The 144179-nt window shown below is 34.7% G+C and overlaps 1 protein-coding gene across 1 annotated transcript; it reads right to left on the reverse strand.

The window, feature by feature from the left end:
• Positions 1 to 5286: 5286 nt before the first annotated feature.
• PYGL (glycogen phosphorylase L) lies at positions 5287 to 119383 on the reverse strand. The gene is made up of 20 exons (XM_031952989.1): positions 119057 to 119383; positions 109824 to 109925; positions 97580 to 97658; positions 85095 to 85198; positions 58160 to 58291; positions 48515 to 48626; positions 48058 to 48140; positions 45146 to 45271; positions 44406 to 44498; positions 43228 to 43374; positions 41914 to 42077; positions 41582 to 41696; positions 40552 to 40653; positions 40286 to 40433; positions 40067 to 40125; positions 39834 to 39975; positions 29949 to 30156; positions 27892 to 28026; positions 27383 to 27449; positions 5287 to 5626 (listed from the first exon to the last, which is right to left on the reverse strand). Exons 1-20 carry the CDS (start codon positions 119297 to 119299, stop codon positions 5450 to 5452), a joined length of 2538 nt encoding a protein of 845 aa, XP_031808849.1. The 5' UTR covers positions 119300 to 119383; the 3' UTR covers positions 5287 to 5449.
• Positions 119384 to 144179: the final 24796 nt, after the last annotated feature.

The raw sequence follows: 144179 nt of genomic DNA on the forward strand, positions 1-144179 counted from the left end.
GTCTGATAGTTCTGAAATTTAGCCACAATATTCCTTGGAGTTTTTATTTTAGGGTCTTTTTCAGAAGGTGTTCAATGAATTCTTTCAATGCCTATTTTACCTTCTGATTCTATTACATCTGGGGAGTTCTCTTTGATGATTTCCTGTAAAATAGTATCGAGGCTCTTTTTTTATCATAATTTTCAGGAAGTTCAATAATCCTCAGATTATCTCTCCTAGATCTATTTTCCAAGTCTGTTGTTTTTCCAAGTAGATATTTAACATTTTTTCTAGTTTTTCATTCTTTTGGTTTTGCTTGATTGATTCTTCATGTCTCAATGAATCATTCATGTCTATTTGTTCAGTTCTTATTTTTAATGAGTTATTTTCTTCATTAGCTTTTTTTAAACTTCTTTTTGTATATGTCCAATTGAAATTTTAAATGAGTTGTTTTGCTCTATGGAATTTTTTTTCCATTTTACTAATTTTTTTTTTTTTTTTTTTTTTTTTACTGAGTTATTTTCTTTTTCCATTTCACAGATCCTACTTTCTTGGGAGTTCTTTATCTTTTCCAATTCACAAATTCTATTTTCCTGGGAGTTCTTTACCTTTTGCAATTCACAAATTCTGTTTCCCTGCACTTCCTGGGAGTTCTTTACCTTTTGCAACTCACATTTCAGGAAGTTATTACTTTCTTGAATAGCTTCTCTTTCCTTTCCCCATTTTTCTTCTAGCTCTCTTTTAACATTTTTTTTATTGTTTTTTCTAGGAGAGCCTTATGTGATGGGGATCAGGTTACATCCCCCTTTGCATTTTTTTCTGGAGACTATCTGCTATTAGTCTCCTCAGGGTTGAAAACCTACTCTCTTTCTATATAGAAGCTATCAATAGTCCTTTTGATATTTTTACTCATTTTTTAAAGCCTTTAGGGTCTGCCTTCAGGACAAGGAGGTTACCAGCTTCCTCTGTAGCGTAGGAACAGTTATATGGACAGTAGCTATCCTGCCAGTGGGCTGCAAAGAGTGGCCAGGCTGCAGGAGTGCTCTGGGAAAAGCTCCACACTGGAAGTGACTCAGGCCTGCACAGGTGAGTGTGGAATTGCCCTGCTGAGAGCCCCATTGTGCGGATTAACAACTGTCCTGGAGCTAGCGGCTGAGCAGTGAAAGTGTCACTACTCCTGCCAAAAGCCCACTGTGAGTATTAGCAGTTGCCTTGCTCCACTTGACCAGTAAGTGTCTCTGCCCAGGGAAGCACAGTGGCCCTGCGAAGTTCTATTGCCCTAGGCTGAGTCCCCCACTGTGCAGATTAGAGACTGCTCCGGGTTGCGCCCCCTTGCCATGCAGATTTGAGACTGCCCCAGCAAGCCTGTGCTGCAGAATGTGGCTGCACAGCTGTGCTGCGACCTGTGCTGATTCCCTCAATTCCGGTTTTGGGTGGGTATAGCCAGATCCTGTAAGGTTCTGGCGTTTTTTAGAGTACCCTCTACCTTTGGCTTTAATTTCTCTGCTGGTCTGCTGCTTTGTAGCCAAAGCAGAACACCCCAATCTACGGTAGAGTCCTTTCTGTAAATTTTCTAACCACAGATACTATCCCTGCCCCTGGTCCGCTCCGGATACTAGCTTCTGGTTCTATCCCAGCTCGTGCTAGTCTACTCCCACCTCTCAGGACAAACCTTTTCTGGCTATCTTCCAGATTATCTTTGGCTGGTGAGTTGTTGTACTTCCAATATTCATTAATTTTACCAGTCAAGCACTATTTTTGAGGCTGAATTGTGAGGGTATGAGCGAGTTTAGAAAGTCTCATGTGCCTTCTCCACCATCTTGGCTCCGCTGCTCAATTCTATGTTAACAAAAGTTATAATTTAAAGGAGGAAGATAAGTAGTTACTAAAAATAACAAAAGAACAAATAATCTAATTTCAAAAATCTAAAAAAAAAGAAATTTAACAAGTTATTTTCCAAAGGGAGAGAAGGAAAACTCAAGGACCAGATGAACTCTACCAGTGAACTCTACCAATCATTCAAAGAATAAGTCATCCAAATATTGTTGTTTTTAACAATAAGTAACAAAGTCCCATTTTCAAAAGTACTGGTAAACTGGGCAGGTTTAGACCAGCACTTCATGCTATAATATCCAAATAAGCTTCAAATATTTACATGACCTAGATATAAAAAGTCAAATCATAAAATAAATTAGAACACTAATGAAGAAATTTCTTGATCAACAGGATGATTTCAGAAAGGCCTGGAGAGACTTACATGAACTGATGCTGAGTGAAATGAGCAGGACCAGGAGATCATTATATACTTCAACAGCAATACTATATGATGACCAGTTCTGATGGACCAGGCCATCCTCAGCAACGAGATCAACCAAATCATTTCTAATGGAGCAGTAATGAACTGAACTAGCTATGCCCAGAAAAAGAACTCTGGGAGATGACTAAAAACCATTACATTGAATTCCCAATCCCTATATTTATGCCCACCTGCATTTTTGATTTCCTTCACAAGCTAATTGTACAATATTTCAGAGTCTGATTCTTTTTTTTACAGCAAAATAACGGTTTGGTCATGTATACTTATTGTGTATCTAATTTATATTTTAATATATTTAACATCTACTGGTCATCCTGCCATCTGGGGGGGGGCAAGAGGTGAAAAATTGGAACAAGAGGTTTGGCAATTGTTAAGGCTGTAAAGTTACCCATGCATATAACCTGTAAATAAAAGGCTATTAAATAAAAAAAAGAGGGAAAAAAAGAAATTTCTTTAAGTTCTATGAATAGAGGAGGAGTTTATGACCAAAAAAGTAATAGAATCCCACAGAACTGACAATTTTGATTATATAAAAAATTTTTGCCAAAGTAAATTTAATGTCAAAATCAGAAGTAAAAGAGATAACAGGGAAAGCTATTTTTAACAAGTTTCTCAGATAAATGTCTTAAAGATATATAAGGATGTGACATAAATTTAGAGGGCTAAGGGTAATTTTTAAATAAATTGTCCAAGGATGTGAACAGGCAGTTTTCCAAGGAAAAACTAGTTATCAACAGTCATATGAAAAAGTGCTCCAGATCATTTTAATGATATACACTTTAGCGTATATCAAAGCACCTTTGAAGTTGTACCTCATATCTACTAGATTGGAAAAAATGGAAAAGAAGCAAATGATACACTATATAATCTCTTATGATACTTTCATTCTTACTCCACCTCCTTCCTTTATTGTATTACCAATTATGTACAGCCAGGAGTCAGTCTGGGATCATTCCTACAAACCATCATTCTTTATTTACATGCCTACATATGTGCTGATGAATAAAGGTGGAGAAAATCTTGCAACCCATTATGACTGGATCCGCTGCAAATTATATAATCTCAACTGGGTTTCTGTTAGGATAATTGTATTGTCTCTCTTATCAACTCACCAGCTCATCTTCCATAGTAGCTCTTCTAAGAACTTTTCATACTTCCTTAAACCTCCCATGGCTTCTCCCCATTCTTTCAGTTGAGAACTTTGAATCATAATTTGTAGAATAAATTAAAGATATTCACCATTAACTCCCCTCTTTCATCAACTCCTATCATTCTGATGTCTTCTACTACTATCTACTTGCTCCTTTATTGTTGACTCACATAATGAAATGGTCTACTCACTTTTTCAAGTGAACCTATTCCATCTATTCTCTTCCAACAAATCTGTCCTTCTGTCATCTTATTTTCAGTCTATTTCTTTCCCTACTATCTTTAAAACATGCCCATGTCTCCCCCATCCTGAAAAATGTCTTTCTTGTTCCTTCCATTCTTACTGTTATCTTCTCCCCTTATAGTTAAATTCCTCAAAAAGACCATCTCCAATAGATGCCTCCACTTTCTCTTTTCTCACTTTCTTTTTGGTCCCTACATTCTGATTTCTGACTTTATCCTTACAATGAAATGGCTAGGGATTTCTTAGTTGTCAAATCCAGTGACTTTTCTTCATCCTTATTCTCCTTTCACACTGTTGACTGCTCTCTCCTGGTTTCTCTTCTACCAGGCTGATGACCACATATTTTATATATCCTTTGCCCCATCATGTTCCTAGGTTCTATCTTGGCTGTCCCTCAACAGCCAAGTTCTGTCTTTTCTCCTTGGTGCTCTCATCAGCTCCTGTGGATTTAGTGACCATTTCTAAACTGATAATTCTCAAATCTCCTTTCCTGCCCTATTATCAATGTAAACAGTGCAATTTTGCATCTCCAACTGTATTTAAGGTATTTCAAACCAAATGCCCAGTAGTTATTGGCCAATAATTCAGAATTTATTACCCTTTCCCCTAAATCCTTACCACCTTCCACTTTCTCTATTAATATAGGGGGTAACTTCATCCTATTAATTCCTCAAGTTTGCAACTTTAAGTCATCTTGGATTCCTCACTATCTTTCACTTTTCATATCCAATCTGTTGCCAACACCTGCCAATTTCACCTTTATGTCATTTCTTGAATACACCTTCTCTCTTCTGGCATTGCCACCATTCTAATGCAGGTTCTTTTTACTTTCCAGTGGCCTGCTGGTGGGTCTGCCTGACTCAAATCCCTCCCCATTCCAATCCATTCAGCTACCAAAGTGATATTCCTAAAATGTGGATCTTATTTTATTGCCTTCCCACTCTCACTCAATAAATTGCAGCAGTATTCAAAAGTTTTCATAACCTAGTCTTCTTTTTATTTTTGAAGTTTGTTACACCTTATTCTTCAACATGTACTCTTTGATCCAGTAATATTAGCCTCCTGGCTGTTCCACAAATAAAAGACCCCATCTTTTATTTTCTCTTGCTGTCCCTTATTTCTGGAATATGCTACTTCCTCCATACCAATTACTGACCTCCTTAGCTTTTTAAATTCCCAAATACAATCTTACCTTTTGTACAAGAAAACCTTTCCTAGACTTTCCAAATTCCAGAGCCTTCCTTCTTTTAATTATTTCCTTATTCTCTATATAGCATACTTTGCATATATTTGTTTGCATGTTGTTTTACTCATGAGATTGTAAAATCCTTTAGGAGAGAGACTTTTGTTAAATGATCAAGAATTGTGAAAAGCTTTTTATATAAGTACCTTCTGATTTTGATCTAGAGATCAATGTTAAAGAGTTTCCAATGTGATTACATTTTAATTAATTTGACACCAATTTGACTAAATTATTATATTTTAATTAATTTGACACATTTGTATTACATTAAGAAACCCAAGTATTTTTCTAACCAGCTTTGATAATGACAACATACCACCTACTCCCATAAAATAATTGGCAAGCTAGTTTAGTCCTTTATTTCAGTCCCAATAGATATACATATTTTTCTTCCAAAAGTTACTTGGAACTAATCAATACAGTTTTATTTTTAAAGAAAGGAATGTTGCAAAATATTCTTAAATACTGTAAAATATTTGACTACTTCTTCCCCCAGAGATTGTTCAAAACTCTGAATTCATTTATCACTGTCTTTACTCAGCACTTCTCTAGGTTCATTAGGTAAAGGAATCTTTAGGTCTGAAGGTTCCATGTTCCAGATATCCTTAGCATATTCCTTAATTGTTCGATCACTTGAGAATTTTCCTGAGGCAGCTATATTTTTCACTACCATCCTGGTCCACTCTTTCAAATTCTAAAAACAAAAACAAAAACAAAAAACATTATTGTGCTTTGTTCTTCTACTCAATTGGGAAATATTTAACAAATTTGGTAATCTTAAAATTTCACAGAAAACAATGACAATGTTGTTAAGTTAAGTCTTAAGTTAAAGAAAATTATAAATAGACAAGTGGCCCAGTGACATCAGGGCCTGTAGTCAAGAAGATGGGCTCAAATCTAGCTTCAGATACTTACTAGCTTTATGACCCAGAACAAGTCACTTTTGCCTCAGTTTCATCAGCTGTAAAATGGGAAAAAAACCCAATATCTGTTTTGCAGGGTTGATGTGAGGATCAAAAGCAATAATATTTATGAAGCATTTAGTATAGATCCTGGTACATAGTTATTAGTATTAATTAATGCTTATTCCCTTCCCTTTCCTTCTTAAGTTACAGAAAATTAAAACTAAGCAAATAACAAAACTAACAGTAGGTTTGAGAAACCAGATACAGTATGTTATTTGCTTACTGAAACTAGATTGTATTACACTGGAGTCAAGAAATATTTTTTTTTAATTTTAAGAATTTTTAGAATTTTAAGAACCAATACCTCTGATGGTATTTTTTACTTTACTTCAGTAGTCATAACTTTTTATAAAATAAGAGTACTTCTAGTTTGTGTTTTTAAGAATATATGCTGTACTGAATTCATATGTTTGAATTGTCAATTAACAAGGCTGCTACTTCCTAGTTCCTAGAACCTATTACTAGGTTCCTAGTAGTAACTTTTGCTTTCTAGGAATCCTGACAACTCTCAAGTGATTAATCAACATTTATTGAACATCTGACAATGCCTGTTACATTATATAGACACAAAGGGTGTAACAGTTTTGTTTCAGTTATAAAGTAACTTTTCTATATTCTAAAAGATGAATACAAACAGGCTATTTATTGAAAATTTGAATATTGATAGAGAGGTAAGTAGAGAATAGATGAGTTTATTCCATTCTCAGTATATTTTGCAAGTAGAATAAAGACAAAATAGTAATATTAAAAGTGAAAACTATTCTTCTAGGCTCCTGCTATTTTCATTGCTGTGGATTTTATGGCAAAGACCAAATCTATCCATACCAGTAGGATCAAGAAAGTAGTAGGTGGTAGTGTCTTGGCCTTGGATCCAAGAAGACTCAAGTTTAAATCCTGTCTCTGGCACTTACTAGCTATATAACCCTGGGCAAGTCACTTAATTTTTCCAATCTGCTTCTTCTCTGTAAAACCAAGCAGTTGAATGTCACATTGCGCTCAACTCCTCTGATTTTGACTCCAAGAACATCATACTTCATCTAATCTAAACTCATCTTTGAAATCTCATCAATCATGGAGAATGCTTTAGTTTTGATTCTTAGCACATCCTCAGTGACCCTCAGGTACATCTCTTCTCTAATTCCAGGAATGGAGTACAGTAACAAAAAACTCTTCCCAAAGTCCCCCATTTTCTAGCCAACTTTTCATTTCCCATCAGCTGTTTTGCTTGATTTTGACTCCCAAAATATCAGCCCTCATATGATGTGCACCCTTTAGTGCCTCCTATCACCTCCACCTTTTCAGCTTCCTTTTGTGTACTGCCTTCCTCCATTAGATTGAAAACTGTCAAGACAGAGACTGTCTTTATTCTTATAAATTGTATCTCCAGCACTTAGCACAGTTCCTGGAACATAGTAGGTACTTAAATGTTTATTGAAAATTTAATTGACTAATGGCCTCTACACTTCCTTCTAGCTCTAAATCTATGAATCTAAATAGCTTATATGAAATATTATTTCCTAGGCACATATATGCTCATTAATATATCAAGATTTATTCAATATATCAAGATTTGTTTTAGTTTACTAGCAATGAATCATTTAGCAATGCTCTACTTAGAAGATTAACAAATCTCTTTACAAAACTACTCCATCAATATAAATGGTTATTGTTTTAGTAATTTGTAGAAAATTTTTACATATTCATACATATTAATAGCAGATTGTATAAATTTATCATAAAACCCTGCCATTTTAAAACGACCAAATGTATGAAATATAATTTTAGAAAGTTTGACACAACCAGCACAAAATTAGTTATCATGGGGTTGGAGCTAAGATGATGGAGTGTCAAGAAGCAGTTTGAGAAATAGTGAACTCCTCAAAACTTCTCCAAACAGTTATAGAAAATCCTGAATCCTGATAAGGAAATCAAGAAGTCACAGGTTGAGTCATTTTTACAGCCTATGTCAGCAGAGTGAGATAGACTGAGAGATCTGCAGAAACTTGGGATCGGGTCTGCTAAAAGCAGTCATTGGAACAGGGAACCTAGGGAGAAGCTATGCATCAGGCAGGGAAAGAGGAAATTTCAGATCCATTCTTAAGCATTACAATGGGAATGGATGACAATTTGCAGCTTTCTTACCGCTATCTAAGTCTGGATCCAGACCCGGGCATACTTGCACCCATGAGTAGCATGTTTTTACACATAATAGTTAACATTCTTATTCCAAAAATCAAGAAAAACTTTTTAAGAAAAAAATTGATACCTATCATAAGAATGGCCACATGCCTAGGCAGTGTGTGAAGAGAAGTTCTGAAGACCACAGGAACAGAGTGGGATCACAGTCTTAATTTGTGGCCTTGTTTGGAGCCTACTAAGGAATAATCATAGCAGGACTCCTAGACCTTTAGTTCTGTCACTCTAAACCAGCTAACCATAAAGGCCAAGTTCAGCAGCAATCAACTACTGCTCAGACCCAAACCCAGGTCAGAAACTTTGGGAGCACTGAAAGCTTTCAGATCCCCAACCTTAACTGTCCCTAAAATCCTGGAATAATATAACATTCAATATCTTAAGAAAATCAGCAATAAAATCAAGCCAAATTTTTCCATCAGAAGTGCCCAGAGCCTGGTGTTAATATCAAAGACCAAATCAGGAAATAGGTTGGAAAAATAAGCAAAAAAAATGAATAAAAACTATCCCACCATAAAAAAGCTGCTACTATGAGAGGTAAACTCAAGCTAGAATACAGATCCACACATCTACAATCAGCCTCAAAGACAACACAGTTTGGGCATAGGTTCAAGTAGAATGCTAAAAGACATAAAGCAAGAATGGAAAAAGAATTGAAATACTTTTTATTGATAAATTAGAGTGCTAGCAGAAAAGATTGAAAAAGAGAGCTATGAAAAAATTGGAAAGGAAAATAATAGCTTGGCACAAGAGGTACAAAAGTTGGCCCATGCAACAAACTTTTAAAAAATTAGAATGAACCAATTAGAAGCCAACGAATCCATGAAAATATAAGAAATATTAAAACATAGCCATAAGAGTGAAAAAATGGAAGAAAATATAAAGTTTCTTAAAGCAATACAGCCTATCTGGACAACATGTCCAGGAGAAATAATTTAAGAATTATTAAACTACATACACAGTTGGGTGCAGAAATACATTTCACTTAATCAGGAGGGAAAAGGGAGAAAAAAGGATTTAGAAAGGAGTGTAGATTAAGAGAGGAATTAACTCTAAGCAGAACAAACTCTAAGGATGTACAAAATATTTGTGACTATATTTCAGGTGGTAAAGAACGGGAATGTGAGGGATTGTCCATAAATTGAGGAATGAATAAGCTATAACATATGAATGTGATACAATATTTTTTTAAAATTTTAGTTACTAGATATGAGCTTGAAAAAACATGGGAAGACATATCCACAAATGCAGAATGAAGTGGACACACAAGAAAATTTATATAATGACAACAATATGACAAAAACAAAAAACTTTGAAAGAACAAGGGACTTTGATAAGTGTAATGACAAATTGTAATTCCAAGTAAAGTTGAGACCCTCTAATTACCTTCTGATATAAGTAAAGGACTGAGGATACAAATTGAAATATACACAAACATAAAGACACACAGAGAGACTGAAAGACAGACAGAAAGACAGAGACAAACACAGAAAGATAAAAGAGATGCAGATACAAAAACAGAAAAAGAAAGGGACAGGGAGGCAGATAGACCTGGTCACACAGTCAATACTGAAATTTGTTTTGCTTAACTATAAAAGTTTGTAATAATGGTTGTGGTTTTTTCTTTCATTCTCACTTGAGGTGGAGAGGAGAGGAGATGGAACAGAGAGAAAGTGGAATTTTGCTGTCTGAAAAATAAGAATATAATTTCTTGTCTGAAAAAGAACACATTTAAGACAATATATGGTTTCCTTCACCTCTACATGACAAATGGACTTGAGACCAACATCAATCAATCAATTATCCATCAGTTAATAATTACTAAGTCCTTATTATATGTCAGGTACTGTGCCAAGTACTGGAAGTATAAGAAGAGGTCCCTGTTTTTTTCCCCTAGCTGAGGGGCAGTTAGGTTGTATAGTGGTTAGAGCACCAGCCCTGAAGTCAGGAGGACTTGAGTTCAAATCTGATCTCAGACACTTAGCATTTCCTAGCTGTGTGACCTTTTTGCCTCAGCAAAAAACAAACAAACAAACAGTCCCTGCTATCAAGAAGCTTATAATCTAATAAGAAAAAAATATATCAATAGTTATATACAAACCATGTCATAAAAAAGATGAATAGAAAATAGTTAAAAGAATGAAGGTACTGTGTAGAGGACTAAAACTCTGAATAGGGTACTTGAATCTGAGAATGCAGAGCACTTAAGGCTAATTACCTATTCGATGTGAGACAATGGCTTTAGTAAAATATATTTGGATCATGGCTCTCCTCAACTTTGGTGCTTGCTGAATGTTTGGTAATAAGATAATCATATGCAAGGATTGGGTGGTGGAGGGAGAGAAGGGAGAATGACTGGGTGGCAGACAAGGAGAGAGGTTGGTGACTCCAGACTCCAGAATTCAGGATATATCTTTGGCAAGCCTCATGGCAGCTTGCTTGCTTCCATCACTTCTCCCCCTAAAGACTAAGGACTTTAATTTATCCTGACTCTGGCTGACTCTGAAGCTCTCTAGGGAGCTAGTCCACACTTTACATTTGGCGCCCAACATGTGGACCAAGGACCCCAATTTCACTGAAGAAGTCCCTGAGACCAGAAAAAGAGGGTGAGTATTGAAATAGACAAACAGGGAACTTACTTTGTTAAGTACTAAAGTAGTAACTTTCCTTTTCTAGCTGAAATGGGACAGGTATTAGGAAAAGATTCTTCCCCCCACTCCCACCCCAAGGGAGCTCTATAGAAAGCATATATAGACTAATAAAGAAGCAAGGTTTGCTTGTAACTTGGGAGCAGATTGGTGGACTCTTGGAAACATTAGAATGCATGTCCCCTTGGTTCTTCAAGGAAGAAGAAATAGAGGCAGGTAATTGGAAACTAGTAGAAGATCTGTGAATATTACAATGATAAAGATCCTGATTCAGTTTCTAAGGAAACATTCTATATATACAACGTAATAAAATTGGCCTTAAATGTAAAGTCTGGGATAGCTCCCTGGAGGCCTCAGTAATAGCTGGAGTCAGGATAAGTAAAAGTTCTTGGTGTATAGGGGGAGAAGTGAAGGAAACAGACAAAGTGTCATGAGGCTCACCACCAACTTTCCTTTTTTTCATCCTGCTGCAAAGTGAAGTTCTCTAGCATCTCTCACCCCACTCTCTAATCCTTACCTACAATTCTCTTAACCCCAAATATTGAGCCAGCATTACTGTGTGAGACAAGCAATTCCAAACGTATGCTAATAGAGTCATTGTCAAATAGGTAATTAACCTTAAGTGCTTGGTTGTCTGATTCAGAGTTTCAGCCCTTTACATCTCCCACTTTCTTTTGGTTTAGAATACAGGTGGTCACACCATCCCTGACTTCTCAGGGAGATGAGAACCCCAAGCAGGAAGAGAGATGAAAAACACCAAAGGGAAGTGGAGAGTCAAGCCAGATATTATTAGTGGGTTTCTGGGCTGAAGGATCTTACTAGAAACAGGTATGCACAAACCCATCAGCATGGAAGATATTACTCAAGCACATAGCAATAAAGCACAGGCTAGCAGTAATGATTCTCCCCACAGCTAGTGCAGGCTCAGTGTGGTGTAACAAACATGAATTGTACATGCAAGTAGTGGTATACCAAACAATATGAATCAACATAGTGTTGTAAAAGATTTCCAGAAGTCCTAGAAGGAGGGTATGTAAATAACAATCACACATATACCTCCTTTAGACACCAAGAGATAGTCCAAAACCAATCTATTGTCCATTACTTCACATGTCAGGGAATTCAATGATCCCTGCAGATTTTGAAGTCTTACAACAATCATCATGTCACCAACAAAATCCAACAGCAAGAGATACAAAGAGAAATTCCATTCAGAATAACTGTCGACAGCCTAAAATATTTTGGAATCTATCTACCAAAGGAAAGTCAGGAATTATATGAGCTAAATTACAAAAAACTTTCCACACAAATAAAGTCAGACTTAAACAATTGGAAAAATATCAAGTGCTCCTGGATTGGTCGAGCGAATATAATAAAGATGACAATACTCCCTGAACTAATCTATTTATTTAGTGCTATACCAATCAGACTTCCAAGAAAATATTTTAGTGATCTAGAAAAAATAACAACAAAATTCATATGGAATAATAAAAGGTCAAGAATCTCAAAAGAATTAATGAAAAAAAATCAAATGAAGGTGGCCTAGCTGTACCTGATCTAAAACTATATTATAAAGCAGCAGTCACCAAAACCATTTGGTATTGGCTAAGAAATAGATTAGTTGATCAGTGGAACAGGTTAGGTTCACAAGACAGAATAGTCAACTATAGCAATTTAGTGTTTGACAAAACCAAAGATCCTCACTTTTGGGATAAGAACTCATTATTTGACAAAAACTGTTGGGATAACTGGAAATTAGTATGGCAGAAATTAGGCATGGACCCACACTTAACACCATATACCAAGATAAGATCAAAATGGGTCCATGATTTAGACATAAAGAACGAGATTATAAACAAATTAGAGGAACATAGGATAGTTTATCTTTTATCTCTCAGACTTGTGGAAGAGGAAGAAATTTGTGACTAAAGACGAACTAGAGACCATTATTGATCACAAAATAGAAAATTTTGATTACATCAAATTAAAAAGCTTCTGTACAAACAAAACTAATGTAAACAAGATTAGAAGGGAAGCAACAAACTGGGAAAACATCTTCACAGTTAAAGTTTCTGATAAAGGCCTCATTTCCAAAATATATAGATAGCTGACTCTAATTTATAAGAAACCAAGCCATTCTCCAATTGATAAATGGTCAAAGGATATGAACAGACAATTTTCAGATGATGAAATTGAAATCATTACCACTCATATGAAAGAGTGTTCCAAATCATTATTAATCAGAGAAATGCAAATTAAGACCACTCTGAGATACCACTACACATCTGTCAGATTGGCTAAGATGACAGGAAAAAAATAATGATTGTTGGAGGGGATGCGGGAAAACTGGGACACTGATACATTGTTGGTGGAGCTGTGAACGAATCCAACCATTCTGGAGAGCAATCTGGAATTATGCCCAAAAGTTATCAAACTTGTCATACCCTTTGATCCAGCAGTGTTTCTACTGGGCTATACCCAAGGAGATACTAAAGAAGGAAAGGGACCAGTATGTGCCAAAATGTTTGTGGCAGCCCTGTTTGTAGTGGCTAGAAGCTGGAAACTGAGTGGATTCCCATCAATTGGAGAATGGTTGGGTAAATTGTGGTATATGAATGTTACGGAATATTATTGTTCTGTAAGAAATGACCAGCAAGATGAATACAGAGAAGCTTGGAGAGAATTACATGAACTGATGTTAAGTGAAATGAGCAGAACCAAGAGATCATTATATACGTCAACAACGATACTGTATGAAGATGTATTTTGATGGAAGTGGATTTCTTTGACAAAGAGACCTAATTCAGTTTCAATTGATCAATGATGGACAGAAGCTAGCTACACCCAAAGAAAAACACTGGGAAATGAATGTAAACTGTTTGCATTTTTGTTTTTCTTCCTGGGTTATTTCTACCTTCTGAATCCAATTCTCCCTGTGCAACAAGAAAACTGTTTGGATCTGCATACATACATTGTATCTAGGATATACTAGGACATATTCAACATATATAGGACTGCTTGCCATCTAGGGAGGGTGGAGGGCGGAGGAAAAATCGGAACAGAAGTGAGTGCAAGGGATGATGTTGTAAAAAAATTATCCTGGCATGGATTCTGTCAATAAAAAGTTACTATAATAAAAAAAAAAATCTTATCATGTCTCAGAGAATCCAGTGATTCCTGAGGGTTTTGAAATCCAACAATTTTTGATGTCCATGAGTCATTCGCCATAACTGCCATGCTCTTTCAGTGGTAGGCACAGTCAGTGACGGAACCATCCGATGTTTCTTGGGTCTTCTCCTTTGTTTTAAAGATCTGCTCCATCTCTCTCCAATGGACATGGGCAGCTCGTTGGCACCCATCTCATTTCTTCTCTATCTGCAGAGATACAAGCAAGCCCTCTCCCCCAAGCAGTTAACCTATCTGGTCCCTTCCATTCTCTACTTTCTGGATTTTTCCACATCACCTAGTGATTATCTAAAGATAGTGGAGTTGCTTGTATTGGACACAATTATTGTTCTGTAAGAAATGACCAGCAAGATGAATACAGAGAAGCTTGGAGAGAATTACATGAACTGATGTTAAGTGAAATGAGCAGAACCAAGAGATCATTATATACGTCAACAACGATACTGTATGAAGATGTATTTTGATGGAAGTGGATTTCTTTGACAAAGAGACCTAATTCAGTTTCAATTGATCAATGATGGACAGAAGCAGCTACACCCAAAGAAAAAACACTGGGAAATGAATGTAAACTGTTTGCATTTTTGTTTTTCTTCCTGGGTTATTTCTACCTTCTGAATCCAATTCTCCCTGTGCAACAAGAAAACTGTTTGGATCTGCATACATACATTGTATCTAGGATATACTAGGACATATTCAACATATATAGGACTGCTTGCCATCTAGGGGAGGGGGTGGAGGGCGGGAGGGAAAAATCGGAACAGAAGTGAGTGCAAGGGATGATGTTGTAAAAAAAATTATCCTGGCATGGATTCTGTCAATAAAAAGTTACTATAATAAAAAAAAACAATCTTATCATGTCTCAGAGAATCCAGTGATTCCTGAGGGTTTTGAAATCCAACAATTTTTGATGTCCATGAGTCATTCGCCATAACTGCCATGCTCTTTCAGTGGTAGGCACAGTCAGTGACGGAACCATCCGATGTTTCTTGGGTCTTCTCCTTTGTTTTAAAGATCTGCTCCATCTCTCTCCAATGGACATGGGCAGCTCGTTGGCACCCATCTCATTTCTTCTCTATCTGCAGAGATACAAGCAAGCCCTCTCCCCCAAGCAGTTAACCTATCTGGTCCCTTCCATTCTCTACTTTCTGGATTTTTCCACATCACCTAGTGATTATCTAAAGATAGTGGAGTTGCTTGTATTGGACACAGCCCTTCTGGTGGGTTTTAAAACCTGTCTGCCAGAGCCAGTGCATCTTTGTCAAAAATTAAGAAGTGAATAATATAAAGAGCTAAGTTTAGAAGTTTTCTAGAGTAACCTGTGGCTCCACCTTTCTTTTGTTTTTGGAGGATTGTCTTGATGACTGTTTCTCTTCTTTACTATTGCCTGGCCTTAAGGATTAAAGGGAATGCCAGTGGTGTATAAAATCTTATACTGTGCACAAAAGTGTGCAAAATATTTAGAAGTATATGCAAGTCCATTATCTATTTTTATTGCTTGTGGCACACCCATAATTACAAATGCTTGTATAAGGAATTCAGTCACCACTCAGGCTGTCTCTTTTGCTGCTAGTATTGCAAAAGTGAATCCTGAAAAGGTGTCTACTACAACGTGGATAAAAGACAGATGACCAAAAGATTTATAATCGGTCACATCAATTTGCCAAAGTGCATTAAGTCTCAAACCATGAGAGATTTTCCATGGAGGGAGCATAGGAGTGAGGAAAGGAAGGTAAGTTGTATAGCCTTTTACTATGTTACTAGCTTCCTCTCTTGTTATCCCAAATTGCAAACATAAAGTTCAAACAGCCTGATGATATTTAGAAAGAAATTCTTGGGCTTCCTGAAATAAAGGAGTACTGGCTAACATGGTTAGAAGACTAGCTGCCTTTGAATTTCCATAAAAAATAGGACCTGGAAGTCCATTATGAGAGTAGACATGCAAGATATAAATCTTACCTGGATGCTTTCTCACTTGCTCTTGAAGTTCCTTAAAGAGTTGATATATATTGGAAGCTACAAATTTTATTTGGTTTGTGGCAATTCTTTGGACCACACTTACCGAATAGGCCGAATCGGATTATTTTATTTTATTTATATTTATATCTCCTGGATAATAAGTAAGAACTAGAAATATTGCATACAATTCATTCTGCTGAGTGAACTGAAAAGGAATTCTTACAATACTTTTATGATTAAGTCACAAGAGTATCCAGTACAAATATTATGTTGGGATGCATCTGTAAAGATATTTGGTCCTTTAAGAGGAACTTTAGAAACCTTTTCTTCAAGAATCCATCACCAATTATGTAACAGTCTGGTTATCTTTAATGGAGACCCATGTGTAAAATTTGGAGTTGTGGCCAATAAAATTTGCCACTTTGAGATGGTTTCACAGCATACCTTAATTTGTGCATTAGTATAAAAGGTGTATATCTTGTCAGGTCTTATCCCAGATAATTGTACTGCTCGCTTAATGGCCTTTAATAAAATTCTAGCCACAAGCACTGGGTAAGGAGAAATGCTTTGTTCTGATTGTGGTAGATTTAGACTGCTGTGGGTACCTCTTTTGTAGAAAAAACTGATATTTCCAAGGGTTTTAGAATGACTCTGTCAACCATATTGGATAAAGCCAGTTCAACTTCTCTCAAAGCCTCTTGACCTTCTTTTGTAAGCTGATGTGGTGAGGTTAAAGCACTGTCTCACATTAAAATGTCATATAATGGTTGCAACTGATAGGTAGTCAAGCCTGACACTGGATGCATCCATTGGATATCTCCTATCAATTTCTGAAAGTCATTTAAGGTGTCTAGTTTCTCTGTTCTTTTTTTTTGGGGGGGGTGTGTAAAATGTTTATTATGTCATTTAAAATAATGGAACCAAATCATGTAGCACAGAACAACTTCATGAAGGTGATAAAGGTGATAAGTATTGGATAGGTTCTTTTTTTAAAAAAAATTATAACTTTTTATTGACAGAACCCATGCCTAGGTCATTTTTCACATTATCCCTTGCACTCACTTGTGTTCCAACTTTTCCCCTCCCTCCCTCCACTCCCTCCCCTAGATGACAAGCAGTCCTATACATGTTAAATATGTCACAGTATATCCAGATACAGTATATGTGTGCAGAACTGAACAGTTCTCTTGTTGCACAGGAAGAATTGGATTCAGAAGGTAAAAATAACCCAGGAAGAAAAACAAAAATGCAAACAGTTTACTTCGTTTCTCAGTGTTCTTTCTTTGGGTGTAGATGCTTCTGTCCATCCTTGATCAATTGAAACTGAATTAGATCTTCTCTTTGTCAAAGAAATCCACTTCCATCAGAATATGTCCTCAAACAGCATCATTATTGAAGTATATAATGATCTCCTGGTTCTGCTCCTTTCACTTAGCATGAGTTCATGTAAGTCTCCCCAAGCCTTTCTGTATTCATCCTGCTGCTCATTTCTTACAGAACAATAATATTCCATAACATTCATCTACCACAATTTACCCAACCATTCTCCAATTGATGGGCATCCATTCATTTTCCAGTTTCTAGCCACTACAAACAGGGCTGCCACAAACATTTTGGCAGATACAGGTCCCTTTCTCTTCTTTTCGCACTCTTTGCTAAAGAAAGCATCTTTGCTTTCTTTTTGGGGTATAAGCCCAGTGGTAGCACTGGATTCATTCACAACTCCACCAACAATGCATCAGTGTCCCAGTTTTCCCGCATCCCCTCCAACATTCATCATTATTTTTTCCTGTCATCTTAGACAATCTGAAAGTGGTACCTCAGAGTTGTCTTAATTTGCATTTCTCTGATCAATAGTGATTGATCTTTCTTATGAGTGGAAATAGTTTCAATTTCATCATCTGAAAATTGTCTGTTCATATCCTTTGACCATTTATCAATTGGAGAATGGCTTGATTTCTTATAAATTAGAGGCAATTCTCTATATATTTTAGAAATGAGAACTTTATCAGAACCTTTAATTGCGAAAATATTTTTCCAGTTTGTTGCTTCCCTTCTAATCTTGTTTGCATTAGTTTTGTTTGTACAAAGCTTTTTAATTTGATGTAATCAAAAGTTTCTATTTTGTGATCAATAATGATCTCTAGTTCATCTTTGGTCACAAATTTCTTTCTCCTCCACAAGTCTGAGAGATAAACTATCCTATATTCCTGTAATTTATTTATAATCTCGTTCTTTATGCCTAAATCATGAACCCATATATAGTGTTAAGTGTGGGTCCATGCCTAATTTCTGCCATACTAATTTCCAGTTATCCCAGCACTTTTTGTCAAATAATGAATTCTTATCCCAATAGTTAGGATCTTTGGGTTTGTCAAACACTAGATTTTAGCTTCTCTGTTCTTAAGGAAAGTTTTTGTACTGTAAGCACCTTAGGGTTTACTTCATAATCTAAATATTGAAAAGGAGCATGTCTATGAATTTTTTCTGGAGCTATATGCAATTTGTAGTTCCTTAGTGTTCCTATGGTCTTTTGTAGACATGCTTCTAACATTTGCTCCTCAGGTGCTCACCTCAAAATATCATCCATATAGTGTAACAATATTACTTTTGGAAATGCTTTTCTTACTGGAGTAAGAGCAGCAGCAACATACATTTGACACATAGTAGGGCTATTTTTCATTCCTTGTGGCAAAACTGTCCATTCATATCTTTTATGAGACTCAGCTAAGTTAATGCTGGGTACTGAAAAGGCAAATCTTTTCATATCCTCCTTATCTAGAGGGATAGAATAGAAACAATCCTTAATGTCTATAACCGAAAGAGGCCATTCTCTAGGCAATTGAGTAGGAGATGGAAGTCCAGGATGAAGAGTTCCCATAATTTCCATCTGTTTATTTACCTTTCTTAAATCAGTCAACATCCTCTATTTTCCAGATTTCTTTCTTACAATAAAACAGGGGAATTCCAAGGACTTAGAGAAGTTTGTAAGTGTCTTTGGTCAAGTTCCTCCTGTACTATATCTAATAAGGCCTAAATTTTATCACTAGCCTTATAAGGGCCACTGTTGTACCCACACAGGTATATCAGTTTTCCACTGAATAGGAACAGGTGAGAGTGTTGGCAGGCCTTCAACAGCAGCCCTGCCTGAAAAACTGAAGTACTCATTTGTAATCCTAACTGTTGTAAAATGTCTCTTCCCCACAGATTGATGGGGTTTTTTCAACTATAAAAGGAATAAAAACTCCTGTTTCACCTTCAAATGTCCATCTCAAAGGAGTAGCACTAACTTTAGCTGCTATTGATCGTCCTATGCCAGACATATAGGAGTCTGCCTTAATCTTTGGCCAATGACTGGGCCAGTTGGCACCTCTAATGTCTATATGATCTGCACCTGTGTCTACCAATCCTTCTAATGGCATGCCATTTATATAGATAGTGAGCATAGGTTGTTCAGCTGTTACATGTGCTTGTAAAGGACTGAAACTCTGAATAGATGCACTTGAATCAGACAGCCAGCATTGAAGGCCTATTGGAGAATGACTCTATTAGCATGTTTGGAATTTCTTTTCTCACAGTTAATGCTAGCTCAGTGCTTGAGGTTAGGAGAATCATAGGAGGGATTGGGGGTGGCGGGAGATAAGCCAGAGTCACTTTGGAGCAGGGAGATGAGAAGTGAGATAGGCCTCCAAGGAGCTAGCCTGGAACTTACAGCTGCTGACCAGAATATTCTTGGATTCTGTTGCTTGGAGTCACAATGTGGGCAACTATCACCAGATTGCCTATTAGGAATCTGTATCAGTAAACCTGATGCTACTACTTCTCCTGGTTGATAAGTCACACATTGTCTACCTGTAGTAGTGACTGGGATATTAGCTATAAATTCCCCAGTTTCCCACATCAGTGTATGGATGAACACTGTGTTGTAAGTACTCTCAGGAGGTGAAATGGTCAAGCCTACTGTGGCTGGAGGCAAGGGATCCATAGGCTGGAGAGGAACTGATTTCACCTCTCTAGGGACTATCTCAGTATTCCCAGATGCATACAACTTTATTCTCCCCAATTGTAATCCCTTTCTCCCATCAGGTTACTTCCTGGCTGACTGATTGTGTCTGAGTATTGAACTTCTAAAGGCTCTCTGGGTATAGCATCGGCTGCCATCATGCTCCAAGTATTTTTTGTTTTGGGACCTGAGGCTGGGCCCCTCATCCCGTTTCTCTGAATCATTCTACATTCTGATGCCCAATGGAAGCCTCTGTTGCATTTTGGACATGGGGTTTGGGTCTTGTTCTCCTACCCTGTTTTCTCACTCTGTCTCTATGCCAACATTGAGCTTTCAGATGCCCTACTTTACCACATTGAAAGCATTGACGAGTCTCTCTGGAAGTCCTTTGCCAAAAGGGATCCTGTCTTTCCATATTTGGATCTTGGGAAGTCTGCATCATAACCTGACTATAAAAGGGATGTGTGCTTACTATCGCACAGTGTCTTTGATCTCCTCTAAAGGAGCATCCTTGTGTAATCCTAGTATAATTCTTCTGCAAACCTCATTAGCAGTTTCTTTAGCAAGTTGCCTTATCATAATTTCTGTTGCTGCCTTTTCACCAATAGTTTGTATGACAGCTGTCTGCAAATGTCCCACAAAATCAGCAAAGGGTTCATTTGGCCCTTGTACTATTTTCTTTTCTTTTTTTTAAATTTTAATAACTTTTTATTGACAGAACCCATGCCAGGGTAATTTTTTACAATATTTTCCCTTGCACTCACTTCTGTTCCTATTTTCCCACTCCTTCCCTCCACCCCCTCCCCCAGATGGCAAGCAGTCCTATACATGTTAAATAGGTTACAGTAGATCTTAGATACAATATATGTATACAGAACTGCACAGTTCTCTTGTTACTCAGGGAGAATTGGATTTAGAAGGTATAAATAACCCAGGAAGAAAAACAAAAGTTTACATTCATTTCCTAGTGTTCTTTCTTTGGGTGTAGCTGCTTCTGTCCATCCTTGATCAATTGAAACTGAGTTAGATCTTCTCTTTGTTGAAGAAATCCACTTCCATCAGAATATATCCTCATATGGTATCATTGTTGAGGTATATAATGATCTCCTGGTTCTGCTCATTTCACTCAGCATCAGTTCATGTAAGTCTTGCCAATCCTGCTGGTCGTTTCTTACAGAACAAAAATATTCCATAACATTCATATACCTCCTTGTGCTATTTTCGTGAAGGCCTCTTCTTTGTCCTGTTTACCTGGGATAAAACTCCATGCTTTGATATCAGCAGAAGCAATTTGCTCATATGCTGTTATGGGGTAATTAATCTGTACTGAAGTGTCTGCATAAGAACCTACACCTCTTAGTTGGTCATAGGTGATTGGAGTATTAACTCCATTTTGACTATTTTGTTGGGCTTGTATCCTACAGAGGTCACTATATTCAGAAAGCCACAACAAGTTTTGTCCAGGTTCTAAGCATATCCTTGCTATAGATTTCCAATCACTAGGGTTTAAAATTCCATAAGCCAAATTCTGTAATAACATCTTAACATAAACTGATGTAGCCCCATAAAGAGTGCAAGCCTTTTTCAGGTCTTTGATGTTTTCTAGATCAAAAGGAGTGTATCTTATGCTTTCTTGACCTAAAGAGTTAAGCTGTTCAATCACAGGATACATTTCTATTCTCAAATCATCTTTATTCTACCCTTCCTCTTTGGCTTTAAACAGTGCCTTTTGCAATGTAGTCATAGGAAGGGGTGGTTGCTGGGGGGGGGAGGTGCTGGTGATATCACTGCGCCCCCCCCCCACTACTCCTCCTCTTTCCATCCCAGAAGGTGAAGTTGATGGAGGAGTGTCAAGAACAGTTCCAGTTTGGCCTGGATTGAAGCTGCCTTGTGAGAGCAAGAATCACCATGCCTTTCAGGTTCACTTAATTCCTCATGCTCTCTGGTGATATTGCCATTAGTCTGTCCTTTGTCTTCCTCTTTTTCCTCACACTTCCTCATCTGGCTGTTCTTTAAATTTTTTTTTTCTATAACTTTCGGGATTCTCTAAGGCCAATTGTATTAAGTTGTACATATAGAATGTTTCATTGGAAATTGAATCAGAACCATTATTGCTGTATATTCACATAGTTGATCTACTAGTTTCCAATTATCTACCTCTGTTTCTTCTTCCTTGAAGAACTAAGGGAATGTGCATTCTAATGTATCCATATGTCCCTCAATCTGCTGCCAAGTTACAATCAAACCCTGTCTCTTTATCAGTCTGAGTATGCTTCCTGTAGATCTCCTTTGGGGTGGGGTTGGGGATAGGGGAGAATCTTTTTCTAATATCTGTTCCATTTCAGCTAGAAAAGGAAAGTTACTACTATAGTACTTAACAAAGTAAGTTCCCTGATTGCCTGTTAAAATACTCACCCTATTTCCTGGTCACTGGGGACTTCCTCAGTGAAATTAGGGTCCTTGGGCACCATCACAAACTTCCCTTCTCCTCATCCTGTGGCAAAGTGAAGTTCTCTGGCCTCTCTCACCACACCCTCTAATCCTTACTTACGATTCTCTTAACCCCAAACACTGAGCCAGCATTAACTGTGAGAAGAGCAATTCCAAACATATGCTAATAGAGTCATTGTCAAATCTATTGGTAATTAGCCTTAAGTGCTTGGTTGTTTGATTCAAGTGCACCTATTCAGAGTTTCAGCCCTTTACACTTGATGAATCCCACAAGTTTTAGAAAAAAGAAAACCCCTAACCAGAACAGTCAAACAAAGAAGTTTGTGGAGAAAAAGGAAGAAATAGGAGAGGGTAATGGAAATATCACCAAAGGGCACAAGGAGTTAAGTGAACTTGAAGGACTTGGTGATTCTCACTTTCTCAGCTCAGCTTCAACTCTGCCTACACAGAGCAGTCTCTTAACCCTCGCCCATCAACTTTAACTTCCTGGATGGAGGGAGGAGGATGAGTGGGAAGAGTCATGATATCACTAGCATCTTCCCCCCAGCAATCACCTCCTCCTAAGACTCAATTGCAAAAGGCACTATTTAAAGCCAAAGAGGAAGAGCAGAATACAGCTGATATGAGAATAGAGTAACAGGATGAGGGGCCCAGCCCCAGGCCCCCCACCAAAACACTTGGGGCATGATGGCAGCCGATGTTATACCCAGAGAGTCTTTAGAAGTTCAGTACTCAGACATGACCAATCAGCCAAGAAGCAATCTGATGGGAAAAAGGGATTACATAATCAATCAGCCAGGAAACAACCTGATGGGAGAACGGAATTACAATTGGGGAGAATAGAGTTGTATGCAGCTGGGACTACTGAGATATCCCCTGGAGAGGTGAAATCTGTTCCTCTCCAGCCTATGGATCCCTTGCCTCCAGCCACAGTAGGCTTGACCATTTTACCTCCTAAGAGGTGAAACTTACAACACAGTATTCATCTATACACTGATGTGGGAAACTGGGGAATGTGTAGCTAATATCCCAGTCACTAATATAGGTAGACAATGTGTGACTTCTCAACCAGGAGTAGTAGTAGCATCAGGTTTACTGATACAACCATGTTGACCAATACTCCTTTATTTCTGGCAGCCCAAGAATCTCATTCTAAATATCACCAGGCTGCTCGAGTTTTATGTTTGCAATTTGTGATAACAACAGAGGAAGCTACGAGTATAGTAAAAGCCTGTAGAGCTTGCCTTCCTTTCCACACTCCTAGCTCTTTATACAATTAACTTCTTGATTTTTGACAAAGATGCACTGGCCCTGGCAGACAGTTTAACCAACCAGGAAGGGCAGTGTCCAGTGCAAGCAGCTCTACTATCTTTAGATAATCACCAGGTGATGTGGAGAGATCTAGAAAGTGGTGAGTGGAAGGGACCAGATAAGTTAACTGCTTGGGGGAGAGGGTTTGCTTGTATCTCTACAGATGGAGAAGGAATCAGATGGCTGCCAACAAGCCATATTCTTCTTGTCCATTGGAGAGAGACAGAGCAGACCCTTGAAACGAAGGAGAAGACCCAAGGAAACATCGGGTGGTTCCATTGCTGATTGTGCCCACCTCTGAAAGAGCATGGCAGTTATGGCAATTAACTCATGGACATCAAAAATTGTTAATCAGACTGATGCAGGACTTAAAAACCCTTAGGAATCATTGGATTCCCTGAGACATGATAAGATTGTTGTAAGACTTGAAAACCCTCAGGAATCATTGGATTCCCTGAGACATGATGAGATTGTTGCAGGATTTCAAAATATGTAGGAATCATTAGATTTCTTGTGACATGATGAGACTTCAAAAACTTGCAGGGATCATTGGATTTCCTGACAGGTAAAGGAATGGACAATAGATTAGTTTTGGACTATTTTTTGGTTGCGGAAGTAGGCGTATGTATGATTGTTATTTACATATCCTCCTTCTAGGACTTCTGAAATCTTTTACAATACCACATTGATTCATATTGTTTGTTATATCACTACTTACATGTACAATTTATGTTTGTTACACCATATTGTGCCTGTGCCAGTTGTGGGGAGAGTTATTACTACTATCCTGTGCTATATTGCTATGTGCTTGTGTAATACCCCTCATGCTGATGATTTTGTGTGTACCTATTTTTAGTAAGACCCTTCAGCCCATAGACCCACTACCAATATTTGGCCTGACTCCCCATTTCCCTTTGGTGTTTTTCATCTCCCTTCCTAAGAAGTCAGGGAGGACGTGATCATCTCCTTTTTAGTGTTTTCTGTAAGAGGGCCTGCCAACCCTACACTAGCCTTGGACATTGCATAGGGCATGGTTCAGGTAATCTGAGGGTAGCTTTATAAGGAGCTTGTTGGATGTTGGGAGGAAGGGAGTCCCATCCATGGTTCTAGCCCCTCAGTTTTTGCCATTTCAGGTGGACAGACAGTACTGGTCACTTAAGGCCTGTTTCACTTGGGAGTTGGGGCTGTGACCCATAACAGTTTTCACCTCCCTTCTTGAGAAGTCAGGAGAGGTGTGATCACCTCCTTTTTGGGGAGTTCTCACCTCTCTGAGAGTCAGGGAGGGTGAGGCCACCTGTGTTCTAAAACAAAAGAAAGCAGGAGATGTAGAGGACTAAAACTCTGCAAAGGTGTACTTGAATCTGAGAATGCAGAGCACTTAAGGTTAATTACCTATTCAATGTGAGACAATGGCTTTATTAGCATATATTTCGATCATGGCTCTCCTTACCTTTGGTGCTTGCTGAATATTTGGGAATAAGATAATTGTAGGCAAGGATTGATGGGCAGAGGGAGAGAAAGGAGAGTGACTTGGCAGCAGGACAAGGAAGAGAGAGGCTGGTGACTCTGAATTCCAGAATCTAGGATACATCTTTGGCAAGCTTTGTGGCTGCTTACCTGCCTCTTTCACTTCTCCCCATAAAGACCAAGTACTTTAATTTATTCTGACTTTGGCTGACCCTGAAGTTCTTCAAGGAGCTAGCCTGCACTTTACAGTACTGCAATTAAGAGAGAAGCTCCCAAAGCAGGATTTTTAGTTATGACTTAAAGGAAATCAAGGAGGTCAGAAGGTGAAGCCTGGCAGATGATTATAGAAAATACCCAGAGTTGAGAGATGAAGTGTCTTGTTTGTAGAATAGCCAGGAAACCAGTGTTACTGGATTAAGGGATATATATTAGGGAGTAAAGCGTAAAAAGCCTAGAAAGATAGGGAGTAGGTTATGAAAACCTCTGAATGCCAAACTGAGCATTTTGTATTTTATCCTAAATAGGATAGAGTTCTACTTAGTAGGATGTTAAAATGATAGGACCTGTGCTTTAGGAAAATCATTTTGGTAGCTAAATTGAGGATAGATCAAAGTGAGGAGAAATTTGAAGCAGGCAGACACAACAGCAAACATAGTAATAGAGTTTATAAGCATCAAGATTCTATAATCTTAAAAAAAGATTATAGGGGTTTTTAATAGAGGTAGACAAAATAAACAAAAAAAAATACAGCTAACATATTAACATGTTTTAATCCAAGAGTTGGATTTATTAGCGAGGGTTCCATTCAATACTCAGTGTGCCAAATAGCACATTTATTTTTCTTTGTTTTTTAGTATGTGGCATAATTCTGAGAAAATCCATTGTGTTATTATATTGATTTAGCACTTATCTTTTCCTTTTTCTTTATGTTCTCAATAATTATCTGCTTATATATATTTTTAAGCTTTCCTCCAACAAAGTATTCTAAATTGAAACTAATTGAAACTAAACTAAGATTAGAATTAATTCCCATCCTGGAAATTGGCAATCCAAGACACACCTAAATTTCATATTCTTTACTTTGATTTTCTGGACACATACACACACACACACACATATACATATGTTACAGCATATTTGTATATATATATATATGTATATGTATATATTTTTCTATATCTGGCTAAATGAGGTAGAAAAATGTCAAGTGGCAGTGAAGCATTATGAGTTACTTCTGATTTGATGATAACTGCCATTTTCTGTTTACTAATATATCAAAACCAATAATCTTGAATTTACAGTGAGAACAGCTTAGTGTATTTCTGGGAACTTGATATAACCTGATATAAAATAAAGTAATAGTGTACACAGCAGCATAAACATTAAATAATCCTACAACAAATATTATAAATTGGGAACATATTTTATCTCCTATATCCCAGAAAAAGCATGACAATATATACAAAGCTTTTTTATTTTTTTGAGATTTAAATGAAAAATATTTTTTAAACTGTCTTGTTTCAGTTTCTTTGTTTTTATAAATACTCTTTTTGGTTGTGCTTATACCACATCGAGAATGCTGCTACTTATGTTTAATGGGCAGTAAGATTTCTTATGATATAGGAGATCTACATTTATAACTCTGACCAGAATTCCAAAATAAGACTAAAAATAAAGATATCATGTATGAGTTGCAACATATGTCATGCACTTTTAGCCATTTATCCACTAATTATTTTCTTATGCTAATGAAAAAGATCTCTGCTATTGGACACCTAAGTCTTTATAAAATTTTCCATATACTCAACTAAATCCTTTAGCCCTGGCAGAGGATGTCATTTGTGGAAGATTGATAATTTGATTGACTGAGATTACTCAATAATATCTATTGGAAAAGTGCAAAACTCTTCTTTTTACATATAAATATCCCTCAAATAGTTCCCCACATTATAGAAAAGCTATTTTCATAATTAAGAAAGCAGGCTTAAATTTTTTTTTTACATATTCTATATACTATGCCACTAAATGCTAGTCAAAATCCTATTTCCTATCAATTAGAAGCAAATTGAGAATTTCTTTTTGCCTGAATGAGTAGGGAAACTGCATGCATCCTCCATTTTAATCTAATAGCAAGGACCTGAGTATATGAGAAACATTTCTATAGTGGGAAAAATGGAAAAAAAAAAGAAAATAGAAAAATTTCTTTCAACTCTCCAAAAAATAACTTCTCTTTAAATTTGATAAGTGAGACATGTTAGAAATGGTCTTACCATGTATAGTTGACTGACTTTTTCTTGACACTTGACATAGGATTCATAATCTGCAAAGACTTTAAATCTATTTTATTGAGGGATAAAAATGAAAACAAAAGAGTTATTATCACATCCTGTAACTTTTACAACTTTTTATTTAAATTACATTGTGGTCTGTGATCTAGATATGATCCATTTGGTTGAATGTTGACAAAATTCAAAGCAGTTACCAAGAATGTAAGCTAGCCCATATAATTTTCTACAGTCTTTTCTATAATTAAGAAATGCCATAATGTTGATAATTCGACAGTAGGACATACCATTACATGAGAAAATTAGAATGCTAGCTTTGTCAGTTTTACCATGTTCATTTGATAAAAAAACCATTTTTTCTTGCCTGGATCTCATTCTTTCTGATCTTGAGTTCATGCTCACTTAATATAGCTTAACCACTCCCCTTTTCCCCCAGTAAAAAAAAACCTTGATTCCCAAAGTCATGCCTTACATATCCCATTCTGGATACTGACCTGTCATGATAGAATAGCATGTTAATGATATCTTTGAAAAGGTCTGGCTGCTTTGGAGAGAAGAATCCATTATTAATTTGATCAATGGCCAGCTTCAGTTCTGGAAGCTTCTCATAATATTCCTTAGCATCATACCTAAGAATAGGATTAATGAGGGAAGTGTTTATATAGATAGATAGATAGATAGATAGATGACACACATACATATATATAGAATTATACATAATATGGTTCTACTCACTTTACTTACAGTAGTTCATGTAAGTTTCTCCTGGCCTTTCTGAAATGATCCTTCTGATCATTTCAGAACAATAATGTTCCAAAACATCCATATACCATAACTTATTTAGCCATTCTTCAATTCATAGGCATCCATTCAGTGTCTAGTTCCTTGCCACTACAAAAAGGGCTGCTACAAACATTTTTGCATGTGTGAGTCCTTTTCCCTTTTTTATAATCTCTTTGGGATATAGGCCTAGTAGAGACATTGCTGGATCAAAGGATATGCACAGTTTGATAGGCCATTGGGCATAGTTCCATATTGCTCTCCAGAATGGTTGTGTCAGTTCACAACTCCACTAACAGTGTATTAGTGTCCCAGTTTTTCCACATCTCCTCCAACATTTATCATTATTGTCCCCTGTAGTTGAGGGGGAAAATATTTCATATTGTTTTTCAAATTTAAATTTGTTCCACCACCACTTTCTTTAAAAATATTTTCACATAAGAATCATTTGTGTATAATGCTCTGCACTACTACCCACTTATGAGTCCTCCCTTGTAAAAAAAAATTAATCAAATCCAATCAATCCAGTTATTTAATTTTATTAATTACCTAGAGTTCTCCATTTATCTACTAAAAGAAAAAAAGGTGAAATCTTTCATTTCTTTTTTGAGGGCCAAGATCCCTTACTAATCTCTGTTTTAAATTTGAGAAAGGGAATATATGATAGTATGTCAAGAGAATTTTGAACTAGTTGGATGACTATAGACAGAGTTATCATTAATGAAAAAATAGAAGGGAAGGAGTAAAGATCTCTAGTGAAGTCTACTAGGGATTGCTTTACCCCTATGCTATTTAGTTTTCATATCAAGGAATCTGTTTAATTAGCTATGGATTTTTGAGGATAGTTAAAATGTTGGATAATAGAGTCTAGATTCAAATTAATCTCAGCTGACCAGATTGACAGAGGAGAAGATGAGATATAAATATCTATAATATCTATAAATAGATAAAGATGTGAAGTTCACAAGTAAAGTTGGGGGATGAGTGGTTAGCAAATGATTTCTCTGATAAAAACACAATGACAGTGGATTGTCAGCCCAATCTAAATTAATAGTGTAATATGGCAGCTTCAAATAAAAGTTGACATTCTAGGTTGCATCAGAAAATGCTAACTACCTAAAATGAGAGAGATAATAATTTTCTTCTGTCTCATCACCAGATTACATTTTGGAGTACTGTACTCAGTCCTGAAAGTATTTTTAGGAAAAATGGAGGCAAGATGGAGAACATCCAAAGAGGTTGCCATGATGGTGAGAGAATATGCCATACTAAAATCATTCTGTTAAAGAAACTAGGAAAAGAAACTAGTCTGGAGATGTTTTTTTAGCTTCTGATATTTCAAAGGATTGCCAAAATGAAAAAAGGATGAGTTTTGTTTTGCTTGGTCCCAAAGGCTTCTGCCACAATGAGTGGAAGTTGTAAAGAAGCAAGAATGTAAGGGCAGTCACAACTAATTAGTCAGTAAACTAGCTCTATTAAATACCTACTATATGCCAGGACCATATATCAGAACCATCTCAAAGTGAAAAGGGAAGTCGTGATCATCTATTTCAATAGGTATGATACTCTGAAGCTGAAGCTCAGCTCCAAGTTGGATATTATGAAATAACAACTCAACCCTGTATCATGTTTTATTTTTATGTGTTGCCCCAAACTAAACAGCCTCTCTAAGAGGGACCATGTGAAAGTTCTGGTGTGAAATTTTGGACTTTCAAGACTGTTGTATTTATGAATTTCCAAAATGCAAAATCTTTCCAAAAAAGAACCTTACCCTTTGCTGTCCAGAGCAGCAACATCATCTACTCTCATGCCAAAGATGAACAGGTTCTCTTCTCCAGCTTCCTCGGCCATTTCCACATTTGCTCCATCCATAGTGCCAATAGTGAGAGCACCATTTAGCATGAATTTCATATTGCCTGTCCCTGAAGCTTCAGTACCAGCAGTTGAAATCTGTTCTGACAAGTCTGTGGCTGGAATAACTATCAATAAATTGCATTCAATATTATTGTTCTGTAAGAAATGACCAGCAGGATGAATACAGAGAGGATTGGTGAGACTTAAATGAACTGATGCTAAGTGAAATGAGCAGAACCAGGAGATCATTATATACTTCAACAACAATACTGTATGAAGATGTATTCTGATGGAAGTGGATTTCTTTGACAAAGAGACCTAACTCAGTTTCAATTAATCAATGATGGACAGAAGCAACTACACTCAAAGAAAGATCACTGGGAAATGAATGTACACTGTTTGCATTTTTGTTTTTCTTCCCGGGTTATTTTTACCTTCTGAATCCAAGTCTCCCTGTGCAACAAGAGAACTGTTGGGTTCTGCACACATATATTGTATCTAGGATATACTGTGACATATTTAATATATATATGACTGATTGCCATCTAGGAGAGGTGGTGGAGAGAGAGAGGGGAAAAATCGGTACAGAAGTGAGTGCAAGGGATAATGTTGTAAAAAATTACCCTGGCATGGGTTCTTTCAATAAAAAGTTATTATAATAAATAAAAATAAATAAATTGCATTCAAGTTAATGATTTTGATTTTCTCTGATTATAAATAGTCACCCTCTGAAATTGCTGTTACTTTTAGTTTTTTAAAAAAATCCTAGATGTATTGTTGTCTTGTGTTGTTATTTTCTTGTATTGCTATTCTATTTTTTTTTTTACTGACATATCTATCTCCACATGTAACTCCTCCTCCTGGAGAGTGCCAATCCAATTCATATCCGAAATCTTATTCCTTGACAACCTACTCTATTTTCCTATTTCAATATGAACAAATGACAATAGCTTCTCCTAGGTTTTTCCTCACAAGGACAAGAAGAAAGTTTTATAGCCAGTATGATCCAAGATTAAGAGCTAAGAACTCAACAAATTTCCTCTTATAAAAAAGACCACCACCCAATAGAACAGGATACTTAGTATTTACTATTAGCACCCTAATTTTCTATGACAATGAAATGCACTTTGAAGTACAGCATGATAATTAATATCTGACACAGCAACATCAATCTCATTATCAGACAGATAGATATATAAACTTTGAGTTCTGCCCAGGTATGATATCATACAACTTACATTGTCTAACATTTCTTACTAGATTACAAATGTCTTAACAACACTTACTTTCTCTTTTAGCATGTAACCTGGATTTGAATCCAGGAGCTGGATTAATTAACCTGTGTAAAGTGCAAACATCTACAAGCTAACTCTGCAGAAATTCCAGGTGGGGAACCCTGGGGCTAGCTGGGTATGATTGGTGCCTCAGCAGGTACAAAAGAGACTTTCATCTCCTAAACTGCTTGTGGAGTCTGGGTCTGAGTTCAGGAAGACTGAGGGAACCTTGGCTGATTAGAAACACCAAGCCCAGCTGTGCTGCAGAAGTAGCCCTGGGCAAGATGGAACTAGCCCATCATGTGTACTGACAGTGGATCAGAGGCACTTGTTGGAGAGTAGAGTTCTTGGTATGAAGTTCCTTGTCAGAGGAGAAAGACAGGAAAAATGACAGATTTGGAGAACAGATCAAGAAGAGAAAATATAAGAATAATTGGACTGTCTGAAAATTGTGACCAAAAAAGGGAACTTGGTACAATAATAAGGGAACTTGACACAATAATACAGGAAATCATACAAGAAAATTGCCCTTCAGTGATAGAAGATGAGAGGAAAGTAGAAATAGAAAAAAATCCACCGATTACCACTTCAACAAGATCCTTTGTGGAAAACATATAAGAACATTACTGCCAAATTTCAAAAACCCCTAGTTCAAAGAGAAAATTTTGTAAGAAAAAAGTTCAGGTGTGCTGGAGCTACAATTAGAATTGTACAGGATTTATCAGCAGCCACAATAAAAGACTACAGATCCCGGAATCATACTTATCCACAAAAGAACTGGGCATGTGGTCAAAAATATCATATCCAGCAAAATTATCTATAATATTTAATGAGAAAAAATAGACATTCAATGGTCTTGCAGATTTTTAGGACTTTCTGTAATGGGCTGAGGTTTGAGTTGATGCACTGAGGTCCCAAGTACATGAGGCTAAATAGTAATTGGGCTATACTCTATTAATATACATGATTGGATAAAGAATGGTCCCTGCCCACTTTCCGTGCAAGTCCTGATGTGTTGTATAGGAAATGACGATTTTGGTGGGTGGAGGCAGAGAGAGAGAGACAGGAAGAGAAGCTGGGAGAGATTGGGCCTGGGTTCCATTTCTCCTAGCTGCTGGTTGTGTGGCTGCTGATCTAGCTAGCTTCTTGACTCAGCTGCACACATTGCTATCGTCGATTCTCTTCCACCTCCGATCCTTCTTCATTAAAAAAAAAAGACTGACGATTTTCCCCTAACCTGAATTCCTGACTACTGCTGATTTAAAAATACATGGTCTTCACATTTGGTGCCCAACGGTGGGAACCAAGGACTGAAGAAGTCTCCAGTGACCAGGAACTTGGGTGAGTATTGTTAATAGACAAACAGGGAACTTATTTTCTTAAAAACTAAACCAGTAATGCTTTTTTTTTTTTTTGGCTAAAATGGGACAAATGCTAGTTAAAGACTCTCCATCCCCGTCCCCAACCCCTTCAATCCCTTCAACCCCTTCAACCCCACCCATGAGTGGTGCTATAGAAAGCATGCTTAAGCTGATAGAAGGACAAGGGCTACTTATAACTTGGGAACAGGTAGCTAGACTTCTGGGTACATTAAACCGCATCTCCCCTTGGTTTGTAGAGCAGGAGCAGATCTCTCCAGAGATCTGGTCCCTGGTTGGACAACAGTTGTCTGCATATTACAATGAAAATGGTCCTTATTCAATTTCCATCTAGGTATTTTATTTATACAATATAATTCAGTTAGCATTAAGAAACCCTATCCCTAGAAGAAAGAAAAAACCCATTGCTCCCGCTCAGAGTAGCCAAAGTGGGAGGCCTGATATTAAGGAGGAAGGCAATGAAGAGATTAATGACCATATCCCCACAGGGCTGGAGACTTGTGAGCAAGGGTGTGGTGACTTTCCACCTCAAGACGCTTCAGCCCCACCTCAGGGCAAGGATTGAATCTCCTCCATCAACTCCACCCTCCAGGATGGAGGGGAGGGGGGGGGCAGGACAGTACCAGCACCTCCCCCCAGCATCCCCAGTAACCAGTTAGAGAATTACAAGAGGCTTGAAGGCCAAAGAAAAGGGCGTGGATGTCAGGGAGCTCCAGCCACATATCTTTCCTGTAGTTTTATTTAATGCCTCCGTCAAAAGTTGAAATACCAACATAAAATACAAAGACCTAAAAAAACCACTTTTATGGGCTACATCAGCATTTAAGATGCTATTACAAATTTGGCTTTTGAAATCTTGACTCAATGACAAATCTATAGCAAGGGAATCCTAGAACCTGGACAAAACATGTGGCTTTTGAACATAGGAGTCTTAGGATACAACCCAACAAAATATAAATGCTTTCATCTGCTATACCTATGACCTACTAACATTATGGTCCCATGAACATCACAGCACAAATTCAGTAGCACAATTACAAACCCTTCAAAGCGTGGACTTTGATTCAAATAAAATGACAAAGGTGACCTTCACAAAAAATAACACAAGGGCCAGATGAACCCTTTGCTGACTTTTGGGACGTTTTCAGACTGCTATCACAAGAACTAATGGGGAAAATTCATCAACAGATGTTTTAATAAGGCAATTTACAAAGAAAATCAATGAGGGTCAGAAGGATTATACTAGGATTGTGCAAGGATGTCCTTTAGAGGACTATAAGACATAGCCACAGGGGGACAAATCCTTTATAGCCAGACTAGATGCAGACTTCCCAAGATCCCAACATGGTAGACAGGGTCCCTTCTGGCAAGGGACTTCTGAAGAACGTCAATGCTTTCAGTGTGGTAAAAGAATCAAAGCTCAGTGGGGTATCAGGCAGAGTGAAAAGCAGGGGGGAGAACAAGACCCAACCCATGTCCAAAAATGCAACAGAGGCTTCCATTGGGCCTCAGAATGTAGACAGGTTTAGGAAAAGGGATGGGGGCCCAGCCCCAGGGCCCCAGGCAAAAACCTTGGGGCATGATGGCAGCCAAGGTGCCCCAGAGGTCCAACGGCCAAACCCCAATATGACCAATCAAGGAAGCCATATGATGGGGAGAAAGGTTACACAATCAATCAGCCAGGAAACAACCATGGGAGAAAGGGATTACAATTAGGAGAATAGAGTTGTATGCAGCGAGACAACTGAGATACCCCTGGAGAGGTGAAATCTGTTCCTATGGATCCCTTACCTCCAGGCACAGTAGGGCCATTTTACCTCCTGAGGTATGTACAAAACAGTGTCCATCAACACCTGATGTGGGAAATGGGGAATGTTAGATAATATCCCAGTACCAATAAGGCAGACAATGTGGACTTATCACCCAGGAGAAATAGTAGCATCAGGTTTACTCAACAGTCCTAATAAGCAGCTTTGATAGTCACCAGATTCTGATTTCAGATCACAAAATCCAATTATTGGACAGCAGCTAACAACTGACCGACCTATGCTCATGATCTATAAATGGCCTTCCATTGAAGGACTGGTAGACCTAGTGCAGATCAGACAGTCATTAAGGGCCAATTTGGCCCGTCACTGGCCAAAAATTAAACACACCACATTCGGCGGGAGGATCAATAGAGCTAAGTTAGTGCTGCCCCTATGAGATGGACTTTAAGGCAAAACAGGAGTTTTTCCTTTTATAGTTGAAAAAATCCCCCATCAATCTTGGGGAAGAGACGTTTACAGCAATTAGGGTTAAAATGAGTACTTTGGTTTTAAGCAGGGGTGCGTTGAAGGCCTCCAACACTTTTCACCTTTCCCATCCAATGGAAAACTGATACCCAGTGTGGATAGAGAGGCCCTTAATAACGATAAAATTCAGGCCTTATTAGATATAGTACAGGGATTGAAAGGACACAAACCTTCTCTAAGTCCTTGAATTTCCCATGTTTGTTGTAGAAAAAATCTGGAAAATGGAGGATTTAAGGTTTAAGAAAGGTGAATGAACAGATGGAAACTATGGGAACTCTTCAGCCTGGACTTATCTCCTACTCAATTGCCTAAGAATGGCCTCTTTGGGTTAGATATTAATTGTTTTATTCTTCCCTTTGGATAAGGAGGATATGAAAAGTTTTTTTCAGGCCCAGTTTAACAGTGAGCCTTTTAAAAGATATGAATGGACAGTTTTGCCCAGGGAATGAAACAGCCCTACTTTGTCAAATGTATGTTGTTGGTTTGCTCCAAAGAAAAGCATTTAAAAGTTATGCTATTCATTACATGGATGACATATTGGGATGTACCAGGAACAAATGTTAGAAGCATGTTACAAAAGACCATAGAAACACTAAGGAATTATAAATTACACATAGCACCAGAAAAATTCAAAGACATGTCCTTTTCAATATTTAGGAATGGTTCTAAAATGCAAATTCAAAAACTGTCCTTAAGAACAGAAAAGCTAAACACATTGAATATTTTCGAAATTGATAGGAGATATCCGATACCAGTGTTAGGTTTGACTCCTATCGTTACAACGTTATATGACATTTTGGGAGACAGTGCTTTAAATTCACCATGCCAGTTAAAAAAGCTCAAAAGGTTTTGAGAGAAGTTAACTGGCTTTATCCAATGGGTTGAAAGAGTCACTCAAAACCCTTGGAGATACGTTTTTGCCACACAAAGGCACCTAGCAGTCCTTCATCAAGGAGAAGGGAAGGGGGGAACCTCCCAGCACAAACCAGAAAAAGCCTTATACCCTACCTAGTTTGTGGTAAATTTTATTAAAGGCCACTAAAGCATACAATTATCTGGGAAAACCTGACAAGATATACACCTTTTTATATCAATACACAAATTAATGTGTGTTTGGAGACCATCCCAATGGCAAATTTTATTAGTCATGGCTCCAAATTTTACATGGGTTCCCATTAAAGAAACTAACTATTACATAATTGCAATGGATTCTTGAAGAAAAAGTTTCTAAAGTTCCTCTTAAAGGACCAATATCTTCACAGATGCATCCAAACATAATATTCATGCTTGTACCTCATGATCTAACTATAAAAGAGTAGTCAGAACTCCTTTTCAGTCCCTAGCAGAATGGTTGTACGCGATAATTCTAGCTCTTACTTATTATCCAGGAGACATAAATATAAATCTGATTCATCCTATTAGTAGGGTGGTATAAAAATTGCCACAGCCCAAATAAAATTTGCAGCCTCTAATATATATCAGCTCTTTAAAAACTTAAGAGCAAGTGAGAAAGCATCCAGGTAAATCTATATATTACATGTCCATTCTCATAGTGGACTTCAGGTCCCTTTTATGGCAACAAAGGCAGGTAGCCTTCAATGTTGGTCAAACCCCTTTATTCTAAGAAGCCCAGGTCTCATTCTAAATATTATCAGGCTGCTCAACTTTACGTTTAAATTTGGAATAACAAGAGGGAAGCTAGGGATAGTGCCTAGGTTTCCTTCCTTTCCACGCCCCACACTGCCTTGGGAAGAACCCTTGTGGTTTGAGACCCAAGAAACTGCAAATGGATGGACCCATTATAAATTTTTCGTCTGTCTTTCATCCATTTAGGGACACATTTTCGGATTCACTTTTGCAATACCAGCAGCAAAAAACCCCAAGTGCTACTAATTCCTCACACAAGCATTTGCCATTATTGTTACAAGCAAAAAAACAGACAATGGTCCTCTTATACTTTGTTTCCCCTTTTGTCACAGTATAAGATTTTACAATCACGGGAACCTTTTAATCCTCAAGGACAGGCAGCAGAGAGAGGAGAAACGATATTAAGACGCTCCTCAAAATCAAAAAAAGGGGAGCCACAAACCCTAGAGAACTTCTAAATCTAGCTTTTATACTATTAACTTCTTTTTTGGGCAAAGATACTGGCCCCAGACAGGTTTTATAACCCACCAGAAGGGCGTATCCAGTGCGAGCAGCTCCACTATCTTTAGATAATCCCAGGTGGAAGACCCAGAAAGTGGTGAATGGAAAGGACCAGATAGGCTAACTGCTTTGGGAGAGGTTGCTTGTATTCTACAGGTGGAAAAGGAATCAAATGGGTGCCAACAGATATTCCATTTGCATCGCAGAGAGACAACAGACCCTTGAAACAAAAGGAGATGACCCAAGAAATATCGGATGGTTCTTTGCTGATTGTGCTAACCATTGAAAATCATGGCAGTTATGGCGTTTGACTTGGACATCAAAGATTGTTGGATTCAAAACCCTCAGGAATTTGGATTCTCTGAGACATAAGATTGGAGGACCAAAACCTCAGGAATCATTGTATTCTCTGAGGCTAGGACTTGAAAACCCTCAGGAATCATTGGATTCTCTAGGACATAGGACAAAACTCTCAGGAATCTTGGATTCTCTGAGAAATGATAAGACTGTTAAAGGACTTCAAAATCTGCTGGAATCATTGATTCCTAACACATAAAAAGACTTTTGCAGGACTTCAAAAACTCAGGGGGATCATTGGATTCCCTGACATGTGAAGCAATGGACAATAGATTGGTTTTGGACTATCTCTTGGCTGCTGAAGAAGGTGTATGTGTGACTGTTGTCTACATACCCTCCTTCTAGGACTTCTGGTGATCTTTTCCAACACCATGTTGATTTATATTGTTTGCTATTCCGCTACTTGCATGTACAATTCATGTTTGTTACACCACATCGAGCCTGCACTGACTGTGGGGAGAGTCATCCCTAATAGCCTCTGCGTTATTGCTATGTGCTTGTGTAATACCTCCCATGCTGATGGGTTTGTGCATAATAAGACCCTTCAGCCCAGAAACCCGCTAGCAACCCCCACTTCCTTTTGGTGCTTTTCATCTCCCTTCCTGAGATTTCAGGGAGGGCGTGATCATCTCCTTTTTAGTGCTTTCACCGCCTTTCCTGAGAAGTCAGGGAGGCTGTGATCACCTCCTTTTCAGTGTTTTCACCTCCTTCCCTGAGAAGTTAGGGAGGCTGTGATCACCTCCCCTTGGGGGCTCTGACCTCCCTGAGGAGTCAGGGATGGCATGACCACCTGTGTTCTAAAATAAAAGAAAGCGGGAGATGTAATGGGCTGAGGTTTGAGTTGATGCACTAAGGTCCCAAGTACATGAGGCTAAATAGTAATTGGGCTATACTTTATTAATATACATGATTGGATAAAGAATGGTTCCTGCCCACTCTCCGTGCAAGTCCTGATGTGTTGTATAGGAAATGACGATTTTGGTGGGTGGAGGCAGAGAGAGAGAGGCAGGAAGAGAAGCTGGGAGAAATTGGGCCTGGGTTCCATTTCTCCTAGCTGCTGGTCGTGTGGCTGCTGATCTAGCTAGCTTCTTGACTCAGCTGCACACATTGCTATCGACAATTCTCTTCCATCTCTGATCCTTCTTCACTGAGAATAAAGATAGACGATTTTCTCTTAACCTGAATTCCTGACTCCTGCTGATTTAAAAATACACGGTCTTCACAACTTTCTATCAACCAAACCTGAACTTACTAGAAAATGTAACATATATGAGCCAATATCAAAGATCAAGTTCAAGGAACTCATCATGGATAAATGGTTTATTATTTATATTTTCTTTACATGGGAAATTTATAGCATATGTTTAAGACTGACATCAACAATATGACAGGTCAGAGGAAAGACTGAGGAAGGTAAAAATAATAATTATGTCATACAAATGAGGTGCAGAGCAGGAATAGACATGGAGGCATTAGAGAGGAGAGAAGGCCTTATAGTTCTGAGAACGTACTCACATTGGGAATGGGCTAAATAGGCAACACTGCAATTATACAATGAAGGATATAGCATCCTACAAAATCTGTAAGGGGGGAGGGATGGGTGGACAGGGAAGCAAAGAATGAAAGAAGAAGATAAAGGAGGGATCCATGGGTGGGGAGAGGTTAAGTAATAGCAAGGCAAGTTAGGAGCAGAATTAAAGCAAAAGGTCAACAGGGATAAGAAAGATGTGTGTGTTCTTAACTATAGCCTGCTTAGGAGGGGCATGAAAGGGGAAAAAACAATAAAGTAAAAAACATGTGTAGCAGAGAACCAAAAAAAATCTACAAGGAAGTAAAGATGGACACTCATGAGTATAATTTATTATATATATATATATATACACACACACATACTTTCTTGAACTGGTATTTGTTGTTATATATTTTGAATCCTCCCTGATGTTCTGCTGAGCACATGACAATGTTCTCTTTTGTTTTGTTCTATGTTGTTTTGTATTCCTTTTCTGTTTTTCTTTTTTCTTATTCTGTTTACTTAAATATAATAAATTTGGAGGAAAAACACATGTAACCCATAAATTGTCAATCATTTTGCTCAGTAGAAATCCAGTGCTCAATGAATATTTTGTGATTTAAGGATTTGGTTTTAGAAATACTTTGGTTTAAACTCTACTCTACACACCGAATAGCTGTGTATGTTTGGGAAGATCACTTTAACTTCTACAAGCCTCAGTTCTGTCTGTAAAATGAGGATAATGATAGCTCGCTTCATAAAGTTATGATCAAATGAAAAAAGTAGCATATTGTGAAAGTTGCATTGCTACATAAATGTTAGCCATTGTTGTCATATTACCTTTTTCAGCCAGAGACACTCTATAGTTCTCTAAGAAGATGACTTTTAACTTGCTTCCAACAACAGGGTCGTTGTTTACCACATCAGCCACAGATGTGATGAGCTTGATGATCATTTTAGCCATATGGTATCCTGGAGCAGCCTTGTGAAGACAAACAACTTAAACATTTACTAAATACTAAATGACAAGAAAAATCTTGAACTTCAAAATCTATCCAAGTGGATAAACTTACTTTGCCTCCAATTATAACTGTTCTGGGCACAAATGGCTTCTTAGTGTCTTTTTTAATGCCTAAAAAATATTGGGAGTAGGGAGAGGGAAAGGTTGGTGAAAAGTTGTGGATGCTTCATATCAGACAAGAGAGTACAAAAGATTTACACTGGTGATGTTGCTTCCTCCATCTCCCCAAGAGTATAGAAAAACTCTACTGCAAATGAAAGGACAAACTTACGGTTATACATTGTAATGACATGAAGGCAGTTCATGAGTTGCCGCTTGTACTCATGAATCCTTTTAACTTGCACATCAAACATAGAAGATGGATTGATCTTTACTTTATATTCCTTCTCCAGGAACTGAGAAAACTTCACTTTGTTTTCCTTTTGAAATAGGAACATAAGAACTATTTGTCCTGAACATATCTGATTTAGTATTTTAATAGACATAAAATAATGAGACAAATGTCCAGGTGAACATTGCCGTGCTGCAAAGTCTTACCTGTTTTACGTTGGAAATTTCACAAAGAAAAATATCATCAGAAACAAAGCTGTGCAGCTTGGTTAACTGGCTTAAATCTTTCACATAGTCTTCCCCAATTTTCTTCAAATTTAAAGAAAAAAGATATGTTAATGTATTTCCAGTGCCTTTTATATATAGCAGGTGCTTCCTAAATGTTTTTTGAATTGTACTTAATTAGTACCCAGATATGATATCACATTTCACATGGAAAAGATTCTAAGTATACAGGGAAATATTGAATAAAGGGATAGTTTTTTTAACACTTAAAAGGCCATCAATTTTATTTATAAATGAATATTTGCCCATCTACCTTATATTTGAACTATTGTAGCCCTGGTTATTGTGCAAAGAATGTGAAAGGAATATGATTGGGAATCATGAAGCCTTGGAGTTTATTTTAAGCTACTTTGCTGAATTAGTATGCTTTCTTAGGAAACTAGCATTATCTATGTGGATTTTGATTTCTTCTCATATTTTTGCTTTTTTATTGAAATCTTTCACAATAAAGAAACTTCGTCTCCTGTACTTTAGTGATTTTACAATTCTGAAATCTGAGAGAATAATACATACAGCAATTGGAATGCATCTATATAAGATGTCAGAAGAAGAAATCAGCATTTTTTTTTACGTTCAGACAAATGCTTTTTTGACAAAATTGTTTTGATAATGCTTAGTTGTGTTACTTTAAATAAGTGAATTAATCTCTTTAGCTTCTCATTATATATATAAATCAAGTATTTGGGACTAGATTATTTCAAAGGTACCTTTCAGTATTACAATTTTATAAGTCTAACTATAAATCAAGTATTTGGGACTAGATTATTTTTAAGGTACCTTCCGGTATTACAATTTTATAAGTCTAACCAGAGAACATGACCCATATTGATATGTTCTCATCTTAGTTAGTCTCTCTATATATGCATCACTATTTTGAAGAGATGAGCTTATTCATGAATATATTACATGTTAATTTGACTTACACAATGTACTCAATACCTCCCATAGTTACCTCTGCTATTAATTCTGCAAGTCCTGGGTTACAGAGCAAGAGCCAGCGCCTTGGAGTTATTCCATTGGTTTTATTCTGAAATTTGTCTTGTTCTATCTCACTGAAGTCCTTGAATCTAAGTGTCAGAAAGTAATAGTAGTAATATAGTAATAGTTTGTTTGTTTTTTTGCTAAAAGTGGATTCAAATTGACTAAGAGAAATTCCTCAATAGAAATGTGTAGAAGGGTATCATCTTTAACCATTTTTTTTCCTACAACCCTCTAACTGTAGCAGGATTTGAGTTTAGTTAATCTATTTCTGTTAGCTCAGGGGCCAGAGTAATCCAGGCTTACACTTTAGTCTTCACGATGTCAGAATGAATCTTAGCCACACCATTCACAGCATGAGAGCCCACGATACAAAGATGGGCCATATTTATCCTTTTTTCCCCTTCCTCTTCTATTAAAGACATCCTTCTGAGTCGGTTTTCGTCTTTAGGGAATAATGCTGCAATTCTCTAATCACAGAAAGAAAGAATTGTAAGTTATTTTTGAGTAAAGTAGCTGTTAAGCATCAAGAATTATCTTCCAAGTATCATGTTTGATGAAACCTACTTAGAATAGTATAAATATAAAAGGAATACTGTGAGGGTTCTTTTAAAAAATAACTATCTTTTAAAAAGACAAATAAACCAGATTCCTGGTCAGTTGTAGAAATTTATGCATTTTCAACAAAACGCCCCAAATTATTAAATTACATTTGTTATCACATTTTATATGTCAGAACCACCTTTTGAAAGTTAAGATAATTTACTCACTGATGTGAGCAGAACCAGGAGAATATTGTGTAAATATATGTGATAATCTATGATGGACTAGGCTCTTCTCAATAATGTGATGATTCAAGAAAATTCCAGTAATACTTGGAATGGAAAATGCCATCTGAATCCAGAGAGAGTGAAATGGGCTGAAGTTTGAGTTGATGCACTGAGGTCCCAAGTATGTGAAGCTAAATAGTAATTGGGCTATACTCTATTAATATACATGATTGGATAAAGAATGGTCCCTGCCCACTCTCCGTGCAAGTCCTGATGTGTTGTATAGGAAATGACGATTTTGGTGGGTGGAGGCAGAGAGAGAGAGACAGGAAGAGAAGCTGGGAGAGATTGGGCCTGGGTTCCATTTCTCCTAGCTGCTGGTTGTGTGGCTGCTGATCTAGCTAGCTTCTTGACTCAGCTGCACACATTGCTATCGCCGATTCTCTTCCACCTCCGATCCTTCTTCACTGAGAATAAAGATAGACGATTTTCCCCTAACCTGAATTCCTGACTCCTGCTGATTTAAAAATACACGGTCTTCACAAGAGAGAAGCATGGAGACTGAATGTGGAATGGGTAAAAAATTTGTTTGTTTTTTCTTTCTTGTAGTTTTTTCCCTTTTGATCTGATTTTTCTCACACAAATAAATATGCAAATACAAGGACTGTACATATTTAACTTAGATTGCTTGCTGTCTTGAGAAGGGGGGAAGGAGAGAGAAAAATTTGGAACACACTATCTTATAAAATATGTGAAATTTTTACATGTATTAGGAAAAATAAAATACTATTGAGAAAAAAAAAAGCTTACTCACATGCAAAGGCAATAGTAAGGCTTGAAAAAGACTTACATCTAAGTGTTTCTGATTGATCTCATAGATGATTTGTAAATGTCTTGGGAGAAGCTTCTCCACAAGTTCCACCGGCCAGCGCTCCAATGCTTCTGGGAGGACAGTATGGTTGGTATATGCAAATGTCTTTGTTGTGATTGTCCAGGCCTGAGATAGATTGTGTGGTTAAGTTTCCCATCTTATCAAAAATGGCTACGTTAATTTGCACAGATCACAATTATAGGTAGCCAAATCTCTTCTTGTCTCTGGTATGCTTAGATATACTTAAATATAGTTAATATAGATAATAACTTAAATATAGCTAATATAGGTAATATTCTTGTTTGAACTAAACACATTTAATTTCAATAATAGTTTTTCTTGAACTGTATGGAATAGCTAAATTCCAGGAAATAGGACTTTTTTTGGCAAGGAGTTATTTTTAAGTCTGTCTGATGTAAGGAAAAATTCTGTTGATCTACTCTACAACCCTATTTGCATTTCTCACGTTTTTAAAAGAAAAAAACTTTACAGAGAAATATTTTAGTAATGCCCCTTTTATTTTGTTAATCTTTTAGTAACATTAACTTCCAAATCCATGAGGATCCTTAGAATTAAACATAATTAATCATCTGTTGTACTTTTAATTGAGAACATTTGATATTCTTTTAGCCATTGAAAGAAATGTGAAAAAATTTGGTATTTATGCATTTTGAGTGCCCTAATAATTTCATTTTTTTGGCTAACATTTTCAGAAAAACACAATGTGAGAAAAAAAGTTCAAGTTGTACCACCTAGGAAGACATCAATCATTTTTTAAATTGGAAGCTATTGACCCCAAAATATGTATTTGAAAATTTGGGGTGGAAAAGATGAATAATGGAGAAGATGAATTCTCTCAGGAGAGAAGAGTATTGGAATGGTATGAGACATATATTATCACATGTTTTAAATGTATTTTTTTTTTGCTTTAACTACCAATTTATTTACAAGGAAAATACTAGTGAGATGAAAGGGATATTTGTTAGGAAGTAATAGTGATGCATAGACAAATTAATAAGCAATTTAAAATATGTAAATGTGGAATATTCTCATTATCTCCCTCTCATGGTGCTTTTGGCAATATCTCTTAATCAAAAATATTCTATAGTCTTTAGCAAAATAAAACAATATAAAATGAATCCAAATATTTTACCAACCTTAGACCAGGGCAGTTTTTCAATGTCCACCAAAATTCTCATCAACTCAGGGATAGCAAGGGCAGGATGTGTATCATTCAGCTGAATGGCAACCTGTAAAATCCCACATTAAATTAGGGACTAAGGAGCATGTATTTTACTTGACTGAAGCATGAATCCAAATATTTATTTAAAAATACTTGCAGAACTATTTTTGTTTGGGTTTAGGAACAGGAAAGGAATTTTCTTGAAGAGGGATAAATTATTTTCTCAGGTTCTTTTCACACCTAAACAAGTACATCCCATCCCAAACAGATCTTTTCCTGTACATTGGAAACCAAATAATCCAGCATGTCTTATTTCATTTAGGGTATAACTTAAAAATATATTGGTTACCCATCTCTTAAATCTTTTATCAAAAGTTTTCTTGAAAAGGGTTAGGGTAGGGATTTTTAAGCTGCAGTCCATAAATTTGTTTAAAAAATATCTTATAATTATATTTCAACATAATTTTCCCTATAATCAATGTGTTTTATATTATTTATTTTAAAAATCATTATGAGAAGAGTCCATAATCCTTCTTGGACTATCAATAAAGTCTATATCATAAAAGAAGGTGAGAGACTCTGAATTATTGTCATGATGTTTTAAATAATCCATTTTTGGTTTGTCTGCACTGAAGCTTTCTTTATGCAAAAAGAAAGCTGTCCATAAACCTCTGACTATTTCATTGTTAGAGACAACAATTATAGGATCCTTACCTGATCTGGAAAAGCATCAAATACTGTACCAAATCTGGAGGCTTTGAAGCGTCGGATGACATCTTGTAAAGTGGCAGCCACAACAAAGTATTCCTGCTTTAATCTCAGCTCCTTTCCTTCAAAAAACTACAATCAAATACCATGTTCAGGAACGTTCCACAGAGTAAAAGACATTGGAAGACTCTTTCAAGGTGTACTTGGGAACTTTTTCATGGATATCTTTAATTTAATTTGGACACACATTCTGTGTAAGAGAAGCTGTTAGGAGCTAAAGATACAAAGACAAAAATAGAAGAACACTTGCTTCCAAGGCAGTTGCATTTTATTGGAATGGGAGCAAAGGAAAATAACATTTATATCATAAGTAAATAAAAAAGCAATTTGAGGTAGGAGACTATAATACGTTTTTGTGTTTGTATACACTTGGGGATATGTACAATAAGGAGGAATGATGAATAAAGCTTTAGGGAGGATGATTAATCAACTAGTATTAATTAGGCACTAGAGATACAAGCACAAAGAATGCAATGGTCCCTCTTTGTCATAAACTTTCATTCTAGTGGAAGAGATAATGTATAAGCACTGATATAGAGAGCATAAATGAAAAGTTAACAAGTACAAATGTACACAAAATAGTTATATAAAATAATTTGGGAGGAATGACATTAACAAATGGAGGGAGGAAAGGATTCATGGTGAAGATGAGGCAGAAGTAAGGAAAAAGTATATTCCAGAGAGACATGCTAGATGATGGATTATTGCCATGATGCTTTAAATAGACAATGTAAAGGCGCAGAGATAGAGGGTTATGCATGAGGTTATGGGTGAAGAACATTGAGCACAGTTTTGATAGATCACAAAGTGAAGAAGAAGAGTAATCTTTAATGAGACCAGAAAGGTAAGCTGGAGCCAGCTTGTGTAGATTTTACAAACTAAACAGCATTTATATTCCATCATAGAGTATGATTTCTTAACTTGGGGGTCTGTGAATTTATTTTTTAAAATGATCTTGATAGTTCTGTGCCAATATAATTAGATTGCATTTTATTTTATACATTTAAAAACATTATTCTGAGAAGTCCATGGACTTCATCTATCTTCAGGCCCTTGAATTGAAGTTTTCATTTCCTGCCCACACTACTAAAATAAATTTTTTTCTAAATTTACCAATTACTGGTCACTAAATCCAATATTTTTTTTCTTCCAGATCAACTTCTCTTTATTTTTTCTATAGCATTTGACCTTGATGTCTTCTTAATGAATATTCTATCCTGTACTGACTTTGAGATCACCATAAACTCTTGATTTTTCTTCTTCTCTCTAGAAGTTTCTTCTCTCATTCCTTCACAGATTCTTCATTCTCTTCCTGTTCACTTAATGTGGGTATTTCTCAAAGATCTCTCCTTAGACCTTTTATGAACACATTCTATTGTCACTGTGACTCACTTTCTTAGGCTTATCCTCATACAGATGACTTGCAAATCTCTATCTCTAGTCCTCACCATTGTTTTCAATTACACACCTTTACTTCCCACTGCCTACAGGATATCTTTACTTAGATGCCCCACTAATGAATGACTCTTCAACCTCAACCATGCTAATGTCTAATATCCAAATAAAAGGAATTTTCTTTCCTCCTAAACCTATTCCTTCTTCTGACTTCACTGTATTGTCTCTTATTCATTATTTTACTTTTATCTTTGATACTTGCTCCTCAATATATTTCTACTTTTTCTTCATTTAAATTCTACAAGATTTCCCATCTTTCTCTTCATGTTTATTTTTACTTGTATTGTCTTACTTCAAACTTTCATAAACGGCTGCTCACATTACTGCAATAACTTCCTAGCAAATGTTTCTATCTCTTTTCTTTTTTCCCTTCAACCCATCCTTTACACTGCTGCTAAAATAATATTCTCACACATGGATCTGGTCATTACTCCTTTGCTCCAAAATCTTTAAGTTATTCCCTATTGTCTTAGAATTTAAGTGGAAACTCTTTTGTTTGACATTCAAGTCCTTTGTCAATCTATCTTAGATGACAGATTAACTATCTCGTTATCTCCTTCTAAACATTTTTCTTCCTAATTATCTATTTTCATGTCTCTATATACCTCCATATGCCTCTATATACCTTAGCTCAAGGTATTCCCATAGCTAATCATTCCTTTTTTGCCCTCTTCATCTATTTAATTTTCACTTATCTTTTAAAATGCAACTACAAAATACCTCAGAGTTTCATTTCCCTGGTTGGTAAGATTTTCCTCAGATATTAGTCAGTTCCTCATTTTTGTTTTTAACTTTTTAATGTACTTATTAAGTAATATTGTATTTCACAGGCATGAATTGATGTTTTATCCTCCCACTAGATAATAGATTTATTAGAATTATTTCCATTAGATTCCATTAGATTTATTTCCAATGTATATTTCCCAAGCACCTAACACAGTACAGTTAATAAATGCTTGTAAATTGGGTGATTTACATTTTATTAGTGCTAATTGATTTAAAATAAAAGTATTTTAAATCAATTAGCACTAGTAAAATGTAAATACCTGAAATGTAGATCCAAGAGTATTGTTTTTAAATCCCTTCAGAGAACCTCTTGTCTTTGGTGATTTAGACATCAATCGTATGTTAAATATTAAATTTGACTTCATGCATAATATGAATTCTTCATTTGTACAAGAAAAATCTGTCTAATCCAGATGGAGAAAAAATACTTATTTCTTGAGGTCAAATTCAACATTAAATGTCTAGATTTATGTAATTTTTAGTAGGATGCTTTGAAGTACCTTTTATGAAAAGTAATTATTTTTAATATATTTTATTAATTATTTAATTAATACAATAATTAATAATTACTTAATTATTAATGATGTAATTATTTTTAATAAGACATCATCACTTACATTATCATTGGGATACAAGACACGGGAGATGTTTTCAGCAAGATTTCGGTCCAAAACTGCTTGAATATAATCACCAACATTAACTAATTAGAATGGAGAGAAAAGTCTTTTGTTATTTTAAGTGATCTGACTTCATTCAGTGCTTGCTAGGTAATTTATGGGACCACTGTTGGAAAATGAAAAATAACCCCAAAGTCAAATTGTTTCCAAATTGCTTACATTCTGCGTTCTCATATGAGGGTGGGGTAGGTATAATGGTCATGAAGTTTTTGCTCTCTAAAATGGTTTTATTTTGTACAGTGAAAACATAATCATATCAAGGCCTTTTCTCAATTTTACCCTTTATATAAAAAGTTTAACATGTAAACTCTATCTGGATCTAATGGAAAAACCACTAGATTCATGTTGTTAGAAAAGAGAAATAGGAAGAATAGTCGGAACCATATTCAGTACTCACAGTCTCTGAGGTTAAAATCATTTGGTGCTCGAGCAGACCAGAGTCGCATAGTATTGACAGTGTTATTCATATACCCAGGGACAGGTGTGTCATAGGGTAATGCAAGGATCACCTACATAATTAAAAAGAATAACTGATAAATCTTTTTTTTTTCTTTTTAGAATGTTAGATTTGGCAAATTAGGCTATAAACTGATTCCTAATTTTGTTTTTGACCTATGTGAAACTAAGGAAATAATCACAGAAAAGTCTTAAGTATGTATCTCTCTTTTCTTTCAAGAAGAAATGAGCTTTAAAGATGCTTTCTTGTGATATTATGTAGAGAGTACTGGACTTGTATAAAATTGAAATAATATTTTACAAAAATTAAAGCATTACATAAATTTCCACTATTGTTAATCTTTAAAATGTTTAAGCAAGAAGATTCTACCCCTTTCTATTTGTCAATTTGGCCTTGATGACTTGTTATAGAAACCAGATGTAACATTTAATGACTTGATAAAATTAAAGTATTGGGTGATACTTATATTCAGTCTATTAGAGATGCTAAATCTAACATAATCTAATATAAATCTAATCATACCTTTAAGAAAGTTGGGTATGTAAAAGAACAATTGTAATCATTTGAAACGAACTTGAATAGGTAGCTGAGCTATTGGATTCATAGCAAACAGAGAAGTAGTAGAATAATCATTTTCTATTCCAGTATTGGAATAAGGAAATAAAATTATAGAATTCTTAAAATGGGAAAAGCCCCTCAAATATTATGTAGTTTAGTGTTCTCATTTTGCAGACTGGGTCATATTGAATGACATACAAAGGAAAAAGCTTGCTGATTTCAGAACAGTGCCAAAGATGGGTCCATAGAATGGGAAATATAAATGGTGAGCTGAGTAGAGTTGTTTCATGCCAGACCTGTGACTAAAGATCTTGTCAGGATGGAAAGAAGTGAGATGAAAGCAGGCTTCTGCTGGAGAAGCAGCTTGACTATTTCTTAGGAGAGAAAAGATACAGAGATCACAATTAAGAAAATGAATGCTCTAGCCAAACATTGAAGTAGGGAAAGATCTATGGCCCTGATCCTTAGAATCTGTCCCCTCAATGCAGATAATAATAGTTCTTCAGGGACCACCTCCACATGGATTGGAGTGGTGGTGATTTTCATACAAAGAATGATAATCTCAGCCTCTGCTTCTAATTTCTCAACTCAGACTGTTGAAATCCTTACAAAGTGTTAACTCATTAGAGTTGATAGAGACAATAATTATCTAATTTAGCATGGTACTTAGCAAATTCTCTAGCTCACTAATGCATTTAAGTACTCATTGGAGTTCACAAGTATGGGAGATTCAGAAAGTTAACTTTGTAACTTTGTAAAACCACACTTCCCTTAATCCCTCCCTCAGAGGAGGAGTCAACCTTTAAGAGGTCATATATAAGAAGCTGACAGAAGCTCAGTTTGGAATGTTTGGAACATTGCCAAGAGTCAGAGAGGAGCACTCTGGGACAGATACAGGTGGACTCTGGGAGGAAGCCCACAAGCCCACTCTCGGAGGTGGAGTCAGATTCATTCACTTCATCTCACACCACGGTGGTGGCTGGCCTCCTGCACTTCCCCTACTGAGACCAAGGCTGGTCTGAAAGGCTCTCCAGAAAGCTGCCCAGCTCCAGGCAAGGAGATAAGAGATTCATTCCAATTTTCACCTTGGTGCTGGCTGGAGACAGTTGGAGTTGAGCTGGAGGCAAAAGACTAGCCATGAGAGCTCTTGGAACCAAGGAAAGCTGAGGCCTCTAAGAAAGCTACCTGGACCCAAGAAAGGAGAAAATAAACGTTTGAACTTTTATCACCTGGCTGCGTTTGGAGTGATTATTACTTATAACTGAAAATAAGGCTGCCTCCAGAAAACCTCCATGAGAAAACTGCTCTCCCCCAGAAAACCATTATATTTTAAAGAAGAGAACACCACATCAGACCTTTTGTTTCCTCTGGAATTTTTTGCTCTTTTTAGCTTCTCAAATTTAGGCCAAGGTTGACCGTGTTGTGGACTGCTCTATGAGTCTACACAGAGACACTTAAAGTCTCCTTAAGGAATTTTTAATCTTTTATGCAAGGGGAGCTAGTTTGATTAGGGAGGTAGAAATGCTAGAGAGGAGAATTATCTGAAGGTTCCTCAGCACTGCATCCTTAGAAAGAAATGATAGTGGTGATAGGGAGGGGAGTTGCTAGACTTTAGGTGAAGGAAAGTGGAAAGAAAACTGGCCCAACTTGAGGACCATAACTTCTTGAGAATATGGGTCTTTCTTTCAAAGGTTTGTCCTTTCCATCTTCTCCAATGTTCCATCTCTGTTCTGACTCATAAAATCAGAGGTAACTGGTCTTCCTTGTTTTGGAATGGTGAGTGATTGTGCATATGTGTGTGTATATGTGTGTGTATGTGTATGTGTGTGTGTGTGTGTGTGTGTGTGTGTGTGTGTGTTATGGGCCAGAACTCTGAAACAAGGATTCTTACAAAGTGTTAAGTCAGTGGAGTTGATAAGACAATGGTTATCTAGTTTAGCTTGGTGATTAATAGTTCTCTAGTTCAGTACATATATTTAGTACTTAATATAGTTCCATAAGATTCACACCTATAATAATGTAATTATAATAGAGTATATACCAGCCAACAGGGACTGAGAGCCAGATTCATTCAGTTCATCTCACTCTACCATGGTGGCTGGTTTCCTGTACTTCCTCCACTAAGACCAAGGCCAGTCTGAAAGGGTTTCCAGAAAGCTGGCCTGGGCAAGGAAGCTAGATTGTGAAGGAGATAATGAAGGATATGAACTTTAACACCTGGCTATTCTCGTGGTGATTAGGGAACTAAAACAAAGGCTGCTCCAAGACTTCCAGAAAACCATTGAGGAACACTACATATTGTCACCCAACATGGGGCTAAGGATTTAAGTCCAGATTGGCAAGATTTCAGTGGAAAAGTCTCTGATCCTGATTCCAGTGGAAAAGTCTCCTATCCTGAGTTCAGTGAAAAAGTCTCCATGACCCAGAAATTAGGGTAAGTACAAAAATAGACAAGAAAGAAACTTTGTTAAGGGCTCAACTAGTGTTTCAGCTGAAATGGGACAAATGTTTAGAAAGAAGCCTTTTCCACTTCAAGGAAAACGTGTCAAAAGCATAGTTTAACTCATGAAAAAAAAAACAAGGTTTGATTGTAACTTGGGAGCAGATCATTGAATTTTTAGAAACATTACAATACACATCTTCTTGGAACTCTAAGGAAAAAGAATTAGTTCCAGATGAGTGGAAATTAGTAGGAGAGCAACTATATGAATATTACAATGATAATGGTCCTGATTCAATTCCTAAAAAAACATTTTATACATATAACTTAATACAATTGGTTTTAAGGAATTATATAAGTATTAGGATAAGAAAAAAGAAGAAAGAATAGGAGAAGGATATGATAAACTAGGTGAAAAGCATGAAAAATTAGACAAGAATGAAGTTAAGTACAATTCTCATGAAATTAAGGACTGTGATGCTTCACAGAAGGAACCATTAGGGCATTCCCCATCTCATGACCCTCTCCCCTCAATGGGCAGTGACACAATCAGCACCACCTATAAAGCAACCTATGACACAATTACAAAAGGCACTAGTTAAAACTAAAAAATGACAGAATATATTTGATTTCATAGAAACATACCCTATGATTGAAGAATTTGATTCTTTATGTAAACAAAGGAGAAGATACACTCCTTTCGATCTGGAAATAATTAAGGATTTGAAAAAGGGTTGCACTCTTTATGGGACTACGTCATCTTATATTAAGATGGTATTAGAGAATTTGGCTTATGAAATTTTAATCCGTAGTTGTTATGGGCCAAAACTCTGAAACAAGGATTCTTACAAGATGTAAGTCAGTGGAAATTGATAAAGACAATGGTTATCTAGTTTAGCATGGTGCTTAATAGTTCTCTAGTTCAGTACATGTACTTAGTACTTAATATAGTTCTACAAGATTCACATCTATGAAAATGTAATTATAAGAGAGCATATAAGCTGGGAGCTTCAGCCAGAGTCAGAACCAGAGAAGACAAGGAATCGGAGGCAGTAGCTCAAACTCTTGGAGCCAAGAAGAAAGATTCATTCCATCTTCATCAGCCTCATTGTGGCTGGCCTGGCCTTCTGCTCCCTATACTCAAACCAAGATTCCAGAGGGTCTCAAGAAAACTAATCAGGCCCCAGGCAAGGAGATAATAAAGGATTTGGACTTTAACATCTGGCTATTTTTGTGGTGATTACAGAGCTGAAACAAAGGCTGTTTCCAAGACCTCCAGAAAACCAAGCAAGGGCATTACACCTAGTGATTGGAAATCCATAGCAAGGACATGTTTAGAACCTGGACAAAACTTGTTGTGACTTTCTGAATATAGTGAACTCTGTAGGATACAAGCCCAATGAAATAGGCACACTAGAGTTAATATTCAAATCAGTTTCGATCAATTAGCAGCTAAAGGGCAATATGCAGACGCTTCAGCACAGATTAATTACCCTTTGATAGCATATGAGCAAATTACTGTTGTTGCTATCAAAGTATGGGGCACCCTCCCAGGATAAAATAGAGGGGAAGCCTTCATAAAAATAGATCAAAGTCCAAATAAACCCTTTGCTGATTTTGTGAGATGTTTGCAGACAACTGTCACAAGAACCATTAGTGAAAATGCAGCTACAGGAATAATGATCAAACAACTGGTAAGGAAAATGCTAATGAGGTTTGTAGAAGAATTATTCTGGGACTACACAATGATGCTCCTTTACAGGAGATCATACGACGCTGTGCCACAGTGGGCACAAATATCTTTTTTACCCAGGCTATGATGCAGAACTTTGGAAGACAGGGTCCTTCTTGGCAAAGGACTTCCAGAGGGTCTCATCAATGCTTTCGGTATGGTAAAGTAGGTCATCTGAAAGTTCAATGTAGGTAAAGAGAAAAAGTGAGAGTACAGGATGGGAAAACAATACCCAAAATCCTGTGCAACAAGGGCTTCCACTGGACCTCAGAATGTAGATTGACCCAGGGAAATGAGAGGCAGGGCCCAGCTCTAAGCCCTCAAATAAAAAACAAGTTAGGCATGATGGCAACTGAGGTTATACCCAGAGAGTCTTTAGAAGTTCAGGACTCTGATATGATCAATCAGCAGAGAAGCAATCAGATGGGAGAAAGGGATTACAATTGGGGAGAATACAGGCTTTTTAACCCAACAGAAGGGCAGTGTCTAGTGCGAGCAGCTCCAATATAATCTCCAGGTGATGAGGAGAGATCTAGAAAGTAGTGGATGGAAGGAACCAGATAGGTTAACTGTTTGGGGGAAATGTTTTGCTTGTATCTCTACAGATGGAGAAGGAATCAGATGGGTGCCAACAAGCAACTTGAGAGAGACAGAAAAAGAGAAAAACCTCAAAACAAAGGAGAAGACCTAAGAAATATTTGATACTGAAAGAGCATGGCTAATAATGAAACTGTTGCAGGACTTTAAAACCCACAGGCATCATTAGATTCCCTAAGATGAAAAATTGTTGATAAGACTGTTACAGAACTGCAAAACCAGCATGAATCATTGGATTCCCTGAGACATGAGAAGACTGAAACAGGACTTTAAATTCTGAAGGAACATTGGGTTCCCTGAGACATGATAAGACTGATAAAAAAACTTCAAAACCAGCAAGAATTATTGGATTCCCTGAAACATGATAAGGCTATATAGGACTTCAAAATCTACAGGAATCATTAGATTCCCTAACACATGATCAGATTGTTGCAGAACTTGCAAGGATCATTGCATTCCCTGAGATGAAAAATTGTTGAAAAGACTGTTGCAGAACTTCGAAACCAACAGGAATCATTGGATTCCCTGAGACATGATAAGACTCTATAGAACTTCAAAATCTGCAGGAATCATTGGATTCCCTGACTTATGAAGTAATAGACAATAGATTGGTTTTGGAATATTTCTAGGACTTATGGCCATGTATAATTCCTCATGTTGATTCATGTTGTTTGTTTGTAATACCTCCCATGTTGATGGATTTATATATACCTGTTTCAAGTGAGACCCTTCAGAAACCTGCTAATCTGGTTTGATTCCCCATTTCTTTTGGTGTTTTCATCTCCCTTCCTGAGACGTCAGATAGGGTATGATCACCTTCTTTTTAGGTGTTTTCACCATTTTTTTGAGGAGTCAGGGAAGGCATGATCACCTTTTTGGGGTTATCACCTCCTTGAGAAATCAGGGAGGGTGAGACTACCTTATGTTCTAAAACAAAAGAAAGTAGGAGATGTTATGGGCCAGAACTCTGAAGCAAGGATTCTTACAAGGTGTTAAGTCAGTGGAATTGATATCTAGTTTATCTAGTTTAGCATGGTGCTTAATAGTTCTCTAGTTCAGTACATGTACATAGTACTTAATATAGTTCCACAAGATTCACATCTATAATAATGTAATTATAATAGAGTATATAAGAGCCATCAGGGACTGAGAGCCATATTCATTCAGTTCATCTCACTCCACTGTGGTTGCTGGCCTCCTGCACTTCCCCGACTGAGACCAAGGCTGGTGTGAAAGGCTCTTTCGAAGGCTGGCACAGGACCCAGGCAAGGAAACCAGATTGTGAGGGAGATAATAAAAGATTTGGACTTTAATACCTGGCTATTCTCGTGGTGATTACTGAACTGAAAGAAGGCTGCTCTAAGAAGATTGGTCTAGGACTACTCATTCAATTGGAAATCTTCTATTCAATTTGAAGATCTCCATTTGATTTCAACTTAAACTGCCCCTAGCTCCAGGCCACTATTTGCCCATAGAACTAAGTACTGTCAGCAAACTCTTTACAAAAATCTCCTGACTGAATTAGGGGTTTTTGTCCACTAAGAGAATTCTTTTCTTAGTGAAATCAGGAATAAACTTTCCTTTATTGCCACAGATACTCAATTTCCTGAATTCTTGTCATGTGAACCTGAGTCTCTCTTTCTCTCTGAGTACAATCTTACACCTCATTATATTTGGTGGCCTGTATGGGGATTCCCAAGAAAGCCCAGCTGTCTGGGGTAGAGTCCCTTTTCCTTTGACCCTTTTCTATAGCAAAGGGCAGCCCAAACTCCTGGGACATTTAGACTGTCTGGGGTTCTATGACCAAGCAGATTTCTTTTTGTCTGAGGATGCTCAGCCAGAAAACTCCTATGACTTGACAAACAAAACAAAACAAAACAAACAAACAAAAAAACCTTAATCAAGGAAAGTTTTTGTCTTTCTTTCTCTTTCTAGGGTGCCTACAGAGAACAGAAAGCTATAGAACTGGGAAAGCTTGGGGCTTTGGGTCTGTGGCAAGAATAGGATAGTTTATTTCCTCTATTCCTAAAATTTCTCCCCTAGGCTGTCTCTTAAAAAACAAGAGACAAATTCGGTTTAAAAGATTTTAAGAGCAAAAAGCTCATTTATTTTTGCAATCCTGTCTGGCCTCAATATACCTTGGAGAACCAGGAGAATTTTTCCCCTTCAAGGAGTTTCTCAAGGGTTTACCTCATGGCTCCTCCCACAAGGTCAGGATAGTATTGGGGTTCCCCCATCATTCTGAAGGGCTTGTCTTCAAACACTATTCCAGCTCCCCATCAAAAACATCTTTTTGTTTGCTATTATATTTACTTTTTCCAACTCTCCTTTGTAATAAAACTTCTTGAAAGCTAAGAGTGAATGAACAATTAAAGTACATGCTTAGTTATCAAGAATAATTCAATAAATAGAAAGCCACCAAATAGCCTACTTACTTTGGGGGTTGGGGATCTTTTCTAATAGGAGCTTCATGGTGTCTCACACCTCTACCCAGAATTCGTCTAAACTCACAACTAACTTAAAATGTCTTTCTGGCAGTTTTCCTGGGACTTGGTCTGTGACAATTGACCCAAGTGCAAAAACTATTCATGGCTCTGAAGCTGGTACTATCCCATGAATTTTTTCTCTTTCTAGTCTCTTTCCAATGTGTTTCCTCCCATCTAACTATCCTGAAGTTCTTTTAGAGTTATCATTTTGACCTCTGAATTTTGAATGCATGAGGATTACCAGATATAATACATAACTATATATAATAAGATTTTACATCACAAATATTTTCATGATAGGTTTCATTAGTCATTGCAAATGAATGAAAGAATTTAATGAAAAATAAAAGTCCAGGAAGATTTAAAAGAAAACAAAAGCAATTTGTGATAAATCATGGGATTATATATTTGTAGACTTCAGATGTCACCTAGTCTAGCCCTCTCATTTTACAGATGAGGAAACCAAGGCAGAAAAGTCAAATGATTTTTTTCCAAAGTCACCTAGTAGGATTTGAACTGAAGTTGATTTCAAATATAGCATTCTTTCTAGTATATCATACTGCCTCTAAAATGAAATTAATGCAATTCATAGAAGGAGACTATGGGATCTGGGAGCATAATAAAATAAAAAGATAATTCTTTGCCTGCTACATGAACAAAACATGCTTGACCTTGTACTTTCTATTACCACTGGCTACTAATATGAGAATGGTCTCAGGTGATTACTTAATTTTAGAAAATCATATTGGATTTGAGACCTAATTACTTCAGATTACTTCAGTCTCTGTAAATTTATTTTCACAGGCACAAAAGAACAGATCCTATCTATCTGAATTTCTAGGTACTTTCTGAAGAATGTCATCATGTTCTCTAAATTAAATACATTTTTTACTTAGCTAAGATAGTGGGAACTGTGCTATAAACAGAAAGCCACCAATCATTGTGGAGTATTGAAACTAGATGGAAACAAGGTGTACAATAATATTGTGATTTCAAAGATTTCTAATTTGCTTATTTTGGAAAATAATTTCAATTACTGTTTATATATAGTTAGCTAAGAAAATTACCGGTGACAGAACCTATCTGTCATTAACATGATTACTGAGTCTTCAAATGAAATATTTGAATAATAAGTTTACTTGATTTTAAAAAAGCTTGACACTTAAAATTTCTTGTTATATGTATATATACATACAGATATATATACACATATAAAATATATGAGATATAAAGCACATAACATATAAAAGAAATGATATATAAATAATATACAATATGATACATATATGTATAATTTTTATATATAATAGTTTATCTTATAATGTATATTATATATGTTATACAATTTATGCACACATAAACATTTATACATGTCTGCATATTAAATATGTGTGTGTATTTTAAATACATGTATACAATCAACCAAATTGACTGAAAACTAAGCATTTTTAATTTTTAGCCATTCTTAATAGTAATTAAATGTAATTTTTACCCATTATTCCTGTTTATGGTTTATCAAAAAAACAAATAAACAAACAAAAACCAAAAACCAAGAGTCTAGAGATGCTGGCACTTAGGGACTAAGTTCTAATCTTTGTCCTATTGTTGATCTACTTATTACAAGACTTTAGACAAATGACTTATTCTCTTCTTCTATTATTTCATTTGTAAAAATAGCATGGAGAGACTTTGGAAGACTGTTAGAAGGAATAATATGGATTCTAAGTAAGAATATATAAAATGGATATTTCCTGTAATGAAGCGTTAAATACCTGAGTATCAACCCACTTGGTTCCATTTTGGGTATGGATTACTTTTCCATAGTAGTGAACAGGAAGCATGAATTCTGGACGAGCTTTCTCCCAGGGATTACCATGTCTAAGCCAATCATCTGCTTCTTCAACCTGGAAAAAAAGACAGAACCCAAAGGTTAAACTCTAAGCCCTAAATTTTGTTAAACCAAAAATAGAGCTTTTGCTTAACTCAAAAACTCTTAAGAGAAAGGATAAATGTAGTTTACACTGAGGAACATTTGCTAATTAGGTTGCTCATAACATCTCTTTTCTTCTTGTTATAAACAATGCTTAACTTCTGTTTTAGCAGATGTTTGAAAATTGTAGCATGTGAACATCACTGTCCTAATTACTGTTCAGTTTAATGACTTAATGGACTATCTGTGATCTAAGAAAATGGGTAAAACAATACTGAAGCACAAAATAAAACAATACTGAAATACAAAAATAAAGCAAAGAAACAATCCATTAATATTAATTACAAGCAAACTATGAATATGTGATAAGTACAGGAGTAATTCATAGGTGTTACAAGGATAGAAAAAAAAGAAGTCATTATTTCTTTTCAATAGCCAGAGAGTATATGAAAGAAGTGGGGGTTTTATAAGTCATTCATATATAAAATGTAAAAAGATTTGGTGAACTGCAAGACAAAAGTTGTTTTAGATATAGGATGAGAATAGAAGGCTCTAGGTAAAAATGTAACAAAGCCAGTATACTAACATTTAGAATTTTGATTAGAACTTTTTCATTAGTCATGATATAAAAGTGGTTTTTTTTTGTCCTACAAAACTCAGCCCAAAAATAGCAAAAGAAAAGGAAAAAAAAGGAAATAAAGATTTAAACAAGAATTTCTTAGCAGTTAGATAATTGTTTCCAGATTATTCAAATAAGAACTCACTAATTTGTTTTAATAACTAAAAACTCTTCTGGTCAAGGACAAACAAGTTTTCAATAAAAAGATGGCCTTTGTTCACTTTACTATGACAGGGATAATTTGTGTATTAGCATAAGTCACAGTGATTAAAAAAAATCCAATCCAAATTGAATATTTATCATATTGAAACCAAAGGTTCCATGCAATCTTTGAACACTATTCCTGAGTGGTTCTAAAACTGGGAGTGAGAATTGGAGAAAAGCGGAACATTTTATCAAAAAGATCGTTTAAATGGGAAAAATCAACATATCAGTGCCTGGATGGTTTTCTTCCTTTAAGAAATAAAAGTATTCAGAGATGAGAGAATATATTCTATTTCCCTTAGGCCTATATCACATGCCCCGTTGGTGATTTAGAAAGGCAAATTTTAGAGACTTGATTTTTAATGTCAATGTCTCAGTGTTATAAGATTAAATTCCTTATGAATCTTTTAATTTTTTTTTAACCAGTGTTACATTCCCATCAAACAATAATTTGCTTTGCTTTAAGTAGGATGACAAAGTCCTGAGGAATCCCCTTTTTCTTTTTATCTTGTATATGTTTTTTTTGGCAAGATATTGTTTAATATTTCCTTGATTTTCACAACTCATGTCTAAATTAAGGGGAAAGGCAGGTCATGAAACAATACTTCATAGAAGATCTGAAAAAGTATAAAAAGGTTTCCATTTAGCTTTGTAAGGGATCCAGAATGGAGATGAAGTCTCTTTTCTACTTTGCTTTCTTTTAGATTAATGAAGCTATAAATTCAAATCCTGTGGCTTATTTCCTTAAAAGCTTTAAAACTCTTCTCTGAAGAAAACAGGGCATAAATGAGGGGGAGAAACACAGAAAAAGAATTATTTATATCAAAGAAGATTTTTTTACTTCAGTTTCAGCACAGGTATTCAAAATAATGTAAAATAACATAGTGCTCAAAATAATATAAACTTGGGTGTGTATGGTGTTCCATAGTCTATGGGAAAGCAGCCAGGTGCCAACTTGTGTGGATTTGACAGTGTTTTTGAAGAATTATTCAGTTAAGCTTGCAGCATAGATAAATCAGGGTATTTGATTAATGATCTAAACAAAAATTTTCACTGTTTGATACTCAAAATTTCAGTTTATCAATTTCAGTTGTTGAACAAGTTTGCTTTTATTGAAGGGAATAATATTTGAAGGGAAAATGTTTGTTTCTTGGCAAACAGAAATGTTTTTCCATCTTCTGTAAGTGGCTATATGATAATAATAAAAATGAATTATATATCTCTGAGCTATGGCATTGTTACTACAAACCTACCAAGCCTGAACTAACTTTTCTACTTAAACAAGTTATAAATGTGTAGCTAAGTTTCAGTTATGATAAAAAAGATTCAATCAGTTTTTATCCCTATTTCCCATGTTCTCTCTGAATTGCTGGGGTACACAAAAGAATTTATTAACAACGTTTAAGCCAGTGGAAAGGAAAAAATTGAAACATTAAAAAATTCCTTTAGTTTTACAATGAACATTTTATTGTATAAATCATCGAGTATCCTTTAAAAATGTTGTTGGCCTGGGAACTTTTGACTAATCAGTGACCCTTTTCCTCACCATTGTTATCACACTTAATTTTAGGAAGCCTTTCAACATGGAGTAGAAGTACTGTAATATTTTCTATTTTCTACCAACATGCTTACTATTTCACAGCATATTTTATTTATTGGACTTGCCCTACTTACTTTAAATGCTATCCTGTAGATATGTGTTATTGTATTGTAAATTATATTATTTGTCCTTTGGATTCATTCTATAACAACATCTCAAAATTTGATATTAGAAACAAGTTTTAGAAGGTTTTGAATTATCAAAAATAATTATTTCTTCCACATTATGACTTTCATCATAGTAGTTTTGATATATTATGGATTAGCATAAGAAATTAAATGGGAGTTTTGTAGATGTCCCAGATGACAAGCAAAGACCAGCAAATGACATAGACCAAATATTTGATCCAAATTTTACAAAAGGGATCTATAAAAATTTCATAAAAGAAAAAGAAATCATATTTCTTCTCTGGTATGAATGGAAGGCCCAAAATTTTTTTGGGGGGGTTTTCAGATCATAGAGATATTGTGTCCCTAATCCTATTCAGTGCTGCCTGAATGGATAACTATATTGTGAACTTTGTTCATTTAATGAAGGTAGAAAAACATATCTCTATATAATTTTATGTATTTATATGCAGATTACATATATATATAAATTTTAATATGACAATAAAGGAGGTAATAAAGAGCAGGCTGACATAATTCACATATGGTTTAAAAGCATCAAAAGATAAGCCAGTTTCATAAGATTTTGTTCTTTATAACATTTTGTGGAGCAAGCAGCTATTGGCAGAAAATATTTTTCTTAAACTGTTTGATTCACAGAAATTAGGAGAGAACCTTTATTTTGGGATTACATTATCAATTATTTGATATTACATAAGTCAAACCAAGGAAAAACTATGGGGTATAAGAAAATCAATGTAACCCCCTTCTCCCATTCTGGAAGCGATCCCTCTTGTCCCTTTTCTCTAAATTTAAACATCCCCTTTACATTTACTTAAGACACTTAAATATATGGCTTTGGGCCAAGAATCCATTTTCATTGTGCTATTTCCCCATTTGCATCACCACTCCTAGTTTACACTAGAATGAACGAAATACATAATAAACATTTATATTAAACATTTTTTTTAATATTATTTCTATTGATCAGATGGGACAATGTAACGTCCGGACTAGCTCTCTGGAGGATCTCAGGACCAGCCTTGATCTTATGGAGGAGTGCAGGAGGCAGAAGAGCTACCAGGAGGATGGTCAAAGATGGAATGTCTCTATTTACAGTCTTCTCAGCCCTTAAACCTCAGTCTGATTACATCATTACAGCACACTAAGTATGTGTGAACTAGAGAACCATTATATCACCATACCAAGTACTACATATATGTGAATTAGAGAACCATCATCTCATCAATCACATTGAGTTAACACCCTGCTGTAAATATCTTTGCTTCAAGTATGCTTTTCTCAGAGTTCCCCAATATCTGTGGTTCTCTACATCTCCTGCTTTCTTTTGTTTTAGAACTGACTTCTCAGGAAGGGAGATGAAAACACCAAAAAGGAGATCATTATGTTCTCCCTGACTTCTCAGAAAGAGAGATGAGAACACCAAAGGCAAATGGGGAGTCAAACCAGATATTGTTAGCAGGTTTCCTCTGGGCTGATGGGCCTTTTTTGAAACAGGTATATGTAAATCCATCAATATGGGAGGTATGACACAAGCACATAGTAATATAACATAGGCTAGTGGTGATGTAACAAACAACATGAATCAACATGAGGAATTACACATGTCCATAAGTCTCGGAAGGAGGATATATAACTAACAGTCACTTCCTTCAGTAGCCAAGAGATAGTCCAAAACCAATCTATTGTCCATTACTTCATGTGTCAGGAAATCCAATGATTCCTGCAGATTTTGAAATCCTGCAGCATTCTTATTGATGGTTTTTGATGTTCATGAGTCAATTGCCATACACTTTGGGTTAACAGCCATGCTTTTTCAGTGGTACATATTGTCAGAGATAGAACCACCAGATGTTTCTTGATGGTTTGTTTCAAGGGTCTTCTCTATCTCTCTCCAATTGGACAAGGTGAATATGACTCATTGGCACACATCTGACTCCTTCTCCATCTGTAAAGATATGAGCAAACCCTCACCCCCAAACATTTATCCTATCTGGTCCCTTCCATTCATCACTTTCTGGATCTCTCCACATCACCTGGCAATTATCTAAAGATAGTGAAGCTGCTCTCACTCTCCACCGCTCTTCTGGTGAGTTATGAAACCTGTCTACTGGAACCAGTGCATTTTTATCAAAAATCAAATGATTAATAGTGTAAAGAGCTAAATTTAAAAGTTCTCTAGGGTTTGGTTACCTACAGCTTCCCCTTTCTTTTGTTTTGGAGGAGCGTCTTGATGTCTCTGTTTCTCCTTTCTACTATTGCTGTCCTTAAGGATTAAAAGGTATGCTAGTGGTATGTAAAATATGATACTGTGCATAAAAATGTGCAAAATGTTTAGAAGTATATGCAGGTCCATTTTATTGCAAAAGCTTGTATGAGGAATGCAGTGAGCACTCAGTCTCTCTTTTGCTGCTGGTATTGCAAAAGTAAATCCTGAAAAGGTGTCTACTACAATATGGATAAAAGACAGACGACCAAAAGATTTATAATAGTTCACATCCATTTCCCAAATTTCATTGAGTCTCAAACCATGAGGGTTCTTCCCTGAAGGGAGAGTAGGAGCGTGGAAAGGAAGGCGAGCTGTACAGCTTTTTACTCTGCTCTTAGCTTCCTCTCTTGTTATTCCAAATTGCAAACGTAAAGCTTGAGCAGCCTGATGATATTTAAAATGAAATTCTTGGGCTTCTTGAAATAAAGAAGTATTGGCCAGCATAATTAGAAGGCTATATGCCTTTGAATTGCCATTAAAAATAGGACCTGGAAGTCCACTATGAGAGTGGACATGCAAGATAGCTTTCTCACTTGCTCTTGAAGTTCTTTAAAGAGCTGATATATATTAGAAGCTACAAAATTTATTTGGTCTGTGACAATTCTCTGTTCCACACCTACTGAATAGGCCAAATCAGATATTATATTTATATCTCCTGGATAATTAGTAAGAGCTAGCATGATTGCATACAATTCATTCTGTTGAGTGTACTGAAGAGGAGTTCTGACTATTCTCTTTATAGTTAAGTCATGAGAGTCAGCACAAATGTTATGTTTGGATGCATCTGTAAAGATAGTTAGTCCTTTAAGAGGAACCTTAGAAACCTTTTCTTCAAAAGTCCATTGCCAATTATGTAATAACTGGGCTATCTTTAATGGAGACCTGTGTGTAAAATTTGGACTTGTGGGCAATAAAATTTGCCACTATGGGATGGTTTTAGAGTATACATTAATTTGTGCATTGGTATAAAAGGTGTATATCTTGTCAGGTCTTACCCAAGATAATTGTACTACTCTCTTAATGGCCTTTAATAAAATTCTAGCCACGAGCACTGGGTAAGGAGTAAGGCTTTGTTCTTGTTCTGGGAGGTTCACCCCTTGATGAAGGACTGCTGTGGGTGCCTTTTATGTAGAAAAAAACTTATATTTCTAAGAGTTTTGAGTGACTCTTTCAACCACATTGGATAAAGCCAGTTCAACTTCTCTCAAAGCCTCTTGAGCTTCTTTTGTAAGCTGGTATGTTGAGTTTAAAGCATTGTCTTCCCTTAAAATGTCATATAATGGTTGTAATTGATAGGTAGTTAAGCCTAACATTGGATGCATCCATTGGATATCTCCTATCAGCTTCTGAAAGTCATTTAAGATGTGCAACTTCTCTGTTCTTACAGAACTTTTTTGTATTGTAAGCATACTTCATATCCTAAATATTGAAAAGGAGTATGATGTTGAGTTTTTTCCATGTAATATAACAAGATAACTTTTGGAAACTCTTTTCTTAGGAGTAAGAACAGCAGCCACATACACATAGTAGAATTATTTTTTATTTCCTGTGGCAAAAGTGTCCATTCATGTCTTTTATAAGGCTCACCTAAATTAACGCTGGATGCTGAAAAAGTGAATCTTTTCATATCCTCCTTATCTAGAGGGATAGAATAGAAACAATCTTTAATGTTTATAACCCAAAGAGGCTATTCTCTAAGCAATTGAGTAAGAGATGGAAGTCCAGGCTGAAGAGTTCCTATAGTTTCCATCTGTTCATTTACTTTTCTTAAATCAGTCAACATCCTCCATTTTTCAGATTTCTTTTTTACAACAAACACAGGGGAATTCCAAAGACTTAGAGAAGGTTGTAAGTGTCCTTGGTCAAGTTGCTCCTATACTATATCTAATAAGGCCTGAATTTTTTCACTTGTTAAGGACTACTGTTCCACTCACACTGGAACAGGTAAGAGTACAGGCATGCCTTCAACAGCAGCCCTGCCTAAAAAGCCAAAGTATTCAATTGTAATCCTAACTGTTGTAAGATGTTTCTTCCCCTAGAGAAAGCTAGGAGCATAGTAAAAGCCTGGACAGATTGCCTTCCTTTCCACGCTTCTACTCTCCCTCCAGGGAAGAATCCTCATGGTTTGAGACCCAGTGAAATTTGGGAAATGGATGTTACCTATTATAAATCTTTTCATTGTCTGTCTTTTATCCATATTGCAGTAGACACCTTTTCAGGACTTACTTTTGCAATACTAGCAGCAAAGGAGATTGACCAAGTGGTCACTGCATTCCCTATACAAGCTTTTGCAAATATGTGTGTGCCACAAGCAATAAAATGGACCTATATACACTTCTAAACATTTTGTACACTTTTATGCACAGTATCAGATTGGGATTTTTCCACTACAAAAGGAGTAAAAACTCCTGTTTCACTTTCAAATATCCATCTTAAAGTGGTAGCACTAACTTCAACTGCTATTGATCCTCTTATGCCAGAAATATAAGTATCTGCCTCAATCTTTGGCCAATGACTAGACCAATTGGCAGCTCTAATGACTGTATGATTTACACTTTTGTCTATCAACCTTTCCAATGATATGCCATTTAGATAGATAGTGAGTATAGGTCGGTCAGCTGTCACAGCTGCTGTCCAGAATATTCCTGGATTCTGTTGCTTGGAGTCAATAACTGGGCAACTATCACTAGATTGCCTATCAGAAGTCTGTATCAGTAAACTTGATGCTACTACTTCTCCTGGTTGATAAGTCACACATTGTCTACCTATATTAGTGACTGGGATATTAGCTACACATTCCCTAGTTTCCCACATCAGTGTATTGATGGACACTGTTTTGTAGGCACTCTCAGGAGGTGAAATGGTCACTGTGTCTGGGAGGCAAAGGATACATAGGCTGAACAGGGACAGATTTTACCTCTCCAGGGGATATATCAGTAGTCCCAGCTGCATACAACTTTATTCTCTCCAATTGTAATCCCTTTCTCCCATCAGATTACTTCTTGGCTGATTGATCATGTTGTAGTACTGCACTTCTTGACACTCTCCGGGTGTAACATTGGCTGCCATCATGCCCCAAGTGTTTTTTGTCTGGGGCCCTGGAGCTGGGCCCCGCTTCCCATTTACCTGAGTCAATCTACTTACTGATGCCCAGTGGAAGCCTCTGTTGCATTTTGGACATAGGATTTTGGGTCTTGTTCTCCCACTCTGTCTTCTATGGCAACATTGAGCTTTCAGATGCCCTATTTTACCACATTGAAAGCATTGATGAGTCTCTCTGCCTTGCCACAAGAGATTTCTGTCATCTCATGTTCAGCTCTTGAAAAGTCTGCATCATAACCTGGGTATTAAAAGGTATTTGTGCCCATTGTGGCACAGTGTCTTATGATCTCCTCTAAGAAGTATCCTTATGTAGTCCTAATATAATTCTTCCACAAACCTCATTACCATTTTCTCTAGCAAGATGCTTTTCATAATTTCTGTTGCTGTCTGCAAATGTCCCATGAAATCAGCAAAAGGTTTATTTGGACTTTGCATTATTTTCATGAAGGCTTCCCCTCTATCCTGTCTTCCTGAGAGGGTGCCTCATGCTTTAATAGTAGCAGAAGCAATTTGCCCATCTGCTGCTACAGGGGAATTAATCTGCACTAGGGTGTCTGCATAAGGACTTAATATACCAGTCACCTTTGATCAACTAGCAAGTTTAACTCCAGGTTTTCTATTTCGTTGGGTTTATTATACTATAGAGTTCACTATACTCAGAAAGCCAAAGCAAGTTTTGTCTAAGTTCTGAACATGTCTTTGTTATAGATATCCAATCACTAGGGGTTAAAATTTCATAAGCCAAATTATGTAATAACATCTTAACATAAAATGATGTAGCCCCATAAAGAGTGCAAGCCTTTTTCAGGTCTTTGATGATTTCTAGATCAAAAAAATCTTCTACTTTCTTGACCTGAAGAGTTAAACTGTTGAATCATAAGATACATTTCTATTCCCAAATCAGATATATCCTGTCTTTCCTTTTTAGATTTAATTAATGCCTTTTGTAATTGTGTTATAGCAGGTGCACAAAGCTGCTGCATGGGTGGTGCTGATGGTGTCACTACCCCTCCCACTTCTCCTCCCTCCACCCATGAAGGTGAAATTGGGGGGGGAGGGTCAGGATATGAAGAATGCCCTAAGGGTGCCTGCAGAGAGGCACCACACTCTTTAAGTTCATTAGCACTGTACTTAACTCCTTTCTTGTCCAATTCTTCATGATTTTTAGCTGCTCTTTCTCTTTTTTCCTTATTTTAAAACTTGTGGGATTCCTTAAAGCCAATTGCATTATGTTGTATATGTATAGAATGTTTCCTCAGGAATTGAATCACAACCATTATCACTGTAATATTTAATTAATCTCTCTCCCACAAGTTTCTACTTTTTAAATTTTTCTTCCTTAGGGAACCAAAGAGATATACATGCTAATATTTCTAAGAGTCCAGTGATCTGCTCCCAAGTTACCAACAAACCTTATTTCTTTATTAATTTAACTATGCTTATTACACACTTCCCTTCAGGTGAGCAAAGCTCTTTTCTTAGTATTTGCCCCATCTCAGCTAAAAAATGAAAGTGACTAGTTTACTCATCCTATTTCTGGGTCACAGGGACTTCTCCACTCAACTTATGATAACAGCAGCCAGGCTGCTGAGTGTAGGTCCTTATGTTGAGAGCCTCAAAATGTAGTGTGCTTTTTTCAGTGCCCCATGTTCAGATGCCAAAGATGTAGTGTATAGACTACCTTTCTAGAGGATCTTGGGACCAGCCTTGATCTTAGGGGAGGAGTGTAGGAGGCAGGAGAGCTACCAAGAGGATGGACAAAGATGGAATATCTCTATTTCCAATCTTTTCGGTCCTTAAATACTTTAGGATGATTACATCATTATAGCACACTATGTGTGAACTAGAGAACCATTACATCACCATACTAAGTACCAAATATATGTGAACTAGAGAACCATCATCTCATCAATCACACCGAGTTAACACTCTACTGTAAGTATCTTTGCTTCAACAATATTTTTCTCAAAATTCCCCAATATCTGCATTCCTCTACAGCACTATTGTATCCTTCTCAGAAGAGTCTATGACTAAGATTTTCTTTTGGGTCAAGCTCCTGGCATCAAAAGAAGTCACTCAGATATAACAAGGCTCTGGGAAATAATGTATAAGCCTTTTGATTCCAGAAATGAAATTTTAACAGAAAAACCTGAGCTAAAATTTTATTTGATGTAGAATGAGTACACACACACATATCTTACTCTATAGATGTTATTACAATAAAATGTCAAGAACTTCTGAAATGAGACAAAAATAAAAAGCATTGTCCAGTGGGATCAGTCTGTCAACCTTTATTAAAGACATACTGTATGCCAGGAAATGTGTTAACTACTAGAGAGACAAAAGAAAAAAATCCCGGTTCTCAAGAAACTCACAAACTAATTGGGAAGAATTTTCCAGTAGAAACAACAACCAAAAAAAACAGCTAAAAAATTAGCTGAAAAATGTTTCAGATTTCAAGAAATTTACCGATTTGCCAGGAAAATAAGAAGAATAAATAGGAAGAAAAGTGAAACAACATTACAGGATTATGATAAATTCATGAAAAAGATTGAATGATCAAATGTACAGAGCTGTGTGAATTACTTGGGACAAGCAATAATTTTGGAGTAGGTTTTATTATTTGACAACAATGTTCATGCATGTTTGTTTCTACTGACACTAGACTAGTGCCAAATGATGGGCTTTGATGAGATCTAGGCAGAATGTGCTGGTATCCTCATTATTAATGGCAGAATATTAGATTTATTACTTCTGATTATATTTCAGTGGCTGGTCACATTTTTAATTTTTTCATTTTTAAAGAATGGCTATTGCTTCAAGAAAATGCCAAAAAGTTATGGCTCTTACAGGGCACACTTGAATAAATTGTTAGTGATATCAATGTTGCTGTTGTGGAGATGAACTTACAGGATCATTGAAGTACTTAACAAAACAGATTCAGTCACATTAAATAGTGCAAAGAAAAATGTGGTTGAAAATAAAAACACAAATGCAACAAAATAGCTATTGCTAAAAACAGTCAAATTTATTGGCATAAAATATGCAAAACATTTTTGGAAAGAACTGATAGCTAACAGGGTTGCTATGGATTCCTTAAAAGTACAGCTTCTTAATGAAACAAAGAGAAGAAGAACAGTAAGGACAGGTATATATATACATGTATATACACACACACACACGCACACACACACACATATATATCATGTATATACAAATATATATGTGTATACACACATATGCCAGAGGAAAAATAATGTAAAGCTAGATTATTGACAATTGGGAAATGGTCATATTTACTGAACTCAGTTTTTCACTCAAGGCTGTAGCCTTAATAATGAATTATTAAATGTATTGATATAACAAGAAGCAGAATTGTTATGTAATTACCAAAATTCCCAAATGGAGATAAAACATTGTAAAAGACTTACACCATGCCATGTTTCATGAAAGGTTAAGAAGTTTATCCAAGCTTTAGGTATTAGGACTTTGTTTTTTCCATAAAATGCTTTCTTTACTTTCCAATATTTGCTTCTTTTGTGTAGTACTGCCAATTACTGTTGTATAAGAGAATTCTCCTTTAAATTCACCAAGAGTAAGTTTTTTGAATAGTTCATTTTTAGTTAGTTCTACTTTTGTAGAGATTTTTAAAATTTAAGATCTTATTTGGTTTTGTTAGTTTAGCTATTCCAAATTATTGAAATTCAATTTCTTTTGTGATCTCAGTTTTGCTTGGATGGATAGTAGATTTTTAAAATTCTTTTTTATTTGTCCTATTTTTATTGTAATTTCACTTTTTCCATTTGCTGTTTTGTTGATTTAATTTTTTCATTTTTTTTCTAATTAGGTTGGCTAAAACTTTATTAGTTTTACTAGTCTCTTTAAAGAATCAGATTTTAATTTCATTTCTACAGTTTTGTTTTCTGGTTTATTTTTTAAAATTTAATATTTCCTACCTTGTGTTTATTTTAAATTGTTAGCTTTCCAATTTTTTTTGCACTTAATAGTATTTTATTTTTAGAACATATAAAGATGGTTTTCAACATTTATTTTTGTAAGATTTTGAATTCCAATTTTTTCCTTCTCTTCCTTATCTCCCTTCTCCCTAAGATAGCATCACACACACACACACACACACACACACACACACACACACATGTATGCTATCTATTCTGGCTTTGGGCAGTTTATTAAATAAAGGGCAATTTTCAGAATTACAACAGTAATCACATTTGTTGAAGAAGGATTAAGCAACTTAGGATCATATTTCTTAGTAATTTAGAAATGAAATTTTTTGAGTATTCATGGAGTAGTTTGGAAAAGAAATATGTCAGACATATAGTATAAGTATGTAGGTCCAGACTATAAGGTAATGAACTGCCTGCCTACTTAATCAAATTCCTTACATTTTTAGAAATACCTTGTACAGAATGCATATTTAAATTAAATTTTACATTAAATTTACTACAGTTATACATAAAACAAAAGCTACATCTAACAGAGGAATTAAACACTGTTCAAGACATTTATGTCTACTTAATTTATTATTTTTTTTAAATTGCTTCCCCCTCTAAATATGTAATTAGGAACTTTTTGCCTTCACAGATATAAAAGGCACAAAAATCAATACCTAAATCTAATGGAAAGACATTTTAATTAAAATTATTTGTTTAAAATTATGTTTTTATGTATAATTTGTGTAGCTACAATGGCTAAACAATGATACATAAATTTAGTGGAATATTACTGTATTATAAGGAGTGAAGAAGTCAGAATATCATGTGATGACATATGACAATGAAGCATGAAATAACCCAAAATTTGGAAAACAATATATCTAATGATCACAATGATATAAATGGGAAAAAAGTAAAATTAAATTGACCACTATGCATTTTGAATGCCCAAACTTGGCTTCTTTTTCAAGATCTGAGAAAATGAACCTCCTGTCCTTGGAAGAGAGAGAGGGCTATGCTTTCTTCACATTGCATGTGCTTAATATTGCCTATGTTCTCCATCATGGTTGGTGTGTAAGTTGGTTTTGCCAAATTGCTCTTCCACATCATTCTTTTTAAATTTCTTATAAAAGATAGCTTCCTTTGTAAAGCTATAAGCAGAAATTATGATGTACAAACAAAATATATTGATAAAAAAGAATTTATAAAAAAGAAATCTCTATTGCATAGCCTATTCCCTGTAAGCAGTACCTTTAATGACTGCTATCCACTTTGAGTGTTTCTTATCCTGCCATGGCTTTTATAGACCTTAAATTTAAACTAAAATTCATAACTGAATGTCATCTTTTCTTCTATAGATTAAATATGAATGATTTAACAATTATTCAATGAAATATTTATAAAGTGTTTTGTGCCAGAATTGGTGATTCAGAGTCAAAACAACAGTCCCTGCTTTCAAAGATGTTACTTTCTACTGAGGGAACATGTAGATAGAAAAGCAATTGCAAAATAATGAGAGCAGTAATTGGTCAGGAGATCAAAAACAGGCTTCCCAAAGGAAAGATATATTCTGCCTTGAAGGAAGCTAGGAATTCTGTGAATGGAGAAGAGAATGATGTGAATTCTAGGCAAGGAGGGAAGCTTTTGCAAAGGCATGAAGGAAGAAAAATTGGGGAAATTGCAAATAGCTGGAATGAAACAAGTATGAAGGGGTATAATATAAAATATGTCTGGAAAACTAAGTTGAAACTTTTTATCATATCAAAGAAATAGAAGAAAACTGAAAGCACACCAATTGTGGAATGACCAAATATTGATATGTAAAAATATGAAAATACGATTTCATCATTGTGCTAAGAGATATATGAACCGATATAGAGCAAAGTAAGGATAAATAGGAAAACAATTTATATTATGCTATAATTACACAAAGGAGAACACTGAGGGGCCTCCAAAACTCTGATCAATGTGATAACTAATAATGATTTCAAAAGTCTGATGGTGAAACATGTCTTTGACAATAAGTAATATAATAGGTTTTACATGTACGATCATGTTAAATATATTTCCATATTAGTCAAGCATAAAGAAAAAATCAGAACAAAAGGGAAAATTATGAGAAAGAAAAAACAAAAAGCAAATGTAAAAAAAAGTGAAAATAAGCATGCTTTAATCAGCATTCAAACACCATTGTTCTTTCTCTAGATATCAATGACATTTTCCATCACAGATCTTTTAGAACTCTCTAGGATCACTGTGTTATTGAAGAGTTAATACTGAAAATTATCACACATAAATGATTATCACACAATGTTGCTGTTACTTTGTACAATGTTTGGGCTCTGCTCACTTCACTCAGCATCAGTTCATATAAGTCTTCCCAAGTTTTTATGAAATTTGCCTATTCATCATTATTTATGGAAAAATAGTACTTCATTACATTCATATATCATAGCTTGTTCGGCCATTCCCCAGCTCCTCCATTTCCACTTTGCCAACACAAAAAGACCTGCTATAAATATTTTTGTATACATGGGTCCTTTTCCCATTTTTATGGCCTCTTTGGAGTACAGAATTGGTAAGTACTGCTGAATCAAAAGATATGAATGTTTTCATAGCCCTTTGGACTAAGTTCCAAATTACTCTCCAGAATGGTTGGATCAGTTCACAACTCCATCAAAATAATGCTTTAGTAATTCCTGTTATATCACATCCCCTCTGACATTTACCATTTTCTTTTTTGGTCATATTAGCCAATCTTATAGGTATGAGTGGTACCTTAGAGCAGTTTTAATTTGCATTTCTCTAATCAATAGTCATTTAGAGAATTTTTTCCATATACTGATAGCTTTAATTTCTTCATATAAAAACTGTCTGTTGGCGGAGCCAAGATGGCGGAGAAGACACATGCGACTTTCTAAGCTCTTCTCTTACCCTCTTTATCAATATTATATCGAGCCCTCAAAATACTTATGCCAAGTAAAGAAAGAAGAAACAATACCGGCCGAAGAAAATCTGCAACTTGCCAAAAAAAGGTTGGTTCGGGGCCAGGGGGATCACGGACGGGGAAAAATTAGGTTCCGAGGAGAGCCCCAAACCAAAAGTGAAAGCACAGATCTCAGCAGCAGCCCCAACCGCAGAGGGCTTTTCCTTTGGGCAGTTGTGACCTGCCGGCAGGAACGAGCCCGGGTTATCCAAACGGGAGGGAGCCGGCTTGGGGCCAGAGCTTTCCAGGGCCGATTTGACGGCGAGACGCTGGGCAGAGTTTGCGGCGGTCGCGGTCGTGGTCCGATGTCCGTTCGCAGTCACCGCAAACTCCAGTCCCCAAGAGGCCCGCCCGGGGCAGTGACACTTTCACCCCCTTGTCCTGCCGAGGGCAACCGCTAACCCACTCACCCTACTACGCAGTTTGAAGCCGAGTGCTGAACCACTTCCTGTTGGGGAAGGGAAAACCTCCCCAGAGCACCCCAACCCTCGGAGGGAAATCGGTTTAACTTCCCGCCCAGAGGAAGCGGTAACCCCCTGTTTGGAGACCCACCCCAAGGCTTAAAATGAATAAAAAGATGAAAAGAACGATCGAAGCTTCATGAAAAAAGAGCAGGTCACAAACCTGAAGAGACCCCAAAACCAAAATGCATCAGACTGTCCCCCCTTTACATGATTTTTAGAAGAGACCATTAAAAGTCCCAAAAGAGAGTTAAAGACAAATGGGGAAAGGAAAGAGAAGCCTTTAAAAGAGAGCAACAACTTCCTGAAATACGAATTGAAAAGTAAAAAACTAGGAAGAATTTGGAATTGAAAATAAAGAATTCACTAGAAAGAGGATTTGGAATTGAAAAAGACAAAGAACACTAAGAAAGTAATCTGTGAATTGAAAAGAAAAAATTACTAAAAAAAATTAGTGAAATGGAAAAAATTCCACAGACCAAAACAATACATTTAAAAACCAATTGGACATATACAGAAAGAAGTAAAAATAATGAAGAAAAAATTTTTAAAAATTAGAACTGAACAAATAGAAACTAAATTCATTGAGACAGCAAGAATCAGTCAAGCAAAACCAAAAATTGACAAACTGGAAAAACCATGAATTATTATTTCAAAATGAAAGACGGGAAAATAGATTGGAGAGATAATCGAGGATTATTGGACTTCTGAAAACTTGATGAAAAAAAAGATGATACTTTTCAAGAAATCAAAGAGAACTGCCCAGATGTAATAGAATCGAATAAAAAAATTAAAGAATCACGAAATCTGAAAAGAAACCCCAAAATAAAAACCCCCAAGGAATATTGTGGAAAATTTGAACACGATTAAGGAAAAAATTTTCAACAGCCAAAACCATTTAAATACTGAGGTGCCAAAAAGGATCACCCAAATCTGGCTGCCTCTACATTAAAGGAAAGAAGGGCCTGGAATGATATCTGAAAGGAAAGAACTTGGGATGGAAAGAAAAACACCCAGTAATGAGCATTTTCCCAGGGAAGAAGATACTTTAAAAACAAATGAACCATTTTTTTAAGAAAACCAGAACAAACAAAAAAATTTGATTCCACCATAGAACCGGAATGCAGAAAAGGTAAAAATAACCTTTGGAAATTTCTGTTGTATAAAAAAGAAACATTATAATTTGATTGTACTGATATAACATAAAAAGGGAAGAGATATGGAAAAGGGATGATGGAAAAATGGGGAGGGAAAAAAGAAGGAAACCACATCCCACAAAGAGCAAAGGAAACTTATCAATCTGAGGGAATTTAGAGAGGGGAGGAAATTGTTGGAATCTTTACTCCCATCAGAGTTGGCCAAAGAAAAAATAAACATTTGTTTTGAGAAAATTTCCTCGCCCCATTAAAAACAGGGAAAAAGGAAAGAAAAAAGAAAAGGAAAAGGGAAAAAACCCAAAGGGGGAGGGAGGGAATAAAGAGGGTAAGCATGTGTTCAAGAGGGGTAATAAGTTTAAGGGGAAAGAGGATTGGGGAGGCAAGAAAAGAAAAAACTGGGGTTATTAGGAGGGAAAACAGATTTAGTAATTCTAACGAAATGGAATGGGATGAATTCAAAAGAGGAAGATAGCAGATACAAAAGTCAGAACCCTAAATATGTTGTTTAAAGAAACACATTTAAAGCAGGAATACATAAGAAAGGTAAAGGCTAGCAAATCTATTATGCTTCAGGTGAAGTCAAAAAAGGGGAAGCCATCCTATCTCAGATCCAAAAGAAAAAATTGATCTAATTAAAAGAGATAAGGAAGGAAACTACATCCCGGAAAAACAACGAAGCAAATCAATAAAACATATATGCAATGGTATGGCATCCAACTTCCAAAGGGAAGTTAAGAGGTTGCAAGAAGAAATAGAAAAAAAACTTAATAGTAGGAGATCCAACCTTGACCTCAGAATTAGACAAACAAACCACAAAAACAAATAAGAAAGAAATTAAAGAAGTAAATAGAAATTAGAAAATTAGGTATGGGATCTTGGAAAAATTGAATGAGATAGAAAGGAATAATTTCCTCCAGCATTCATGGAACCATTCAAAAATTGACCATAATAGACATAAAGACCTAAAATTAAAATGCAAGAAAGCAGAAATAGTAAATGCTTTCTTTTTCAGATCATGATGAATAAAACTACATTCAACAAAAAAGTTAGGGGAAATAGACCAAAAAGTAATTGAAACAAAAACTTATCTTAAAGAAATTTAAAAAATTATAGATAAATAATAATTTCAAAGATAATACATTGATGAACATCATACCAAAATTTGGGATGGCCAAAGGGTAATAAGGGGGAATTTTATATCCTTAGAGGCTTTTGAATAAAACAGAGAAAGAAAAGAAATAATTCTTAAACAAAACAAAAAAGACCAAATTAAAACCCCAATCAAATATAAATTGAAATTTAAAATTAAAAGGAGAAATTAAAATATTGAAAGTAAAAAAACATTGAATAATTAATAAAACCAAGAGTTTTCATGAAAAGCCAATAAAATAGATGTTTTGGAAATCGATTAGAAAAAGGAGGGAGGAAAAAAATTTAGTCTTAAAAATGAAAAGGAGAACCTTCCACCAATGAAGAGGAAATTGAGAAATAATAAATTATTTTGCTCAACTTTAGCCAAAAATTTGATAACCAAGGAAATGGATGACTATCCAAAAATATAGACTTCCCAGACTAACAGAGGAGGAAGAATGTTGAATAGTCCCATTTCAGAAAAAGAAAAGAACAAAATAAAAACCCCAAGAAAACCCCAGGACCAGATGGAAAGTGAATTTTACCAAACATTTAAAGAACAATTCCCCAAATTTATATAAATTATTTGAAAAATAGGGGAAAAAGGAGTCCACCAAATTCTTCTATGACAAGAATTTAATTGATATAAACCAGGTAGGCTGAAAACAGGAAAGAAAAAACCAACTCCCCAATGAAATTGATGTAAAACTTTAAATAAATATTACAAAAAGACTACAGAAAATCATCCCAAGATTCATTTTGATCAAGTAGGATTTATACCAGGAATGGGGTGGTTAATATTAGAAAAATAAATAATTGGCCATAAAACCAAATTAAAAAAACCATATGACATCCTTAATAGATGCAGAAAAAGATTTGATAAAATCCAACATCCATTCCATTAAAACACTTATATAGGAATAAATACTTTTCCTTAAAAATAACCAGCATCTATTTAAAACCACGTAACATAATGTAATGAGACAAACGCAACCATTCCAATAAATCGAGGAAACAATGCCCACATCACCGTTACATTTTAATATTGTATTAGAAACACAGCTATAGCAATAAGAGCTGAGAAAAAGATTAAAGGAATAAGAATAGGCAAATGAGGAAGCCAAATTATCACCTTTGCCGTGACATATTATACTTAGAGAACCCCCAGATTCTCAAAAAGTTATTAGAAATAACCACAACTTTTAGAAAGTTTTTATAAAAAAACCCACATAAGTCATCAGCATTCTTATATATCACTAAATCCAAAGCAGAGTTAAAAAGAGAAATCATTTAAAGAACTACTGATAATATAAAAATTTAAATCTATCGCCAAGGGAAAAACGGGGAACTTTATGAGCAAAACAAACCATTTCACACAAATTAAGTCTGATCTAACCAATTGAAAAATATTAAATGCCTGGAAGGGGAAAATAATAAAGATGAAATATTATTTAAACTAATCTATTTATTTAGCGCTTATACCAATCAGATCCCAAAAACATTTTAATGACCTAGAAAAAATAAAAAAAGTTATATGGAAAACAAAAGGTCAAGAATTTCGGAATTAATGAAAAAATCAAAAAAATTTATGTACCAATCTAAAATTATATTATAGAGCAGCAGTTACCAAACCGGTATTGGCTAAGGAATAGAAGGATCAGGGAATAGATTAGTTCAAGGGACAAAATAACAAATATAGAACCAGTCTTTGATAAAACCCAAAGATCCCAGCTTTTGGATAAGAACTTACTGTTTGATAAAAATTGGGAAAATTGAAACAATATGGCAGAAACTAGGCATTGATCCATACTTAACCAGACACCAAGATAACAAAATGGGTTCGACCTAGGAAAAGAATGAAATTATTAAAATTAGAGGAACACAGATAGTTTACCCCCTGTGGAAGGAAGGTTTTATGACCAAATAGAACAGAGATCAATATGATCACAAAAGAAAATTTTGATTATATAAACTGAAAAGTTTTTGAAAACAAACAATGCAGAAAGATTAGAAGGGAAGCAATAAACTGGGAAAATATTTTTACAGTCAAAGGTTCTATAAAGGCCCCATTTAAAATATATAGAGAATTAACTCTAATTTATAAAATCGTTTCTCCAATTGAAAAATGGTCGGATATGAAAGAAATTTGATGAAGAAATTGAAACTATTTCGTCATATGAAAAGATGCTCCAAGTCATTATTAATCAAGAAACAAATTAAGACAACTCTAAGATACACCACACCTTTTGATTTAAGATGAAGGAAAAATAATAGATTTTGAGGGGATGTAAAACCGACATTGATGCATTGTTTGGAGTTGTAAAAATCCAACCATTTTGGAGAGTAGTTTTGAACTATGCTCAAAAAGTTATCAAACTGTGCATACCCTTTGATCCAGAGTGATACTGGGATTATATCCCAAAAGATTATAAAGAAGGGAAAGGGACCCAGTACTAATGTTTGTGAGCCCTTTTTGTAGTGGTAGAAACTGAAACTGTGGATGTCCACATTGAGAATGGCTGAATAAATGTTATGAAAATTATGGAAATTACTGTTCTTAAGAAATGACCCAGGAATTTCAGAAAGGCCTGGGAGACTTACACCAACGATGCTAGCGAAATGATCAGGATCAAATCAAATACTTCAACAATACTAGATGATGACCAGTTCTGATGGATCAGGCCATCCTCAGCAACGATCAACCAAATCATTTCTAATGGAGCAGTAATGAACTGAAACTATGCCCAGAAAATAACCTGGAGAACTAAAACCATTACATTAAATTCCCAACCCTATATTTATGCACACCTGCATTTTTGATTTCTTCACAAGCTAATTGTACAATAATTCAGAGTCTGATTTTTGTACAGCAAATAATGTTTTGGTCATTATATTTATTTGGTATCTAAGTTATATTTTAAATATTTAACATCTACTGGTCATCCTGCCATCTAGGAGGGGGGGGGAAGAGGTGAAAAAATTGAAAAGAGGTTTGGAATTTTAATGCTGTAAAGTTACCATGTTATATCCTTAAATTAAAGGCTATTAAATAAAAAAATAAAATTATATTATAGAGCAGGTTACCAAAACTATTTGGTTTGGCTAAGGAATAATTAGTTGATGTGGGAATGATTAGGTTAAGGGATAAACAGTCAAAAAAATATAGCAACCTAGTCTTTGAAAACCCAGAGATCCCAGTTTTGGATAAGAACTTACTGTTTGATAAAATTTGGGAAAAATTGGAAACTAATATGACAGAAACTAGGGCATTGATCCATACTTAACACCGTACACCAAGATAATCAAAATGGGTTTCAGACCAGGATAAAGAATGAAATTATTTTAAAAATTAGAGGAACACAGGATAGTTTACCCTCGACCTGTGGAAGGGGAAGGTCTTTATGACCAAAGAGAACTAGAGATCTTACTGATAACAAAAAGAAAATTTTGATTATACAAACTGAAAAGTTTTTGTACAAACAAAACTAATGCAGACAAGATTAGAAGGGAAGAAAAACTGGGAAAATATTTTACAGTCAAAGGTTCTTGATAAAGGCCTATTTCCAAAATATATAGAGAATTAACTCTAATTTTAAAACGCCATTCTCCAATTGAAAATGGTCAAAGGATATGAAAGACAATTTCGAAAGGAAATTGAAACTATTTCTATCATATGAAAAGATGCTCCAAGTCATTATTAATCAGAGAAAATGCAAAAAGACAACCTAAGATACTATACACACCTGCGATTGGCTAAGATGACAGGAAAAAAATGATGATTGTTGGAGGGATGGGAAAACTGGGATATTGATGCATTGTTGGTGGAGTTTGGAAGAACCAACCATTTTAATAGTTTAACTATCCAAAAGTTATCAAATTGGCATACCTTGATCCAGCAGGTTACTACTGGGAAATCCCAAAGAGATTATAAAGAAGGGAAAGGGACCTGTATGTGCAAAATGTTTGTGGGCCCTTTTCATAGTGGTTAAAAAACTGGAAACTAAGGATGTCCATCAGTTGGAGAATTGAATAAATTGTGGTATATAAAAGGAATATTACTGTTCTGTAAGAAATGACTAACAGGATAATTTCAGAAAGGCCTGAGAGCTTAAGAACTGATGCTAAGGAAATGAGCAGGACCAGGAGATCATTATATACTTCCAACAATACTATATGATGACCATTTCTGATGGACCAGGCCATCCTGCAAAAGAGATCAACCAAATCATTTCTAAGGAGCAAAATGAACTGAATAGCTATGCCTAGAAAATAACCTGGGAGATGACTAAAAACCATTACATTGAATTTAATCCCTTATTTATGCAACCTGCATTTTTGATTTCTTATAAGCAATTGTACAATATTTTAGAGTCTGATTTTTTTGTAACAAAATAACGTTTTGGTCATGTATACTTATTGTGTATCTAATTTATATTTTAATATATTTAAATCTACGGCATCCTGCCATCAGGGAGGGGGGGGGTAAGAGGAAAATTGAACAAGAGGTTTGGCAATTGTTAATGCTGTAAAGTTACCCATGTATATATCCTGTAAATAAAAGGCTATTAAATAAAAAAAAAAGAAAACTGTCTGTTCATATCTTTTGATAAAGAACGAATAACTTAGAGTCTTATAAGTCTGATTCCATTTTCTATATATTTTAGAATGAGGCCTTTATCAGAAACATTGGCTATAAAAATTGTTTCCCAGCTTTCTGCTTTCCTTCTAGTCTTGGTGGCATTGGTTTTATTTTATAAAACCTTTAAATTTAATATAATCAAAATTACTCATTTTGCATTTCATAATGGTCTCTATTTCTTATTTGGTCATAAATCCTTCCCTTTCCATATATCTGACAGGTACAATCTCTTGTTCTCTTAATTTGCATATACTATTTGTCTTGGTAGGTAGACTCCAAGATATTTTATGTTACTTGTAGTAAAATTTATTTATCTCTTACTACTGGGCTTTGTTAGCAATGGATAAAAATAGATAAAAAATTTTATATTCTGCAACTTTGCTAATATTGTTAATTACTTTGAGCAGATTTTTAGTTGATTCTCCAAGATTCTCTAAAAATGTCATGATGCCACCTGCAAAGAGTGATAAGTTTGTTTCCTCAATGCCTATTCTAATTCCTTCAATTTTATTTTCTTCTGTTTTTTCTAAAGCTATATTTCTAGTACTGTATCGAATAGTAGTGGGCATCCTTGCTTTATCCCTAGGATTTTCACTTATTCCCTTTACATACAATGTTTGTTGATAGTTTTGGATAAATCTCGATTATCATTTATAGGAAAACTCATAGTTATTCTCTCTAGTTTTTTTTTTTAAGAATTGGAATGGGTGCTGTATTTTGTCAAAAGATTTTTGAAATAATCATATGATTTTTGTTAGTTTTGCTATTGATATAGTCAATTATGCTGATGGTTTTCCTGATATTGAAGGGGCCCTCTATTCTTTGTGTAAATTCCACCTGGGAATAGTGTATTATCCTGATGATAAATTGCTGTAATCTCTTTCCTAATATTTTATTTATTTATTTTGCATCAATATTCATTAAGGAGATTGGTCTTTAATTTTCTTTCTCTGTTTTAGCTCTTCCTAGTTTAAGTATCAGCACCATATTTGTGTAATAAAAAGAATTTCATATGACTGCTCATATTTTTTCAAATAATAAATATAGCATTGGAATTAATCTTTCTTTAGATTTTTTTTTGTAGAATTTACTTGTAAATCCATTTGGTTCTGGAGATTTTTCCCAGGGAGTTCATTCATAACTTGTTCAAATTATTTTTCTAAATTAGAGTTATTTAAATATGTTATTACCCCTTTTGTTAATCTGAGCAATTTATATTTTTGTAAATATTCATTCATTTTACGTAAATTATCAGATTTATTGGGACATAGCTGGGCAAAATAGGTGCTAATTATTATTTTAATTTTTTCTTTATTGGTGAGAAAATGATAAAATGTTGGAGGGGATGTGGAAGAATTGATGAACTGTTATAATAATTTTGGAAAGCAGTCTGGAATTATGCCCAAAGAGTTATAAAATTTTTTATATTCTTTGACCCAGCAGTGCTACTATTAGGTCTGTTTTCCAAGGTGATTAGGAAACAAAACCAAAAGAAGTATATATTATAAAATATTTGTAGCATCTTTCTTTATGGTAGCAAAGAACTAGGAATTGAGGGGATGCCCAATCAAGTGGTAAATTACTGAATAAATTCTGATATATGATTGTGATTCAATCTATGCTGTTAGAAATGATAAGCAGATTGATTTTAGAAAAAGAAATATGGGAACACTTACATGACTTAATGAAAAGTGAAACAAGTAGAACCAAGAGAACACTGTATAATTAGCACCATTTGAAGCACAATGGGCTTTTAAAAAGCTTGGCAGGTTCATTATAATTACTTGGTATCATCTTTAAATAAGACCTTGATTTATAATCAAGGAATATATAATCTTTATAATGCCTTCTTTTTTCTCTCACAAAAAACAAAACAAAATAAAAAAACAATTGAAAAGTGTGTGTGTGTGTGTGTGTGTGTGTGTGTGTGTGTATGTGTGTGTGTGTGTGTGTGTGTGTTGTGGTGATGAAGGAAACCTAAGAGTCGTATTCCTTGCAGGAGCATGATGTTCCATGGAGTAGAAACCAAACTTAGCTGCTGGTAGAAAATAGTTATCTGGAGAGTTCAAAGTTTTTTATAAAGGAAAACTTTGAAAAGTTCAGTCCTCTGTCATCTAACCCATTATTTATTATTTTAAAAAGCCAGGACAATTATTTTTTTGTCCTGTGCAGTTTTAATTTATATTTCTTGAAATATATTTCTGAAAAAAAACCCAAAAAACAAAAAACTATCAGGCTATAAAAAGTCTGTTGTATTGATTACCCTTTAGACTCAAATGAAAGTCATTTAATGAGAAATACTATTTCTAATTATTATTATTATGGATAATTTCTATATTTGTTAATAATTATCACATGTTGTTACATATAATATATAATAGTCCCAGCCCAAATTTCAATGGCTTATTGCTTGGGTTTTGATAGTTTAGAATGAGTATAAAATAGCCACTCTTTTTCTTCATCCCAGACACTCTGAAGGACTTCCTTTTTTAGATAGATATTTTTGTGGTGGTAAATTGGACTATCTTTTGTCTCATTTTTTACCTAGTCTTTAGTCATTGAATTCATATTGCTTCAAATAAACTTAAACCAGGGAAAGACTTTAATTTAGAAAGGTCAAAATGACCCACCACATTTTGGGCATAATCAGTTAACTTTGCTCTTGCCATCTGACTTCAATGACTCTGGAGGAGAAAGTGAGGCTAAAGACTGTGCAGCTCTACTTTGTTCAAATCCAATTCACTCTGAAGTCAAGACTTCACTTTCATGACGTCATTAAATCCTCTGAGAATGAATAACAACAACAATAATTAGAAGAAAGAGGTAATTGAGTAAAACCAAGAAAAAGGCCAAGTCATGTGTAGACTCTGGGTCACTCAGATTTGTTGGGTGCCTGAGACAATGCAAGTCACTGTTCCAGTGAGTGACTGACCAAACACATTTTGGATCAAGATAAGGGTTGCTGGGTTAGGACTTAGTAAATTTTCTTTCTTAATTGTTCAGAGACTCACAAGTTCCTTATTTTATTTCTATATTAAAACTGAACCTAAGGAGTAGGAGCTTTAGAATCATGCCTACAACATAGTTATGGGGGAAAATGTCTTGGTATCAGATTTCTCTGATAAGGATTTGGTAATAAAATAGATAGATAGACAATTTATAATAAACAACATATGAAAAATATAAATATTATATAAACAATTCACATACATAGGTAGATAATCTATCTAAATTCATATCTCTATTTAGCTAAAACTCCTATATACACAAATCATATAGCAGAACTTTTTTTTATGCAAAGTAAAGAATTGGAGGCTACAGAAACAGGTCAATGTCCATTGATTGGAGAATGGCTAAAAAAGAACAGTTACAATATAATCAAAGGTGAATGTTGCAAAATTCAAAGAATACATAAGATTCCAAAGAAAAAATCTGAGAAGATACCCCTTTCTATTCTTTTGCAGAGGCGGGAGGTCCCTGGATGAGGTATATTGCTTATATTTTCAAGCTTTTCCCATGCATCAGTAAGTTTTGCTGATTTTACTCTAGTTTTCTTTTTTTCTTGAAAATATTTGTTACATTGGTTTGACTCTTAGGAAGGAAAAATGGGAGCAATATTGGGAGAAATTGTGTATATCAAAAGATGTCAACAATTTTATTTTAAATTATAAATTAATAATTTATTATAATTATATTATATTTTTACATATAATATAATTATAATAAATTAATAAAAATAAATTAATATTTATTATATAAAGATGCTTTTTCAAAGGGCCAGATTTAAATAATAAAAACCTACAGGCTATGATGAAATCTAGAATTTTAAAAAAATGGACTGATTATTAAATTGATAAAATATTTCAAGATAAATTGTGAACTCAAGGCCAATTTATATGAAATAAGTGAATTTAATAAAAAGAACAAATATGCATATTAAGCAATTTAAAACATACAAAACATAATGTTTATAGTGGAAGTTACATTTATTTTTTAAGAGGAATTAAACTGCCTGCAGTAGCGTGGAAAATTTATTTATTGCTGATTTAAGATACATATATACATGCACACACATATATAAACAAAAAAGTATAAAAATTTGTCCAAGTTCAGCAAATATAAATAGCAATCATACTTCCTTTTCTGATCACGAGAGAATACAATAATAATTAGGCATATCATGAAACGTTAATGTTAATCTATGTAGGAATTGATTATAAGTCAATATTATTTAAGAACTTTGTTTCATGTTACTAAAAAAATAGGAACACTGGTTTTTATGTTCCCTGTCACTAAATAAAGCCTCTGTCATTTTAGTCAAAGCTTATGTCTTGTTCACAGAAGTACTTAATATAAAATAAAACAGAAAGAAATAATTTTAAAATAATGTATTTTTTGAGTTTTAAAAGTATTCAAAATGTTTAATGTGTCCAAAATTACAGAAACAATTAAAATTCTGAAGCATATTCTAATCCAGACTTTAAAGAGGGAGAGAAATTATAGTTGGAAATTTATAGATATCTACCTGCCATCCTTCTCGGATCTTCTGATTGAAGATTCCATATTCATATCGGATACCATATCCATAGGCTGCAAGTCCAAGTGTTGCCATAGAGTCTAAGAAACAGGCTGGTATATAAGAAACACAAAATACATTCATTTATATTTAAATATATATTTTATTTTTTCCAATTACACATAAAAACAATGTTTAATATTCATTACAATTTTTTTGAGTTTTAAAGTTTTTTCCTTTCCTCCCTTCCTTCTACAGACAGAAAGGAATTTGACATATTTTAATGATATATTAATTTAATCTGACATTCTTAAAAATTTTCTAAAATACAAATTCTGTAAAAATTATTTCCATGGAAGGTGAAACAACATATTCAAACACACTGGCAATTGAACAGTAGTTATTTTAACATTAACCATTACCCTCAAATTATAAGTTTCTTGAAAAGGATATTATTCAAGAATAAAATTTACTGCTCTCTCACTTCTGTGAATATTTACTACACACATTAATGTAAGCAAAACATTGTTGTCTTTCTTTTAAAAAATAAGAGAATAATACTAAAATTTTTGGGCTCTAAATTCTACAATATGAACTTTTAAAGTTTTTAATAGCTTTTTATTTTAAAAATATATTAAAGGTAGTTTTCTACATTCACCCTTGCAAAACCTTGTATTCCAAATTTTTCTCCTTCCCTCTCTCTTACTATCTTCCCCTAGATAGCAAGTAATCGAGTATGGGTTAAACATGTGCATTTCTTCTAAACATTTCCATATTTATCATGCTGCACAAGAAAAACCAGATCAAAAAGGAAAAAAGTGAGAAAGAAAAAAATCAATCAAGCAAACAACAACAAAAAGGTGAAAATACTATGTTGTGATCTACATTTAGTATTCATAGTCCTCTCTCTGGATGCAGATGGCTCTATCACAAGTTTATTGGAATTGGTCTGAATCACCTCATTTTTGAAAAGAGGCAGATCCATCATACTGTATGAACTTTTGATCAACTCTACAGACTACTTTCATTCTATGTAAAATCCTGACCAACTTTCAAGAAATTCAAATTTGAGCAAAATTCCTCTTGTAATGTGTAGATAAAAATCACGTAATTTTGAAATTACTTGTTGATTGGTAAGAGCTGTGATTTGTCTTTAGTGAAAATGGTGGTGAGACATTTTTGATTCATTCTCATAAATAAATAATGAACTATTTGGCAAAATTAATTATAATCCTACAGGGGGAAAAATGAGCATTTAATGAATTAGCAAATTTCCAAGATTCTTGATGAAAGGCTAGAATGGAATAAACACTTTGAAATGATAGAGGATTTTTAAAAAACTACATATGTTTTTTAAACTGGAAAGTTCTATATGGTAACAAATTGTTCAGTAATTTCAATAAATATTTATTAAGTACCTATTATGTGTCAGATACTGTGCTAAGTGCTAGGGACACAAATAAAAAGAAAGAGTGTTCCTGTTCTCAAGGAACTTTCAATCTTTTGGAAGAGGACAAGAGAAAAAGGAAGCTGAAAGCAGGGATAGGGAGATACCAGGGATTACTCAATGGAGGAAGGGCAGCTTCTTATATAGAGCTGAAATTATGCAGAGCTGGAGATGGGAAGTGGTATTAGGTGGAAGTCCAATTTCTGCCCTTTATAAAATGAAGACATTGTGAGGAGTTTAGTGCTCCACCCTCCAATCAGAGAGGAGAGGAGGCTGAAGGAGGCAGGAAAAGTTTTGCATAGCCAAGGTTTGAATTAGCAACATCATGATGGTATAAAAGTGAACATCTTAAAGCAGAGATACAGATGTGAAGTGTAATGACAAGACAAAGGAGGAGGACAAGAAAATAAGTCTCAGAATATTAATGTCTTCAATGGTCATGAAGAAATGTAAGTGAGATAGTCAGAAGTGGCTTTGTTCTGCTTTGATGGTCTTATGAGAAAACATAAATGATAAGTAAACCATTAGAGAGGAAAGAAGGAAAGTGAGTAATTTCATCCTCTCACTTAATAGGGCTACATAAAATGAAGAGTTTTCAAATATAAAGGAAAGTTGGGGGAACAGGGAAGCCATCATGCTGTCATCAGCAAACATTTATCTCCTCTTCATGTTCTTCTTGTGATTTTGCTATCTCTTGCCTTATTGCTATTGCTAACATATTTAGTACTACAACAAATATAGTTATATATTTATATAGTTATAATATATAGTTATATATAACAAAAGGGGATAAAAACATTTGTGCTTTAATCCTATATTTATTGGAAAAGCTTCCAGTGTATCTCAATTGCCTATGATATTTGTTTTTGATTTTACATTGTATTTTTTTTGTAAAAATGTTTTATATATATTTATACATACATATAGACACACATAATTAATTGAATATTTTTAAAAAATTCATCTATGCTTATATTTTATAGAATTTTAGTGTAAATATGAGTTTTACTTTGTCAAATTTTCTACGTTAGTTCAGATGATTTGAGAGTTTTTGTTATTAATAATTGGCTGTTTTCTAACACTGATCATTCTCACAGCCTTGATATGAATACAAATTGATCACAATGAATAACTAGATGAAGTCTTGTAATATGTCTGGTATTTTCAAAAATACAAAAATACACAAAGTAACAGAATGCCAATTAGTAATGCTAAGTAACACAATCTCAGAAAGGAAAATGAAAATAGATATAAAAGAATTACCAAATAAATAAAAATTATTTAGTCTTGATGGATTTATATAAGAATTCTATTAGACTACTAAAGGATAATTAGTGCAAACTTCAGGGAAAGGAGCTAAGATAGTTAAAGTAAAAGAAGCACTCAGCCAAGTTCTCCCAATATTCCCCTCCAAACAACTTTTAAAAAATGCTTCAAATACAGTTCTGGAGTGGCAGAACCAGGAGTGGTGACAGAAATAGCAGTCTGGGGAGCTCTCATGTCCCCATGATAAAGGGACTTGTCAACAGTTCATAAAAAGATAAATGTCATGGGTCTCCTGTGCTAGTGCTGTATTTAGGATGTGTTGGTGTTTCTTTTTCCAAAACACAGCCAGGTGATAAAGCGTTCAGATATTTTATTGTGTCCTTCAATATAGCCCGGTTAGCCCAGAGGCCTATCTCTCCACTTGGTTCTAAGAGCTCTGCTTGGTTCTAAGAGCTCCGCCCAAATGTATCCAAATCCAAAGGTTTGTCCTTTAGACTCCATCCAGCACCAAGGTAGAAGATACAATGAATCTCTCTTACCTCAAGATAGGGCTTGTAGGCTTTCTTCCAGAGTGCTCGGACTCCAGGGAATGCTCCCAAGTAACTCTTTCAAATAAACTCTCCTAAGCTCTAAGAGCTTCCTGTATATATATGATCTCCCAAAGGTTAACTCTGCCTTCTGGAGGGAGAGGGATTCTGGGTTATCTCCCAGACTGCTCTCTGGCCATAAGAGAGGTGTGAATTCGAATATCTCATATTAAGCCATTCTAAGCCCTGAAATCTCCCAAACTTGTGAACTCCATTGAGTACTTAGATACTTATGAGCTCTCTAAAGGTATGAACACAAGCATTGTTTCCATCAGTTGTACTTATTACCTTGCTTCAAGTTCTGGCCCAAAATATCTCCTTCTAAGATCAAATCAATCATATTGAACCATGCCAAATTAGATAATTATTGTCTCTATCAACTCCAATGTCTTAACATTTTGTAAAGATTCCAACAAGGATGGGATGCTACTTAGCAGCTCTATTCCTTATACACTCTTTTGGGTAACAGCTCAAGCACAGGGAAGAGTCCTTCAGTAAAGAGGAAGCAGGGACCCTGAAGAACATTATCAGTTGTGATCCTGAGGAATCAATGGCCCTTAATGGGTAATGAACAGAGTGCAATCCAAGAGAAGAGCCATATATAGTTTTCCTCAGATCATTCCATTTTGGAAACACTGAAAACTTCCAGCCCCCTAGAAAAAACTCTAAAAACAATAGGTAAAAAAACCTGAAGTTTGGAACTGTGTCATAAATATGGTTCTGATATCCAACACATGCAGAATAAAAACAGGAAAAAAAAAACCATGGGCCAATTTTCTTAAGGCATATCAATGCAAAAATTTTAAGTAATATATTATCAAGGAGAAAATACCAATATACACAAAGATCATAAACTATGACCAGGTGGGATTTATACCAGGAATTTACAGCTGATTCATTATTAGAAAAACTTTAAGCTGCTTGATGTATTTGATCATATCAATAACAAAACAACAAAAATCATATGATTACCTTAATAGATAAAGAAATATTTTGACAAAATGTGACTCATTCCTACTAAAAATATTAGAAATAGGAATAAATGGGATTTTTTCTTGAAATTATAAGTAGTATCAAGTGAAAATAAAGAACAAGAATTATCTGTAATTGGGATAAATTTGAAGCCTTCCCAAAAAGGTCAGGCAAAGATATTTATTATCACTGTTGTATTGTTCTAGAAATGCTAGCTATAGAGGAAAAAAAGAAATTGAAAAAATAAAAATATTTGAAAAAATTTTTCAAAAAAATTTAAAAAATAAAAATAGTTTTTTTTCACAAACAAAATTAATGCAAAAAAAAATTGGAGGAAAAAAATAGGGAAAAATTGCAGTAAATTTCTCTGATAAAAGCCTGATTTCTTAAGCCTGATTTCTTTCTTGATTTTGAATTCCAAAAGTGCTTTTTACTAGAAATAGAAAAAAGAAACAGCTGAGAACTTAACAAATAAATCATAAACTTCCTAAAAATCTCAAATAATACATATCAATTTCTATAAAGTTAAAATATAAGAAATCAATTTGAATGTTGAATCAAATAACTTAACACAAAATTCTCCTATATTATCTCATAATCATCCTTAGTTTTATTATGTAATAAATTAAGTATCCATTTTCTTTTTTTCTTAAATTAATTTTTTTCTCAATAGTATTTTATTTTTCTAAATACATAAAAATATAGCTTCATTTTTGTAAGATTTGTGTTCCAAATTTTTCTTCTTTCCCTTAATTTCCCTCTCCCTAAGATAGCAAGCAATCTAATATAGGCTAAAAATGTGCAATAAAGGTTTCATTTCTTAAATACATCAGGAACTGATCCAAATTTATAAAAATATTAGCTATTCCCCAGTGGTTAAAGAATATGAACAGGCAATCTGTAGAAGAAGAAATTAAAGCTATTAATAGTCACATGAAAAAAATACTCTAAATTATTATTGGTCAGAGAAAGGTGAATTAAAACAACTGTGAGATTACTTTATACGTATCGGATTAGCTAACATAGAGAGAAAAAAAAATGACAAATCCTGGAGGGAATGTGGAAAAATTGGGATCCCAATGCACTGCTGGTGGGGTTGTAAACAGATCCAACCATTTTGTAGAATAATTTGATACTTGTCCCAAAGGACAATAAAATTGCATATTCTTTAATTCAGAAATACCATCAATAAGTCTGCATCTCATAGATAAAAGAAAAGGAGAAAGAATCTATTCATAAAATATATATAGTGTTATGTTGTAAGAAATGATACGGGGGACACTTTCAGGAAAATTTGGAAGGACTAATATTAACTAATGCAAAATGAAGTGAACAGAACCAGGAGAACATTGTACACAATAATAGCAATATTGTAAGGATGATCAACTGTGAAAAATTTAGCTACTCTGATCAAGACAATAATCCAAGACAATACCAAAGGACAAATGATTAAAAGTGCTATCTGCCTCCAGAGAAAGAATTGATAAACTCTGAGTGTAGCTTGAAGTATACTTTTAGAATTTTCTTTTTTTCATGATTTAATTTATTTGCAGCATAGAATATATATATATATTATATATATAAATATAAATTTGGATGTCTTCACATTTATAACTGATATCATATTGCTTGTCTTCTTAATGGATGGGGGAATGTTAGGAAGGAAAGTATTTGAAACTCAAAATTTTTAAAAATTAATTTTGCAAATTTTTATATGAACCTGTAAGATAGTTAACAAAGTAAACAAAATATATTTTCAAAGGAATTACCAAAAGACATATAAAATTATTTGCAAAAACTGAGAAAGAAAGCACTCTATCAGTAGACTTTTATGAAGTAAAAATTTCTTAATTCTTAAGCCAAGAAAGGATAAATCACAGGAGAAAATAGACTAAAATAACAGATAAATATAAGAAAATGTCAAATAAAAATTTTAAAGTATATTTCTGCCAAGCCAACTATAACAATTTATTCATTATGATTACAGTGGATTGGAGTCTTAAGGCTACAAGAATTAGTCAACATTAGGAAAGCAATTAATGTATTTCTTTTTAACAATATGGTCCAAAACCATATAATTATCTGAAGAGGTGCTGAAAATAAAATCTGATAAATAAAGCATTCCTTATGCTAAAAAATCCTACAATATTAAAGATACATAATGTTTTTTTCTTGCAATATATATCTAAAATTAATAACAAGCATCACATTCAATGGGGATACAATTGAATATTTTTCCAAAACAAGGAGGTCCACTGTGCCCATTATTACTTTATATAGTACTAGGAAACATTTGCAATAGAAATAAGACAAGAAAAAGAAATTAAAGGCACAACGCTAGATAAAGAATTGACGTAACTATCCCTATTTGTTGATGATATGATGGCTTATTTGGAGAATCCTTGGGGAAATAGCAAAGATAGTGAGATAATCAGTGAAGTTGTAGGCTACAGAATAAATCCTTAAAAATGAAGTGTATTTTTAATAAGAAAATAACAAAATCTAACTAGCAATAATAGCAATGGAAATTCTCTTTCAAGTAATTACAAAATGTAATATTTGGGACCAACCAATCAAAGCACATAAAAGGCTTTATATGGATTCATTTATAAGTGTTTTTTAAAGAAAAAAATCTTAAAAATAATATTTACTTTCATAACTAGGCTATGTCAATATAATAAAAATACTGTGACAGCAATCACAGTAGCAACAGCTTTGGGAACTCTTAGCCCAGAGATCAGACAATGGATTAGAAAGAGTTTACAGAAAATCTTGCTGGTACTGGGTGAAGTTGGTATTGACTGGCAACTCTGTTGCCCATAAGCAATAATAGGTCACAATCCCAGGACTGAGAAAAGCACTTATTGTGAAGTTCTTGTTCCAAAATTGCAACCAGCTGATACAAGTTGAGATCTTTTATTGTGTCCTTCAATATAGCCCAGTTAGCTTAGAGGCCTATCTCTCTGCAAAGCTCTTGCAGCTTTATCCTTGGCTTCTGCCTCTGCTTTCTTCAGCCTCCAGCCAGCACCAAGATGGAAGATGCAATGAAATCTCTCTTGCCTCGAAGATAGGGTTTGTGGGCTTCCTTCCAGAGTGCTCCTCTCTGACCCCAGTCAATGTTCTGGAGAAATTCTTTCCAGAGTGCTCCTCTCCGACCTCTGGGAATGTTCCCAAGAAACTCTCCCAAACTCTAAGAGCTTCCTGTATATATGATCTCCCAAAGGTTAACTCCTCCTTCTGGAGAGAGAGGGATTCTGGGTTATCTCCCAGAGTGCTCTCTGGCCTTAAGGGAGGTGTGAATTAGGATATCCCATACTAAGCCATACTAAGCCCTGAAATCTCCCAAACATGTGAATTCCATTGAGTACTTAGATACTTATGAGCTCTCTAAAGGTGTGAACACAAGCATGACTTCTATCAGTTGTACTTAATACCTTGTTTCAAGTTCTGGCCCAAAATATCTCCTTCTAAGATCAAATAAATTATATTGAACCATGCCAAATTAGATAATTATTGTCTCTATCAACTCCAATGTCTTAACACTTTGTAAAGATTCCAACACTTATTATCATTCAGAAGGGAGCTGGGGTCTAAGGGAGCTGGGGTCTTGGTCACAGTTCCAGAGCCACGGGGAGTACTTGTGACTGCAAGAGAACAATGGTCCTTCCGGGATAAAGACCAGAGTACAGATTAGTAGAACAGTGGCTAATTTTCTCCCACAATAACATCACTTTGGGAGTACTGAAAACTTGCAGGCCTCCAGAACTAGTTCAAAAAGAGAAGCAACAAAAAGCCTATCCTGGCACAATACCAGCCCATCCCTAGATGAGCAGAGATGAAATTTAACATAAAATTCAAAGTCGATAAATAGGACTGGGCAATTGAGCAAAGAGCAGCAATAAAAATTTGACCATAAAATAGCTACTATGTTGGTAGGAAAAACCAAGATTTAAACTCAGATAACAACAACACTGTGGAAACAATTACAAACAAAACCTCAAAGAAAAATGCTAATTGCACAAAGGTCAACAAAAATTCCTGGAAGAAATGAAAGAAATAAGAATATTGGGTAAAATTTAGGAAAAGGAATGAGAATGATGCAAGAAAATTATGAAAAGAGAATTAACAACTTGTTTAAAGAGGCAAAAAAAAATACTTACTAAAATGTCATCTTAAAATTGGCCTAACTTTAAAATTGTCCTACTTATAAAAGTGGTACAACAAATTGAAGAAAAAGCTTCTTTCAAAGCATAATAGGCCAAATGAAAAAGAAGATATAAAATTCACTAAAGGAAATATTTCCTTTAGAATTGGGGAGTAAGAAGCTAATGATTATATGAGATATCAAGAAAAAATAAAACAAAGTTCAAAAGAATGAAAAAAAAACTCATGAAATATTTCATTGAAAAAACAATTGACCTGTTAAATAAATTGAGGAAAGATAATTTAAGCATTATTGGACTTCCTCAAAAAAGAACCTAGATATTACCTTTCTAGAAATTATAAAGAAAAACTGCTCCTGATATCTTAGAACTTAGAGGTTAAATAGAAATTAAAAGACTCCTCTGTCTACTTCCTGGAAAAATAAACAAAATGAAAATTTTAGCAGGAAAAAGTTAGCAAAATTCTAGAGCTCCCAGGTCAAGGAGAAAATATTGCAAGCAGCTAGAAAGAAATAATTCAAATATTGTGAAACCACTTTTGGATCACACAAGATAATGCAGACAAAGGAGCTAGGATTACAACCAAGCCTAACCTACTGAGCAAACCTCAGTATAATCAATTGGGGGGAGATGGACAATTAGTGAAATGGAGGACTTTCAAGAATGCCTAATGAAAAGATAACAGCAGAATAGAAAAATTTGACATTAAAACACTAGACTCAAGAGAAGAATAAAAAGATCAACAGAAAGAGTAATCTAAGGAAATCTATGGAGCTTTTATAGTGGAGGGAAAAATGAGGTGATAGCAATATTTGAATCTCACTGTTACTGGAATTAGTTCAAAGAAGGAAAAATACACACAGTAGTTGGGTATAGAAATCTATCTTACCCAACAGAAGATAGGAGGGGAAGATAGGGAAGGTTTCTGGGGGAGGTTTTCTGGAGGCAGCCTTAATTTCAGTTAAAAGTAAATAATCACTCCAAACGCAGCCAGGTGCTAAAAATTCAGATCTTTTATTTCTTATCTCTTTCCTTGGGCCTGGTTAGCTCAGTTCCAAGAGCTCTTGCAGATTGTCCCTTGCTTCTGCCTCTGCTTTCTTCAGCCTCCAGTCAGCACCTCCTTGCCTGGGGATGGGCAACTTTCTGGAGAGCCTTTCAGACCAGCATTGGTCTCAGTGGGGGAAGTGTAGGAGCCCAGCCACCACAGTTGTGTGAGATGAAGTGAATCTGGTTGCGCCTCCAAGAGAGGGCTTCTTCTGAACTGACTTGATGCTTCCCTCTCAATGTTTTCAGCTCAATTCTCAAGAGAGCCTCTGTCTGTTTCTTATATATGATCTCTTCTGAGACAGTGGGATTGTGGGTTTCTCCCAGAGTGTTCTCTGGCCCTGAGAGTTTCAAGGGAGATGCGAATTCGGATATCTCATACTAAACCTGAAATCTCCCAAATGTGTGAACTCCAATGAGTACTTAAATACTTCTTGCTTATATGAGCTCTCTAAATGTGTGAACACAAGCATTGTTTCTATCAGTTGTACTTAGTACCTTGTTTCAAGTTCTAGCCCATAACATCTCCTCATAGGATCAGATCAATCATACTGAACCATGCTGAATTAGATAATTATTGTCTCTATCAACTCTAATGACTTAACACTGTAAAGATTCCAACAGGAAGTGGTTGATAGGGGCTTTGGAGTAGGCAGTGATCAGGAGAAGACTGATTTTTGAAGTGGGACAGGATAAAAAAAGAAAGGGGAAAATGGGAAAACTGGAATAGAGGGAAATTCATTTAGAGATCATAACTGTGAATGTGAACAGAATAAATTAAATATTCCTAAATAGGAAGATGATTGGTTGTTTTTCATTCTCAAAGATGACCAAAATGACTTCACTATGTTAGAGTCTAGTTAGTGTGTTTGATTATGTATGATCTGACCAATATGAGTTAGGAATGCTCTGCCACAGTTTGGACACAAATGGTCTCTATGAACATTTGGGGTGGATCCTCTAGCTTTGCTCTTCTTACATTTCTTTTGAGCTAATTTAATAATGCTTTGTTTATAGAACACAGCACCTCTGAGAGGGCATGCCATGGTGGGGGGTCTTGTGCCAATGTTTCCCATGTTATACATCCAATTCTAAAATTCTTGAGAGAAAAAGCTTGTATCACTTTTTCTTACCACTAGTCCTATGAGGCCTTGCCCTGTGTGAGTTCTTCATAAAATAGTCTTTTTCACAATCATACACTTGGCATTTGAATTTTGTGATAAGCCAGTGTAGTTGTGCTCTCTGCAGTAGAGTTTGAATGCTTTGCAGTTTAGTTGGAGAAGGGACCTCAGGATCTGGTATGTTGTACTGCCTAGTGATTTTCAGCATCTTTCTAAGACAATTCAAATGGAAGTGATTCAATTTCCTGGCATGGCACTGATACATGGTCCAGGTCTCATAGGTATACAACAATAACATCAGCACAATGACTGTAGAGCTTCAATTTGGTAGTTAGTCTAATAACTGCCCTCTCCCACACTTTCCTTTGAAGCTTACAAACACTGAGCTACCTCTGGCAATGTATGTATTGACCTCATTGTCAATGTGTACATTCCTAGAGAATAGAAGAACAATATCATTTTTAAAATAGTTAGAAGGCATCTACATAGATAAAGGGCATAGATATGAATTCATTATATTAGAATGAGCTCCAAAATAAGAATGTAGGAGTGAGAAAGAGGGATGTATTGGGAAGAGGAAAAAGGGAGAGGTAGAATGGGACAAAATTTTCTCACATAAAAGAAGCACAGAAGGAAGAATTTTTATAGTGTAGAGGAACATGAGGTAATAGTGAAAGGCAGTACTTGAATCTAACTATTTACACAGAAAAAATGCTCTTAATCATTACTGACTAGAGAAATGAAAATCAAAACAATCCCATTATATCAACTAGCACCTATCAGAAATAACAAATGTTGGACAGAAAGAGGGAAACCAGGTACAACAATAAACTGTTGGTGGAGTAGAAGACTGGTCCAAATATTCTGCACAACCACCTGGAATTATGTCCAGAGGGTTTTAAAAGTTTATCTAAATATACAAATATATTTTTAATAGTGGCAAAATATTAGAAATTAAGGAGATGCTCTTCAATTGAGGAATGACTGAACAAGTTGTGGCATATGATTCTGGTATATGAAATGATGAAGCGGGGATAGTTTAAGAAAAAAATTGGCAAGATTTATTTGAAATGAAGTGAAAAATATCAGATTATCATGTATAGTAATAGTAATGTTATACTGATGATCAACTGTGAAACTTAGTTAATCTAATTAACATACTGATTTGAGACAATTCCAAAGGACTCCTGATGATAAAATGCTACCCACCTATAAAGAGAAAACTGATGAATTCGGAATGCAAACCGAAGTATAATTTTCTCACTTTCTTTATTTTTCTTGCATTTTTATGATATGATTAAAAAGGAAATATGTTTTGTATAATTTTTAAAGTGTGGTGATATCAGAAAAAAGACATCAATTAATTTTTAATTATTTTTTTAAATGTAGGTATGATAGTCAATATTTATTAAAAGGAGTGGACAGCCAATTTAAAGTTAATAAAATGTACACAAATGTTTAAGTAAAATATTTATTATTGACAATTTCAAAACCCCAACATGTTAAGTTTCTAGATAAAATAAAATTACTTAAAATAAACAAACTAATTTCCTAACTCTAAATAAATAATGGTGAAAAGATTTTGACCTAAAAAAAGGCCCTTTTAATAAAACAACTAAGTATATATGTAGGATATTGTTAACAGGGTTTTTAAAGCCATATCTTTTTGTTCAAGTTTTCTTCTTCAATGTTTATTATTGAGAATTGTGTTTCATTGTACTAAATTCGGGCACATTTAACCAAGTTTAAAGTTTTACTTTGCCTAAAGGTGAGTAAACTAGTTTCTTCACCATTCTTCACCATTGCATAGAATTCATTTATAAAGGTAGCAACATTCCAATTTCACAAGCTGCTATAAAGATTTGATGTCAAATCTCCATCAACTGTCACTTACCAGCAAGCCTCCCAAGACCTCCATTACCGAGCCCAGCATCTTCTTCAATTTCTTCTAGCTCCTCTATATCTAATCCAAGCTGAAAAGGAAGGAAACATGAGATTGGTTACTGCTTCAAATGCAATGTCATATCTGAGATAGGAACCACAAACACATTCAATGCTAAGCCAAAAAACAACTTGAGCACTTTCCTTTACCATTGAAATCTCAGGCCACTTCAGACACAAACATCATTATGATATGGAAGTCTTTATAAGCCCAGGACAAGTCTGACATTTGTCTGGTCTATATAATCAAGAAAGTTATGAAAAAGTATGAAGTAACACAACTGTTAGCTTCTCATAACCACTTCATATTTAAGGAGCCTACTTTTCCATTTGGTAGAGAATGAGGTATATTTGCTTCCAAAAGATCAGTAAGTTACTGCTCTGACTTGAAAACAAGAAACCTTAGGTACCACAAGTTGAAAGGAATTTTAGTCATGCCTACCTTTTCTTGCTATGGAATAGATAGGTGGAATTGGGATTCTCATGCCACTGGATGCCCCAATTCAAAGTTTTGGAATTCCACTGATATTATAAATGACCTACTATATAGGTTATATAGGTTCATATAAAATTAGAATGAATGAATTTTTAGAAATTTTGGGGGGAGCTAGAAGTTTAGCTAGAGGCAGAAACTGAAATGATATTTTCATTATATACCTAAATAGAAAGTGGAATTAGGTAAGGAGTTTGGAAAACAAACCACAAACCTGAAAACTAGTTTGATGGAAGTCTTTTATTATCTGAATACCTACTGCAACTTTTTCTTTTCCAAGGATAGAACAGGTTTATTACTTTATTACTATTACTTCATGGTTTGCATTAATAATGCTACTGAATAGATAGAAAATTAATTCGATTTTAAATAATATTTAAACCTGATTTTTATTTTGTAATTTAAGTTTTTATTTAATGATATTTAATCCTAATTCTCATCAAGGAAAAAAGAAAATAATTAATAAAGTATATATGATGAGAATTTATGATATAAAAAAGGGAAAGCTTGTAGTAATTTGACATACATCCTTGATTCCTGGGTTCTCCTTTGAAAGACAAATCAATTAGTGGAGTTTGTTTATTATATAACCAAAGACAACAGGAAACATTTTATGACATACTTCTAATACACAAATATCTTTTGCAGAGGATCTGGATGTAAAGAAATTTTAAGAACTTATTAAGATCTCTCAGCTAAATGCATGTTATACTTTAATATTTGGAAACTTCAAGGCAAAAGTAGAAAAAAATATGACTAAGAAGTAAAAAACCAGAGGCAAAAGACTTGTAGAATACATAGAAACCTCATGCCTATATGTGATGAATATTTCAGTTAAAGGAGCATCCAATTGCTCTAGATATCATAACCCTAATTAACATCTGTAAAAATGTAATTGATTATATTTCTTTTATTTATTTATTTATTTATTTATATTATAACTTTTTATTGACAGAGCCCATGCCTGGGTAATTTTTTTTACAACATTATTCCTTGCACTCACTTCTGTTATGACTTTTCCCCTCCCTCCCTTCACCCCCTCCCCCACCCAGATGGAGGAGCAGTCTTATGCAAGTTAAATATGTCACAATGTATCCTAGATACAATATAGGTGTGCAGAACCGAACAGTTCTCTTGTTGCACAGGACTGATTATATTTCTGAGATTAGTCAGTGATGTGGAAGTTAAATATTGATCAGCTATTTTTATGTAGTCAAACCAAATAATTAGAAGAAAGATTAAAGTCAGCATCAAATTAGAAGCAAGAGAGAAATGAGAAGATAGGGATCACAACTGAAATAACACAACCTGACCTATTTAAATAAGTTGATGATGCTGAAAAAATAGAAAAATGATAAAAACACATAAATTATAAGGTAAAGAGTGATGAATTTGGAGTCATAACAGATGTAAATTCAAATTCTGTCATTGACACATACTAGTTGATTACCACAGGCAAATAACAATCTTTCCAATACTAGAAAATGGGAAAAAAATCTATAATATTTATTTCATAGTTACCGTGAAGATAATATGAGAAAATTTATATAAAGCACTTTATAAATATTAAAGTACAAAATAAATGTTACTAATTATTTCATATCATCACATTGCCATTTCTTAGCAAAGTTTAACTGAAAAATTAATTATCATAATTAAGATATCAAAAGATACAAGTTATTGCCTCAGAAAACAATATTTGATCTTCCCAAGTGGAGAGACAGCAACCAAAGGGAATAATAGTTTAAAATATATAATTTTAATATCATTAAATCATTATTGATTAGAGAAATACAAATTAAAACAACTTTGAGATGCCATTTTGTCTACTGGATTAGCAAACTAAAATGAGAGAAGAAGAAAGCATCAGATGTTGGAAGGGATGTGGAAAAGCTAGAGTACTAATTCATTTTTGTTGAAATTGTGAACTGATCCAACTATTCTGGAGAGCAATCTGGAATTATGAGAAAAAATTATTGAACTATTTGATTCAGAATACAAATTCTATTTCCAAAAATTAAGGAAAAGGAGCTATATGTTCTAAAATATTTATGGCACCTCTCTTTATGGTGACAAAGAATTTAAATGGAGGGAATGCCTATCAATTGGGGAATGGTTGAATAAATTGTAGATGATTGATAGAATACTACTGTGTTATAAGAAATGATGAACTCAATTTTAGAAAAACATGGAAAGATTTGCATGAAGTAATAAAGAATGAAATGAGGAGAACCAAAAGAATACTGTGTACAGTTATAGCAATATTGCTTTAAGGACAAATTTGAGCAAATATGTAATTTTGACTATTGGAAATATCCAAATTAATTATAAAGGACATGTGAAGAAAGATAATATCTTCACCCAGAGAAAGAATAATATGTATAGAAAACTATAACTGTATAATTGTATACAATATATACATGTGTGAACACCCATAGATATTTATATGTGTATATATATATATACACATACACACCTATTTGTGTCTAAATGTACTTATCTCTAGGATGAGAGTGAAAGAAGAAAAAAGGGGAAAAAGAAATTTACATGATAATTTTGTTGCATATTTTAAAGGAATAGCAAGTTGTACATAGTAGATTTGAAGTTTCAAGTGAAATAATCCTTTTTTTAAATGGACTATGTTATGGAGATACTTGGCTTATTCCTTAAATTAAAAAATAAAACAATCATCTACTTTGGTTTTATTTTGGAGTTGTTTCTTTGCATATGATCAAATTACATAAGAGTTCCTGAAATATATCACTAGGGATAAAGTAGAGTTGCAAATATTTTTTAAAGAATAAGTTGACATTTTTCCAGTCCATGTTAGCTTAGAAAGATAGAAAGACATTGGGATGGGGATGGAACAGAACACCAGTGTAGAGTAGCAGCAGTTCAGCAGAGGCTTATCAGTCAGTGGTGTGGTAGGAGTGGGGATAATTTCAGCATACAGGGATGGTAAGGGATATGAATATCAAAGCAGGAGACTTCAGTAGAAAGAGCTCCAAGGTCACCATTGTACTAGCACTGGCAACAAAAAGGAGCCCAAATCAGGATCACATAGATTTAGCAGCTACCACATTAAGGGAACGGAGGGGTTAGAAATATATTTTGAAAGGCAAAGAATCTCTAATTATAATCAGGAATAACCTACCTAACAAAATGGAGTATAATCCTGTGGGGGGAAATTGACATATAATGAAATATAAGACTTTCAAATATTTCTAGTGAAATGACAAGAGCTGAATATGAAATTTGATATTTAAAAACAAGACTCAAGAAAAACATAGAAAGGTAAACACAAGGGAAAAATAACAAGGGACTAAACAAGGTTTATGCAATTTACATTCTTAGGTGAAGAGGAGATACATGTAATTCTGCAGAACTTTATCATCATGAGAACTCTTTGAGAAAATGTTATTAAATAAAAGATCTGGATGTGATTTTATTATGTTTGGATGACCTCAGTAGAAGAATGTGCTAAAAGAGGGAGAAAGGAAAGGAAGAATGAATATTGCTTGACATGAATGAGGCATAGAAGGAAAAATTTATACAAAGGAAAGGGCAATGGGGGTAGTGATACAAAAGGCTATGCTCAAACTTCACTCTCATCTGAATTATTTCAAAGAGGGAAGAATAAACAAACATTGGAGCACAAAAGGTCATCTTACACAATAGGGCAGTGGGAGAGATGGGGTTAAAAGAAAAGGGGAATAGAAGACAGAAAAGTAGATTGAGGGAAGCAGTGGCCAAAAGCAAAACAAATTCATTAGAAGGGGACAAGTAACAAATATAAGAAAACATGAAGGAAAATATAAAAGTTAGCAATTATAATTGTGAATATGAATGGATTAAATTCAGCTATAAAACGGAAAGATATATTTAGAGTTAAAACAAGGAACCAAAAAGAATCTACTATATTTCAGTTGATAAAAAGAAGATAAGGAAAGTCATCATGATCTCAAAGGAAAAGCAAAATTAGATTTTATTTAAGGACACAAACAGAAAAAATTTTTTTTGAGAAAAGGCATCATAGAAAAATACATAATATTAATACTGAATATGTATGTGTCAAATGGCATGGCATACAAATTCTTAAAGGAAAAGTTAAATGAGTTTCGAGAAAGAAAGAGTAAATCTATACTAGTGGGAGATCCCAATTTTCCCCTTTCAGAACTACATAAATCTAATCATAACAAAGTTGACATAGAAATCAAGGAAATTAATAGAGTTTTATAAAAGTTAGATATGATAAATATCTGGAGAATATTGAATGAAGAGGAAAAAAACAGCATACCAATTTCTCAACTGTGCATAGCACATCACAAAAAATGACCATACAAATCTCACAAACAACTGCAGAAAAATTAAATTTAAGGACCAAAATTCAATGAAACATTAAATTTAATAAAGGGCATCCTTTAATAGAACAGATTAAAATTTAATTTAAAAATTAAATAACACATAAAGGATAAAAAAGAGTCACTTAAAGGATAAATTATAGAAATAATCAACAATTTTATTAAAAATAAATGACAAAAATGATCAAAACTTGGGGGATTAAGTCAAAGCAGTTTTTAGGCTCTCTAAATGGGTACATCAAAAAAAGAGAGAAGGAATAGATAAATGCAACTAAAAAAGTTAAAAAAATAACAAATTACAAGGCTCAATGAAGCATCAATATAGAAATTTTGAAGTTCAAAGGAGATATAAAGAAAACTAAAAGTTTAAAAAAATCATTAAATTAATAATAAAATCAGGAGCTGACACTTGGCCAGGGAAGAGAAAGCAAAATAAACCATTTGCTAATTAATGTAAAAAAATTACTAGTATAAGAATGAAAAAAGTGAATTTCACAACCAATAAAGAGGTAATAAAAGCAATTCTCTGAAGTATTTTTGTCCAACTATATGTCAATTAAACTGACAACCTGAATGAAGTTAGATAAATATAAAATATTTTAAATATGTTTAATAATAAAATAAAATAAAAAAATAAAAATAAAATAAAATAAAATAATAATAAATATTAAAATATTTTTAAAATATTATTATATATTAAATATTATATAAAATATAAATTGCTCAGAACAGAAAATAGAATACTTTAAAATACTGTCTTAGAAAACAGAAAATAGAATAAACCATAAATGGACTTGCTAAGGGAAAAAACACCAAGATCAAACAGATAATTCTAGGAAACATTAATTCCAATATTACCTAAACTATTTGAAAAAAATAAGTAAAAAATCCTGACAAATACCTTTTATGATACAAATATTGTCTTCAAACCTAAATCGGAGAAAGAAAACTATAAACTAATTTCCCTAATGAATATTAATACATTTTAAAAGAAATGCTAGCAAAGGAAATTACAGTAATAAATCACAAAGATTGTATACTACTTATAGGCTTGATTTATACTAAGAATGAAGGACCTGTTCAATATTAGCAAAGCCATAAGCATAATTGACTATATCAACAACAAAAACAACAAAAATCTCAAGTTTAATTTAACAGATGCAGAAAAAGCTTTTGACAAAATACATTTATTCTTGATAATACCACTGTAAAGCACAAAAAGAAATGGAGCTTTCCTTAAAATGCAAAGTAGTTATCTAACAAAAAAACCCAAGAACAATCAAGTAAGTAATGGGGATAAGCTGGAAGCCTTTCCAATAGTATAATAAAAATGTCTACTATCACCATTATGATTCAATATTGTACAAGAAATGCCAACTATAGGATATGAACAGACAATTCTCAGATGAAGAAATTGAAATTATTTCTAGCCATATGAAAAGATGCTCCAAATCATTATTAATCCAAGAAATGTAAATTAAGACAACTCTTAGATACCACTACACACCTCTCAGACTGGCTAGAATGACAGGGAAAGATAATGTGGAATGTTGGAGGGGATGTGGGAAAACTGGGACACCAATACCAATTGTTGGTAGAATTGTTAACACATCCAGCCATTCTGGGGAGCGATTTGGAACTATGCTCAAAAAGTTATCAAACTGTGCATACCCTTTGATCCAGCAGTTACTACTGAGCTTATACCCCAAAGGGATACTAAAGAAGGGAAAGAGACCTGTATGTGCCAAAATGTTTGTGATAGCCCTGTTTGTAGTGGCTAGAAGCTGGAAAATGAATGGATGCCCATCAATTGGAGAATGGTTGGGTAAATTGTGGTATATGAATGTTATGGAATATTATTGTTCTGTAAGAAATGACCAGCAGGATGAATACAGAGAGGCTTGGAGAGACTTATATGAACTAATGCTGAGTGAAATGAACAGGACCAGATATACTTCAACAACAATACTATATGATGATCAATTCTGATGGACGTGGTCCTCTTCAACAATGAGATGAAACAAATCAGCTCCAATAGAATAGTAATAAATTGAACCAGCTACACCCAAGCGAAAGAACTCAGGGAAATGAGTGTGAATCACTACATAGAATTCCCAAACCCTCTATTTTTGTCTGCCTGCATTTTTGATTTCCTTCACAGGGTAATTGTACACTATTTCAAAGTCTGATTCTTTTTGTGCAGCAAAATAACTATATGGACATGTATACATATATTGTATTCAACATATACTTTAACATATTTAACATGTATTGGTCTACCTGACATCTGGGAGAGGAGGTGGGGGGAAGGAGGGGAAAAATTGGAACAAAAGGTTTTGCAATTGTCAATACTGAAAAATTACATATGCATATATCTTGTACATAAAAATCTATAATAAAAAAGGAATAATAAGGTGTCTCACAACCAAAAAAAAGAAAAGAAAAGAAAAGAAAAGAAATGCCAGCTATAGTAATAAAAAAAAAAAGAAACTAAAGGAATAAGCCCAGGCAGAGAGGAAACAAAACCGTTGTTTACCTATAGAATCCTAGAGAGTCAAATATAAAATTTATCAAAACAATGAATTCTTTTTGCAGAAGTTTAAGGGCATAAAACAAAGTCACAAAAGTCATCAACATTTCTGAATATTACTAAAAAATTTATTAGGAGGAAACATCAATAGAAATTCCATTTAAAATAACTACAGAGAGTCTATACAAAGTTTTGTAATTTTATAATTACAAAATGCCTTTTACACAAATAGACATCTAAATAATTGGAAGAATAAAAATCACTCATGCCTATAGAATAAAAATTATGTCTGAATAAATTAACTCATTTATTCAGTGACATATCAGCAAACTACCAAAGTAGTACTTTGTAGAATTAGAGAAATAAAAACAAAATTCCTCTGAAAGACCAAATGGCCAAAAATAATAGGGAATAAAATAGGAAGGAAAGGAGAATTAGTTATACTAGACAAAGTTATTTGGTATTAAGAAAGAAATAGAGAGAATCTGATCAGTAGAGACAATCAGGAACACAACATACAGAAACAAATGAGCATAGCAAGCTTGTGTTTGATAAATCCAAAGTTCCCAGCTATTAGGGCAACAACTCATTACTTGATAAAAATTGTTGGGAAAATTAGAAAAGAATGTGACAAAAACTAGTCATAGACCAATATCTCACATTGAACAAAATAAGTTCAAAATGTGTTCATGACTTAGACATAAACATATCAGTACAGCAGGGATGAAATTATTTGTCAGATCTGTGGCTAATGGAAGAGTTTCTGACCAAGCAACACAGAGAGAGATTCAGGAGAGATAAAATGGATAATTTTGATTATATAAAATTTAAGATTTTATATAATAATAAAAAACAATGCAGCTACAATGAAAAAGTAGCTAGAAATTCGAAGCTTTTTAGTAAATTTCTCAAAAAAAGTCTTATTTCTCAAATATATAGGCAATTGAACCAAATTTATTAGAATATGAGACATTCAATTGATAAATGGACAAAAAACATAAATATGCAGTTTTCAGAGGAAGGAATCAAAGTTATCAATAGCCATAAAAATGCTCTGAATCACTATTAATTAGAGAAATGAAATTTAAAACAATTTTGAAGTATCATCTCATACCTATCTGACTGACAAAAAAAAATGACAAATGCTGGAGGGGATGTGAGAAAATAGATTCCCTAATACACTATTATTGGTGGAGCTGCAAACCTGTTCTGCACTGATGCTTTTAGAACTAAAAATCAAAGAGAAAAAAGAAATTACAAAAGTAATTATATGGGGACAAACTAGAACCATTCCTTATAAGATCAGAGGTGAACAAGGTTCCTCACTATCACCATTACAATAAATTACTATATTGTATTAGAAATGTTAGCTTTGGCAATAAAAGGAGAAAAAGAGATGAAAGGAATTAGAGTAGGTAATGAGGAAACCAAATTATCACTTTTTGCAAATGATATGATGGTATTCTTAGAGAACCCTACAGATTCAACTAAAGAACTACTAGATCCATTCCACAACTTTAGCAACCTTGCAGGATACAAAATAAATCCACGTAAATCATTTTCATATATTTTACCAACAAAGTTCAGCAGCAAGAGATACAAAGAAAAATTCCATTTAAAATAACTGTCAACAATATAAAATATTTGAGGGTCTATTTGCCAAGGCAAAGTTCATATAGAACTTTGAACACAACTACAAAGCACTTTTCACACAAAGAAAGTCAGATCTAATCAATTGGAAAAATATCAAGTGCTCAGGGGTAGGCCGAGTGAACATAATAAAAATAACAATACTACCTAAATTAATCTACTTATTCAGTGCCATACCAATTAAACTCCCAAGAAATTATTTTATAGATCTAGAAAAAATAATATCATAGTTCATCTGAACAAAAGATCAAGAATTTCAAAGGAATTAATGAAAAAATGCAAATGAAGGTGGCCTAGCTGTGCCAGACTATATTATAAAACAGCGGTTATAAAAACCATTTGGTACTGGCTAAGAAATAAAGCTGTTGATCAATGGAATAGGTTAGGTTCATAGGACAAAATAGTCAATAACTATAGTAATCTAGTGTTTGATGAACCCCAAGACCCCAGCTTTTGGGATAAGAACTCAGTATTTGATAAAAATTGCTGGGAAAATTGGAAACTATGGCAGAAACTAAGTATTGATCTACACCTAACACCATATACCAAGGTAAGATCAAATTGGGTTCATAATTTAAACATAAAAGAGTGATATTATAAGCAAATTAGAAGACAGTTTACCTCTCAGATCTGTGGAGAATGAAGGAATTTGTGACTAAAGAACTGAAGCTCATTATTGAAGACAAAATAGATAATTTTTATTGCATTAAATTAAAAAAATTTTGTACAACCAAAACTAATGCAGAATGGTTGGAAGGGAAGCAATAAATTGGGAAAACAGTTTTATATTCAAAGGTTCTTATAAAGGTCTCGTTTCTAAACTATATAAAGAATTAACTCAAATTTATAAGAATTCAAGCCATTCTCTAATTGATAAATTGTCAAAGGATATGAATAGACAATTTTCAGATGAAGAAATTCAAACCATTTCTAGTCATATGAAAAGGTGCTCTAAATCACTAGTGGTCAGAGAAATGCAATTAAGACAACTTTGAGGTACTACTACACACCTCTCAGATTGGCTAATATGACAGGAAAAGATAATGATGAATGTTGGAGGGGATATGGGAAAACTGGGACACTAATACATTATTGATGGAGTTGTGAACTGATTCAACCATTCTGGAAAGCAATTTGGAACTATGCCCAAAGGGCTATCAAAATGTGCATACCTTTTGATCCAACAGTATTTCTACTGGGCTTATATCCTAAAGAGATATGTATAAAAATGTTTGTGGCAGCCCATTTTGTAGTTGCAAGAAACTGGAGACTGAGTGGAATCCCATCAGTTGGAGAATGGCTGAACAAGTGGTATATGAAATTTATGGAATATTATTGTTCTATAAGAAATGATCAGCAGGATGATTTCAGAGAAGCCTGAAGAGACTTATATGAACTGATGCTAAGTAAAATGAGCAGACCCAGGAGATCATTGTACACATTAACAACAAGATTATGTGATGAACAATTCTGATGGATGTGGCTCTTTTCAACAAATGAGATGATCGATGCCAGTTCCAATGATCTTGTGATGAAGAAAACCATCTATACCCACAGAGAGGACTGTGGGAACTGAGTATGGTTTGCAATATAGCATTTTCACTCTTTTTGTTGTTGTTTGTTTGTATTTTATTTTCTTTCTAATTTTTTCCCTTTTTGATCTGATTTTTCTTGTGCAGCAAGATAATTGTATAAATATGTATTCACATATTTAATTTAAAATATATTTTTACCATGTTTATTATATATTGGATTACTTGCCATATTGGGGAGGGGGTGGAAAGAAGGGAGAAAAATTGGAACACAAGATTTTGTAAGAGTCAATGTTGAAAAATTGTCCATGCATATATTTTGAAAATAAAAAAACTTTGAAAAAATCTTGAAAATTGAAAAAAAAAGTAATTATAGCAGCTACTTTTTTGTGATAAAGAATTTGACATTAAGGGGATGCCTATAAATTGAGGAATGACTAACCTAGTAGTAACATGTAAACACAACCTAATTGTGATGATATACTACTATGCAATAGGCAATGATGAAAGGTATGGCTTGAGAAAAACCTGGGGCAAACCATATGAATAGAAGTGAAGTGATGTGAGCAGAACTAGAATAAACCCCACAGTAACAGAAATATTGTAAAGATTTTCAACTTTGAAAGACTTTGCAACTGATAAAACAATTACCACACTTAATACAATTCCAAAGGACTTATGATGAAACATGTTCTCCATAGCCACATAGAGAATGCCAGATGGATAAACTCAGTACTGAGTGAAACATTTTTTTCTCTTTTTTTCTTGCCCCCCCCCTTTTGGGAACATGACTAATTTGATAATTTGTTTTGCATGACTATTTTGTCATTGTCCAGTCATTTCAGTAATTTCTGACTCTTTGTGACCTCATATGTTTTTCTTGGCAAAGCTATTAATGTGGCTTGTCATTTTCTTCTCTAGCTCATTTTACAAATGAGGAAACTGAGACAAATCAGATTGAGTGACTTGCCCAGGATCACATAGCTGGTAAATGTCTGAAACTACATTTGAACTCTAGTCTTCTTGACTTAAGGTTCAGCAATCTATCTACTGTGCCACCTGATTGCCTATTGTACATAAGTTTAATAAATTTGGATTTTAATGTTTTCTCATTGGATGGAAAACAGATAGAGATACAATTTGGAACTGAAAAAAAAGAATAAAATGTCTATACTTTAAAAATAAATAAAATGCAATTAAAAAATAAACCAAATATTATAATATAATGTTTAAAAACAAACCTTTATAGATGAGCTTTCCTAGTTGCACTTGAATGTAATTTATTTAATCGAAGTTCATTGTAAACTAATTGAAAGTGAAATGTAATGGGCCATTACAGTGAAGGATTTTGTTTTCTGCTTTGCTATATAAAACATTAAAGAAAGTTGCAAAGATTTTATACTTAGTGAATATTACACATTAATCATTTGAAAGAAGATGGTTTAAGGGACAAAGAATATCATGTAGAAATTGAAAGCATTACACAAAGAAAAAGTAGGGATTTGAATATTTCTACATATGGAATTTAGCCAAGAGCTTTACACAAAAGCTGTATATTTCATTAACCAAATTCAACAGGTTTGAAAACTGCTGTAAAGAATCTCTTATGTTTCCAAAATGTATAGATTTACCTGATAAATTGCTTCATCACAAGCATTCTGCAGACCAAGGTTGATCATGGTGTTCTGTAAAGTACGCCCCATGTAAAATTCCAAGGAAAGATAATAAACTCTCTGAAACAAAGAATAACAGAGGGATTTTTAATAGGGGACCCTTGTTATGTAATAGTGAGTGAGAGAGAGATGCTGAATCAACAAAAAAGGAAAAATTGCTTCTCAATATTTGTGCACATCAATTATTTGATGTATAAAACTGATTAATCTCCTAAAACATGATATGATGCTTATGTAACTTTTGATTTCTTTTTGGGTTTCAAGTAAAATGAGGTGATAATACTTGCACTATTTTAAGTAGATAACTTCCTTGTATATGTTTACTTGTTGGTTGTCACATTTGATTGTAAACTCCCTTAGGGAACACAGGGAATTTTTTTTTTTTTGTATCCTCAGTCTTTAGCCCAGTGTCTGGTACATTACAAGCATTTTGTGTATCTTAAGTTTTTTAAGATATACTATATCTTTTACTATGCATCATCATTGCTGTTTTTATTGTTGTTGTAGTTCTTTTGAATGAAACCATTCTAATAGTAGTATTAGGTTTTATTATGGGGGAGAAGGGACAATTATTTCCCTTTTACTGATGACAAGGTAATTTCTGTCTTACAAAATTTTCTGAAAATCTATTATGATATCTTATCTTTAAACCTGCATAGAAAACCCTCATCAACACTTAATAAAATTCCTTTTGAAAACCTTTTGTAGCATTCTTATCAAAGGCCTAATTAGTTACTAAAGGGTAACTAGTATGACAATTTATATAATAAAAACAATATTGTAAAGATGAATGTCTTTGAAAGATTAAAGAACAATGAACAACATAATGATCATCTACAATTTCAGATTTATCAGATGAGTAACAGTACTCACTCACCTGCATTTCTACTCCAATTTGTTAATACCGCTTTAAAATGAAGGAAATTCCTTTTGTTGCCTCTTAGTCTCAACAGAGGTTGAGGTCCCAAAGTCATAAACTTACAAATCTACCACCAAAGGTAGCAAAGTCCTAGACATAATTGCTTATCTGGCTTAAGTAAAGATATACTGTCTTTGGAAGGAGAAATTTTCATCTCCCCTTTCTTGCTTGCTTACATCCTTAGTGCTATATTATGATATAGTATCTATCACTTACTAAATGCTTATTTATGTGAATAATAATGATGATGATGATGGTGAAAAATGGGGGGATAGTGAATTCTCTAGTTTAAAACATGGGAGCTATATTTCAAGTGCAAATAGGTATCATTTCATGCTAGGTGAGAGAGGGTGACTGGGGCATAGACTCAGTAACAGTGTCAAAAGTTAAAAAGAGGACATGAAGTTTGAAGAGTGGAAAAAAGTCATTAGATGTGGCAATTAGGAAATTATTATCAACTTTGGACAGAATAGTTTCAGCTCAGTGACAGACTATAAAGAGTTAATAAAAGAGTCAGATGAAAGAAAGTAGTGGCATTAATAATAGTAACCTTCTATAGAAGTTTAGTTGCAAAAGAAAGAAGAGATATCAGATGACACCTAGTGGGCTGGATGGATCAAATGAACGTTTTATTTTGAAGATGGAGACAACATGGGCATGATTGTAGGCAATAAGAAAGCATCGAGTAAATGGGAAGATGGGAAGACACTAGTGAGACATAGGTCAAGTCATCTGTTAGAAAAAAATGGACAGAATGGAACTGTTTGCATATGTAGAAGAGTGTGTCTTGGCAAAGAGATTTACACTTTTATGTGAAATAGGAGTGAAGGATAGAGCTCACAGTGAATGAATTCCGGTTTTTCCCCCAGTGAAATATGAGGCATTATTCTCACTTGAGAAGACAGAGAGGTAGCAATGGGAGGTTTGAAGAGGGAGAAAAAGGCTAAAATCTACTATGGTGAGTGGAATAGAAAATCAATCAGGGAGGTATAAAAAGATTGTCTTGCTGTATTGATGGTCCAATTGACATTACAGAACATAAATTTGTAATGTGTCCAATTAACAGTCAGTGACAGAAGTCAGAGGATGCTTAGCATAATCCAAGGCTGGGATTTGGCAGCACAAAGTTTTTGATAACAAAAAGTAACAAGGGATTCAAGAAAATAAAACAGTGTAAAGTTGAACTGGTTCATCTAGGGGGCAAATAGAGATTAAAGTGTTTAAGGCTGTATTTGGACTCCATTCTTCTTGACTGTGAGCCAAGCACTCTATCAACCATGTTTTCTACTTTCCCCTAAGCTTTCATGTTATCTTGCTGAGATCTAGGTTTTTACACCACTCGATCATGTCCTTAGCATGCTATTTATACTCTGGACATGTCTTTTTTGCATGCTTGTATTTGCATTCCTAGTGCATAGCATAGTGCCTGGAACATTTTAAGCATTTAAGAATTGTTTTGTTTAAATAATAATAATAAGTATTATGACGTTAAATATAGTAATAACATGAATAACATTAAATATACATTTTAAAAGATGTATCAATAAACAATTGCAGTTGCAATAATGTGTTGCATAATAAAATATGCAATTCATATATGACAGCAACAAGACTACAAAATACAAAACATTACATATAATGCAACAATAAACAAGTTTTAAGTGCACAGGTAGCTATTTCTATAATATATTAGTCTAGTGGAAAGAATGGTTGTCCTTTTGTGACCTATTGGCCATTCTGTGTATATCTGAACTTGTTGAGTTACTTACTAAGATACATAGGCTTAGATGTTCTTATTTCTAAGTTTTACAGACAGTCTTTTTCCTGGTTGTTTCTGTAAGTTAGGTTTTATATAAGAAAGGTGCTGACTGTTAGTTGAGTTCTTTCCCTTTGATTAAATTAATATCTTCCTTTATTTTAGGTAAAGATATTGTGTTTGATTTACATAAAGCAATGGAGTTTTTTCTTTTCTATTTCTTTTTCTGTTTGTTTTTTTTGTTTTTAGTATTTCTGTGCTCACCGGAAAGCAAACTGAGCTTCAGCATCCTTGAACTACTATTTCAATGTATTGACTTCTTTTAATAACTTTTTTAATATAAAGGTAAAGATATGTTTTAACATCTAGCTATTTCTTTATATCTAAAAGATGAATATCTTGATTTTTTTAACGTGTTTATTCCACTTAAATTTCCATTTTTTCTTAAGATGAAAAATCTTAGTTCCAAAATTTTTTTCTTTCTTTCTTTCAAAAATATGGTTATAATTTACATCTGTTTTTCTTAGTTTCTATTTCAAATCTCTCCAATAATTTCTGAATATTTTCTGAGTCTTTCAGCAAAATTCTATTGTGTTGTTTGAATTCTTAAGAACTTGGGCATAATACCATCATTTATTTCTCAGTACTGGTTCATTGGTAATGAGTTTCCTCTGAATTAAATGCTAATTCTCATTTCAAATATACCTTATTTATGGAAATCTAACTCATAATTATCACAGAAACTAATTCTGCTTCTCAAATTACCTCAGTGGTGTGTTCTTGTATCCAATTGTCACAATCTGACTAATAATTAGGCCATGCCTATTGTTTTCTGGATCTGGTATGACCTGCACCTCTAGTTTCATCTGAATTTCACAATGCCATTTTCTTAGAATTTAGTCTCTCATACACCAACTTTATAGTCACTTTTCAAATTTACCCATTCAGGTCACAGTTGTAAACAAAATGATTCTGTTTTTTGGTCATACTTTACAGAAAGTGATCTTCAGCCAGACTATTGCTTTATGACCTTTGTTCTCTTAGTCATTTGTTTTCAAAAGTATTATGATTTTAGTCAACATATTTCAACAGATTCTCTGTAAACTTCTGTCTTTAAAATTATGTTGTTAATTCAACTTTCTTGCTGTACTTCTATTATCCACACAGGAGTACGTATTATATTATTACTCAAATTTTATTTTTCTTGAATTGAGCTACTCAGTACACTTTTATTTATTTTTTATTTTTTTTAAATTGCCTTCCTTCAACAATCTGAAGGATTTTTATTTTTATTTTTTTATTATAACTTTTAATTGAGAGAATATATGCCTGGGTAATTTTTTTACAACATTATCCCTTGCACTCACTTCTGTTCTGACTTTTCCCTTCCCTACCTCCACACCCTCCCCTAGATGGCAAGCAGTCTTACTACTCAGTACACTTTTAGCCCATTATTCAAAATTCTAATTTTTTTCCCTACTAACTACTTACAATTGTATTTATTATAAATGCCTTTAACCCAGACAACCTTTGCCTATAAATTATTCTGATATCTTAATGTAGTATTATCTACTTATGTCATAATTTGGATGTTACTGCCCCTTTGCACTGAATGAATTACTCAATTTCATCATTTGCATAAGGTTCAAAGTGATATTGTGGTTTCTGTAAGCAGTCTCAATATTTGCTTTTATGAGTTTGCTAATTTTAGGGGTTTTTTTTCTATGAAACCTCAGAAGCAGGTCTTTTGATAGTTTCTACCAAACTACACACTTTCATTATCAATCTTTTACTCCATAACACAAGCGATACAAACTCAACTGATTTTTTTTCTTCAGGAAGAGATCCTGTATGGAGAAGATTCCAAAATGGGCTTATAATACTTTTTGTAATATAATAAATAAATAATGTCACACTTTCTATATGTTAAGCACCTTTCACTGACTTTTTGGGTCACTCAACTTTCTTCTAGCAAATCTTTATTGTACAAGACAATTCAATTTTTAAAATTAAGTCCTATTCAGAGAAGGTTTAAACACCAATTACTAGGTAGTACCCCTACTTAACTATTTTAGAATTTTTTAGATGATCACAACACCTGATGGTTTTCAAGGGAGTAGGAGCATAACTCCTTTTTAAAAATTAAAATTTAATTTTTCAGAGCAAAATATTTCCTTGTTTCTTCCTCCCTTCACATCAGTAAAGAATGAAAGAAAAAAACAAAACATTATTCCATGTATATATTCAAGCAAAAAATAAATTTCTGCACTGACCACATTTAAAAGAAAAAAAAGTGTGTATTATTTGGTACTCTTGAGTCTTTCCTCTCTCTACCAAGAAGTCAGTAGCATATTTCATGCTCTGGAATTGTGATTGGTTAGAAATCAGAGTTTCTAGTTTTTCAAAGCTGTTTGTCTCTACAACATTGTTGTCACTGTACAAATTGCTTTCTTGGTTCTGTTTCCTTCAATCTGAATTAATTCACATACTTTTTACAACACAATAGCATTCTATCATATCTATATGCCATAACTTGTTCAGTCATTTCTCAATTAATGGGTACTCCCTCAGATGTCAATGCTTTGCCGCCTGAAAATGCTATGAATATTTTCATCTTTAGTTAAAGTTTGTTTTCCTTAGGAATAATCCTTTCACTAGTCTCCCATTCTCTAATTTTCCCCTTTCTTTCCTTCCATTTCCTTGTTTACCAACAAAACATATTTACCAATTCAACATATTTGAAATATATTTCAAAGATATTTCAGGTGAGATAATTTTACCCAATCTTTCTTTCCATTCCCTCCTAATGGATTCCTCTTTCCCTCATTAACATCTTACAGAAGCATTCCAAGACCTAGCTAAATAAACTTCCCTATGGTCCTTGATGAGAATAGAGTTTAGAGGGAACACATGTATAATTGAATCATATGACTTTTGGAAAACAATGTTGCATTATTGTATTGTCAGACATTGTAACTATTAGGTATTTTGATTTATTTTTCTTTGTTAGTAAAATACATTCAATTTGGATGGTGTAGGACAGAAATTTTTTGTCTTTTCTAGAAATGATCTTGCACTAAATGATACTTGTATTACATACTTCACTGATTTATTTTTGAGGTAACTATATAACTACCCACAAGAGGGCATATCCACAAGGATATCCCACTAGCACCTCAACCTTAATAATGTATAAATCTGAGCTTATTATCAATATATAAAAACCTAATGTCATTATATTGGGAAATTAAAGATGATGGAGAAGGAAGAGTCAATTAGTGATTAAGTTTTATTGTATCTACCTCATCTCTCATGTTTGTTTACTTTTTTTTTTATTCCCACTGCCTAGAAGCAGTGAAGTATATTAGGAAAAACATCAAATTTAGAGTTAGTGGATCCTGGTTTTAACACTAACTCTAATTACTGCCTGTGTCACATTGAACAAGTCACTTACTCTCTCTGTATGTCAGTTTTTTCACCTATAAAATGGGATGGTCATAGTCTAGATCCACATTTTTCTTACCATCATTTAAGCCAAAAGTCAAACATGTGACTCAGAATAAAGGTAGCCCACAGAATGTCCAGGTGAAACCCAAAGAAGATTAAAATATAATTTGAAAATATTTATTAAAATAAATAAAAATATAATAAAACAAATCATGTTAATATTCTAAGTCAATATACATGGTTTAGCCAATGTACAATTCAATGGCCCTTTTTTTTTCTATTTGAGTTTGACACCATTGATTTAGACTACTAAAATAAATAGCTTCTTTAACAGAGAATTGAATTGCTTGAATTGCTTCTCTCACACAACTCATATTCCACTCCATTTCTCATACTATTGCCAGAATACTCTCATGTACAGACATATTTTGGACCTGAAAATGGCCAGAAACTCCTTATTGTGTACTTATTAAAATTCAAACCCCTTTGATCTTCATTCAATTTTGTCCACAATCTGGTGCCTCCCTGACTCTCCTGCCTTATTTCATTTTACTTCCCCAAAGTACTCTATACAACAACCAAACCAGAACCGTGTTTTTGCATTTTTCACTTATCTTCTTTGTATTTCAAATGTTCTCTTTCTTTTTTTTTTGCTTGCTGTCAGTCATTAAAATTCAATTTCAATGTCATCTTTTCCAGAAGATCTTCCTTTAGTATCTTCCCAGATTTCATATAAGTACTTTGTTTTACATGACCTTAATGTACTTATGTATCATTTTCTATTGAAACTATGTTCAAAGACAATCACTTTACAAATGATGAGGTTAAGGATCAGAGAAGTTAAATGGCTTGCTCAATATAACAGATAATAAACTGAAATTCTGGAATTCAACCCCAGATGATATAATTTCCATCTCTAAAATAGTTTCTACTATTATTTTGATGCCCTCTCCTTGACTAGAAAGCTGCACAATGTCAAGGACATTTCTTGCTTACTGTTTGCATTTTAGTTCCATTTGAGGTAAAATGATAAAGGAACAGTTTGAATCATATCTACTTTATTGTTTTGAGAAAGTATTTAATGGAAGAGATGTTCAAAATATTGCCTAAAATTAAAATTTTGTATTTATCCATATCCCTTAGAACCCTCATTTCTCTGAGAAAAAAAAACAATTGATATGATACATTATGTAATTTTTCCTTCAATCATGCAGAAAAAGATTTAGATAATCCTAAAATTCCCTTCTACAACTATTGCCTCACAATCAGCTGATTTTCCCATTTCCCTAATCCTTTCAGAAACTCAAAAAATTGTAAATATTCCTCTGACTACCTAGCCAATAGGTATGCAATATAAATGCAAATAGTTACTTCTATTATATATTATAATTGCTCAAATTAAGTTACTTGGATAGTCACACCTGAGCCTCAGTTTTCCTTATTAGGTTACACTAAATATCCTCTGAGGTTGTTTCCAGTTCTAGACCTTATAATGTGATGCTTTACCAGGAGTTCTCCATTTAAAATCATTTTGTTCCATAGGAAGTGAGCACTCACAAAATGAAGTATTATCAAAATCTATTTGCTAAACAAGTATATGCCCAGTGGACAGTGGGCAAAATAAGACTTGGCACAAAGCTTTAACCAATATCAGTTAGGCTATAAAAACTGATATTCTTTCCTGTGGTTTCAGGGTCATACTAAATCACTTTAGAAAAATTCACTCCTATTAGAAATAAAAGATTAAATTAGGCTTTAGTGTCATATTCCTGAGTTACAAAGACATTTTTTAAAAAGTACAACTAATGCAACAATTACTGGGCAATTATTTCATTTGCTCTATGGAATAGTACCATCTTCAGTCCAGTCAAACTTCATTGTTGTTTCTATTCATCTTTTGGAGGCCCTGATCCCACTGATCCAAAGGAGATTGCTTATAGAAGGACCAAGATAATTATAGTAATGATATCTTCCATTTTTAATATAACATTTCATAATTACAAAGCACTTTGCTTACCTAGTACAAGGATAGTTTCCACTTTATAGATTGGAAAATTGCAGCTTAGACAAGAGAAATGCCTTGTCTAAGATCACAAAGCTAGCAAATGTTAGAGGCAGGATTTGAAATCAAATTCTCTGAATCAAAAGATAATAGAGTTCATGGGAAAAAAACAATTTAGTAATCCAATACCCTCCTTTTACAGAAGAGGAAACAGATCCAGAAATGTTAAGTATGACATTTTCAAATATCATCTACTCCTTCAAGCCTGCCTTGATTTTTCCTCACCACGTAATAACTTTCTCCTCAAACTCACACATCATTTTGTTTTGGGCCTTTTCAATGCCGTTATAGAACATATTATGGTTAGCTGTGTATGTATCACATTCTTCCATCTCCTGAAAAGTAAGGTCCATAAAGGTAGCTATATTTTATTATATAAATTCTTTACTTCCTTTTATTTCCTTCTTCAGTGTTTTGCATAAAGAAGATACTTAATGTTTGTTGCATGAAATAAAGAATTTATTAGGGCAAAGATGAGAAGGGATGTATACTAGGTTAAATCTAGGTTTCAACTGTATCCATCTGTAAAGCAGGGATTATTGCCTAAATATTCAAGGCTGAGGGGAGGGTGATTTTTTTTAGACACTTGAACACACTATATAAATCTCTACCATTATTAGCATTATTGTGTGTGTGTGTGTGTGTGTATGTGTGTGTGTGTGTATGTGTGTGTATGTGAATTCACTAATGATTTCCAAAAATTCCTTCGGTATTGAAATTCTGGAGTAACAGATTATTAGAACGAAAAGAAATTTTAAGATAAGATAGTCACATTTTATTTTACAGTAAGAGTAAAAAGTGAAGCCTGAAGAGATGAAGTAAATTGCCATTTTACAAGAATTAAGTAGTGGTGATTGGAATCCAAGAAGTCTGTTTGTAAATTCAGCTCTTTCCAACTGAGGCTAGAAGTGCTGCACCAGGAGAGCAGGGCAGCAGAAAAGATTCAGAAGCGTTAGGATACTATATAGTTAGTGATTAAGAAGAGTCTTTTTTTTTTTTTTTTGTACCTTGGGATGCTTCTCATAGTAGTACTGCTGAGTGCGGATCCAGCGCCCCACCAGGTGGTCACGCACAGTGTGGGCTAAGGCGAAATAATAGTCTCTAGGAGTGGCCACATTTCGATCCTTGACAAGAGTGAAGTGCAAGTGCCGATTAAAACCCTTCTTCAACTCCGCTACATTCTCAGCGCCCACAATGCCACGGACACTAATCTGTTTGCGCTTCTCCTGATCAGTCAAAGGTTTAGCCATGACTGTGGTGTGGAGGTAAGTCAACTCTAGAGAGAACTAGAAAAACTTTTCTAGCTGAGGGCTATGGAAGTGCAAATCAGGAGACAGGGCTAGGCTAGAATAAATTTTGAGGCTCCTCCTCTGAGTGGAAGCACGTCCCATTGGTATTCTACGCCGCCCCACCTTCTGCAGAGCCCTAAATTGTGCTATATCAGAGGAAATCTTTAAGAGGAAAGGGTCTCCAGTCAGAGTAGACCCTTAATAAATATCTGACCATATGATTCTTCAAAGAAAAAAAAATCGATTTATTGAATGGTGATAAACATTTCTGCTCCTCTGACTCAACCTCCTGTTCCCATAAAGACATTGCCCCGCAGTGAGAAACAACCCAACCGTCAAGGGGAGAGGAGATATTCCTAATTTTATTGTAATCTGGGTTGCTTTGGACTCCTTTAATTCCTGGAGCACTAGGAATGAGTCTGTCACACAATTCAAGGAATGAAACAACCCTGGAAATCTTTCGGTTCAATCAGCATAACAGAAGGAATATCTGCATGTCTTTTCAGCTATCTTCCTGCCTGAGTTAGTTTTAAACTGATAAAAATCCATGTTGTTTTAAAGGGATCAGATCTTAAAATTGATTTTTTACTGAAACTTTCCTGTTGAGTCCTCAAATATCACACAAAAAAACCCAATAGCAACAAACCATTTGGGAACATATTAATTTCCATTCCATTTAATTTTTTTCAATCACATGTAAAATATCCAACATTCATTTTTGTAAGATTTTGAGTTCCATTTTTTTCCTCCTTCCCTCCTTTTCCTCCTCTCTCTCTTAGACAGCAATCAATCTGGTACAGGTTATACATGTACAATACATATTTCCCTATTAGTCATGATGTGAAAGAAAAATCAGAATAGGAAGAAATCATGAAAAAGAAAAAAGCAACAACATAGAGTAAAAATAGTATTCTTCGATGTTCATTCAGTCTCCATAGTTCTTTCTCTGAATGTGGATGGAATTTTCCACCCCAAGTCTATTGGAATTATTTTGGATAATTGTAGTGCTGAGAAGAGTTATAGTTGATCACAACACAATCTTGCTGTTACTGTGTTCAAGAACTTATACTTTAAAAATATTTTTCCAATTTTCTTTTTTTATAATAGCTTTTTATTTTTCAAAATACATGCAAAGATAGTTTTTAACATTCATTCTTGAAAATCCTTGAGTTACAAATTTTACTTCTTCCCTAATTATTGTTTTCCTATATAGCAAATAATGCAACAGAGGTTAAACATATGCAATTCTTTTAAACATTTCTTTTTTTTTTTCTTCCTTTTTTATTATAATAACTTTTTATTGACAGAACCCATGCCAGGGTAATTTTTTTTTTTTACAACATTATCCCTTGCACTCACTTCTGTTCCGATTTTTCCCTCCCACTCTCCACCCCCTCCTCTAGATGGCAAGCAGTCCTATATATGTTGAATATGTTGTAGTATATCCTAGATACAATGTATGTGTGCAGATCCAAACAGTTTTCTTGTTGCACAGGGAGAACTGGATTCAGAAGGTAAAAATAACCTGGGAAGAAAAACAAAAATGCAAACAGTTTACATTCATTTCCCAGTGTTTTTTCTTTGGGTGTAGCTGCATCTTTGATCAATTGAAATTGAATTAGGTCTCTTTGTCAAAGAAATCCACTTCCATCAGATTACATCTTCATACAGTATCTTTGTTGACATATATAATGATCTCTTGGTTCTGCTCATTTCACTTAGCATCAGTTCATGTAAGTCTCTCCAAGCCTCTCTGTATTCATCCTGCTGGTCATTTCTTACAGAACAATAATATTCCATAACATTCATATACCACAATTTACTCAACCATTCTCCAATTGATGGCATTCATTTTCCAGTTTCTAGCCACTACAAACAGGGCTGCCACAAATATTTTGGCACATACAGGTCCCTTTCCCTTCTTTAGTATCTCCTTGGGGTATAAGCCCAGTAGAAACACTGCTGGATCAAAGGGTATGCACAGTTTGATAACTTTTTGGGCATAATTCCAGATTGCTCTCCAGAATGGTTGAATTCGTTCACAACTCCACCAACAATGTATCAGTGTCCCCGTTTTCCTGCATCCCCTCCAACAATCATCATTATTTTTTCCTGTCATCTTAGCCAATCTGACAGGTGTGTAGTGGTATCTCAGAGTTGTCTTAATTTGCATTTCTCTGATTAATAATGATTTGGAACACTCTTTCATATGAGTGGTAATAATTTCAATTTCATCATCTGAAAATTGTCTGTTCATATCTTTTGACCATTTGTCAATTGGAGAATGGTTTGGTTTCTTATAAATTAGAGTCAGTTCTCTATATATTTTGGAAATGAGGACTTTATCAGAAACTTTAACTGTGAAGATGTTTTCCCAGTTTGTTGCTTCCCTTCTAATCTTGTTTGCATTAGTTTTGTTTGTACAGAAGCTTTTTAATTTGATGTAATCAAAATTTTCTATTTTGTGATCAATAATGGTTTCTACTTCGTCTTTAGTCACAAATTTCTTCCTCCTCCACAAGTCTGAGAGATAAACTATCCTATGTTCTTTCAATTTATTTATAATCTCATTCTTTATGTCTAAGTCATGGGCCCATTTTGATCTTATCTTGGTATACGGTGTTAATTGTGGGTCCATGCCTAATTTCTGCCATACTAATTTCCAGTTATCCCAGCAGTTTTGTCAAATAATGAGTTCTTATCCCAAAAGTTAGAATCTTTGGGTTTGTCAAATACTAGATTGCTATAGTTGACTATTCTGTCTTGTGAACCTAACCTGTTCCACTGATCAACTAATGTGTTTCTTAGCCAATACCAAATGGTTTTGGTGACTGCTGCTTTATAATATAGTTTTAGATCAGGTACAGCTAGGCCACCTTCATTTGATTTTTTTTCATTAATTCTTTTGAGATTCTTGACCTTTTATTATTCCATATGAATTTTGTTATTATTTTTCTAGATCATTAAAATATTTTCTTGGAAGTCTGATTGGTATAGCACTAAATAAATAGATCAGTTTAGGGAGTATTGTCATCTTTATTATATTCGCTCGGCCTATCCAGGAGCACTTAATATTTTTCCAATTGTTTAAGTCAGACTTTATTTGTGTGGAAAGTTTTTGTAATTTGCTCATATAATTCCTGACTTTCCTTTGGTAGATAGATTCTCAAATATTTTATGCTGTCAACAGTTATTCTGAATGGAATTTCTCTTTGTATCTCTTGCTGTTGGATTTTGTTGGTGATATATTAAAAATGCTGAGGATTTATGGGGATTTATTTTATAACCTACAACTTTGCTAAAGTTATGGATTATTTCTAATAGCTGTTTAGTAGAATCTCTGGGGTTCTAAGTATTCCATCATATCATCTGCAAAGAGTGATAGTTTTGTTTCCTCATTGCCTATTCTGATTCCTTTAATCTCTTTCTCAACTCTTATTGTCAAGGCTAGTGTTTCTAATACAATATTGAATAATAATGGTGATAGCGGGCAACCTTGCTTCACTCCAGATCTTATTGGTAAAGATTCCAGTTTTTCCCCATTCCATATGATGCTTAATGATGGTTTTAAATATATGCTCCTGACTATTTTAAGAAAAAGTCCATTTATTCCTATACTCTCAAGTGTTTTTATTAAGAATGGATGTTGGATTTTATCAAATGCTTTTTCTGCATCTGTTGAGATGATGGATATGTTTTTTGTTAGTTTGGTTATTGATATAGTCAATTATGCTAATAGTTTTCCTAATATTGAATCAGCCCTGCATTCCTGGTATCAATCCTAGTTGGTCATAGTGTATTATCCTGGGGATGATTTTCTGTAATCTTTTTGCTAATATTTTATTTAAGATTTTAGCATCAATATTCATTAGGGAGATTGCTCTATAATTTTCTTTCTTTGTTTTCAGCCTACCTAATTTAGGTATCAGTACAATGTGTCATAAAAGGAGTTTGGTAGGACTCCTTCAATCCCTATTTTTTCAAATAGTTTATATAGCATTGGAGTTAATTGTTCTTTAAATGTTTCATAGAATTCACATGTAAATCCATCTGGTCCTGGGGATTTTTTCTTAGGGAGTTGGTTAATAGCTTGTTCTATTTCTTTTTCTAAGATGGGACTGTTTAGGATATTTACTTCTTCCTCTGTTAATCTGGGCAAGTTATATTTTTGAAGGTATTCTTCCATTTCATTTAAGTTGTCGAATTTATTGCCATAAAGTTGGGCAAAGTAATTCCTAATTATTGCTCTTATTTCCTCTTTGTTAGTGGAGAGTTCTCCCTTTTCATTTTTAAGACTAACAATTTGATTTTCCTCTTTCCTTTTCTTAATGAGATTTACTAAGGGTTTGTCTATTTTGTTGTTTTTCATAAGACCAACTCTTGGTTTTATTAATTAATTCAATAGTTTTTTTACTTTCAATTTTATTGATCTCTCCTTTTATTTTTAGAATTTCAAGTTTAGTGTTTGACTGGGGGTTTTTAATTTGTTCCTTTTCTAGCATTTTTAATTGCAAGCCCAATTCATTGACCTTCTCTTTCTCTATTTTATGCAAGTAGGCCTTTAGAGATATGAAATTTACCCTTATTACAATTTTGGCTGCATCCCACACATTTTGGTATGATGTCTCATTATTGTCATTTTCTTGGGTGAAGTTATTAATTATGTCTATGATTTGCTGTTTCACCCAATTAGTGGGTGAATCTCATTTAGTATGAGATTATTTAGTTTCCAATTATTTTTTGGTCTACTTTCTCCTGGCTTTTTGTTGAGTGTAATTTTTATTGCATCATGGTCTGAAAAGGATGCATTTACTATTTCTGCCTTACTACATTTGAGTTTGAGGTTTTTATGTCCTAATATATGGTCTATTTTTGTATAGGTTCCATGAACTGCTGAAAAGAAAGTGTACTCCTTTTTGTCTCCATTTCATTTTCTCCAGAGATCTATCATATCTAATTTTTCTAGTATTCTATTTACCTCTTTGACTTCTTTCTTATTTATTTTGTGGTTTGATTTATCTAATTCTGAGAGTGCAAGGTTGAGATCTCCAACTATTATAGTTTCACTATCTATTTTTTCTTGTAGCTCTCTTAATTTCTTTTTTAAGAATTTAGATGCTATACCACTTGGTGCATATATGTTTAATATTGATATTGCTTCATTATCTATGCTACCCTTTAGCAAGATATAGTGATCTTCCTTATCTCTTTTAATTAGATCAATTTTTGTTTTTGCTTGATCTGAGATCAAGATGGCTACCCCTGCTTTTCTGACTTCACCTGAAACATAGTAGATTTTGCTCCAACCTTTTACCTTTATTCTGCATGTATCTCCCTGCTTCAGGTGTGTTTCCTGTAAACAACATATTGTAAGATTCTAGCTTTTAATTCATTCTGCTAATTGCTTCCTCTTTATGGGTGAGTTTACCCCGTTCACATTTATGGTTAAAATTACCAATTCTGTATTACTTGCCATCTTGTTAACCCCTGTTTATGCTTTTCTCCCTTCTTTCCACTTTACCCCCCTTCCCAGTATTAGACTTGTGAGCACCACTTGCTTCTCACAGCCCTTACTTTTTAGTATCTCTCCTCCCCACCTTAGAGTTCCTCCCACCTATCATACTCCTTTCCCTCACAGTTTCCTTATTCCCTTCTGCTTAGCTTATTCCTTCCCTTTTCACTTTTCCCTTCTCACTTTTCAATGAGATGGGAGAAGTTTCACCATAAATTGAATATGTCTAAAATTTTTTCTCTTAAAGCCAATTCTGATGGCAGTAAAATACCCACTATATTCATCCTCCTACATTCTTTCTCTCAGATATAATAGGTTTCCTTTGCCTCTTCATGAGATATAGTACCCCCACTTTACCTTTTTTCTGGTACAATGTCCTTTCCACCACTAATTTCTAGAACAAGGTATACATGTATATTTTATACATCTTTACAGCAGAAATATAGTTCCCAAGATTTCTTTTTATCTTTTTACGTTTCTCTGGAGTTCTATATTTGTAAATCAAACTTCTTGTTAAATTCTGGTTTTTTCATCAAAAGTAGGTGAAATTCACTTATTTTGTTGAATGACTATCTTCTTCCCTGGAAAAAGATGCTGATTCTGACTGGGTAAGTTATTTTTGGTTGCATACCGAGTTCCTTAGCCTTTTGGAATATCATATTCCAGGCCCTTCGATCTTTTAATGTGGATGCTGCTAGATCTTGGGTGATCCTTATTGTGGCTCCTCTATATTTGAATTGGGTTTTTCTAGTTGCTTGGAGTATTTTTCCCTTCGTTTAAGGGTTCTGGCATTTGGCCACTATATTTCTTGGTGTTTGGATTTTAGGATCCCTTTCAGTAGGTGATCGATGAATCCTTTCAATGTCTATTTTACCCTCTGTTTCTATGACTTCTGGGCAGTTCTCTTTGATAATTTCCTGGAAAATAGTGTCCAGGCTCTTATTTTTCATTGTATTTTTCTGGGAGTGCAATAATTCTCAGATTGTCTCTCTTAGCCCTATTTTCCAGGTGTGTTGTTTTCCCAAGAAGGTATTTCACATTTTTCTCCATTGTTTAATTTTTTTGGTTTTGCTTCACTGATTCTTCTTGTCTCCTCGAGTCATGTAATTCCATTTGCTCGATTTTGATTTTCAATGAAGTATTTTCTTCATTCACTTTTTAAATATCTATTTCTAATTGTCCAATTTGTTCTATGGAATGTTTTTCCATTTCGCCAATTTTATTCTTTAGAGAGCTATTTTCTGTTTCTAGTTCACTAATCCTATTTTTCAAGGATTTGTTTTCTTTATCCATTCTGTCTTTAAATTGAGTGGGACAATTTCTCCAGACTCTCTTGCCAAGCCTCCCTCTCCTTTTCCAATCTTTCTTCTAGCTCTCTTGTGAGAGCCTTTTTCATTTCTTCTATGAGACTCATCTGTGCTGAGGAACAGATGATCTCCTCCTGTGGGGATTCACCTGGAGACAGTCTGCTTTTAGTCTCCTCAGGGTTTAGAGTCTGCTCTCTGTCCATATAAAAGCTATCAATCGTTAAGGTCCTTTTCAATTTTTTGCTCATTTTGTCAGAGAAGAATCAGAGACAAACTAGCAAAGAAAAAAGGAAAAAAACGCCAAATGGAATCTGTTTTTTTGGGGAGAGGGGCTGGGTGGTGTTACCGAGCTTCCTCTACAGACTGCAGGGGCAGCAGCGAGGCACTAGCAGGACTTGCTGTGCCTGCGCTCAGAGACTCTGAGAGTGTGCTGAGATGCTGTGGGGGAGGGGTGGCCAGGTCCTGAGAAGCTCCAGTTGTTTGGGGTTGTATTCTTCACCTCTGGTGTTTTTAGCTTCTCTGCTGGGCTACTGACTTGCTGCCAGGGCAAAGTATCCAATCCTGTAGCGAAGCTCTCCCCACAGAGATGGCTGAGATCACACCCCACCCCTCTCTGGTCTGCTCAGCTGTGAGCTGCCTGCCAAGCTCTCTCTGCTGCTGCCCTCAGCCTGCGCCTGATCTAAAACCATCCCACCCTCGATCAAAAACAGACCTTTCCTGGCGAATCTCAAGGATGTCTTCTCTTGGTAACTATTTGTGGGTTTTTTTTTCAGTCAGGTAGGTATTAATTCAGAGGCTTGTAATGAGATGGATTCTGAGAGAAAATGTGGAGCTTACACAGCTGTGTGCCTCCTTGCCGCAATCTTGGCCGGAAGTTCCTAAACATATTTCCACATTTATTATGCTGCATAAGAAAAATCAAATCAAAGGGGAAAAATGAGAAAAAAAGCAAGCAAACAACAATAACAAAGGTGAAAATTACTATGCTGTGATCCACATTTAGTCCCCATAGTCCTCTCTCTGAATGCAGATGGTTTTCTCCATCACAAGTTTATTAAAATTAGCCATTGTTGAAAAAAGCCAAGTCCCTCAAAGTTGATCATTACATAATCTTATTTAATGTGCAATGTTGTGTTGGTTTTACTCACTTCACTTAGCATCAGTTCATGTAAATCTCTCTAGGCCTTTGTGAAATCAGCTTGCTGATCATTTCTTATTGTAATGCTAGAGAAACTGAGGCAAGATAGAGGTATTCTAATATTTTACTGGAGGGAGAGTTTGGACTGGCTAAGCCATTTTAGCCAACTGGGGGGATAGCACTATTGTTTTAAAGCATCCAACCCATGAGGGAGGAATTTCATTGACTCTTATAGGGCTCCAGAGATCAGGGAAACAAAGGCAAAAGTGGGTAGAGCACTGGTGAGTGGGAAGTTGCAGGAAAGGACCATAAATTCAATTCTGACAGGTTGGGGGTGAAGAAGGATCATAAATTCTGATAATTTGGGAGGCTAGGTGCCACTAAGTCTGGTTCAGAGCATTCCATCTACGTATTTGAGGTAAGCCATCTGGAGTTTATGATTCTTTGGAATACTAGTGATCAAGAGCTCCCAGACCTAATTAGCTCAGTCCTAGTGGTCAGGAAGGGAGGTTGCCGCTAGGGATACTGAAGCAGAACAATTCAAGGAAATTGAGGCAGAACAATTCAGGAAAATCAAGGCAGAACTATTCAGGGAAACTGAGGCATAACATTATAGAACAATAATATTGTATCATATTCATATACTATAACTTAATCAGCCATTCCCCAAATGATGGGCATCTATTCAATTTCTAGTTCCTTGCCACCACAAAAAGGAACATTTTGTACATATGATCCTTTTCCATGATTTTTTAGAGTTACAGACCCAGTAGAGACACTGCTAGACTAAAGGGTGACAGTTGGTTAGCCCTTTGGTCATAGTTCCAAATTGTTTTCTATTGGAATCTTTACAAAATGTTAAGCCATTAGAGTTGATAGAGACAATAATTATCTAATTTAGCATGGTTCAATATGATTGATTTGATCTTAGAAGGTAGAGCATGAGACTCTTAATCTCAGGGTCATGGGTTCTATTGTGTCCTTCAATATAGTCTGGTTAGCTCAGAGGCCTATCTCTCTGCTTGGTTCTAAGAGCTCCACCCGAATATCTCCAAAGATGATTAGAATGATTAGATTAGTTCACAACTCCATCAACATTGTATTAGTACCCCAGTTTTCCCAATTCCCTCCAACATTTATTGTTACCTTTTCCTATCATCTTAGCCAATCTGAGAACTGTGAAGTGGTACCTCAGCGTTTTCTTAATTTGTATTTCTCTAATCAATTGTGATTTAGAACATTTTTTTATGTCACTAAAATGGCTTTAATTTCTTCATCTGAAAACTGTCTGTTTGTATCCTTTGGCCATTTATCAATTGAAGAATGGCTTATATTCTTATAAAATGGAGCCATTTTTCTATATATTTTAGAAATGAGGCCTTTATCAGAAACTGTTGATGTAACATTTCCCCTCCAAGTTTTCTTTTTCCCTTCTGATTATGGCTGCATTAGTTTTGTTTTTACAAAAACTTTTTAATTTGATATAATCAAAATTATCCATTTTGTATTTCATAATGTTTTCTGGTTCTTCTTTGGCCATAAATTCCTTCCTTCTCCACTGATCTGAGAGGTAGACTGTCCCTTGAAAAGGAGTAAACGAAAAATTTCAAATATTATATTCTTTGCACCCCATTTACCCTCATTAAATTTTAATTCAATGTGTAACTGTTGGCTCAAAGTCTATTTACATAAGATTCTTTTTATTGTGAGAATTGAATACTTGGTGTTCTAATGAGGGTTGAAGTAGATCAGAGTTTGAGAGGGAAGAGACCCTGATCTCCCGGTTTCTAGCTTCAAGAAAGAAGATATTCAGTTCTAGATTTTCTTCAGGTCTCCAAATCAATTAATCATTAATTATTAAATGCCTAGTAGGTGTCAAACCCTGTGTCAAATGAGGGGTGCTCATAAAGGTGTCTCATCCTTTATGAGACAATGTGTGAACAACTAGATGCAAACAAATTATGTATAAGATAAACTAGAAATAATTAACAGAGGGAAAGCAATTAACATAGGGATATGCTTTCTGTAGAAGGTGAAAATTTTATCTGGGATATAACTCCTCCCACGCAGAGGCTATGGTTACCAGTCATGCCTAATTCCAAGGCCTTCAGAAAATCTGTGGCCACTGTCTAATACAGTGGTTCTTTACCAATCTTACCCCAATCAGAGGTCTTCAGAGATCTCTGGCCACCGCCTCACTGAGCAGTGGTTCTAACATTCTGAACACCTAAGGACAGCTGCATGTAAGCTCAAGATCTTTATTCCATGTGTTCACATCCTGCCCTTCCTTGTATTCTTACTGACTCCTGCTGACTCCTTGAACTCCTAATGAACTCCACCTACTTCCTGGTCCCCACTGCTTTTATAGAGTCTATGAGGTCACATGTACAGTCAAATAGAGAAGGAGACACCTCCCATTGATGACGTGATCTGAATGCAACCAGAGCTTCCTTTCACAAGGCGGTCCACACTATTCACAGAAAACCACATTCAGGAGTCTCAGGCTTCAAAGGCTTTGTACTTCCTGATTGCACCACATGAGCTTCTTCTTCAGACCCTTACAATTCCCTTCTCTTGTAAAGCGGGGACCGCTCATCACAGTAAGCTAACTTTAACATTGACAATAGCTTGCTTGATCAATGAGATTACAGAATGTATGTAACAGAACAAAGGCAAATAAAGTAAAACAGTATGAACTAGGCCCAACAGGGGCCAAAACCAAGTAAAGATAATGTAGTATTCAATCCACTCAAGAAAGTCATGTTCAAGGACGTAGGATGTCATAAGTCTGTGGTTTCAATTGTATACACCCTTTGGTATCTAATAAAGAAAGGCACCAAGGAAGGATACAAGAAAAGTCATGTCCCATAGCACTGCCTTAATAACTTTGGCAGGTAGGCATGTTGGTTTTTCACTCACTAATTTAGCGGCGTTGTTTATAAGTGAAAAACAGGGCAAAACCTCTCCCTAGGCCACCATATGAGTCAGGTAGCCCTGGGAGAAGCTCACAAATCCATTGTTCAGTTCTGTCAGTCTCTAGGTGTTGTGCATCAACCAGGAGAGTCCAATTCAGCTGTTACAATGGTGCTGTATCTGCCGTCTTTGGTGTCACAGTCAGGAGGGACATGGCTGCCATCAGTCTGAAGGGCTGCTGACATCTGGCCAATCTTTCTGGATAATCTTTGCTGGGGGCACCTTTGTTGTCTGGTCCTTTTCTTTTTGATTCCCCCCAAATCATTTTTGACTTGATTTTGATTTTGGTTTCTTTTTGATTTTTGATGTTTCTGGTTGGGATCCATTCCTCTGCTGTTGGATCTGCATTTGGAATGACAAAAGCATACCTGGGTCCCCAAACCCTGACCCAACCCAAGCCCTTCCAGATGCTATCTAAGCCCTTCCACATCACTGTGGAGAAAAGGCTCTTGTCCTTGTCAGCCAGTCTGTTAGTTAGTTGTGCCTTCTGTGCGTGCCAGAAGAGCATTGCTGGGGTGAAATTCAAAGAATATGAAAATTGCAGGCAATTACATGCATGTATTGCCACATCTTGTACAAATCCCAACATTTCCTTATCTTGTTTAGATGAGAGAGTCTTGGGGGTATGAATAGTCTGTCCAATAATGGCTTGGCCAATAGGGTTATATGGGATGCCAGTGGAATGGGCAATGGCAAATTCATTGGAAAAGGATCTAAAGGCAGAAGATGTATAAGCTGGTCCATTACCTGTCATAAGTGCATGTGAGACTCCTACAATGGAAAAACAATGATAAAGATGGCTGATCACATGCCTAACTGCTTCTCCAGATTGAAGTGAAGCCATAAGGAATTGAGAATGTATATCCATGGTTACATTTCTACTCTGCCTCTTAATATAGGTGATGTCTATTTGCATTAGATCTCAAACCACGAGCGTTTTTTCCTGGAGGGAGCATAGGAGTGTGGAAAGGAAGGCAAGCTGTCCAACCTTTTACTATGCTCCTAGCTTCCTCTGTTATTATCCCAAATTGCAAATGTAAAGCTCTAGCAGTCTGATGATAAAAACCAGGATTTCAAAGTCCACTATAAAAATGGACATGCAGGATATAATACTTACCTGAATGCCTCCTCACTTGCTCTTGAAGTTCTTTAAAGAGCTGGTATATATTAGTAAAACATCAAAAATCCATTGCCAATTATGTAATAGCTGTGTTATATTTTTTTTAAATAACTTTTTATTGACAGAACCCATGCCAGGGTAATTTTTTACAACATTATCCCTTGCACTCACTTCTGTTCCGATTTTTCCCTTCCCTCCCTCCACCTCCTCCCCCAGATGGCAAGCAGTCCTATACATGTTAAATGTGTCACAGTATATCCTAGATACAATATATGTGTGCAGAACTGAACAGTTCTCTTGTTGCACAGGGAGAATTGGATTCAGAAGGTATAAATAACCGGGAAGAAAAACAAAAATGCAAGCAGTTTACATTCATTTCCCAGTGTTCTTTCTTTGGGTGTAGCTGCTTCTGTCCATCCTTAATCAATTGAAACTGAGTTAGATCTTCTCTTTGTCAAAGAAATCCACTTCTATCAGAGTACATCCTCAAATAGTATCATTGTTGAAGTATATAATGATCTCCTGGTTCTACTCATTTTACTCAGTTCATGTAAGTCTCTCCAATCCTCTCTGTATTCATCCTGCTGGTCATTTCTTACAGAACAATTATATTCCATAACATTCATATACCACAATTTACACAACCATTCTCCAATTGATGGGCACCCATTCATTTTCCAGTTTCTAGCCACTACAAACAGGGCTGCCACAAACATTTTGACACATACAGGTCCCTTTCCCTTCTTTAGTATCTCTTTGGGGTATAAGCCCAATAGAAGCACTGCTGGATCAAAGGGTATGCACAGTTTGATAACTTTTTGGGCATAATTTCTGATTGCTCTCCAGAATGGTTGGATCCATTCACAACTCCACCAAAAATGCATCAGTATCCCTAGCTAGGTTATCTTTAATGGAGACCCATGCACAAAGCTTGGAACTGTGGCCAATACATTTTTTCCACTCTGGGATGGTTTCACAACACACATCAATTTATGCATTAGTATAGAAAGTGTATATTTTGTCAGGTCTTATCCCAAATAATTGTACTAATCTCTTAATGCCCTTTAATGAAATTCTAGTCACAAGCACTGGGTAAGGAATAAGACTTTGTTCTGGTTGTGCTGGGAGGTTCACCCACTCCATCACACTGTTTTCTTGATGAAGGACTGCTGTGAGTGCCTCTTGTGTAGCAAAAACTGGTATTTCCAATACTTTTTCAGTGACTTTTTCAACTATATTGGATAAAGCCAATTCAATCTCTCTTAGAGCCTCTTGAGCTTCTTTTGTAAGCTGTCGTGGTGAGTCTAAAGCAGTGTCTCCCCTTAAAATGTCATGTAATGGTGGTAACAATATAATTTTTGGAGATGCTTTTCTTACAGGAATAAGATCAGAAGCCACATACATTTGACACATAGTAGGGCTATTCTTCATTCCCTGTGGCAAAACTGTCCATTCAAATCTTTTATAAGGCTCAGCTAAATTAATGCTGGGCATTGAAAAGACAAATCCTTTCAAATTTTCCTTTTCCAGAGGGATAGAATAGAAATAATCCTTAATCCAAAGAGATCATTCCCTAGGCAAATGAGATGGAAACCTAAGCTGAAGAGCTCCCATTGTCTCCACCTGTTCATTTACTTTTCTCAAATCAGTCAACATTCTCAATTCTCCAAATTTCTTTTTTATAGAAAAGATAGAGGAATTCCAAGGACTTAAGAGAAGCTTGTAAATGTCCTTGGTCAAGTTGCTCATGTACTATACCTAATGAGGCCTGAAATTTTTCACTTTGTAAGATGTCTCTTCCCCACAGATTGACGGGGATCCTTTCAACTGTAAAAGAATAAAAACTTCTGTTTTATCTTCAAATTCTCATCTCAAAGGGGTAGCACTAATTTTAGCTACTATTGATCGTCTTATGCCAGACATATAAGTGTTTGCTGGAATCTTTAACCAATGACTAGGCCAACTGACATCTCTAATAGCTGTACGATCTGCACCTGTGCCTACTAACCTTTTCAGTGGTATGCCATTCATATAGATAATAAGCAAAGGACGTTCAGCTGTAGCAGCTATAGTCCATAATATTCCTGAATTCTGTTGCAGAAAGTCAAAGTTTAATAAATATCACCAAAATGCATTTCAGGAGTATGAATCAATAAACCTGATGTTACTCCTCCTCTTGGGTCATAGATCACACATTGTCTATTTATATTAGTGATTGGAATATCAGCTACACATTCCTCTGTTAGAGAGCCACTCAAATTTGGAGCTGGAAGTAACTGTGGAAACCATTTGGTCCAGTGTTATTTTAAAAATGAAGAACTTCAGTCTCAGAAGTTTTTCCCTTTTTATTTGTTTTGCAAGATTACAAAGTGATTTCATTAAAAAGCTGGGACTAACAATTGGATCTTCTCATTTTCAGAGCCTGCTATACAACAAATTAATATTCATGCACATACTTTTGGTAGAAACTATGGTATGGGGGCAAGATTGTAGAACTGGTTTAAAAAATATGGTTCCTTGATAATGAAGGAAGAAGGCTATCAAAATGGCTTTAACACTAAAGTTCATATGAGCAATAACTAGATTATGTCAATCAATTATCAATTTTTGCTAAGCACTACACTGAAAACATCTCTACTTCTGTCCCTGGTATACTAAGTATTATTTGGTAAAGTAATGAAATTAAGCCATTTTTTCCCCTATCATAAATTCATGGTATACAAGCTCACTTGGGACCTCATTATTCCTTGGGATTTCCTTTATTCTACTTCTATTGATTCCACAGCCAGTTAGTCACATTATTAAGCAATCACTCTTTTGTTTCTTTATTTGGAGTTCAGAATAAAATCTGCTTTCTCTAATCATCCTAGAGAAGAGGAAGTCCTACCTCAAACTGAGTGTCATAATGTTTGTTCTCTTTGTTTTCTCCCACATTTATTACAGAAGACAAAATAATTAAATTGCATTTTTTCCCCTCTAGGAACAGAAGAGTCTGATCTTTAAACCACTGGCTACAAATCCCTTAGCCTTAGGCTAAGGGAGGTGTTATATAAAGAACCTCAAATATGACAGAGGAATTAGGAAAGATGAGGACTGAAGCAAAACAAAATACTGGCTTTGATGATTTTGTTCATTCAGCACCTTTGAAGGAGTAGTTTCAATAGAGTGATGGGAATGGAAGCCAGATAGCAAACACTTGAGGACAAATGGATTATGGAAGAAGTAAAAGGCATAAGGTACTGATTTTTTATCTTTTATTATTATAGTTTTTTACTTACAAAACATATGCATAGGTAATTTTTCAACATTGACCCTTGCAAAACCTTCTGTTCCAACTTTTCCCCTGCTTACCCTCTCCTCTAGATGGCAGGTAGTCCCATACGTGTTAAATATGTTAAAGTATATGCTAAATCCAATATATGTATACATATTTAGACAGATACTTGCTGCACAGGAAAATGCGGATCTAGAAAGAAGGTTAAAAGAAACCAGAGAAGGAAAACAATAATGCAAGCAAACAATAACAGAAAGAGTGGAAATATTATGTTGTAGTCCACACACATTTCCCATAGTTCTATCTCTGGGTGTAGCTGATTCTCTTCATTACTGAACAACTGGAACTGGTTTAAATCATCTCATTGTTGAAGAGAGCCATGTTCATCAGAATTGATCATCATATAATATTGTTTTTGAAGTGCGTAATGATGTCCTGGTTCTGCTCATTTCACTTAGCATCAGTTTATGTAAATCTCTGCAGGCTCTCTGAAATCATTCTGCTGGTCATTTCTTATAGAACAATAATATTCCATAACATTCATATATCACAATTTATTCAGCCATTCTCCAATTGATGGGCATCCATTCAATTTCCAGTAGCCTCTACAAAGGTTGCCACAAACATTTTTGCACATATGGGTCCCTTTCCCTTCTTTAAGATCCCTTTGTGATATAAGCCCAGTAGTGACATCAAAGGCTGCTACATCAGCTGCTACATCAAAGGATATGCACACAGTTTGATAACTTTTTGAGTATAGTTCTACAGAATGGTTGGATCTGTTGGATTCCACCAACAATGTATCAGTGCTCCAGTTTTCCTACATCCTCTCCAACATTTGTCATTATCTTTTCCTGTCATTTTAGCCAATTTGACAGGTATGTAGTGGTATCTTAGAGTTGTTTTAATTTGCATTTCTCTGATCAATAATGATTTGGAGCACCTTTTCATATGAGTGGAAATAGTTTCAATTTCTTCATCTGAAAATTGTCTGTCAATCCTTTGACCATTTATCAATTGGAGAATGGTTTGATTTCTTATAAATTTGAGCTAATTCTCTATATATTTTAGAAATGAGGCCTTTATCAGAATCTTTAACTGTAAGATGTTTTCCCATTTTATTGCTTCCCTGCTAATCTTGTCTGCATTAGTTTTGCTTGTACAAAAACATTTTTACTTGATAGAATCAATATTTTCTATTTTGTGATCAGTAATAATCTCTAATTCTTCTTCGGTCACAACTTCCTTTCTCCTCCACAGGTCTAAGAGGTAAACTATAATATGTTCTTCTAATTTATTTATAATCTCATTCTTTATGTCTAGATCATGAACCCATTTTGACCTTATCTTAGCGTATGATATTAAGTGTAGGTCAATGCCTAGTTTCTGCTGTACTAGTTTCCAATTTTCCCAGCAGTTTTTGTCAAATAGTGAATACTTATTCCAAAAGTTGGGGTCTTTGGGTTTGTCAAACACTAGATTACCATAATTATTAACTATTCTGTCCTGTCAACTTAACCTATTCCATTGATCAACTAGTCTATAATGGTTTTGATGACTGCTGCTTTATAATATAGTTTTAGATCTGGTATAGCTAGGCCACCTTCACTTGCTTTTCTCTTCATTAATTCCTTTGAAATTCTTGACATTTTGTTCTTCCAGATAAATTTTGTTGTTATTTTTTTCTAAGTCAGTAAAATAATTTCTTTGGAGTTTGATTTGTATAGCACTAAATAAATGATTAGTTTAGGTAGTATTGTCATATTTATTTTTTTCACTCGACCTATCCAAGAGCACTTGATATTTTTCCAATTGCTTAGCAGATCTATACTTTAGAAAGATTAATTTGAGAGCTATGGACAGAGAGATCAATGAGCAAATTATCTCGATAGTCCAGGAATGAGATGATGAGATCTTGCAGCTTGAGGTGGCAGTTTCAAAGGAGAAAAGGGTGCATATATGAGAGATGTTTCAAAGGTATAATTGACTGAAATTGACAACTGATTAGAAATGGAACAGAATGATAGTAAGAAATAGAGATTGCATATCTCAAGTAGCTGGGAAGATGGTAGTGCCCTGGACAATAATAGAACATTTAGAAATAGGAAAGAATTTGGAGAGAAGGACAATGAGCTCAATTGAATATATTGAGTTTTAGATATCTGTGGTGAAGATGATGCAAAACTGGTGATCAGGAGAGTACTTGGATAGATTTGAGAGTCATTTGAATACTAATTGAATCCATGGGAACATCAGCAAGGAAAAGTGTACAGTAGCAGAGAAAAAGAGGATTCAGGACAGGCCTTAGGGAATATCCAAAGTTTAAGACAGAGAAAAAGTCACTTAGATAGTAAGTGAACCAAGAAAGAAGTGCTTCAAACACCTAGGAAGAATAGACTATCAGGGAGAAGAAGGTGATAACAGTGTCAGTGGATGCAGAAAAATCAGGAAAATAGAATATTGAGAAAATCCATTAGCTAGGCCAATTAAGAGAGCTTTGAAAACTTTGGAGAAAGCAATTTGCAATGAATAAAATCTGAAGCCAGATTCTGAAGAAGAAAAAAAAGTGAGGGCATAAATTTAGATGACTTTCTCAAATTAAGAAATTAAGGGAATTATATAGATTAAAGCTAGCAAGACTGACAGATTAAATGAGAGGTTTTTTTTAACAATTGGAAAAATATAGATTTCTTTGCTAGCAGCAGAAAAGAAATTAGTTGATAAGGAAAGACTGAAAGCTAGGGAGAAAGTGATAGAGTGGGTAATCTGATATATAATGGGGAATGAATTGGGATTGCTTGTTCAAGTAAAGGAGTTTGCCTTTGAAAAGAGATTCATCATCTCTTCATGTGAGATAGGGATGAAGGAAGAGAAGTGACAGAAGGCATCTGAATAGTGTGAGATAAGAAACAGTGAAGAAAAGAGAGCTCTTGATAAGTGGCCTCTGTTCTTTTCAGTAATATGTAAAACAAAATTCTCAGATGGGTGATTAAATTCATAAAAAAGAATGAATAAGTTATTGAACTGAAAAGTTAGGGTATTTGAAGGTGAATTGATAATTTATAAAATTATGAAATAGGAACTGGTTCTTTGAGTATTCAGTGGAAAAACTAAGATTGGCAGCAGGAAACAGAGTGGTTATTACACTTTAATAAGGCCCTAAGACAAGCAGCAAAAGTGGCACAGAGTCAGATAGCAGGTTGGTGTGAGGAAATGGGGATGTGAAGGAAGGCAGCATGAAGAATGAGATGGAAAAAGGAAGAAACAGAGAATATTACTCATGGATTAGAGATGGGACCTTTCAGTACTTTAGATGGGATGAAGATGGAAGAATGATGGTGGAGTGAGGGGAGGTGGTGGAAATAACTTTAGACCTAATTTTTAGAGTGTTTTTTTTTTGAGGGAACATTCCAATTCCTATCTGTGCCACATTGGGATCAATTCATTAACTTATCCAAATCATTTGAAAGTTATTCATAAAACTTCAAAGATAGTATCTTAAAGTTATCACACATTTTTGAAATTCTGCTGGTCTTGACCTGTGGTGGTCTGGATTTTGTCTGGAATTTACAAATCATAAGATCAGAAGCTTTGACAAAACATATCTAGATGATTTTTCCTGATTTGGAACATATTACCAGTAGGAGAATTTTAGTTAATATCTGTACCTTTGAGATGGTTTGTGTATGATATTTTCTACTAAAACTTATTATAATGATTAGAAGGGGAGAAAACAGACCAGGGGGACCAAAACGAGATATAATTTTAATACAGAAGTAGTATCAATATGTATGCTGAAGTCCCTTTGTAGGACAGCAGGATTTGAGAAGGAGAGAAATACTCCAAGCCATGGAATCCATTGAGGGAAGTGAGTGTTTTGGAGGTCGGTAATACTGGGGCCAAGCAGTGGAGAGGCAAGCAATAAAGCTCTGTACTAATCACTGTTGATGACCGCGTATTTTAAAATCAGCTGGAGTCAGGAATTCAGGTTAGGGGAAAATCATCAATCTTTATTCTCAGTGAAGAAAGATCGGAGGTGGAAGAGAATGGGCAATAGCAATGTGTGCAGCTGAGTCAAGAAGCTAGCTAGACCAGAAGCCACACGACCAGCAGCTACCAGAATAGAACCCAGTCCCAATCTCTCCCAGTCTCTCTTCCTGTCTCTCTGCCTCCATCCACCAAAATTGTCATTTCCTATACAACACATCAGGACTTGCACAGAGAGTGGGTGGGGGCCATTCTTTATCTAAGCATGTATATTAATAGAGTATAGTCCAATTACTATTTAGCCTCACATTCTTGGGACCTCAGTGCATCAACTCAAGCCTCAGCCCATTGCAAATCACTATATAATTGTTACTTCATTTGATCCTAATGAAAATCCTGGGAGTAGGTGCTATTATCCCAATTTTATACTGGGGGAAGTTGAGGCAGACAAAAGTGGTCACTTGTCTAGGGACAAACAGATAAGAAATATATGAGGCTGGATTTGAACTCAGGTCTTTACCTAGCTGCCTTTAGTTAAAACAGCAACAACAAACAAACAAATCACAAGAATATTGATTGGGTGATAAATATGAATTTCAGAACCCTCAAAGGAGAAGTTACTTAATGAATGATATTGGGAGGGGGGATCTAAAGTGGCAATGGGAGCAAAGTATATTCTATTGTATATAGTCTATTGACTATAATAAATGAGTCTTGGTTAAGAATGAGAGTTCAACCAATGCTAGAAATGGTGCCCTGAGAAGTTATGGCATCAAGAGAGTCAGGTCTCATTGAATGCTAAAAGATAAATGGAATGAGAAAGGAAAACTTTCATATGAAAGCAACTTTGTCATAGAGTGAACAGACATTCCAGAGAGCACAGTGGATGGGGTGCATAACTTTTGAGTGGGACATTGGGTTTGTTGCGAGAAGGATGATAAGATGGAGTTTACAGAGTTGGATGGGGAACACAATTTGTAAAATAGTAGCTGAGATCACTAGGTATGCATTAACATCTTAAACTACCAAGAAAAGCTCAAAATGAACACATGATTTAAGTATAAAGGCTGATACCATAAACAAATTAGAAAATCAAGGAATAGTTTAGTTGTCAGATCTATAGAGAAGGGAAGAAATCAGGACTAAGCAAGAAATAGAGATCATTATTAAATGTAAAGTAGGCAATCTTCATTATATTAAGTTAAAAAGATTTTGCATAAACAAGGCCAATTCAACCAATATTAGAAGGAAAGCAGAAAACTGGGAAATAAGTTTTACAGCAGGTGTCTCTGATAATGGTTTCATTTCTCATAGAGAACTGATTCATATTTTCAAGAATGCAAGTCATTTCCCAATTGAAAAATAGTTAAAGAAATGGAAGCAGTGTCAGATTTTATGTTCTTGGGCTCAAAGATAACTGCAGATAGTAACAGTTGCTATGACACTAAAAGATGCTTGCTCCTTGAAAGGAAAACTATGGCAAATGGGGACAGTATACCAAAAAGCAGAGATGCCATCTTGTTGAAAAAGGTTCATATAGTCAGAGCTATATTTTTCCACAGTAGGAATATATGTCTATGAGTATTGGATTATAAGTAAAGTTGAATGCTACAGAAATAATGCTTTCAAATTATGGTATTTGTGAAGACTTTTGGGAGTCACTTGAAAAGCAAGGAGATTAAATGAGTCAATATTTGAAGAAATTAATCCAGACTATTTATTGGAAGATTAAATATTGAAGCTGAGGTTTAGCTACTTTGGCCACATAATAAGAAGAGAGTCCTTATTGGAAAAGACCCTGATTTTGGGAAAGATTAAAGGCAAAAAGAGGATGAATAGAGGATGAAATGGATAATGTTATGGAAGTAAGCTTGGACAAATGTTAGGAAATGGTGATGAGTAGAAGGATCAGATGAACTATATAGTTCATGGAGTCATATAGAGTTGGACATAGTTGAACAGGAAACAAGAATAAAAAGATAACTCAGAATATGTTAAAATGATCACAAACATTCAAATCAAATTTTCCAGTTGTACCTGTAATGGTGATGAATCTTCTTTCTTCTATTTCCCTTACCATTTGTCAAAGGTCATACAGCATTTGCATAAATATAAAAAGTCAGATACATTCAATTGAAACCTTGCAACAATAATAAATAATAGATGGCTGTTGCAATAGTCTCTGGTTGCTTTCTTGCCTTACTCACCATGGCAATTCATTCAGTATTCAATTGAAAGATACAGGTCTGATCATATTAGTCAATAAACAGCACCCAGGTGATGCAGTAGATAGAACACCAGGGCTAGAGTCAGTAACTCCTGAGTTCAAATCCAGCCTCAGACCCTGGGAAAATCACTTAATCTTTTTTTGCCTCTGTTTCCTATTCTGTAAAATGAACCAGAGGAGGAAATGATAAATTACTCCAGGATCTTTGCTAAAATACATAATAATTTATAATCTAGCCTTTTCTAACCTTAACAATTTTCTTGCCTCTTAATCCCCTCATAATTTAATCTAATGACATTGGTCTACTTGCTCTTCTTCAAACAATGTACTATCTTCTGAGTCTTGTGATTTTTCACTGATTGTTCTCTATGCCTGTCATGCTCTCCCTCTATCAACTTCTCCTAACTTTTTTCAATTCCTAGCTAAAATCCTACATCTTGCAAGAAGTCTTTACTGTTTTCTTTAAATCTAGTACTTTCCATTTATTATTTCCCATTTATCCTGAATATAATTTTGGGGGGATACAGTTGTTTGCTTGTTGTCTTCCCCATTAGATGATGACATATTGACAGCAGAAACTTTGTTTTTTGTTCTTTGTTTTTAGGGGGTATCCCCAGTACTCAAAATCCTTGGTACATTGTAAATGTCTAATAAATTCTCGTTGACTTGACTTGGTTGGCCATAAGGAACTATAGAAAAAAATGAAGCAAACAAAACAAAAAATAAATGAACAAAAATAGTATTTCACAGTGATTAGTTGTTCTTCAGTATTGACAATAGGAAAGAAAGAGAAATACAAAGTTATCATTTTATCACTGAGAAATAAAAAAATCTTCAAATCTTTCTAAAATGCAGTTTGACTCCAGCAAGACTTTATCACAGAATAACTCTTTATCACAGAACAGTCTGGTCTGACTTATTTTAGGCCTTAGAGATCATTATCACATGCAAGATTTTATGATGCCTTAAAATCTGATCATTAATCTATAAAAATTTAATTTAAAGGAAAACTCATTTTTATTGTAAAGGACTTATAATATATGACAATGCATGCTTTTTCTTCACTAAAATAGAAACTGAGATAGAATATAGAAACCTGAAACATATACAACATCAACAAATCTGTTCATCTTACAGACAAGAAAAATGAGAACTACAGAGAGCAAGTGATTTACTCAACATAATGTGGTGAATAATTGACTAAGTCAAGGCTAGAATTGAAGTTCCCTGACTCCCAAATCAATAGACATGGTACCATGCTGCACCTTTTTTACTGAGCCAGTCTATGTTTCCTTCATCTGCCCTATTTATCCTGTTTACTTTGCTGTACTCTGGCCTTTTGGTTTAACTTTGATTTCTGAAATAGAAGTAATAGTTCTGTGTGTATAAACATGACCAAGTACCCAGGTCATTTGCAACATCATTAGGTAAACCATTCAAAAATGAAAAATGGGATTTGGAAGTATTATTAATATTAAGTAGAAAAAATAATCAAATTCATATATGTAATGGGCTCAGGCTTGAGTTGATGCACTGAGGTCCCAAGAACGTGAGGCTAAATAGTAATTGGACTATATATATGCTTGGAGAAAGAATGTCCCCCGCCCACTCTCTGTGCAAGTCCTGATGTGTTGTATAGAAAATGACGATTTTGGTGGGTGGAGGCAGAGGGGCAGGAAGAGAGGCAGAGAGAGATTGCTGGCTGGGTTCTGCTCTGGTGGCTTCTGGTCTCGTGGCTTCTGGTCTGGCTGGCTTCTTGACTCAGTTCCCCTTTACCTCTGATCCCCTTCTACTTCCAATCCTTCTTCATCTCTACTGAGAATAAAGATTGAAGATTTTCCCCTAACCTGAATTCCTGACTCCAGCTGATTTTAAAATACATGGTCATCACACATATAGAGGAACAAGAAATTAATAATGGAAAGAAAAGTGGAAAGGAAAGGCATCTATTGTTACAACATCTCAAACTGTATAAAGAAATAGTTATGAAAATGAATTGGTACTGTTTTTTAAAAAGAAAGTTTGATCAGTAGGTATACGTTCCAGTATTAGGTATACAACATATAGAAGCTAACACAATAGTATTGTGAAAGACTCATCATATGGCAAAAAAGCTGAAAAAAGTAGGTAGTAATCTGAAAGAATTTAAATATAGAATATTTCATACAATAAACCAAGATCAGTGCCAAACAGATAAATGATCCAAATATGAAAGGTCAAGCCATAAACAAATTGGATGAATAAAGAAAAAATTATCTTTTAGATCTATGAATAGGGGAAAAGTTCATGATTAGATAAATAGTAGAGTATCCCATAAGATGAAACACAATTTTGTTTAAATAAAATTCAAAAGCATTTACACAATCAAATAAATCTCTCTGCAACAAAGTTTCTCTGTTAAAAGTCTAATTTTTTAAAATTTTCTTTTTATTATAGCTTTTTATTTACAAGTTATATGCATGGGTAATTTTACAGCATTGACAATTGCCAAACTTTTTGTTCCTCCTTCCCCCCATCCCCTCCCCCAGATGACAGGTTGACCAATACATGTTAAATATGTTAAAGTATAAATTAAATACAATATAAGTATATATGTCCAAACAGTTATTTTGCTGTACAAAAAGAATCGGACTTTGAAGTAGTGTACAATTAGCCTGTGAAGGAAATCAAACATGCAGGTGGACAAAACTATAGGGATTGGGAATTCTATGTAGTGGTTCATAGTCATCTTCCAGAGTTCTTTCCCTGGGTGTAGCTGGTTTAATTAATTACTGCTCTATTGGAACTGATTTGGTTTATCTCATAGCTATAGATGGACACATCCATCAGAATTGATCATCATATATTATTGTTGTTGAAGTATATAATGATCTCCTGGTCCTGCTCATTTCATTCAGCATCAGTTCATGTAAGTCTCTCCAGGCCTTTCTGAAATCATCCTGTTGGTCATTTCTTACCGAACAATAATATTCCATAATATTCATATACCACAATTTATTCAGCCATTCTCTAATTGATGGGCATCCACTCAGTTTCCAGTTTCTGGACACTACAAAGAGGGTTGCCACAAACATTCTTGTATATACAGGTCCCTTTCTCTTCTAAAAGTCTAATTTTCAATCCACATAAAGAACTGATTGAAATTTATAAAACTTGGAAGGTCTGATACACTCACATATACTTTGACTACTAGATTAATAGTCAAGGTTTATGAGCAGAAAGTTTTAAAGAGAAAAAGTCAAACTATCAACAATCACATAAAAATACCCTGAATTCCAAAAAAAGTAAAGAAAAATAATTTAA

Source organism: Sarcophilus harrisii, chromosome 2 (assembly GCF_902635505.1).
Source record: "Sarcophilus harrisii chromosome 2, mSarHar1.11, whole genome shotgun sequence".
NCBI lineage: Eukaryota > Metazoa > Chordata > Mammalia > Dasyuromorphia > Dasyuridae > Sarcophilus > Sarcophilus harrisii.

Coding starts and splice junctions, on each gene's coding strand:
- PYGL (XM_031952989.1), bottom strand. CDS start 119,299: ATGGCTAAACCTTTGACTGATCAGGAGAAGCGCAAACAGATTAGTGTC. Junction 43,375..44,405: donor AAAAACTGCCCTGGTCTAAG/GTTGGTAAAATA, acceptor AATCTATCTCAG/GCCTGGACAATCACAACAAA. Junction 27,450..27,891: donor ATGCTATTCTATCATGACAG/GTCAGTATCCAG, acceptor TCAATAAAATAG/ATTTAAAGTCTTTGCAGATT.